Source organism: Stegodyphus dumicola, chromosome 5 (assembly GCF_044657685.1).
Source record: "Stegodyphus dumicola isolate Sdum_Otavi_A_Nest chromosome 5, ASM4465768v1".
NCBI classification, from domain to species: domain Eukaryota; kingdom Metazoa; phylum Arthropoda; class Arachnida; order Araneae; family Eresidae; genus Stegodyphus; species Stegodyphus dumicola.
Genome location: NC_140772.1, coordinates 168,909,198 through 169,053,376, shown reverse-complemented (window position 1 = coordinate 169,053,376; position 144,179 = coordinate 168,909,198). Strand labels below are relative to the sequence as shown.

General features: G+C 35.4%; 1 protein-coding gene across 1 annotated transcript; it reads left to right on the top strand.

Annotated features, from left to right (window-relative positions):
* Positions 1–61,074: 61,074 nt before the first annotated feature.
* Positions 61,075–123,884, top strand: Mob4 (MOB kinase activator 4). Its single transcript, XM_085817362.1, has 7 exons — positions 61,075–61,340; positions 83,456–83,518; positions 83,613–83,713; positions 87,162–87,204; positions 106,220–106,386; positions 114,720–114,831; positions 117,800–123,884. Exons 1-7 carry the CDS (start codon positions 61,281–61,283, stop codon positions 117,920–117,922), a joined length of 669 nt encoding a protein of 222 aa, XP_085673488.1. The 5' UTR covers positions 61,075–61,280; the 3' UTR covers positions 117,923–123,884.
* The last annotated feature ends 20,295 nt before the right edge of the window (positions 123,885–144,179 follow it).

The window sequence follows — 144,179 nt, the reverse complement described above, 5'->3', positions numbered from 1 at the left end:
GCGCTGGCATATTGTTTAGGGTAAGTAGAAGAGTCCGTCATGCCTGGATGAGGCGGTATGTAGCGCACTCCCAGATTAAAGAGGGTGATGAAGGGAAATTTCTCCCCCGGATAGAGCAGTCGGTAAACGGGTTGATTGGGTACAACTCGAACCAGCGGCTGAGTTAAAATGCTATACACCCAGGCCAGAAGCTGATTATTTTTAGGATTATTTTCTGCCAGATGTAACATTTCTTCGCTGGAGAGGACATATCCCTCTTGAGAACTGCCGAGACTCTCAAGATCTTTTATTTTCCTGAAGACGTGGTGTTCGTCGAAAAACACGGAGAGAATGTCCCAGGTTCTTTTACTGGAAGAATGAATCAGAGGCAAAATGTCCGTAGCGTTCCAAAACAATCTTCCGTCATCCACATAACAGCGAATGCTCACAAACTCATTATATAAGACGCGGATTATCATCTTGAGTAGAAATATGGATACGCACAGCAGTCTCTCTCTCTGGGAAATAGAGTCTGTCTTCCACTCGCCTCTCTATATATACGAGAAGACCACGTGATGGGCGACGTGACGGTTGACTTCTAGAAAAAAAAATCAACTTTGTCTACCTCTCTCTCTATGACCTTCTATTTTTTTTCCTAAAGGACACCCCGTCACCTTTTCAAAGGTCATGGGATTGAGAGGAACGAAAGAAAAAAAAAACAACCATCCTTTGTATACTACCTATGACCTTCTCCTAGAGACCCCTGTCATTTTCTTCTCGAGAGCTACGTGATGAAAGCTTTTTTTTTATTCTAGAGTTTATCAACTTTGTAGACACATGACCCCATCACCTTCTCAAAGGCCATGTCGTATGGAATGGGACCCTTTTGGTTTAATTTTGGTGTTTGGTGGAAAATAAAAAAATAAAACAACTTTATAATCATCTCTCTATGACCTTCCAAAACACTCATGTTTTATCATTTTTTTTATTTTAGAATTCATCAACCTTGTTCCTCCTCCCCTCTCCCTCTCTCTCTCTGTCTCTGAGGAGTCTATATAAACGGATCGCCAGCGAGCTCTTGTTCATATCAGACGAGTGTTTCGCCTTGAGAACGGAAAAAAAAATACAAAAGCCATGCTGCTCAAACTGGAATATAACGATGACTATTACGTGCACGCGTATGTGGATCTAGGATTCCTGTACTGGAATGCCAAAGATATCTTGACTCTCTTGCCTACGAACGTCTCGCATACGACGAGTGTTCTCCAAGTCTTTTTTCCTAATCGACACCATTTTCTTCGACTAGGCGATTTGGACAACTACTCCAAAGAATGGGGTCAACCGAACCAGATTGTCCTCACTTCGAATGAAGCGGCCTTCGTCGCTTCGAAATCCCTGCATAACAAGTCGCTCTTCCCTTGGATGTGTAAAATATTCATGAGACCTCTGACGAAAATTGAGGATGACGGGGAAACGTATATCACCCTCCGAGAGACTGTGCAAGACGAACAAGAAAGGAAAAAGTGTCCTCTCTTTTTCATCACTCAATTTCGGATCCATCATCTCCCCAAAATCATCCAGAGACATCAAGCCTTCGTTGAAAAGTATCAGAAAGAGAATGATGCTGATGATGATGATGATGATGATGATGCGATATGGTCTTCAGTTGCTTAAGGAAGGGGAAACGTTCTCCGCTTTCCCTATACCATAGACTGGAGAGTTGAATCAGGAGACCAAAAAAATGGGTCTTGGAAGGAATGAGTGCATTTCAAAATGCATTCGATTCCTTCCGAGACCCATTTTTTGGGCCACTCTCTCCTCCAATATTGGGAGAGAGAGAGAGAAAAGAAATTTATCATCTCCTGTCCACCCAAAAAGAAACTATGTATTTTTGTTTTTCTGGATGCGGCCGAATTCGTAGAGGAATCGTCCAGAAACCGGCCCTCAAGCCCATTTTCAGACTATTTCTGTACATATTCGGTCCACAACATAAAAAAAGACATCATTTTTTTCTTGGATAGAGCTCCATTTGAATTGGAATATACTGAAAACCGACTCGAACGCCCGTTTTCAGTATATTCCAATACAAAATAGGGCAGTCCAAAACATAAAAAAAAGACATCATTTTTTTCTTGGATGGAGCTCCATTTGTATTAGAATATACTGAAAACCAACGTGAACGCCCGTTTTCAGTATACTCCAATACAAAATTGGCTGTCCACAACATAAAAAAGACATCATTATTTTCTTGGATGGAGCTCCATTTGTATTAGAATATACTGAAAACCAACGTGAACGCCCGTTTTCAGTATACTCCAATACAAAATTGGCTGTCCACAACATAAAAAAAGACATCATTTTTTTCTTCGATCGAGCTCCATTTGTATTGTATCATACTGAAAACCGATGTGAACGCCCGTTTTCAGTATGTTCCAATACAAAATTGGTTGTCCACAACATAAAAAAAAGACATCATTTTTTTCTTCGATCGAGCTCCATTTGTATTGAAATATACTGAAAACCGACGTGAACGCCCGTTTTCAGTATATTCCAATACAAATAGGGCAGTCCACAAAATAAAAAAAAGACATCATTTCTTTCTTGGATCGAGCTCCATTTGTATTGAAATATACTGAAAACCGACGTGAACGCCCGTTTTCAGTATATTCCAACGAACGCCCGTTTTCAGTATACTCCAATACAAAATTGGCTGTCCACGACATAAAAAAAAAGACATCATTTTTTTCTTGGATGGAGCTCCATTTGTATTGAAATATACTGAAAACCAAAGTGAACGCCCGTTTTCAGTATATTCCAATACAAAATTGGCTGTCCACAAAATAAAAAAAGACATCATTTTTTTCTTGGATGGAGCTCCACTTGTATTGAAATATACTGAAAACCAACGTGAACACCCGTTTTCAGTATATTCCAATACAAAATTGGCAATCCACAAAATAAAAAAAAGACATCATTTTTTTCTTGGATCGAGCTCCACTTGTATTGGAATATACTGAAAACCGACTCAAACACCCGTTTTCAGTATATTGCAATACAAAATTGGCAATCCACAAAATAAAAAAAAGACATCATTTTTTTCTTGGATCGAGCTCCACTTGTATTGGAATGTACTGGAAACTGACTCAAACACCCGTTTTCAGTATATTCCAATACAAATTGGCAGTCCACAAAATAAAAAAAAGACATGATTTCTTTCTTGGATCGAGCTCCATTTGTATAGAAATAGCCTAGAAATCAGTTCGAACGCCATTTTTCAGTATATTGTAATACAAATGAAATGACATGAAAAATGCAAAAAGAGGAAAAGTAGCCTGCCTACCTTGACGAGTGACGTCATGGTACGTACTGAGCCACGCTCGGATAGCGCTCCGTCGTTTTGATCTACAGCAGCGGCAATAATCGTTCTACGAACGCAAAAGTAGTTGTCACGTAATAGCGTATACCCTCAGGAGTACCTGGATATCAGTTTTATGCGTATACGACTATTAGTTCGTTAACTGTGGATTTTACAAATTTTGAACATTAATCAGCGGTCCTTGACGCCATTTTCGACGTGAATTCCATCTTCACAACTGCATTAGGAAGCCATCTGAAGTCGCAGCAGTCCAATACTGGTATCATTGGAAAGAGGATTACTTCAGCTTTCTATTAATACTGGTTTTATCTCAATCGGCAAACTGGATGATGAATTATAATTAATTTACTAATATAAGTTAGCGAATTTTCGCTCAGCAAGCACTTTTCGACCGTTGGAGCGCCCGTTGAAGGAAATCGTTTCGCCCTCCCCCCCCCGCGAGCTGCAGGAAGTTCGCGAAGGTCATTCACAACGGCGAATTTTTATCAAGTGGGTTATTTTATTCAACGTAGTAATTAAAGAACAACTCGACGCACCAATCTGGGACCAACGCCTTTACTCATACTTCACCTTCGCGGACAGAAGTTTCCAAATTTGGTGTCATTCCGATAATTAGATCCGGAGATACATTTTTTTCCTCTATTTATTGGACTTAGCAGAATTCAGTGCAGTGTAGTGCTTACACAGTGCAAGTGTGTGTGTCAAAGTTAGAAATAAGTAGAAGAATTCAGTGCAGTGCAGTGTTTACATAGTGCAAGTGTGTGTGTCAAAGTTAGAATTAAATAGCAGAATTCAGTGCAGTGCAGTATTTACATAGTGCAAGTGTGTGTGTCAAAGTTAGAATAAATAACAGAATTCAGTGCAGTGTTTACATAGTGCAAGTATGTGTGTCAAAGTTAGAAATAAGTAGCAGAATTCAGTGCAGTGCAGTGTTTACATAGTGCAAGTGTGTGTGTCAAAGTTAGAATTAAATAACAGAATTCAGTGCAGTGCAGTTTTTACATAGTGCAAGTGTGTGTGTCAAAGTTAGAAATAAATAGCAGAATTCAGTGCAGTGCAGTGTTTACATAGTGCAAGTGTGTGTGTCAAAGTTAGAATTAAATAGCAGAATTCAGTGCAGTGCAGTGTTTATATAGTGCAAGTGTGTGTGTCAAAGATAGAAATAAATAGCAGAATTCAGTGCAGTGTTTACATAGTGCAGTGTGTCAAAGTTAGAAATAAATAGCAGAATTCAGTGCAGTGCAGTGTTTACATAGTGCAAGTGTGTGTGTCAAAGTTAGAAATAAATAGCAGAATTCAGTGCAGTGCAGTGTTTATATAGTGCAAGTGTGTGTGTCAAAGTTAGAAATACATTTACCGTGGATAACAATTATTAGATTTCAACTAATTAATATCAGATGAAGAACAGAGAAGTCTGTCTGCCAAGATACCCAGAGAGGCACAATCGTGCAATAGTGCTAAAAGTGTGTTAAAGTGTGTCAAGTGTTATAAGTTCACCAAGTGTGACGCAAGTGTCATCTCGAAGTGCTAAGTGCTAGTCTTTTAGTGTTCAGCGCATAATTGCTCAGTGCTGTGTTCCACTCTGACATGACACGTCCGACAACTTTATCAGATAAAGCAGGAACTACCTCACAAGATAACTTGGATACGGAGGCCTTATTGACGTCTGAGCTTACACGCGAAGAGCGAATTGCAGCTCTAGCAAGGGACATCAGTCTAATTGCCGACACTTATCGAGGAGGCAAACACGTTCTTTCCCAAGTCTTAAGGAACAGGCTCAAGGATTCACTGGAAGTGCTAAAAGGGTTGGCACTCGAAGGGCCAGATTTCAGTCCAAAACCGCCAACACACGAGGCAGGCACAAACACATCTACCCTCGTCTGTTGCGGCTTAGCGCACTTCCAACCTAACGCAGGACCAAGTGATTCAGCAGCACCAAGCCCTTTCACTGACGTAGAAACAGCTGTAATTCCCCAGGTTCCCATCCCAAGATCTTTTGCGGAGGCAGCAAAGCTGATTCAGAAGCCCAGCCAGTCTAGAAAACCCAGAACCCATACTCTGCTGATCTATCCGGCCCAAGACGCCAAAGGAACAGGCAAAGATCTAAAAGCCACCTTGAATGAAAAATTCCTCCTTGCTACCTTAGGAGTTAGAGTTAATGCAATAAGGAAAATCCAAAAAGGAGGACTGGCAGTAGATTGCCCCACAAAAGAAGACCTCTCTAAACTAGCCAATACATTGGGCAGTGAAGAAGGTCAAAAACTTGTACAGACGAAACTCCCGGAAAAAAGGCATCCTAGGGTTGCAATTCACGCTGTACCGCCAGAAGTACAGAGGGAGGAGGTCGAAAGGACTCTAGCTTCAGAATTTGCTCTTACAAAGTCCACAGCAAAGGTTCTGTACAGACTAAAAGAAGGACGAAATGGAACAAAGTGGATTATCCAATGCGAACCTGCGGCATACGACAAGCTTACGCAACTCAAAAAGATCAGCTTCGGATGGAGAGTCTACAGAATCTCAGAATATTTTAATACGCGACGGTGCTATAGATGTCAGGCATTCGGACACCTACAAAGTGAATGTAAATTCCAGCAACATTGCTCCTTCTGCTCAGGAAGTCACAGCGTTAAGGAATGCAGAGCCAGCAGACCAACCTGCATCAACTGTGCCGATTTTAATTTCAGAACACGTGGTAAAATCAATACCGCGCATGCAGCATACACAGCCTCATGCCCGACATACGCACGATATATTGAACGGCAACAACGCAGCACAGCGTACTAACAGCCAACTAATAGCAACAAGTAATAATCAACCGATACCCACAGTATCAAATAACCCTACGACAGCACAGATAATCCGCTGCACACAAATAAACCTGCAAAGAGCAGAAGTTGCTACAGCACAGGCGATACAACATGCAACGGAGCATTCTGTAGACTTCCTGATGATCCAGGAGCCGTACTGCCAGGAAGGACGCATTGCAGGTTTCCCTATAGCATGGCAGGTCTTCCAGTCAAAAGCAAGGAACCAAGATCAAGCACCAAGAGCGGGTCTAATATGTTGTAACCCAGCCTGGAATCCGCTGCTAATTAAACAGGACAGAGACTTTGTTGCCGTTTTAATTGTGCTCAAAAATGCACAACTGATTCTTATATCTGCGTACTCCTCCCCAACAGATTCCATCGACAATTTCGTAGCAAACGCAACGTACGTCCGATCTAAATGCCATTCAACGCCACAAGTCTATGGGGGTGATCTTAATGCGCATCATGTAAACTGGGGATACCAAGATATCACTCCCAAGGGACAAGCGCTAGAGGACTACTTAACAGCAAACGACCTACATTTGGTCAATACCAGCGGCGCACCCCCTACCTTTGATAATACGTACTGCAAAGGTTGGTCAGATGTCACCCTGGCAACAGGAACGGCTCTATCGCAAGTACAGGACTGGAAAGTTAGCGACGAACTAAGCTGCTCGGATCACCGTTACATAACCTTCACAATCAACTGTGACACCAACATCTGTATTTTAAAGCGCTTTAAGTTACCAAAAGCCAAAATCCGTCCTCTGACAGCAGCCTTCTCTACTTTATTAACAGCAGAACAGGAGACACTAGAAGCCTACAACGGCAAAGACGAGATGGAAGAATTTACAGAACATCTTCTGGATAATATTAAGACCATATGCTCAAATTTGCTTCCAACGCGAGCTGCCAAGAAACGGCACAGCATTTCATGGTGGAGTAAAGAACTCAGGCAACAGCGTCAGAAATGTCGTGCTCTAAGGCGTAGAATAAGAACAGCAACCGACGAGGACACAAAAATGCACTACCTTTCAATTTTCCGTAAGGAAAGGGCATCATACAAAAAGAACATCCTCGCAGCAAAGATAACAAGTTGGAGAACTTTTTGCACGCAGAATAACAATCCATACAGCGTCCTCCATAAATTGTCGACTAATAAAATCTACCAGCCATCACAGATCTTCGCCCACCCCTCTCTTACAACAGACATCGCAGGAGCCACAGCTGCCACCTACTTAGACGCACTGTTCCCGAATGACGATCCAACACAGGACACAACAGAGCAAAGGGAGATACGTGCAGACTCAACACCTCCAGCAACTCCAGCCGACGAGCCCTTCAGTGACTCAGAAATCAGACAGATCTACCGCCATCTCCCTCTCAAAAAGGCACCGGGACCCGATGGCATCGATTATAACATCCTTAGAATAGCCTACAAGGCAAGACCATCCTTCTTTACTAAATTCTTCAATCAGCTCTTGCACCATCGAGTTTTCCCTCGCGTCTTTAAAGAGGGACAAGTCGTCCTCTTCTTAAAAAAGAATAAAGATGCAGAAAATCCGCGCTCCTTCAGGCCAATATGCCTTCTATCCTCCCTAGAGAAGATATATGAGAAGTTAATAGTCAATAGACTCAGATTTCACCTTCATCGCAGCCGCTATCTCAGTAATAGACAATTCGGCTTTAGAGTTGGACAATCCACCACTCATGCTCTGCACGCTATCTTGGAGGAAATACAAAGGAATAGATCAGGCAACCTGCACACCGCCTTCATCTCGCTGGACCTCCAGAGTGCCTTTGATACACTCTGGTGGCCAGCAATCAAGCAGGCACTCAGGAAAGCGCATTGCCCCATCAATCTCTACAGCGTCCTCTGCCACTACCTGCAGGACAGAAGTCTACTAATAACTCATAACAACGGAGTTACTACTAAACACCAAGAAAGGGGCTGTCCGCAAGGCTCGTGTGCGGGACCGATTCTTTGGACGATTACTTTCAACGCCATCCTGGAGGCCACATGACCAAGACATACGTCCATCGTCGCCTACGCTGACGATGCCGCACTGTTAGTACAAGGAAGAACCCGCGACGAGCTTGAGAAGAATGGCACCGAGTCTTGTGCACTCTTTGCAGAACTCTGCGGCAAACTTAAACTTCAACTATCTGCTGAAAAGTCCTGTGCCCTGATCATACCGAAGCAAAGAGCCAACCTGAGACGCAAACCATGCATCAAATTAATGCAGAGGAACATTAAAATCAATAACACCTTAAAGTACCTTGGCCTACTGTGGGACAACAAATTAACATGGATTCCCCACCTCCAAAGTATTAAACAGCGAACTTCCGAAATAGCAAGAAAAGCCCGCCTATTTCAGGGGCGAAACTGGGGTCAAAATCCCCACATACAGAAAATTCTTTATCTTACAGTCTCAGAGAAAATAGCCCTTTACGCTTCAGCAATATGGGCCAATCCGATGAGTGGTAGAAAAGTCAAACAGCTGGGAATTATACAACGACCTTACGCCTTACTCTTGTGTAAGGCCTACAGAACAACGGCCACTAGTGCAGCAGTGGTATTATCTGGTCTAATGCCACTGCACATACGCGCAGAAACTGAAGCTGCTTACGCTACTGTTATCCATTTAAAGAAGGAAGCTACCTTCTACGGAAACACTTATAGTCCAGTTCAGTATGAGCATCCAAAGAATACCCTGGAGACGCACCCTGCGCACAAGGGAAGAAATATAAGGATTCACGTCAGCAGAAGTGACGAGCAAATTACAATACAGGATCCACGGTACCCAATGCAGTACTATACAGATGGATCCAAGCTCGACGAGGGTACAGGTAGTGCCTTCGTCCTGTACCACGGAGGATGCAAGGAAATCGAGTGGAAGGGGCATCTTCAACCAATAAACAGTACATTCCAGGCTGAAGTCATAGCCATTACCACTGCGGTTCAGCATGCAATTGACAGCGGGATCACCGATGCAATGCTGTTTACAGATAGCATGTCAACGCTATTCGCCCTAGTCAACCATAACCACACCTCCCCATTGGTAGCGGACCTCCAGAATATTCTACAATCACATCCTCAACTAACTGTAAATTTAATATGGACTAAGGCACACGTTAACAACGAGGGTAATGAGACAGCTGACCAACTGGCAAAGGAGGCAGCAAGCAACATAGCTGCACACATGGTAACTATTCCAGCGCCACCCTCGTATCTCAAGAGAACTCTTAAGGAAAAAGGTCTGCAGAAATGACAAGCTGAATGGGAGACCTGTGATACGGGTCGCAGAACCAATTTATTTCTGCCTAGAGTGAAAACGGAGCGCCAATACTCCATACCTCCCATCACTAATTACATTTCGGGGCACGGGCCTTTTCCCACCTATTTTGAGCGATTTGGTATCTCTCATACAGGCTTGTGCGTCTGTGGGTCGCTCGGAACTCCAGACCATTACATCTTTGAATGCCCGCTCACGGAGGATAATCACCTCCACTTGCCAGCAGACAACCAAATAGCCTTCAAACGATTCATCGTTAATAACAAAGGCACAGTGAATACCATCTGCAGAATAATCAGCCAGATAACCGCCCTGGGGCAAGACCTATGCCAACCCCACTAATTCAGGGTCTTAAGTGAATGTAAGTACTCCTCTGCATCTAAGGAAATACAGTATCTTCCTTCTGCTAAGCGCATGTACCTTCTTTATTAATAGTATTTATGTGTCATGTCATGTATGTGTTATGTTAATATTTTTTTTCTTTTTCTTTTCTTTTTTTTTTTCTTAAATGTGTAACCAGTATGTTTTGTAACGTATACCTTGCAAACCTAAATCTGTAATACAATATAAATAGCCAATGTATCTCTCATCTGCCCCTGTATGGCAATGTAATAAATCTTTTAAGATCTCAATAAACCTCCGGTAGATAGGGGAAGGCGCGGGACATATGCCTGTTTACCTCTGTTAAACACCAGGCGTCCCCGTCCTCCGTCACCTGTCACCTGCCTACCTTGACGGAAATTCTATTCCAAAAGGGCAAAACTTGTATCCAGGTGGGCCCACAGCACGGCCGGAACTCAAGCGAAACTCGATAGGTTGAAATCGATCCATTAAATAACATTCTTAACAAACAGTAAAGTTTTATTCACATCGAGTCGGCTGGGAAAAGTTTCTGAAAAATAAATTACCCCCCTTTTTATTCTGAAAATTTTCAGACTAAAAGGGAGGGTATTTTTTTTTCAGCCAGAGAAATTTTTCTCCGGCTCTCAGAAATTTTTCCGCACTCGACTGGATGAATAAAACATCCCCGTTTCTTTAAGAATGGGCTCACTCTTAACTATTTCAGCATTCGACGTTTCGCGTCCAATAATAACTGCCGGGTGTTCAAGAATGCAGATGCACCTACTAGATTTTCTACAGAGAAGCTTGACTGGATGGAGAGTGGATGACTTTTTCCAAGATTCTCGACTTTGGACCGTCAAGAGGTAATGGATCTTTTTGTTTTTTTCTTTTAAGAAAATTTATGGATAGATTCATTTCTTTTTGAATGGACCTAGAAAAATAGGACAAAGTTCTTTTCCAAGATTGGATGAGAGAGGGACCCAAAAAAATGGGTCTCGGAAGGAATCGAATGTATTTGCACTCATTCCTTCCAAGACCCATTTTTTTGGTCTCCTGATTCGTCTCTCTCTCTCTCTTCTCAGTCCATTTCCATAAATATAGGGAAAGCGGAGAACCTTTCCCTACTTATTTCTAAAAATCTTTTCTTTTTTTTTTCTCCTGAGTTTATGTATATATCAATTCAAATACTTTTGAGAACGGTCATCCCAATTCTCTGTCGTCTTTTCGGTTTCATCGTCCCAACACTCAGTGGACATAGTCTCAGTAGATTTTGGAGAATGGGTCGTCAGTTCATTGTCCCAACATTCAGTGGACATAGTCTCAGTAGATTTTGGAGCATGAGTCGTCCGTTCATTGTCCCAACACTCAGTGGACATAGTCTTAGTGGATTTTAGAGCATGAGTCGTCCGTTCATTGTCCCGACACTCAGTGGATTTTGTCTTTGGATCCTCTGAAGATATTTTGGGGATCTCAGGAGATTTTTTGGAACGTTCGTCCCAACAGGCTGCTGGATCGTAATGGGGAATATTTTCAGGTATGTCTCCCCAACCCTCCGTCTTCCTCGAGTTCTTGGAGGAAGTTGACGACAAAGAAGAAGTAGAAGAGCCCATCAAGTTTCAAGGCGTATGCTCATCCGGATGTTCCATCACTTGGAAACAGGACAGATTATCCCATTTCTGGATGAGGTTATTGTACGCTTTTGGGGACGGATCCTTCTCTAACTGATCGTAGGCCTTATCAAAAGCTTGCAGAGGATTGTCTCCTTCCTCCTGAATCCTCTCCTCTTTCTCCGTTCCGTCTGGATAGACGTGATTGATATGAAAATCTCTTTCCGTAATATGCCATCGATAGTTGCGCACTTTGTTTTCGGCACAATGGAAATATTTCCTCCTTTGATGATGTCGGGCACATTTTTCCCGATACTACCAAATGTTTCCATCTGGCACATAAATTTCCGTCACGGGTTTTTGATAATCCAAGGCTTTAGCAAAGAATTTAGCTTTCTGGCATCCCACCACATAAATCGTGGAGAAGCTGTTAGTGAGCGATTGGAGAATGCGTCCTAAATGGTTGTAGGGAATATGACCCTCGTTCCAACGAATTCCGTGCCGGTTTCTCGTCAGCCAGGCATTCGTCTTTTGGTTTTTTTCACTCAGTTGGTGGAAGGGGTGAGGAGGAGCAAACGTCAACGATCCCACGGTCAAAAAATCTTTTGTCGCATAGCCCAATTCTTTTAAAACGTAGGTAAATTCACCCTTCTTGTGGTTGTAGGACTGGAAACCCTCTAGATCGAGCACGATAAAGTTTTCTGAACACGCCATGGCGATGAATACGGTGATGTCTTCCACAAACAGGAACAAAAAAAGAATCGAAAAGGTATATATGTATAACAGGGAAGATCTAGAAAGGGAAAGAAAAAAAACAATAAAACGTTTTAGAGTCGTCGTCTTGAAAGAGACATTTTTCTTTTCAAAGGGTTAAGAAGAGAGTTCTTTTTAAATGAAGTTATGATTATTATGATTATTAAAAAAAACTAAGAATTAAATTGATTTTATAGATAACCATATTCATAGGACCAAAGGGACTTACCAGCTCAGTTCACGTCTTCTTCTGTTCTCTGAAGAAATCTCGCGGAGGACACACACTTTTATACTCGCGCGACATCTGTCGGGATCACGACCCCATCTAAATGTCAGGGTCATTCCAACCTCTTAAAAGGATCGGGATGAAAGAAACACTTTGATAAAAATATATTTATGAAAAGATATCTGAGGGTCGTGAGAACATTTTCTCTCCCCCCCTACCTATTTCAAAAAAAAATAAAAAGTCTTTCTTGGATCGCGTCAAGATTACAAAACAACTCACAGGACTTGTTTATCTCGATCTCGTCAGGGTCACCGTTTCACATAAGAAGATGGATGGACCCTGAACTTTAGACATGATAAAAATTAACTCTACCCGCCTTTTGTCTGGGAATAGGGTCTCACCGTTTCTAAAAATAGACCAGATCCCATTCTTGGAATTCTATTCTTTAGGAAAGGAGGAGTGATAGTCTATTTTTAAAAAGTGTGAGACAACATTCCCAGACAAAAGGGGGGTAGAGTTAATTTTTATCATGTTTAAGACATGATAAAAATTAACAAAAAGTTTTTTTTTTTAAGGCTGAAATTTTTCTGAGAGAGCTGAGAAAGATTTTTCCTCCCAATCTTTTTCGGCGATGAAAAGGGAAAAACTACTGATCCGATCTCCCTACGCTTTAGGGAAAAAAAACAAAAAAATACTTATGAAATATTCATGTGTCGAAATTGGCTATTCAAATAAATGACATTTTGTTTCTCATTGGAACTGTTCAACGGCGAGTCCATTCGTCTCATTCTTTGGGGTAGGGGATGAAAGTACAGCGGTTTGTTGAAATCGATGATAGTTTCCTCTTTAGTCGGCGGAACTGTAAATCTATCCCGTCTTAACTCTTCTAATCTCTTTGAAAGTCTTTCCACTTGCTCTGCTAAGGTCTCCTCGGTACTCATGGTCTCTCTTAGTTTAGGGAAGTCTTGACGTATTGGCTAGAGAACAGAGGGTCTTTTTCTCTCTATACATATATCATGTGGGAGAGTGTGATTTATAAATCCTTGTGAAATCTTTCTACGTCTTGTGTAACTTGGAAGATTCGTCTTGTGTAACTTGGAAGATTCGTCTTGTGTAACTTGGAAAATTCTTCTTCTTCTCGTCGATTGGGGGTGGAGTTATGGAAAAGAAATGGGATTGGAAAGAAATCAACATATTACAAAAAAAAGGAACTTTTTTTTTATTTTTTTTCTCTAGGGATTTACATACCATTTCATTCATGAATATTCAAGGGTTCTCTCCAAGACCAAATTTTAGAAGAGGACCACAAAGAGTACACTTGAGGATCCTCTTTCAGGTCTAGGTGAGATAAGGGTTGAGACCAATATTCTTGGGTCTCTAAAGCATCCCAACTTAGACATTTATTATTATTATTATTATTATTATTAGAAAGTTCATCCTCCTCCTCCTCCTCCTCATCGTCGCACGAGTTCTCCTGGGGAGATTCTTCCGCCTCCTCTTCGTCTTCGACAGCTTTGCTTTCGGAGGGGTAACAGTGTAATTTCCGGAAAACGCAACTACCCTCCATCAAATGGTATCGAAAATTTCTCACCTTGTTTTCGGCACAATGAATCATCTTTTGGAAATATTGGTGTCGCGTGCATTTCGACTTGTTCCGCCACTCGGTTTTCCCTGGGATGTAAAACTCGTAAACGGATCGCTGGCAGAGCTTGCTGAAAAATTCGGCTTTATCGTATCCATTGACGTAGATCACCTCCACATTTTCGGTCAGCATTTTCAGGATTGTAGGAAGATGCTCGTAGGAAAGACGAACCTCGGTCCATTGCAGGCCGTGTCGGTTATTTGTTGTCTGGTTGACCACAGCTTGATTGTGGGACGATAAGTCATCGTAATGGACAACAGGGAGAAAAATCATGGATCCGCATAAGGTTAAATCACAAGTGATGTAGCCCAGTTCTTTCAAGATGAAACATATATCTCCCGTCTTTGGATCATAAGAATGAAAGTACTCCATGTCCAGAACAATGTAGGAATCTTTGAGAGGTTTGGCACTCAAAATGTCCATCTTCTTCAATTGAGGAAAAAAAGAAAACAAAATTCTCTCTCTCTCTCTCGCTGTGTGTCCTGAAGGAAAAACTGGATAGTGTTCTCTCGCCGTCTCCTATTTTATATATAGAGAGAGAAGGTTGCACGTGACAGGTCGTATGAATTCTGGGAAAGGTCACATTCGTATATATATTTGTTTTTTGAATAATATCGTGCGTATCTCAATACACATCCATCTTAATAATAATAAAGGTCACCTTGGAAAGAAAAAGAAATAAAAAACATGGAACTCGTGCTCGACTTTGAAGGTTTCTACGATTCTCAAGGAGCCTTTATTGTGAAAGAATTGGCTTACGTCACATCGGACGGTACTTCTCGAGGGGTATTTGTTTTTAAACCCCCGTTTCCATGGCAAATGCTCACCGAGAAAGAAAAACGAACCGCTGTGTGGGCGAGTGATTATTATCACGGCTTGTCGTGGTACGAAGGAGAAATTCCGTACAGTTATTTTCCATGGGTGTTAACGATGTTGACGGAACCCTTTTCCATGATTTGGGTGCGAGGAGAAATGAAACGGCGGTTTTTAGAGAAATGGTTGCAAAGATCCATTTATTGCATTTCGGGATCGACGCAAGAGATTCTCAAATACAATGGGATCGAACACATGAATTGTCCTAACCATACAAAAGGTTTTTTCCATTGCGCTCTACAAAAAGCGGTCGGTATCATTATTATTTAAAGACACAGAGAAGAAATTCGCAAGGTGAAGCAAAACTTGGAATTTTGAAATAATAGATCAGGGAGAAATCATTCTTAAAAACAAATGGGTAAAGTCTCGAATCGGCTGGGAGAAAAAAAATTTCTCAGAGCTGAAATAAAATTCTCTAATGAAAAAAAAAATAAAAACTTTTGGTTAATTTTTATCATGTCTTAGACATGATAAAAATTAATGACCCTCCCTTTTTGTCTGGGAAGGATGTCTCACCCTTTCTAAAAATAGACCATGACTCATCCTTTCGCTAATGGCAATCATTCCATGAATGAATCAAGATTTGTTTTTCAAAAGAGTGAGACAACATTCCCAGACGAAATGGGAAGGGGGTCGTTAATTTTTATCATGTCTAAGACATGATAAAAATTAACAAAAAGTTTTTTTTTTTTTTTTTTTTTTTTTGAGTTGGAAAAATTTTCTCAGCTCTGAAAATTTTTTTTCAGCCGACTCGAGACTTTACCATTTATATTTACGAATAGTCTTTGGATTATTTATTTATTTTCTTTTAAAAAGAAAAATTCTGAGCTAGACCTATCTATTGGCTTAACATTCTGGTCATAGAAACAGTCTAGAATCTCATTTTTTTTCGAGGCTAATGCACGGATTATTCTCCAATCAAAAGGGTTACTATAAAGGGATTGGTTTGAATGCATTTATCTGCAAATGTTGTAGGATTCTGTTGTTGAGAAGGGGGTATATTATTATTATTATTATTATTATTATTATGATTGTGGCAGATTCGTTTTCTACATGGAAGTCTAATCTCCTCCGAAGACCTTTTCTGGGGATCGTCGATAGATGGTTTTTCAATAGGAATCGTTTCCCTCGGATCCTCAAGAGATAGAGGGGGTCCTTTCTTGAGACATGGAGCGGTCTCTCCTCCTCCTCCTCGAGAAGTCTTGAGAAAGGGAGAGGATTTTCGGTTCCCTTATTCTCGAGGGGACTTGACAAATTGAGAGGTTCCTCCTATTCGAAAGAGAGACTGACTGAGAGGAATCTGAACAGGCTTCTCCTCATCCTCATCATTATCGAGGAGGATGAGGATAGGATCGAGAGGTCTCTCATTTTCGAGGGGTCTTGATAAATGGAGAGGTTTTTCATCTTCGAGGGGGTTTGATAAAGGAAGAGGTCCCTCCTTCTCGAGGGGTCTTGAGAAAGGGAGAGGTTTTTCATCTTTGAGGAGGTTTGACAATGGGAGAGATCTCTCCTTCTCGAGGAGTCCCTCTTCCTCAAGGGGTCTTGAGAAAGGGAGAAGTTTTTCATCCTCGATGGGTTTTGACAAACTGAGAGGAATCTGAACAGGCTTCTCCTCATCCCCATCATTATCGAGGAGGATGAGGATAGGCTTTTGGAAAGGTTTTTTTCTTTTTCTTCTGAACAGGCTCCTCTTGATGCTCGGGCAGAGGGATGGGGTAGTTGTTCCACCACTCTATTTTTCTTGCTCGAGGATTTTTTCAAAAGTCGTGGCCTCCTTAAGATGAGACGAAGGAGGAGAATCCTCGAGAAGAATATAATAGGTATTCTTCCCAGTCTTCTCGATCGAGAGATGTTCGTGCAGACATTTGTGCAACCATTCAATAAAATGAACGAGAATCCCTTTGTCTTCTCAAGACGATCCATAATCCTATTCATTTGCGAGACGGTTAGAAAGTGGGACGTGTAAAAATATTTGGCTCGTTTCATTAACAAAATTTGTGCATCCAAAGGTGGAATGTCACGAGCCATCAACACGTTTTCGTCGGATAAAAATTCGTCCCGCATCTTTTGATAACTCCCCACGGTATGATAACCCGCACATTTTGAAAAATCGGAGGCTTTCAAGTAAACGACTCCTTGGATGATATAAAAGGAAGGATCAACATATTTATATTTGAAAGGAATACACGTAGTGAGCTGGGGATGCCTCCTCATGATCCACTTGGACAAAAATACGACTTTGGGGCTCTCCCCTTTTATTTATAGAGAGAAAGAGAGTGTGACCTTCCCTTCCCTCCTCCTCCTCTCTCCCTGCTTCCTCTATCTCTGGACGTCCTTGGATTGGAAAGGGTGACTCTGAAAAAAAAAGAAGGTCATGGTAGGATAATTTTTTGTTTATTAAATTATTACTTTCACTTCCTCATTCCCACACACATTCATCTTTTTAAGAAAAGAAAAAGAGGTCATGGAGATAAGATTTCTTGGAAAGAAGAGAGAGAGAAACAAAAAAAAACAAATAAAACGGACGTCATAGAGCCTCTATGTGTGTCTGTGTGTGTCTATATAGATATATAAAAAGGCGAGAGTACTGGGCGAGATCATTTCTTTTCTATTGGGAGCCATGTCGCTATTAGACGTTTTTCCAACTCAACGGATTTCGAACGGGGAGAATTTGAAGACGCTAAAGCAAATCTCCAACCTGAAAATCTTTTTGGCGTGTCATTGTGCGACATTTATTCCGCATTTACCACCTCATCAAGCGATCGTTTCTTTCAACCAAGATGTCGAATCCTCCAACCTGCTCGTTCAGAATATATACAGAAAGTTATTCGAATCGCAACAAACGAAAGAGGAATCTCCCTTCTCTTGGAATCGGATGGATCGAGCTTTGAGACGGCCCATTCAAACAGACCGGCGATATACAGATCCGCGCACGAGTTTTCGGTGGAAGAATATTTTTCTCACGAAACGATATTTTACGTTTGGAGTGAGAACGACGGCTGAGGACGAAGTTCATATTGTTCAAACCACAGCCGCTCCTCTCGCCTATTACGAATCATCGTCCCCCAATCTGAAGGAAAGAAGTTTTAAAGTCAGCGACAGGATGAAATATAAGAAATATATTCTAAGACCTTTTCTAAACTATGTCGTTCCCCCGAAAACGCAATATCTCATCGTCACAACCCAGAAGAGTCTCTTTCTCGTCGATCGGTGCTCGTACTCGCTTTGGAAACAATTGAAAGAGGAGATTTCTATCCAATCGCCGATGATGTTTCAAGAAAAAGAAGAAAACCCTCCGCCACCTTTACCCATCCCTTCCTTAGATGATAAGAGGAGCTGGACCAAACCGTCATGGCCCGAAACAAAATCGACCCGGCAACGGAATGAAATTGAAGTCATCACAATTGAAGATGAGGAGGAAGAAAAAAAATTACCTCTTAAAAAACGGTCGACTTACCGGAACCTACCTGGCGTGCAAGATCCGCTTCAGAACCCAGAAGCTTCTTCTTCTTCTTCTTCCCCGACTTGTTCAAACAGGCAACCTCTTTCGGACTCCTCACAGACAGAACCTCTTCCAGTATCCTCTTCTTCTTCTTCTTCTCCTCCAACCTGTCCCGACATCGTAGAGGTAGAATGTCAGACGGGTCCACAAGTTTCAACGGGTCCAGAAATCATGGAGGCAGAATCACAGCCGGGTTCACAAGTTCCAACGGGTCCAGAAATCATGGAGGTAGAATCGCAGCCGGGTCCAGACATCCTAGATCCTTCCACTCATCCCAAAGAGACTCCAAGTGTTTCAAGACAGCCTTGTGAGGATCCAGCCCTTCCCGTATGGAATGATTATATGGACTTACAAAATTTGGTGCAACAGGAAGGAGAAGAAAATAATCATACGGATGGGTGGGTCAAAGACTGTTTAGATCATTTAACCTCGAATGAAATTGAACTGTTATGGAATTGCATTTCTGAAATCACATCGGAAATGGGATAAAAACCAAAACAAAAAAAAATTTTTTTAAATAAAAAATTGGAGGAGGGTCATGAAGTCAATTAAAAAAAAATATTATATAGAGTCCAATCTTGGTGGTTCACTTCAGTTTTCCAGCATGAAGTGATCCACGTTTCCCGAAATATGGATCCCATTCCAAGAGAGATTGTGTAGAGCCTTCACTTCAGTTCCTTTTTTTTCCTACCAAGAGGAGAGTGTCCCCAAAGGGCTACCCATGTCCAAAGAGAGAAAGTATAGAGCGTTCATTTCAGTTTTTTTTCCAAGTTTAGGGGAGGGAGGTCTCAAAATGACACCCCCCCCCATTTTCAAAGAGAGATGGTGTAGAGCGTTCATTTCTGTTTTTATCCAAAGTTTGGGAGTTTTCAAATGACTACCCATTTCAGAGAAAGAGAGAGAGAGAGAGAAGGTGTAGAGCGTTCATTTCAGTTTTCCAAGGTTAGGATGGTGGTGGAGAATCCTCCAAAATGGCTACTCATCTCAAAGAGAGAGAGAGAGAAAGCGTAGAGCGTTCATTTCAGTTTTCCAACATTAGAAGGTCCCAAAATAACCTTCTGAATTCAAAGAGAGATCGTGTAGAGCGTTCATTTCCAGTTCTCCAAGATCAGAAGAAGAGGGTCCGCTTTTCCCAAAAGGGCTTTCAGTATTCAGAGACAGCGAAGTGCAGACTTCAGTTTTCTCCCTCCCCAAGAATAGAGGGTCCCAAAATGGCTTCCCATTTCAAAGAGAGAGGGAGAGGCGTTCATTTCCATTCTCCAAGATAGGGTCGTCTGCTTTTTCCCAAAATGGCTTCCCAATTCAAAGAGAGAGAGAGAAAGGGTGTGTAGAGCGGTCATGTTCATTCTCCAAGATAGGGTCGTCAGCTTTTTCTCAAAATGGCATCTCCCCATTCAAAAAGAGATCGTGACCAATTTTTTCCAGTGTTTTCCAAGATGGGGGGAGAAGAAAACCTAGGATGGAATAACACGACACACAGAGAGAAAGAGGGAAAGAAACGCCATCTTGTCATTTTCTGATAGGGTACCGGTGTTCGAATACTTTTGTGACCGACTGTCTGATTATACTGGGAGAACCATAAAATCGGAAAAGCGATGGGTTTCACAGTTAACGAGGCAATCGAAGACAGACTGGGAAAGAGAGATCCTTTTTTTTAGCTGAGAAGCAGATTGCCCTGGAAATCCGTGACTCTGACCATATAATTTACCCATAGACTCTTTGAACGGTATTCAGGAGACATCCTCCATGAGGAAAAAAAATCTCCCCTTCCCCTTCTAAATCGACTGGAAAGAGAATGAGGTGGAAGAGATCCATCCACGAGAGATCATATTCTTGAACGTCAGACAAATATGAAGTCGAATAGCTTAAACAAAAAATGCTTGAAAAGTCATCGAGTCTCGAAAATCTAGGTCTCTCTCTCTCTGAAGGAAATGAGAAAATGGGAATTTGCGTTTTTCTTCCTAAACGGCTAACATTCATCTGAAGTGACAATCGAAATGTTTAAATAGATAAACGAGAATCCATTCTTAAAAAAATGACGCTGTGTCGTCAATTGGAGAATCGAGTCGGCTGGGAAAATATTTTGAGAGCCAGGAAAAAAATTTTTCTAACTTAAAAAAAAAACTTTTTGTTAATTTTTATCATGTTAAAGACATGATAAAAATTAACTACCTTCCCCTTTTGTCCAGACAATCAATGTCTGAATGAATGTTGTCTCACCGTTTCTAAAAATAGACCATCACTCATCCTTTCTAAAAAGAATAAAATTCCAAGAATGGGTTCTGGTCTAATTTTAGAAACGGAGAGACAACATTCCCAGACAAAAGGAGGGTAGAGTTAATTTTTATCATGTCTTCTAGACATGATAAAAATTAACCAAAAGTTTTTTTTTTTTTTGAGTTAGAGAATTTTTTTTACCAGGCTCTCAAAATTTTTTCCCAGCCGACTCGATTCTCCATTGACAAGACAGCGCCATTTTTTTTAAGAATAAACTCTCGTTTATCTATTTAAGCATTCCCAGTTTGGCTTTAGATGAGTGTCAGCCGTTGAAGAAGAAGCATCCTGTCACTAGGGAGAGACATATTTTTGAGGAGTCAACATGTTGTGTGGACGGTTGAGATCGATTTTTCTCTTCCCATTGTGTGGACATTGTTGAGCGTTTTGTGAAGCTTTGAAAGAATGGAGGGGATGGAGAATATTTCTTTTTATTGAATTTTTTAAAAAAAAAAGATTTAAGATTGACATTTTATAACAGGTTTTACATGGAAAGAAGGTTTTTCTTCTAGTTTGACGATTTCTTTTTCTTGGGAGATGTTTCTATTGGAAAGATGGAAGGAAAGACGATTCCCACATTGAAGAAGGTCCATGAGAAACTCGTACGGATCTTGGTTCTCTTTTCGAGCCGATATATCATACGGAATCCGGGACATGTTTTGCAATCGCTCCAGTTCCTCCACGTATTTTTGCTTGCTCGCCAATTTCATGCGGGGACGAAACTGGTCCAGAATATACAATCCCTGGGGTTGAGTCACTCGAGAAAAAGCGACATATTGCTGAAATCGATTAAAAGGTCCGTGCATGTAAATTGCGATCGACGGAAAGGTGGCTCCTTGGGCTTTATGAGCCGTAATCGCTTCGGCTAACATCAAAGGAAACTGTTCGCGATAAAATGCGAGTCTTTTCGTCGAACAGGTGTCAATACGAATGGAGACGCGATCGATAGGAGCTAGACTATTCGAAAATTGCAGCCAGACACGCGTCACAACTCCGTCTTCATCCTGGTCTATTTGGTGTAGTGTTCCAATCGCTCCATTCATCCATCCTTTGGATCTGTCGAGCGTTTTAGTCAATTGATATCGCGCTCCTCTTTGTAAATGGAGGACGGATTCGAGATTCGCCATCTGAGATCGATGTAAATGTCGACTCCGTTTCACCATCCTCTTCCGCAAATTTTCGCTCTCGGAATAAATCACGTCTCGAGCCAGACACGAACAGTACGTCCCTCGGGATTGGAGACGTTTCATATTATATTTCTCTGCATCCTTGCTCGAAAAACAGAGAATAATAGCTTCGCGAGGAATTTCGTCGAAACTGCGAACGCGGGACTGAAAAAATGCCACATCGTCCCGTTCTAAAAAGTGATTTCTCGTTAAACGATCGAGTCTCTCCTCGTAATCCAGAGAGAATCGCATACATTCGACTAGTTCATAGTAGAGCGTGGATTGAGGCGTCCACCACCGTTCAGAATAAAAAATGGGCGTGTCGCGAATCGGTTGGAGCTGCTGCAAATCTCCGAATTTAATCATATGCACATTCCCAAACGGCTTATCCGGCACATGACACAATTGTCGAAGTTGCTGGTCGAGGCGCGAAAATAAATTGGATCCGATCGTGGAAACGTCATCCAAAATAACCATCCGTAAAGGAGCATACAGGGGTCTGTAATAGCCTAAAGTCTCTTGGGTCAGAGGTCGAACAAAAGTCCCGTTCATTTGAAGACGCAGGGCATGATGCAAAGTATCTCCCGTAATGTAAACCGCTCCTTGAGCACTGAGTGCGAGTTTGAGAACCGAGCACGCTTCGCTAAAAAGAGGCGTTCGAATCAGAGTTTGGTATAAAGCTTGGATCAGGAAAGATTTACCCGTTCCGGCAGATCCTTGCACAATAATATCCAGAGGAGGGGGACGTTTCGATTCAGGTAACGCGTAATAGGTGTACAAACGGACGAGAACGTAGATCAGGAAATTGTATTGCTCTTTATTACATTGTCGAATACATTTTTGATAGGCTTCTTCGGACCACATATCCTTATACTGCAAATTCGTATAGCTTTCCCACTGCTTGGGAGGAAGATGTTTGTTTTGCGGTCGGGAGTTTTTTTTAAGAACAGCATAACGTTCCCTTTGAAGTATTCGTTCTCGCTCTCGATTAGCTGAATTGCTTCGCCAGCGTCGTTTCTGTTCACGCATTCTTTCCCTAAGACGTTCTCTACTGGATAGGCTCATCGTGACACCACTCAAAAAAGGTGAAGTGTGTGTATGAAAATCACTTCCTTTAATTTATATACATATACTTTTTGAGGAGGAGGAGGGGGGTGTGTGTGAAGTGACCTCGTCTCGAAACGAACCAATAGCACTTTGAGAAGACTTGGAACGAGATAGGTTTCTTAGAGAGAGAAAGGGACACAAAAAATATATAAATATTCAGAATGATTTATCCGTCGACCTCTGGGCTAAAAGTAAACAAACAAAATTTGAAAAGGTCAAGGTGAACTCACTGAATTCATCTTAGAAATCAGATAGGAAAAAAAATGAGGGTACCCATGTTTCCTCTTCAACAACATAGACTCATCTAAAACGAAACTCGGAATGCTTACACAAATAAACAAGAATCCATTCTTAAATAAAAAATGGGGACGTCTTGTCAATCGAGTCGGCTGGAAAAAATTTCTGTTACTCTGAAAAAAAAAAAAAAACTTTTGGTTAATTTTTATCATGTCTTCTAGACATGATAAAAATTAATGAACCCCCTTTTTGTCTGGGAAGGATGTCTCACTCTTTCTAAAAATAGACCAACACTCACCCTTTCTAATGGGAACCATTCCAAGAATGAGTCATGGTTTGTTTTTTTCGAATGGGTGAGACATCCTTCCCAGACAAAAAGAGGGGACAGTTAATTTTTATCATGTCTATAAGACATGATAAAAATTAACCAAAAGTTTTTTTTTTTTTAACTCAGAAATTATTTCAGAGCTCTGAGAATTTTTTTTTCTAGTCGACTTGGCTGGACAAGACATCTCCGGATTCTTTCTGGAATGGACTCTATGATCTATTTAAACATTTCGAGTTCCGAGTTTCGCTTCAGTTGAGTGTGAGCCGTTCAAGAAGAAGAAACCATCCTGTGACTGGAGAGAGAGAACTATTCCTTTTTCCATTCACCCGTTGTGTTGAACCGTTCAGATATTTGCTTTTATTAATATTTTTTTTTCCTAACCCACCCGTCTTTAAACAATGGAATAGTTTGAAGGGGTCAACCTATTTTATAGATATCAACCTCATACCCTCATCTCAACGGGTCTCGAGTGGGAGGAAGGAAGGAGCAGGCGACGAGAACTAAGCATATCTGTTTATCGAGTAGACGCATCGGGGAAAGAACGATACCCGACCGACCCCCAACATCCTCACTACGAATTATACGTTACGGATCCTGAAGGAAATCCTATCTTGGCTCGAGACGAAAACGGTCATGAGTATTACGCGGTAGATTTAAACGGAAACCAATACATTTTAGCTCCTCGACGGTATGCCCGAACGGCTTTTGGACGAGAATACTACCCGAAATTTCAAAATGGGGACGAGTATTCGCTTTATACGTCTTTTTTATTCCCTTATGCCAAAGACGAATCGGGGCATGAAATGTATCCTAAAAAGGCGGATGGAGTCGAATATTGTTTAACGGCCGGCGATTGGTTAATTCGTTATGCTCGGGATGCTTGGGGAAACGAGTTTTATCCTCGAAGAGCGGATCAGCAAACGGAATACCTCTGTGAATAAGTGGGGTATGCGAAAAGAGCCGACGGATCCGAAACGTATCCTAAATTTTATATCTACACTTCTGGTTAAGATCTCTCTCTCTATCGAAAGAGAAGAAAATAATAAAGAGTGTGTTACTGCAATGGAGCATTCTGACGCGGAACCTGTTTCGTATTCCATTTGGTGTGTGAAATACCGAACCAAGACCGATACGGTCGACGTCCACTATCGCATGTCGAAAAATCGACGGCCGATGGTCACGGGAAAATGTCAGGCGTGTGGAACCAAGAAACAACAGTTTATTACAAATGCTTCCGTTCCACCTGGAATTCAGTTCCTGGATGAGGAGGAAGAAAAAGGAAAATGTTCCGAGTAGGAAGAAACAAGTATATTCAAATCAAAAATTGGAAAAAGATGGATCTTACTATTATCTGCTCTCCTAAAGCGGGTGGTTCTCCTTTACAGTTTGGCATACAGACGGATTCGCATAATCCGGTTCCAAGACTCGTGAATTTTCCTCAACCGGCAACTCCACCCTTAGATACTTCTTCTTTGAATGAGTTTTCTAGCATTCTGAAAGAATATCTAAACGTCGTGAGAGAATTGATTCTTCCCCTGCATCGAAATGTTAAAGAAAAGAGCTCTGAATGTGGAAGCAAGGACACGGATCCAAAGCCAAATTCGGAGGGTTGAAAGGGATAGGTGAAAGTCCATTATTAAAAAAAAGATACAATGGTCATGTCATGTCTTGTCGATCGAGTCGGCTAGAAAAAATTCTCTAGATGAGATAAAAAAAAAAAAAAAAAAAACTTTTGGTTAATTTTTATCATGTCTTACAGACATGATAAAAATTAACTCTCTCTTCTTTTTTGTCTGGGAAGGATGTCTCACCCTTTCTAAAAATAGACCATCACTCACCCTTTCTCAAGGCAATTATTCCAAGAATGAGTCATGATCTATTTTTAGAAACGGTGAGACAACCTTCCTTGACAAAAAGGAGGGACAGTTAATTTTTATCATGTCTAGAAGACATGATAAAAATTAACCAAAAGTTTTTTTTTTTTTCATCACTTAGAAAATATTTTCCATAGTTCTGAGAATTTTTTTTTCCCAGTCGACTCGATGATCCAAACAACAAGACATCCAAAATTGTTTCTAGAAGAAACTCTCGCTTCTCTATTTAAACCCCTCGCGTTTCCAACTTCAGATCCGTGTGTGCTGTGCACTCAACCTAGAATTGCGCTTCTCCTCCCTCCTGGAAAGAGCTTTTTTTTCTGAGCTCTTAGCATTATTTCTCAGCTTCATTTCCATTCTCTAGGTTTCTGTCTCCTCCTTTCCGTTAACACTGCAAAATTTCTAAATTTCTCATCACTCGGAGCTTGGAAATCTGTCATCCAAAAAACATGACATAGCTCTGCTTTCAAGGAGTCGGTTTAGATTCGTCAGGATCATGGCTGATTTTCCATGATGGCACTCCAACCGCAATATTAGAGTTTGAAAGGAATAAGGTAAAAAAGTTCGTCCTAGATATCCAACGAAACGTAAAAAGAGCGACGAGGATCTAAAAAAGCTACGACCCTTTCCAGAAGGGGAGGGAGCAATGGATATTCAGGTGAGTCCACAGCATGGACTGCACGAAAATGAAACGACTTCCGCAGATAACAGAATGTTCGAGATGTCTGTCGTCGATCAAGTCAGCTGGTAAAATTTTTCTAAGAGCTGAGAAAAATGTTCGCAAACCTTCACAGAAATTCTTTCCAGGAGGGAGAAGTGTGTATCTAGGTCGAATTTACAGCACAGACTGAATTGAAGTTGGAAACACGAGTGGTTTAAATAGAGAAGGGAGAGTTCCTTCTAGAAACAATTTGGATCTGTCTTGTTTAGATCATCGAGTCGGCTGGGAAAAAATTCTCAGGGCTTTGGAAAAAATTTCTGAGTGATGAAAAAAAAAAAACCTTTTGGTTAATTTTTATCATGTCTTCTAGACATGATAAAAATTAACTCTCTTCTTTTTGTCTGGGAATGATGTCTCACCGTTTCGAAAAATAGAACACATCCCATTCTTGAAATTCTATTATTTTAGAAAGGATGATGAGTGATGGTCTATTTTTCGAAACGGTGAAACATCATTCCCAGACAAAAAGAAGAGAGAGTTAATTTTTATCATGTCTATAAGACATGATAAAAATTACCAAAAAGTTTTTTTTTTTTTTTTTTTCAATTCAGGAAATTTTTCTCTGAGCTTTGCCAATTTTTTTTCCCAGCCAGCTCCATCCATAAAACAACACCTCTCAAAATCTTTTCTCACTTATTTATTTAAACCACTCGAATTTTTGCTTCCAATGAGTCCACGCATCTTGGCCTTTCTTCCACTCTGCTCTGAGAAAAATAAGGTAGATTGTTTTCGGTGGACCGTCCTGTTGACGCTTCCGATTTATATAGAGAGTTATATATAGATAGGGTCCCTCCTAACTCCCTCTATTATGACTATTAGTCTTTTTCTTTTTTTTCCAAGAAATATACAAAGAATGATCCACAGTTTTTTTTCCGTTAATGAAAAACAAATATGCTTCTACCTTCCGACTTCTTTTTAGTACCTCTTTAGGTGTCTCCTCCTTCTGGATCTTTTCCTTCTCCTCTCTTCCTCGCGAGCAGGGAATTGAAAATGCTGTTCAGGATGCAACGCTCGTAAAGACTCCACTTTCTTCCTGGAGAGGGCGTCTACGGCAAACACCGTCTTGTCATGAAATTGGAGTTGGTAGTAAAGAGGTCCGTGAATAATGTACACGGAGCGAGCTCGCAGTCGATAGGGAATCATACGACACCCGTCGGCTTCTGATTCCATTTCCCATCCATAAAGACGGATAGAAGCTTCTCCGGTTTGAAGAATATGAACCCACTCGGGTGAAACGTAAAACAGTTTTAAAAAGGTTCCAGCATCGACGGCGATCACATTTTCCCATCGCAGATAAGCGTGTAAGCGAAAGGTTCCTGCCTCCATCATCGATTGGAAAGCAAAATGCTTGAAAACTTCGATGGACGAAAAATAATGCAGGATTTTTCCATCGTAACAGGATAAATAGCACATGGTTTCTTGGACGATTTGTTCCATACGCTCCGGGTCCCGAAACCATTCTTCGAAACGGGAGAGAGGTTCCCATTGATGAGCTACTTCGAGATGACAGACGGGCGTGATTTCCACCAGGGTAGGTAGAACTGCAACAGCATCGGTCGACATTTTAGTTTTGCTCGGTTGAGAAGGAAGAACGAGAATGAACCCTGTAGGCAGAAAAACTCGGATCTATATAAATACTAATGGAAAAAAGGCGGGGGGAAGGGAAGTTCTTCCTTCCTCCCAAAGAATAAGAAAAGTGGGTGGAAAGAAAAAAATCATTTCGCTCTCAGGGAAAAAAAAAGAATTTTTTTCTTGTCAACATGTTGTCTAGACATGTTTCTAAAAATAGATTTCCAACAAAGGTTCATTCTTTTCTTAGAAATCTATTTTTAGAAAAAAACTAACATATCCTTCACAACAAATTTTTTTTTCCTCCCTCCAGCAGCCAACTGGATGGGTAAGCGTTTCGGGTCAGACCAGTCCGTGCTGACATTATTTTTTTAAATACAATGGAATTAGTATAGGAATGTACTAGAAACTGACCCAAGGTTGAAAAGAAAATATCAAAATCAATACTCACTTCTTGACGATTTCTTTTTCCAAAAACCTGTCAAAGAATTCTTGATGGGTTATCCACTCTCTAGACCTGTCTGAAAGGAATCCAATCTAAGGTGAGCGCGCATTTACCTGACGCGAAACTCGGAATATCTGCATAAATAACAACACGTCCATTCTTAAAAACTTATAGTCTAGTCCATTGAGTTGGTTGGGGGAAAAAAATTCTCAGAGCTGTGGAAAAAAAAAAAACTTTTTGTTAATTTTTATCATGTCTTATAGACATGATAAAAATTAACTGTCCCCTCTTTTTGTCAAGGAAGGATGTCTCACCGTTTCGAAAACGAAACCAAAACTCATCCTTCTCATGGCAATTATTCCAAGAATGAGTCACGGTTTGTTTTTCGAAACGGTGAGACATCCTTCCCAGACAAAAAGAAGAGAGAGTTAATTTTTGTCATGTCTAGAAGACATGATAAAAATTAACCAAAAGGTTTTTTTTTTTTTTTCATCACTCAGAAATTTTTTCCAAAGCTCTGAGAATTTTTTCCCAGCCGACTCGATGATCCAAACAAGACAGATCCAAATTGTTTCTAGAAGGAACTCTCCCTTCTCTATTTAAACCACTCGTGTTTCCAACTTCAGTTCGGTCTGTGCTGTAAATTCGACCTGGATACACACTTCTCCTTCCTGGAAAGAATTTCTGTGAAGGTATGCGAACATTTTTCTCAGCTCTTAGAAAAATTTTACCAGCTGACTTGATCGACGACAGACATCTCGAACACTCTGTTATCTGCGGAAGTCGTTTCATTTTCGTGCAGTCCATGCTGTGGACTCACCTGAATATCCATTGCTCCCTCCCCTTCTGGAAAGGGTCGTAGCTTTTTTAGATCCTCGTCGCTCTTTTTACGTTTCGTTGGATACCTAGGACGAACTTTTTTACCTTATTCCTTTCAAACTCTAATATTGCGGTTGGAGAGCCATCATGCAAAATCTGCCATGATCCTGACGAATCTAAACCGACTCCTTGAAAGCACAGCTATGTCATGTTTTTTGGATGACAGATTTCCAAGCTCCGAGTGATGAGAAATTTAGAAATTTTGCAGTTTTAACGGAAAGGAGGAGACAGAAACCTAGAGAATGGAAATGAAGCTGAGAAAAAATGCTAAGAGCTCAGAAAAAAAAGCTCTTTCCAGGAGGGAGGAGAAGCGCAATTCTAGGTTGAGTGCACTGCACACACGGATCTGAAGTTGGAAACGCGAGGGGTTTAAATAGAGAAGCGAGAGTTTTTTCTATAAACAATTTTGGATGTCTTGTTTTTTGGATCATCGAGTCGACTGGGAAAAAAAATTCTCAGAGCTCTGGAAAATATTTTCTAAGTGATGAAAAAAAAAAAAAAATTTTGGTTAATTTTTATCATGTCTTCTAGACATGATAAAAATTAACTGTCCCTCCTTTTTGTCAAGGAAGGTTGTCTCACCGTTTCTAAAAATAGATCATGACTCATTCTTGGAATAATTGCCTTGAGAAAGGGTGAGTGATGGTCTAATTTTAGAAAGGGTGAGACATCCTTCCCAGACAAAAAAAAGAGAGAGTTAATTTTTATCATGTCTGTAAGACATGATAAAAATTAACCAAAAGTTTTTTTTTTATCTCATCTAGAGAATTTTTTCTAGCCGACTCGATCGACAAGACATGACATGACCATTGTTTCTTTTTTTTAATAATGGACTTTCACCTATCCCTTTCAACCCTCCGAATTTGGCTTTGGATCCGTGTCCTTGCTTCCACATTCAGAGCTCTTTTCTTCAACATTTCGATGCAGGGGAAGAATCAATTCTCTCACGACGTTTAGATATTCTTTCAGAATGCTAGAAAACTCATTCAAAGAAGAAGTATCTAAGGGTGGAGTTGCCGGTTGAGGAAAATTCACGAGTCTTGGAACCGGATTATGCGAATCCGTCTGTATGCCAAACTGTAAAGGAGAACCACCCGCTTTAGGAGAGCAGATAATAGTAAGATCCATCTTTTTCCAATTTTTGATTTGAATATACTTCTTTCTTCCTACTCGGAACATTTTCCTTTTTCTTCCTCCTCATCCAGGAACTGAATTCCAGGTGGAACGGAAGCATTTGTAATAAACTGTTGTTTCTTGGTTCCACACACCTGACATTTTCCCGTGACCATCGGCCGTCGATTTTTCGACATGTGATAGTGGACGTCGACCGTATCGGTCTTGGTTCGGCATTTCACACACCAAATGGAATACGAAACAGGTTCCGCGTCAGAATGCTCCATTGCAGTAACACACTCTTTATTATTTTCTTCTCTTTCGATAGAGAGAGAGATCTTAACCAGAAGTGTAGATATAAAATTTAGGATACGTTTCGGATCCGTCGGCTCTTTTCGCATACCCCACTTCTTCACAGAAGTATTCCGTTTGGTGATCCGCTCTTCGAGGATAAAACTCGTTTCCCCAAGCATCGCGAGCATAACGAATTCGATCGCCGGCCGTTAAACAATATTCGACTCCATCCGCCTTTTTAGGATACATTTCATGCCCCGATTCGTCTTTGGCATAAGTGAATAAAACAGACGTATAAAGCGAATACTCGTCCCCATTTTGAAATTTCGGGTAGTATTCTCGTCCAAAAGCCGTTCGGGCATACCGTCGAGCAGCTAAAATGTATTGGTTTCCGTTTAAATCTACCGCGTAATACTCATGACCGTTTTCGTCTCGAGCCAAGATAGGATTTCCTTCAGGATCCGTAACGTATAATTCGTAGTGAGGATGTTGGGGGTCGGTCGGGTATCGTTCTTTCCCCGATGCGTCTACTCGATAAACAGACATGCTTAGTTCTCGTCGCCTGCTCCTTCCTTCCTCCCACTCGAGACCCGTTGAGATGAGGGTATGAGGTTGATATCTATAAAATGGGTTGACCCTTTCAAACTATTCCATTGTTTAAAGACGGGTGGGTTAGGAAAAAAAAATATTAATAAAAGCAAATATCTGAACGGTTCAACACAACGGGTGAATGGAAAAAGGAATAGTTCTCTCTCTCCAGTCACAGGATGGTTTCTTCTTCTTGAACGGCTCGCACTCAACTGAAGCGAAACTCGGAACTCGAAATGTTTAAATAGATCATAGAGTCCATTCCAGAAAGAATCCGGAGATGTCTTGTCCAGCCAAGTCGACTAGAAAAAAAAAATTCTCAGAGCTCTGAAAAAAATTTCTGAGTTAAAAAAAAAAAAAAAAACTTTTGGTTAATTTTTATCATGTCTTATAGACATGATAAAAATTAACTGTCCCCTCTTTTTGTCTGGGAAGGATGTCTCACCCATTCGAAAAAAACAAACCATGACTCATTCTTGGAATGGTTCCCATTAGAAAGGGTGAGTGATGGTCTATTTTTAGAAAGAGTGAGACATCCTTCCCAGACAAAAAGGGGGTTCATTAATTTTTATCATGTCTAGAAGACATGATAAAAATTAACCAAAAGTTTTTTTTTTTTTTTCAGAGTAACAGAAATTTTTTCCAGCCGACTCGATCGACAAGACGTCCCCATTTTTTATTTAATAATGGATTCTTGTTTATTTGTGTAAGCATTCCGAGTTTCGTTTTAGATGAGTCTATTTTGTTGAAGAGGAAACATGGGTACCCTCATTTTTTTTTCCTATCTGATTTCTAAGATGAATTCAGTGAGTTCACCTTGACCTTTTCAAATTTTGTTTGTTTACTTTTAGCCCAGAGGTCGACGGATAAATCATTCTGATTTTTTATATATTTTTTGTGTCCCTTTCTCTCTCTAAGAAACCTATCTCGTTCCAAGTCTTCTCAAAGTGCTATTGGTTCGTTTCGAGACGAGGTCATTTCACACACACCCCCCTCCTCCTCCTCAAAAAGTATATGTATATAAATTAAAGGAAGTGATTTTCATACACACACTTCACCTTTTTTGAGTGGTGTCACGATGAGCCTATCCAGTAGAGAACGTCTTAGGGAAAGAATGCGTGAACAGAAACGACGCTGGCGAAGCAATTCAGCTAATCGAGAGCGAGAACGAATACTTCAAAGGGAACGTTATGCTGTTCTTAAAAAAAACTCCCGACCGCAAAACAAACATCTTCCTCCCAAGCAGTGGGAAAGCTATACGAATTTGCAGTATAAGGATATGTGGTCCGAAGAAGCCTATCAAAAATGTATTCGACAATGTAATAAAGAGCAATACAATTTCCTGATCTACGTTCTCGTCCGTTTGTACACCTATTACGCGTTACCTGAATCGAAACGTCCCCCTCCTCTGGATATTATTGTGCAAGGATCTGCCGGAACGGGTAAATCTTTCCTGATCCAAGCTTTATACCAAACTCTGATTCGAACGCCTCTTTTTAGCGAAGCGTGCTCGGTTCTCAAACTCGCACTCAGTGCTCAAGGAGCGGTTTACATTACGGGAGATACTTTGCATCATGCCCTGCGTCTTCAAATGAACGGGACTTTTGTTCGACCTCTGACCCAAGAGACTTTAGACTATTACAGACCCCTGTATGCTCCTTTACGGATGGTTATTTTGGATGACGTTTCCACGATCGGATCCAATTTATTTTCGCGCCTCGACCAGAACTTCGACAATTGTGTCATGTGCCGCATAAGCCGTTTGGGAATGTGCATATGATTAAATTCGGAGATTTGCAGCAGCTCCAACCGATTCGCGACACGCCCATTTTTTATTCTGAAGGGTGGTGAACGCCTCAATCCACGCTCTACTATGAACTAGTCGAATGTATGCGATTCTCTCTGGATTACGAGGAGAGACTCGATCGTTTAACGAGAAATCACTTTTTAGAACCGGACGATGTGGCATTTTTTCAGTCCCGCGTTCGCAGTTTCGACGAAATTCCTCGCGAAGCTATTATTCTCTGTTTTTCGAGAAAGAGAAAAGGTCTTAGAAAAGGTCTTAGAATATATTTCTTATATTTCCTCCTGTCGCTGACTTTAAAACTTCTTTCCTTCAGATTGGGGGACGATGATTCGTAATAGGCGAGAGAAGCGGCTGTGGTTTGAACAATATGAACTTCGTCCTCAGCCGTCGTTCTCACTCCAAACGTAAAATATCGTTTCGTGAGAAAAATATTCTTCCACCGAAAACTCGTGCGCGGATCCGTATATCGCCGGTCTGTTTGAATGGGCCGTCTCAAAGCTCGATCCATCCGATTCCAAGAGAAGGGAGATTCCTCTTTCGTTTGTTGCGATTCGAATAACTTTCTGTATATATTCTGAACGAGCAGGTTGGAGGATTCGACATCTTGGTTGAAAGAAGCGATCGCTTGATGAGGTGGTAAATGCGGAATAAATGTCGCACAATGACACGCAAAAAGATTTTCAAGTTGGAGATTTGCTTTAGCGTCTTCAAATCCTCCCCGTTCGAAATCCGTTGAGTTGGGAAAACGTCTAATAGCGACATGGCTCCCAACGGAAAAGAAATGATCTCGCCCAGTACTCTCGCCTTTTTGTATATATATAGACACACACAGACACACATAGAGGCTCTATGACGTCCGTTTTATTTGTTTTTTTTGTTTCTCTCTCTCTTCTTTCCAAGAAATCTTATCTCCATGACCTCTTTTTCTTTTCTTAAAAAGATGAATGTGTGTGGGAATGAGGAAGTGAAAGTAATAATTTAATAAACAAAAAATTATCCAACCATGACCTTCTTTTTTTTTTTTTTTTTCAAAGTCACCCTTTCCAATCCAAGGACGTCCAGAGATAGAGGAAGCAGGGAGAGAGGAGGAGGGAAGGGAAGGTCACACTCTCTTTCTCTCTATAAATAAAAGGGGAGAGCCCCAAAGTCGTATTTTTGTCCAAGTGGATCATGAGGAGGCATCCCCAGCTCACTACGTGTATTCCTTTCAAATATAAATATGTTGATCTTTCCTTTTATATCATCCAAGGAGTCGCTTACTTGAAAGCCTTCGATTTTTCAAAATGTGCGGGTTATCATACCGTGGGGAGTTATCAAAAGATGCGGGACGAATTTTTATCCGACGAAAACGTGTTGATGGCTCGTGACATTCCACCTTTGGATGCACAAATTTTGTTAATGAAACGAGCCAAATATTTTTACACGTCCCACTTTCTAACCGTCTCGCAAATGAATAGGATAATGGATCGTCTTGAGAAGACAAAAGGGATTCTCGTTCATTTTAGTGAATGGTTGCACAAATGTCTGCACGAACCTCTCTCGATCGAGAAGACTGGGAAGAATACCTATTATATTCTTCTCGAGGATTCTCCTCCTTCGTCTCATCTTAAGGAGGCCACGACTTTTGAAAAAATCCTCGAGCAAGAAAAAATAGAATGGTGGAACAACTACCCCATCCCTCTCCCCGAGCATCAAGAGGAGCCTGTTCAGAAGAAAAAGAAAAAACCTTTCCAAATGCCTATCCTCATCCTCCTCGATAATGATGGGGATGAGGAGAAGCCTGTTCAGATTCCTCTCAGTTTGTCAAAACCCGTCGAGGATGAAAAACCTCTCCCTTTCTCAACACCCCTTGAGGAAGAGGGACTCCTCGAGAAGGAGAGATCTCTCCCATTGTCAAACCTCCTCGAAGATGAAAAACCTCTCCCTTTCTCAAGACCCCTCGAGAAGGAGGGACCTCTTCCTTTATCAAACCCCCTCGAAGATGAAAAACCTCTCCATTTATCAAGACCCCTCGAAAATGAGAGACCTCTCGATTTGTCAAAACCCCTCGAGGATAAGGGAACCAAAACTTCTCTCTCTTTCGAAGAGGAGGGACCTCTCAATTTGTCAAGACCCCTCGAGGATAAGGGAACCAAAACTTCTCTCTCTTTCGAAGAGGAGGGGCCTCTCAATTTGTCAAGAGCCCTCGAGAATAAGGGAACCGAAAATCCTCTCCCTTTCTCAAGACTTCTCGAGGAGGAGGAGGAGGAGGAGAGACCGCTCCATGTCTCAAGAAAGGACCCCCCTCTATCTCTTGAGGATCCGAGGGAAACGATTCCTATTGAAAAACCATCTATCGACGATTCCCAGAAAAGGTCTTCGGAGGAGATTAGACTTCCATGTAGAAAACGAATCTGCCACAATCATCATAATAATAATAATAATAATAATAATAATAATAATAATAATATACCCACTTCTCAACAACAGAATCCTACAACATTTGCAGATAAATGCATTCAAACCAATCCCTTTATAGTAACCCTTTTGATTGGAGAACCCGTGCATTAGCCTCGAAAAAAAATGAGATTCTAGACTGTTTCTATGACCAGAATGTTAAGCCAATAGATAGGTCTAGCTCAGAATTTTTCTTTTTAAAAGAAAATAAATAAATAATCCAAAGACTATTCGTAAATATAAATGGTAGAGTCTCGAGTCGGCTGGAAAAAAATTTTCAGAGCTGAAAAAATTTTTCCAACTCAAAAAGAAAAAAAAAAAAAAAAAAAATTTTTTTTTGTTAATTTTTATCATGTCTTAGACATGATAAAAATTAACGACCCCCTTCCCTTCTCGTCTGGGAATGTTGTCTCACTCTTTTGAAAAACAAATCGTGATTCATTCATGGAATGATTGCCATTAGCGAAAGGATGAGTCATGGTCTATTTTTAGAAAGGGTGAGACATCCTTCCCAGACAAAAAGGGAGGGTCATTAATTTTTATCATGTCTAAGACATGATAAAAATTAACCAAAAGTTTTTTTTTTTTTCATTAGAGAATTTTATTTCAGCTCTGAGAAATTTTTTTTTCTCCCAGCCGATTCGAGACTTTACCCATTTGTTTTTAAGAATGATTTCTCCCTGATCTATTATTTCAAAATTCCAAGTTTCGCTTCAGAACCATCTGTGCTGTTGAAGAAGTAACATGATATATGTATTTTTTTAATGAGTTCTGTCAAGATTGAATTGTGCAGGATCGACCTTGCGAATTTCTTCTCTGTCTCTTTAAATAATAATGATACCGAACCGCTTTTTGTAGAGCGCAATGGAAAAAACCTTTTGTATGGTTAGGACAATTCATGTGTTCGATCCCATTGTATTTGAGAATCTCTTGCGTCGATGCCGAAATGCAATAAATGGATCTTTCCAACCATTTCTCTAAAAACCGCCGTTTCATTTCTCCTCGCACCCAAATCATGGAAAAGGGTTCCGTCAACATCGTTAACACCCATGGAAAATAACTGTACGGAATTTCTCCTTCGTACCACGACAAGCCGTGATAATAATCATTCGCCCACATAGCGGTTCGTTTTTCTTTCTCGGTAAGCATTTGCCATGGAAACGGGGGTTTAAAAACAAATACCCCTCGAGAAGTACCGTCCAATGTGACGTAAGCCGATTCTTTCACAATAAAGACTCCTTGAGAATCGTAGAAACCTTCAAAGTCGAGCACGAGTTCCATGTTTTTTATTTCTTTTTCTTTCCAACGTGACCTTTATTATTATTATGATGGATGTGTATTGAGATACGCACGATATTATTCAAAAAACAAATATATATACGAATGTGACCTTTCCCAGAATTCATACGACCTGTCACGTGCAACCTTCTCTCTCTATATATAAAAGAGGAGACGGCGAGAGAACACTATCCATTTTTTCCTTCAGGACACACAGCGAGAGAGAGAGAGAGAATTTTGTTTTCTTTTTTTTCTGAATTGAAGAAGATGGACATTTTGAGTGCCAAACCTCTCAAAGATTCCTACATTGTTCTGGACATGGAATACTTTCATTGTTATGATCCAAAGACGGGAGATATATGTTTCATCTTGAAAGAACTGGGCTACATCACTTGTGATTTAACCTTATGCGGATCCATGATTTTTCTCCCTCCTGTCAATTACGATGACTTATCGTCCCACAATCAAGCTGTGGTCAACCAGACTACAAATAACCGACACGGCCTGCAATGGACCGAGGGTCGTCTTTCCTACGAGCATCTTCCTACAATCCTGAAAATGCTGACCGAAAATGTGGAGGTGATCTACGTCAATGGATACGATAAAGCCGAATTTTTCAGCAAGCTCTGCCAGCGATCCGTTTACGAGTTTTACATCCCAGGGAAAACCGAGTGGCGGAACAAGTCGAAATGCACGCGACACCAATATTTCCAAAAGATGATTCATTGTGCCGAGAACAAGGTGAGAAATTTTCGATACCATTTGATGGAGGGTAGTTACGTTTTCCGGAAATTACACTGTTACCCCTCCGAAAGCAAAGCTGTCGAAGACGAAGAGGAGGCGGAAGAATCTCCCCAGGAGAACTCGTGCGACGATGAGGAGGAGGAGGAGGAGGATGAACTTTCTAATAATAATAATAATGATAATAATAATAAATGTCTAAGTTGGTATGCTTTACAGACCCAAGAATATTGGTCTCAACCCTTATCTCACCTAAACCTGAAAGAGGATCCTCAAGTGTACTCTTTGTGGTCCTCTTCTAAAATTTGGTCTTGGAGAGAACCCTTGAATATTCATGAATGAAATGGTATGTAAATCCCTAGAGAAAAAAAATAAAAAAAAGTTCCTTTTTTTTTTAATATGTTGATTTCTTTCCAATCCCATTTCTTTTCCATAACTCCACCCCCAATCGACGAGGAGAAGAAGAATTTTCCAAGTTACACAAGACGAATCTTCCAAGTTACACAAGACGTAGAAAGATTTCACAAGGATTTATAAATCACACTCTCCCACATGATATATGTATAGAGAGAAAAAGACCCTCTGTTCTCTAGCCAATACGTCAAGACTTCCCTAAACTCAGAGAGACCATGGGTACCGAGGAAACCTTAGCAGAGCAAGTGGAAAGACTTTCAAAGAGATTAGAAGAGTTAAGACGGGATAGATTTACAGTTCCGCCGACTAAAGAGGAAACTATCATCGATTTCAACAAACCACTGTACTTTCATCCCCTACCCCAAAGAATGAGACGAATGGACTCGCCGTTGAACAGTTCCAATGAGAAACAAAATGTCACTTATTTGAATAGCCAATTTCAACACATGAATATTTCATAAGTATTTTTTGTTTTTTTTTCCCTAAAGCGTAGGGAGATCGGATCAGTAGTTTTTCCCTTTTCATCGTCGAAAAAGATTGGGAGGAAAAATCTTTCTCAGCTCTCTCAGAAAAATTTCAGCCTTAAAAAAAAAAAAAAACTTTTTGTTAATTTTTATCATGTCTTAGACATGATAAAAATTAACTCTACCCCCTTTTGTCTGGGAATGTTGTCTCACAATTTTTAAAAATAGACCATCACTCCTCCTTTCCTAAAGAATAGAATTCCAAGAATGGGATCTGGTCTATTTTTAGAAACGGTGAGACCCTGTTCCCAGACAAAAGGCGGGTAGAGTTAATTTTTATCATGTCTAAAGTTCAGGGTCCATCCATCTTCTTATGTGAAACGGTGACCCTGACGAGATCGAGATAAACAAGTCCTGTGAGTTGTTTTGTAATCTTGACGCGATCCAAGAAAGACTTTTTATTTTTTTTTGAAATAGGCAGGGGGGGAGAGAAAATGTTCTCACGACCCTCAGATATCTTTTCATAAATATATTTTTATCAAAGTGTTTCTTTCATCCCGATCCTTTTAAGAGGTTGGAATGACCCTGACATTTAGATGGGTCGTGATCCCGACAGATGTCGCGCGAGTATAAAAGTGTGTGTCCTCCGCGAGATTTCTTCAGAGAACAGAAGACGTGAACTGAGCTGGTAAGTCCCTTTGGTCCTATGAATATGGTTATCTATAAAATCAATTTAATTCTTAGTTTTTTTTAATAATCATAATAATCATAACTTCATTTAAAAAGAACTCTCTTCTTAACCCTTTGAAAAGAAAAATGTCTCTTTCAAGACGACGACTCTAAAACGTTTTATTGTTTTTTTTTCTTCCCTTTCTAGATCTTCCCTGTTATACATATATACCTTTTCGATTCTTTTTTTGTTCCTGTTTGTGGAAGACATCACCGTATTCATCGCCATGGCGTGTTCAGAAAACTTTATCGTGCTCGATCTAGAGGGTTTCCAGTCCTACAACCACAAGAAGGGTGAATTTACCTACGTTTTAAAAGAATTGGGCTATGCGACAAAAGATTTTTTGACCGTGGGATCGTTGACGTTTGCTCCTCCTCACCCCTTCCACCAACTGAGTGAAAAAAACCAAAAGACGAATGCCTGGCTGACGAGAAACCGGCACGGACTTCGTTGGAACGAGGGTCATATTCCCTACAACCATTTAGGACGCATTCTCCAATCGCTCACTCACAGCTTCTCCACGATTTATGTGGTGGGATGCCAGAAAGCTAAATTCTTTGCTAAAGCCTTGGATTATCGAAATGACGGAAATTTATGTGCCAGATGGAAACATTTGGAAGTATCGGGAAAAATGTGCCCGACATCATCAAAGGAGGAAATATTTCCATTGTGCCGAAAACAAAGTGCGCAACTATCGATGGCATATTACGGAAGGAGATTTTCATATCAATCACGTCTATCCAGACGGAACGGAGAAAGAGGAGAGGATTCAGGAGGAAGCAGACAATCCTCTGCAAGCTTTTGATAAGGCCTACGATCAGTTAGAGAAGGATCCGTCCCCAAATGCGTACAATAACCTCATCCAGAAATGGGATAATCTGTCCTGTTTCCATATGATGGAACATCCGGATGAGCATACGGCTTTAAACTTGATGGGCTCTTCTACTTCTTCTTTGTCGTCAACTTCCTCCAAGAACTCGAGGAAGACGGAGGGTTGGGGAGACATACCTGAAAATATTCCCCATTACGATCCAGCAGCCTGTTGGGACGAACCTTCCAAAAAATCTCCTGAGATCCCCAAAATATCTTCAGAGGATCCAAAGACAAAATCCACTGAGTGTTGGGACAATGAACGGACGACTCATGCTCTAAAATCCACTAAGACTATGTCCACTGAGTGTTGGGACAATGAACGGACGACTCATGCTCCAAAATCTACTGAGACTATGTCCACTGAATGTTGGGACAATGAACTGACGACCCATTCTCCAAAATCTACTGAGACTATGTCCACTGTGTGTTGGGACGATGAAACCGAAAAGACGACAGAGAATTGGGATGACCGTTCTCAAAAGTATTTAAATTGATATATACATAAACTCAGGAGAAAAAAAAAGAAAAGATTTTTAGAAATAAGTAGGGAAAGGTTCTCCGCTTTCCCTATATTTATGGAAATGGACTGAGAAGAGAGAGAGAGAGACGAATCAGGAGACCAAAAAAATGGGTCTTGGAAGGAATGAGTGCAAATGCATTCGGTTCCTTCCGAGACCCATTTTTTTGGGTCCGTCTCTCATCCAATCTTGGAAAAGAACTTTGTCCTATTTTTCTAGGTCCATTCAAAAAGAAATGAATCTATCCATAAATTTTCTTAAAAGAAAAAAACAAAAAGATCCATTACCTCTTGACGGTCCAAAGTCGAGAATCTTGGAAAAAGTCATCCACTCTCCATCCAGTCAAGCTTCTCTGTAGAAAATCTAGTAGGTGCATCTGCATTCTTGAACACCCGGCAGTTATTATTGGACGCGAAACGTCGAATGCTGAAATAGTTAACAGTGAGCCCATTCTTAAAGAAACGGGGATGTTTTATTCATCCAGTCGAGTGCGGAAAAATTTCTGAGAGCCGGAGAAAAATTTCTCTGGATGGAAAAAAAAAAAAAAAATACCCCCCCCTTTTAGTCTGAAAATTGATGTCTTCAATTTTTCAAAAATTGAAGACATCAATTTTCAAATTTTCAGACTAAAAAGGGGGGTAATTTATTTTTCAGAAACTTTTCCCAGCCGACTCGATGTGAATAAAACTTTACTGTTTTTTAAGAATGTTATTTAATGGATCGATTTCAACCTATCGAGTTTCGCTTGAGTTCCGGCCGTGCTGTGGGCCCACCTGGATACAAGTTTTCCCCTTTTGGAATAGAATTTCCGTCAAGGTAGGCAGGCTACTTTTCCTCTTTTTGCATTTTTCATGTCATTTCATTTGTATTACAATATACTGAAAACGGGCGTTCGAACTGATATCTAGGCTATTTCTATACAAATGGAGCACGATCCAAGAAAGAAATGATGTCTTTTTTTTATTTTGTGGACTGCCAATTTGTATTGGAATATACTGAAAACGGGTGTTTGAGTCGGTTTTCAGTATATTTCAATACAAATAGAGCTCGATCCAAGAAAGAAATGATGTCTTTTTTTTTATTTTGTGGACTGCCAATTTGTATTGGAATATACTGAAAACGGGTGTTTGAGTCGGTTTTCACTATATTTCAATACAAATGGAGCTCGATCCAAGAAAGAAATGATGTCTTTTTTTTTATTTTGTGGACTGCCAATTTGTATTGGAATATACTGAAAACGGGTGTTTGAGTCGGTTTTCAGTATATTTCAATACAAATAGAGCTCGATCCAAGAAAGAAATGATGTCTTTTTTTTATTTTGTGGACTGCCAATTTGTATTGGAATATACTGAAAACGGGTGTTTGAGTCAGTTTTCAGTATATTCCAATACAAATAGAGCTCGATCCAAGAAAGAAATGTTTTTTTTTTATTTTGTGGACTGCCAATTTGTATTAGAATATATTGAAAACGGGCGTTTGAGTCAGTTTTCAGTATATTCCAATACAAGTGGAGCTCGATCCAAGAAAAAAATGATGTCTTTTTTTTATTTTGTGGATTGCCAATTTTGTATTGGAATATACTGAAAACGGGTGTTTGAGTCGGTTTTCAGTATATTCCAATACAAGTGGAGCTCGATCCAAGAAAAAAATGATGTCTTTTTTTATTTTGTGGATTGCAATTTTTTATTGGAAAATACTGAAAACGGGTGTTCACGTTGGTTTTCAGTATATTTCAATACAAGTGGAGCTCCATCCAAGAAAAAAATGATGTCTTTTTTTATTTTGTGGACAGCCAATTTTGTATTGGAATATACAGAAAACGGGCGTTCACGTTGGTTTTCAGTATATTTCAATACAAATGGTGCTCCATCCAAGAAAAAAATGATGTCTTTTTTTTATGTTGTGGACAGCCAATTTTGTATTGGAGTATACTGAAAACGGGCGTTCGTTGGAATATACTGAAAACGGGCGTTCGTTGGAATATACTGAAAACGGGCGTTCACGTCGGTTTTCAGTATATTTCAATACAAATGGAGCTCGATCCAAGAAAGAAATGATGTCTTTTTTTTATTTTGTGGACTGCCCTATTTGTATTGGAATATACTGAAAACGGGTGTTCACGTCGGTTTTCAGTATATTCCAATACAAGTGGAGCTCGATCCAAGAAAAAAATGATGTCTTTTTTTTCTTTTGTGGACTGCCAATTTTGTATTGGAATATACTGAAGACGGGCGTTCACGTCGGTTTTCAGTATATTTCAATACAAATGGAGCTCGATCCAAGAAAAAAATGATGTCCTTTTTTTATGTTGTGGACAGCCAATTTTGTATTGGAATATACTGAAAACGGGCGTTCACGTTGGTTTTCAGTATATTCTAATACAAATGGAGCTCCATCCAAGAAAAAAATGATGTCTTTTTTTTATGTTGTGGACAGACAATTTTGTATTGGAGTATACTGAAAACGGGCGTTCACGTTGTTTTCAGTATATTCTAATACAAATGGAGCTCCATCCAAGAAAAAAATGATGTCTTTTTTTTATGTTGTGGACAGCCAATTTTGTATTGGAGTATACTGAAAACGGGCGTTCACGTTGGTTTTCAGTATATTCTAATACAAATGGAGCTCCATCCAAGAAAAAAATGATGTCTTTTTTTATGTTGTGGACTGCCCTATTTTGTATTGGAATATACTGAAAACGGGCGTTCGAGTCGGTTTTCAGTATATTCCAATACAAATGGAGCTCTATCCAAGAAAAAAATGATGTCCTTTTTTATGTTGTGGACAATCAATTTTGTATTGGAATATACTGAAAACGGGCGTTCGAGTCCTTTTTCCGACTATTTCTATACACATTCCACTATATTAAAATGACGTTATGGTTGAGTCCAAACAGAGTCGTCCCCGGACAGAGTCGTCTCCGGACAAAGTCGTCCCCTCTTTTCTTTGAATTCTATTCTTTAAAAGGATGAGTCATGGTCTATTTTTAGAAAGTGGGAGACAACATTCCCAGACAAAAGGGGGGGTGAGTTAATTTTTATCATGTCTAGAAGACATGATAAAAATTAACAAAAAGTTTTTTTTTTTTTATTTTTTTTTTTATTTTTTTTTACGTCTCAGAATTTTTTTCTGAGCTCTGACAAATTTTTCCTAGCCGATCCCATTTCGTTTTTCGACTTTCACTTTCAACTCTTCACTTTTCCTATCCACTGTCGTTGGAATTGTGTTCACTGGAGGCTATTTCTTTTTTTGCAATCTCGCTTTTAGTTTTCTCTGAGATTCTTTAGAAATGGCTATACAAATTTCACCATCTATATAGAGATGATGTCCAAACAAAGTCGTCCCCGGACCATCTTGATGACCGAATATGTATAGAAATAGTCTGAAAATGGGCTTGAGGGCCGGTTTCTGGACGATTCCTCTACAAATTCGGCCGCATCCAGAAAAACAAAAATGCATAGTTTCTTTTTGGGTGGACAGGAGATGATAAATTTCTTTTCTCTCTCTCTCTCCCAATATTGGAGGAGAGAGTGGCCCAAAAAAATGGGTCTCGGAAGGAGTCGAATGCATTTGGAAATGCACTCATTCCTTCCAAGACCCATTTTCTTGGTCTCCTGATTCAACTCTCCAGTCTATGGTATAGGGAAAGCGGAGAACGTTTCCCCTTCCTTAAGCAACTGGAGACCATATCGCATCATCATCATCATCAACATCATCACCATCATCCTCTTTCTGATACTTTTCAACGAAGGCTTGATGTCTCTGGATGATTTTGGGGAGATGATGGATCCCGAATTGAGTGATGAAAAAGAGAGGACACTTTTTCCTTTCTTGTTCGTCTTGCACAGTCTCTCGGAGGGTGATATACGTTTTCCCGTCCTCCTCAATTTTCGTCAGAGGTCTCATGAATATTTTACACATCCAAGGGAAGAGCGACTTGTTATGCAGGGATTTCGCAGCGACGAAGGCCGCTTCATTCGAAGTGAGGACAATCTGGTTCGGTTGACCCCATTCTTTGGAGTAGTTGTCCAAATCGCCTAGTCGAAGAAAATGGTGTCGATTAGGAAAAAAGACTTGGAGAACACTCGTCGTATGCGAGACGTTCGTAGGCAAGAGAGTCAAGATATCTTTGGCATTCCAGTTCAGGAATCCTAGATCCACATACGCGTGCACGTAATAGTCATCGTTATATTCCAGTTTGAGCAGCATGGCTTTTGTATTTTTTTTTCCGTTCTCAAGGCGAAACACTCGGCTGATATGAACAAGAGCTCGCTGGCGATCCGTTTATATAGACTCCTCAGAGAGAGAGAGAGGGAGAGGAGGAGGAACAAGGTTGATGAATTCTAAAATAAAAAAAAAATGATAACGAAATGAGATCGGCTGGCAAAATATTTTCAGAGCTCAGAAAAAAATTCTGAGATGTAAAAAAAAAAAAAAAAAAAAAAAAACCTTTTTGTTAATTTTTATCATGTCTTCTAGACATGATAAAAATTATCTCATCCCCCTTTTGTCTGGGTATGTTGTCTCACCGTTTCTAAAAATAGACCAGAACCCAGTCTTTTCTTGGAATTCTATTCTTTAAAAGGATGAGTCATGGTCTATTTTTAGAAAGTGGGAGACAACATTCCGAGACAAAAGGGGAGGTGAGTTAATTTTTATCATGTCAAGAAGACATGATAAAAATTAACAAAAAGTTTTTTTTTTTTTTTTACATCTCAGAATTTTTTTCTGAGCTCTGAGAAATTTTTCCTAGCCGATCCCATTTCGTTTTTCGACTTTCACTTTCAACTCTTCACTTCTCTATAAAAGCTAAAAGCATTCCACGTTTCTGTTCAGAACAGTGTCTCTCTCTACCCAAATCTGAAACCCTAGTCACGAGAGAATATGAGACTAGAAAAATAGTTTAGCTTATTGATCTAAAAAATGTCCCATGCTAGAACTCAGAATTATAATCAGAGCGGGGCTTTCCAGTATCCACTTCCAAGATTTTAGATTTGCCATGGGTGACATGTTCCCAAATTCATAAATTCTTCAATTACAGTTCCCTTCTTTGACAAATGGCTAAGAACTTCTTAAAGAATATCATGATAAAGATTTAGCTATCTATATATAACATTATGTTTTCTTTTCAAAAACAAAATCCAGTCTTGATCGAAATGGACTTTACGCACAATTTATTGTATCCGCCCCTTTCCAAGATTGGTTTGAAGAAGTGATAAAAAAAATGGGTCTGGAAGGAAAAGAGTGCATTTCGAGAAAAAAAAAGAGGACCCTCTTTTTCTCGCAATGCACCCGTTTCCTCCCAGACCCATTTCTTTTGCCTCCTCAGAACTCTCTTTCTTTTCTGCTCCCTCTCTCTCTTAAGAGGGATTGAAAGAAAGAGGCTAGATGGAAAAGTTTCTTTTTTTTTCTTTCGAGAAGATAAAAAAAATTTGGAGGAGGAGCAAATTTTTTTTTGGGTGGTGGTGGTTGTTTTTTTTAGAAAGTGATGACTTTAGTGACATTTAAAGAGACCACCAGAGGATCCGTTTGAGTCTCGACGACCTTTTCTTGGCGGGGGTCTGTCTGGCAATAAGCGCTGGCATATTGTTTAGGGTAAGTAGAAGAGTCCGTCATGCCTGGATGAGGCGGTATGTAGCGCACTCCCAGATTAAAGAGGGTGATGAAGGGAAATTTCTCCCCCGGATAAAGCAGTCGGTAAACGGGTTGATTGGGTACAACTCGAACCAGCGGCTGAGTTAAAATGCTATACACCCAGGCCAGAAGCTGATTATTTTTAGGATTATTTTCGGCCAGATGTAACATTTCTTCGCTGGAGAGGACATATCCCTCTTGAGAACTGCCGAGACTCTCAAGATCTTTTATTTTCCTGAAGACGTGGTGTTCGTCGAAAAACACGGAGAGAATGTCCCAGGTTCTTTTACTGGAAGTATGAATCAGAGGCAAAATGTCCGTAGCGTTCCAAAACAATCTTCCGTCATCCACATAACAGCGAATGCTCACAAACTCATTATATAAGACGCGGATTATCATCTTGAGTAGAAATATGGATACGCACAGCAGTCTCTCTCTCTGGGAAATAGAGTCTGTCTTCCAGTCGCCTCTCTATATATACGAGAAGACCACGTGATGGGCGACGTGACGGTTGACTTCTAGAAAAAAAAATCAACTTTGTCTACCTCTCTCTCTATGACCTTCTATTTTTTTTCCTAAAGGACACCCCGTCACCTTTTCAAAGGTCATGGGATTGAGAGGAACGAAAGAAAAAAAAACAACCATCCTTTGTATACTACCTATGACCTTCTCCTAGAGACCCCTGTCATTTTCTTCTCGAGAGCTACGTGATGAAAGCTTTTTTTTTATTCTAGAGTTTATCAACTTTGTAGACACATGACCCCATCACCTTCTCAAAGGCCATGTCGTATGGAATGGGACCCTTTTGGTTTAATTTTGGTGTTTGGTGGAAAATAAAAAAATAAAACAACTTTATAATCATCTCTCTATGACCTTCACAAACACTCATGTTTTATCATTTTTTTTTATTTTAGAATTCATCAACCTTGTTCCTCCTCCCCTCTCCCTCTCTCTCCCTCTCTCTAACTCTCTCTGAGGAGTCTATATAAACGGATCGCCAGCGAGCTCTTGTTCATATCAGACGAGTGTTTCGCCTTGAGAACGGAAAAAAAATACAAAAGCCATGCTGCTCAAACTGGAATATAACGATGACTATTACGTGCACGCGTATGTGGATCTAGGATTCCTGTACTGGAATGCCAAAGATATCTTGACTCTCTTGCCTACGAACGTCTCGCATACGACGAGTGTTCTCCAAGTCTTTTTTCCTAATCGACACCATTTTCTTCGACTAGGCGATTTGGACAACTACTCCAAAGAATGGGGTCAACCGAACCAGATTGTCCTCACTTCGAATGAAGCGGCCTTCGTCGCTTCGAAATCCCTGCATAACAAGTCACTCTTCCCTTGGATGTGTAAAATATTCATGAGACCTCTGACGAAAATTGAGGAGGACGGGGAAACGTATATCACTCTCCGAGAGACTGTGCAAGACGAACAAGAAAGGAAAAAGAGTCCTCTCTTTTTCAACACTCAATTCGGGATCCATCATCTCCCCAAAATCATCCAGAGACATCAAGCCTTCGTTGAAAAGTATCAGAAAGAGGATGATGGTGTTGATGATGATGATGATGATGATGCGATATGGTCTTCAGTTGCTTAAGGAAGGGGAAACGTTCTCCGCTTTCCCTATACCATAGACTGGAGAGTTGAATCAGGAGAGCAAAAAAATGGGTCTTGGAAGGAATGAGTGCATTTCAAAATGCATTCGATTCCTTCCGAGACCCATTTTTTGGGCCACTCTCTCCTCCAATATTGGGAGAGAGAGAGAGAAAAGAAATTTATCATCTCCTGTCCACCCAAAAAGAAACTATGTATTTTTGTTTTTCTGGATGCGGCCGAATTTGTAGAGGAATCGTCCAGAAACCGGTCCTCAAGCCCATTTTCAGACTATTTCTGTACATATTCGGTCATCAAGATGGTCCGGGGACGACTTTGTTTGGACATCATCTCTATATAGATGGTGAAATTTGTATAGCCATTTCTAAAGAATCTCAGAGAAAACTAAAAGCGAGATTGCAAAAAAATAGATAGCCTCCAATGAACACAATTCCAACGACAGTGGATAGGAAAAGTGAAGAGTTGAAAGTGAAAGTCGAGAAACGAAATGGGATCGGCTAGGAAAAATTTCTCAGAGCTCAGAAAAAATTCTGAGATGTAAAAAAAAAAAAAAAAAAAAAAAAAAAAAAAAAAAACTTTTTGTTAATTTTTATCATGTCTTCTAGACATGATAAAAATTAACTCACCCCCTTTTGTCTGGGAATGTTGTCTCCCACTTTCTAAAAATAGACCATGACTCATCCTTTTAAAGAATAGAATTCAAAGAAAAGAGGGGACGACTTTGTCCGGAGACGACTCTGTCCGGGGACGACTCTGTTTGGACTCAACCATAACGTCATTTTAATATAGTGGAATGTGTATAGAAATAGTCGGAAAAAGGACTCGAACGCCCGTTTTCAGTATATTCCAATACAAAATTGATTGTCCACAACATAAAAAAAGACATCATTCTTTTCTTGGATAGAGCTCCATTTGTATTGGAATATACTAAAAACCGACTCGAACGCCCGTTTTCAGTATATTCCAATACAAAATAGGGCAGTCCACAACATAAAAAAGACATCATTTTTTTCTTGGATGGAGCTCCATTTGTATTAGAATACACTAAAAACCAACGTGAACGCCCGTTTTCAGTATACTCCAATACAAAATTGGCTGTCCACAACATAAAAAAAAGACATCATTTTTTTCTTGGATGGAGCTCCATTTGTATTAGAATATACTGAAAACCAACGTGAACGCCCGTTTTCAGTATACTCCAATACAAAATTGGCTGTCCACAACATAAAAAAAAGACATCATTTTTTTCTTGGATCGAGCTCCATTTGTATTGTAATATACTGAATACCGATGTGAACGCCCGTTTTCAGTATATTCCAATACAAAATTGGTTGTCCACAACATAAAAAAAAGACATCATTTTTTTCTTGGATCGAGCTCCATTTGTATTGAAATATACTGAAAACCGACGTGAACGCCCGTTTTCAGTATATTCCAATACAAAATTGGCAGTCCACAAAATAAAAAAAAGACATCATTTTTTTCTTGGATCGAGCTCCACTTGTATTGGAATATACTGAAAACCGACGTGAACACCCGTTTTCAGTATATTCCAATACAAATAGGGCAGTCCACAAAATAAAAAAAAGACATCATTTCTTTCTTGGATCGAGCTCCGTTTGTATTGAAATATACTGAAAACCGACGTGAACGCCCGTTTTCAGTATATTCCAACGAACGCCCGTTTTCAGTATACTCCAATACAAAATTGGCTGTCCACAACATAAAAAAAGACATCATTTTTTTTCTTGGATGGAGCTCCATTTATATTGAAATATACTGAAAACCAACGTGAACGCCCGTTTTCAGTATATTCCAATACAAAATTGGCTGTCCACAAAATAAAAAAAGACATCATTTTTTTCTTGAATGGAGCTCCACTTGTATTGAAATATACTGAAAACCAACGTGAACACCCGTTTTCAGTATATTCCAATACAAAATTGGCAATCCACAAAATAAAAAAAAGACATTATTTTTTTCTTGGATCGAGCTCCACTTGTATTGGAATATACTGAAAACCGACTCAAACACCCGTTTTCAGTATATTCCAATACAAAATTGGCAATCCACAAAATAAAAAAAAGACATCATTTTTTTTCTTGGATCGAGCTCCACTTGTATTGGAATATACTGAAAACTGACTCAAACACCCGTTTTCAGTATATTCCAATACAAATTGGCAGTCCACAAAATAAAAAAAGACATAATTTCTTTCTTGGATCGAGCTCTATTTGTATTGGAATATACTGAAAACCGACTCAAACACTCGTTTTCAGTATATTCCAATACAAATTGGCAGTCTACAAAATAAAAAAAGGACATCATTTCTTTCTTGGATCGAGCTCTATTTGTATTGAAATATACTGAAAACCGACTCAAACACCCGTTTTCAGTATATTCCAATACAAATTGGCAGTCCACAAAATAAAAAAAAGACATCATTTCTTTCTTGGATCGAGCTCCATTTGTATAGAAATAGCCTAGAAATCAGTTCGAACGCCCGTTTTCAGTATATTGTAAAACAAATGAAATGACATGAAAAATGCAAAAAGAGGAAAAGTAGCGTGCCTACCTTGACGGAAATTCTATTCGAAAAGGGGAAAACTTGTATCCAGGTGGGCCTACAGCACGGCCGGAACTCAAGCGAAACTCGATAGGTTGAAATCGATCCATTAAATAACATTCTTAACAAACAGTAAAGTTTTATTCACATCGAGTCGGCTGGGAAAAGTTTCTGAAAAATCAATTACCCCCCTTTTTAATCTGAAAATTTGAAAATTGATGTCTTCAATTTTTGAAAAATTGAAGACATCAATTTTCAGACTAAAAGGGGGGGGTATTTTTTTTTTTTTTTTTTTCATCCAGAGAAATTTTTCTCCGTCTCTCAGAAATTTTTCCGCACTCGACTGGATGAATAAAACATCCCCGTTTCTTTAAGAATGGGCTCACTGTTAACTATTTCAGCATTCGACGTTTCGCGTCCAATAATAACTGCCGGGTGTTCAAGAATGCAGATGCACCTACTAGATTTTCTACAGAGAAGCTTGACTGGATGGAGAGTGGATGACTTTTTCCAAGATTCTCGACTTTGGACCGTCAAGAGGTAATGGATCTTTTTGTTTTTTTCTTTTAAGAAAATTTATGGATAGATTCATTTCTTTTTGAATGGACCTAGAAAAATAGGACAAAGTTCTTTTCCAAGATTGGATGAGAGACGGACCCAAAAAAATGGGTCTCGGAAGGAACCGAATGCATTTGCACTCATTCCTTCCAAGACCCATTTTTTTGGTCTCCTGATTCGTCTCTCTCTCTCTCTTCTCAGTCCATTTCCATAAATATAGGGAAAGCGGAGAACCTTTCCCTACTTATTTCTAAAAATCTTTTCTTTTTTTTTCTCCTGAGTTTATGTATATATCAATTTAAATACTTTTGAGAACGGTCATCCCAATTCTCTGTCGTCTTTTCGGTTTCATCGTCCCAACACACAGTGGACATAGTCTCAGTAGATTTTGGAGAATGGGTCGTCAGTTCATTGTCCCAACATTCAGTGGACATAGTCTCAGTAGATTTTGGAGCATGAGTCGTCCGTTCATTGTCCCAACACTCAGTGGACATAGTCTTAGTGGATTTTAGAGCATGAGTCGTCCGTTTATTGTCCCAACACTCAGTGGATTTTGTCTTTGGATCCTCTGAAGATATTTTGGGGATCTCAGGAGATTTTTTGGAACGTTCGTCCCAACAGGCTGCTGGATCGTAATGGGGAATATTTTCAGGTATGTCTCCCCAACCCTCCGTCTTCCTCGAGTTCTTGGAGGAAGTTGACGACAAAGAAGAAGTAGAAGAGCCCATCAAGTTTAAAGCCGTATGCTCATCCGGATGTTCCATCATATGGAAACAGGACAGATTATCCCATTTCTGGATGAGGTTATTGTACGCATTTGGGGACGGATCCTTCTCTAACTGATCGTAGGCCTTATCAAAAGCTTGCAGAGGATTGTCTGCTTCCTCCTGAATCCTCTCCTCTTTCTCCGTTCCGTCTGGATAGACGTGATTGATATGAAAATCTCCTTCCGTAATATGCCATCGATAGTTGCGCACTTTGTTTTCGGCACAATGGAAATATTTCCTCCTTTGATGATGTCGGGCACATTTTTCCCGATACTTCCAAATGTTTCCATCTGGCACATAAATTTCCGTCATTTCGATAATCCAAGGCTTTAGCAAAGAATTTAGCTTTCTGCATCCCACCACATAAATCGTGGAGAAGCTGTGAGTGAGCGATTGGAGAATGCGTCCTAAATGGTTGTAGGGAATATGACCCTCGTTCCAACGAAGTCCGTGCCGGTTTCTCGTCAGCCAGGCATTCGTCTTTTGGTTTTTTTCATTCAGTTGGTGGAAGGGGTGAGGAGGAGCAAACGTCAACGATCCCACGGTCAAAAAATCTTTTGTCGCATAGCCCAATTCTTTTAAAACGTAGGTAAATTCACCCTTCTTGTGGTTGTAGGACTGGAAACCCTCTAGATCGAGCACGATAAAGTTTTCTGAACACGCCATGGCGATGAATACGGTGATGTCTTCCACAAACAGGAACAAAAAAAGAATCGAAAAGGTATATATGTATAACAGGGAAGGTCTAGAAAGGGAAGAAAAAAAAACAATAAAACGTTTTAGAGTCGTCGTCTTGAAAGAGACATTTTTCTTTTCAAAGGGTTAAGAAGAGAGTTCTTTTTAAATGAAGTTATGATTATTATGATTATTAAAAAAAAACTAAGAATTAAATTGATTTTATAGATAACCATATTCATAGGACCAAAGTGACTTACCAGCTCAGTTCACGTCTTCTTCTGTCTCTGAAGAAATCTCGCGGAGGACACACACTTTTATACTCGCGCGACATCTGCCGGGATCACGACCCCATCTAAATGTCAGGGTCATTCCAACCTCTTAAAAGGATCGGGATGAAAGAAACACTTTGATAAAAATATATTTATGAAAAGATATCTGAGGGTCGTGAGAACATTTTCTCTCCCCCCCCCCTGCCTATTTCAAAAAAAAGTAAAAAGTCTTTCTTGGATCGCGTCAAGATTACAAAACAACTCACAGGACTTGTTTATCTCGATCTCGTCAGGGTCACCGTTTCACATAAGAAGATGGATGGACCCTGAACTTTAGACATGATAAAAATTAACTCTACCCGCCTTTTGTCTGGGAATAGAGTCTCACCGTTTCTAAAAATAGACCAGATCCCATTCTTGGAATTCTATTCTTTAGGAAAGGAGGAGTGATGGTCTATTTTTAAAAAGTGTGAGACAACATTCCCAGACAAAAGGGGGGTAGAGTTAATTTTTATCATGTCTAAGACATGATAAAAATTAACAAAAAGGTTTTTTTTTTTAAGGCTGAAATTTTTCTGAGAGAGCTGAGAAAGATTTTTCCTCCCAATCTTTTTCGACGATGAAAAGGGAAAAACTACTGATCCGATCTCCCTACGCTTTAAGGAAAAAAAACAAAAAAATACTTATGAAATATTCATGTGTTGAAATTGGCTATTCAAATAAGTGACATTTTGTTTCTCATTGGAACTGTTCAACTCTTTCAGGTCTAGGTGAGATAAGGGTTGAGACCAATATTCTTGGGTCTCTAAAGCATCCCAACTTAGACATTTATTATTATTATTATTATTATTATTATTAGAAAGTTCATCCTCCTCCTCCTCCTCCTCATCGTCGCACGAGTTCTCCTGGGGAGATTCTTCCGCCTCCTCTTCGTCTTCGACAGCTTTGCTTTCGGAGGGGTAACAGTGTAATTTCCGGAAAACGTAACTACCCTCCATCAAATGGTATCGAAAATTTCTCACCTTGTTCTCGGCACAATGAATCATCTTTTGGAAATATTGGTGTCGCGTGCATTTCGACTTGTTCCGCCACTCGGTTTTCCCTGGGATGTAAAACTCGTAAACGGATCGCTGGCAGAGCTTGCTGAAAAATTCGGCTTTATCGTATCCATTGACGTAGATCACCTCCACATTTTCGGTCAGCATTTTCAGGATTGTAGGAAGATGCTCGTAGGAAAGACGACCCTCGGTCCATTGCAGGCCGTGTCGGTTATTTGTAGTCTGGTTGACCACAGCTTGATTGTGGGACGATAAGTCATCGTAATTGACAGGAGGGAGAAAAATCATGGATCCGCATAAGGTTAAATCACAAGTGATGTAGCCCAGTTCTTTCAAGATGAAACATATATCTCCCGTCTTTGGATCATAACAATGAAAGTATTCCATGTCCAGAACAATGTAGGAATCTTTGAGAGGTTTGGCACTCAAAATGTCCATCTTCTTCAATTCAGAAAAAAAAGAAAACAAAATTCTCTCTCTCTCTCTCGCTGTGTGTCCTGAAGGAAAAAATGGATAGTGTTCTCTCGCCGTCTCCTCTTTTATATATAGAGAGAGAAGGTTGCACGTGACAGGTCGTATGAATTCTGGGAAAGGTCACATTCGTATATATATTTGTTTTTTGAATAATATCGTGCGTATCTCAATACACATCCATCATAATAATAATAAAGGTCACCTTGGAAAGAAAAAGAAATAAAAAACATGGAACTCGTGCTCGACTTTGAAGGTTTCTACGATTCTCAAGGAGTCTTTATTGTGAAAGAATCGGCTTACGTCACATTGGACGGTACTTCTCGAGGGGTATTTGTTTTTAAACCCCCGTTTCCATGGCAAATGCTTACCGAGAAAGAAAAACGAACCGCTATGTGGGCGAGTGATTATTATCACGGCTTGTCGTGGTACGAAGGAGAAATTCCGTACAGTTATTTTCCATGGGTGTTAACGATGTTGACGGAACCCTTTTCCATGATTTGGGTGCGAGGAGAAATGAAACGGCGGTTTTTAGAGAAATGGTTGGAAAGATCCATTTATTGCATTTCGGGATCGACGCAAGAGATTCTCAAATACAATGGGATCGAACACATGAATTGTCCTAACTATACAAAAGGTTTTTTCCATTGCGCTCTACAAAAAGCGGTTCGGTATCATTATTATTTAAAGACACAGAGAAGAAATTCGCAAGGTCGATCCTGCACAATTCAATCTTGACAGAACTCATTAAAAAAATACATTTATCATGTTACTTCTTCAACAGCACAGATGGTTCTGAAGCGAAACTTGGAATTTTGAAATAATAGATCAGGGAGAAATCATTCTTAAAAACAAATGGGTAAAGTCTCGAATCGGCTGGGAGAAAAAAAAATTTCTCAGAGCTGAAATAAAATTCTCTAATGAAAAAAAAAAACTTTTGGTTAATTTTTATCATGTCTTAGACATGATAAAAATTAATGACCCTCCCTTTTTGTCTGGGAAGGATGTCTCACCCTTTCTAAAAATAGACCATGACTCATCCTTTCGCTAATGGCAATCATTCCATGAATGAATCACGATTTGTTTTTCAAAAGAGTGAGACAACATTCCCAGACGAGTAGGGAAGGGGGTCGTTAATTTTTATCATGTCTAAGACATGATAAAAATTAACAAAAAAAAATTTTTTTTTTTTTTCTTTTTGAGTTGGAAAAATTTTTTCAGCTCTGAAAATTTTTTTCCAGCCGACTCGAGACTTTACCATTTATATTTACGAATAGTCTTTGGATTATTTATTTATTTTCTTTTAAAAAGAAAAATTCTGAGCTAGACCTATCTATTGGCTTAACATTCTGGTCATAGAAACAGTCTAGAATCTCATTTTTTTTCGAGGCTAATGCACGGTTTCTCCAATCAAAAGGGTTACTATAAAGGGATTGGTTTGAATGCATTTATCTGCAAATGTTGTAGGATTCTGTTGTTGAGAAGGGGGTATATTATTATTATTATTATTATGATGATGATGATTGTGGCAGATTCGTTTTCTACATGGAAGTCTAATCTCCTCCGAAGACCTTTTCTGGGGATCGTCGATAGATGGTTTTTCAATAGGAATCGTTTCCCTCGGATCCTCAAGAGATAGAGGGGGGTCCTTTCTTGAGACATGGAGCGGTCTCTCCTCCTCCTCCTCGAGAAGTCTTGAGAAAGGGAGAGGATTTTCGGTTCCCTTATTCTCGAGGGGTCTTGACAAATTGAGAGGTCCCTCCTCTTCGAAAGAGAGAGAAGTTTTGGTTCCCTTATCCTCGAGGGGTCTTGACAAATTGAGAGGTCCCTCCTCTTCGAAAGAGAGAGAAGTTTTGGTTCCCTTATCCTCGAGGGGTTTTGACAAATCGAGAGGTCTCTCATTTTCGAGGGGTCTTGATAAATGGAGAGGTTTTTCATCTTCGAGGGGGTTTGATAAAGGAAGAGGTCCCTCCTTCTCGAGGGGTCTTGAGAAAGGGAGAGGTTTTTCATCTTCGAGGAGGTTTGACAATGGGAGAGATCTCTCCTTCTCGAGGAGTCCCTCTTCCTCAAGGGGTGTTGAGAAAGGGAGAGGTTTTTCATCCTCGACGGGTTTTGACAAACTGAGAGGAATCTGAACAGGCTTCTCCTCATCCCCATCATTATCGAGGAGGATGAGGATAGGCATTTGGAAAGGTTTTTTCTTTTTCTTCTGAACAGGCTCCTCTTGATGCTCGGGGAGAGGGATGGGGTAGTTGTTCCACCATTCTATTTTTTCTTGCTCGAGGATTTTTTCAAAAGTCGTGGCCTCCTTAAGATGAGACGAAGGAGGAGAATCCTCGAGAAGAATATAATAGGTATTCTTCCCAGTCTTCTCGATCGAGAGAGGTTCGTGCAGACATTTGTGCAACCATTCACTAAAATGAACGAGAATCCCTTTTGTCTTCTCAAGACGATCCATTATCCTATTCATTTGCGAGACGGTTAGAAAGTGGGACGTGTAAAAATATTTGGCTCGTTTCATTAACAAAATTTGTGCATCCAAAGGTGGAATGTCACGAGCCATCAACACGTTTTCGTCGGATAAAAATTCGTCCCGCATCTTTTGATAACTCCCCACGGTATGATAACCCGCACATTTTGAAAAATCGAAGGCTTTCAAGTAAGCGACTCCTTGGATGATATAAAAGGAAAGATCAACATATTTATATTTGAAAGGAATACACGTAGTGAGCTGGGGATGCCTCCTCATGATCCACTTGGACAAAAATACGACTTTGGGGCTCTCCCCTTTTATTTATAGAGAGAAAGAGAGTGTGACCTTCCCTTCCCTCCTCCTCCTCTCTCCCTGCTTCCTCTATCTCTGGACGTCCTTGGATTGGAAAGGGTGACTCTGAAAAAAAAAGAAGGTCATGGTAGGATAATTTTTTGTTTATTAAATTATTACTTTCACTTCCTCATTCCCACACACATTCATCTTTTTAAGAAAAGAAAAAGAGGTCATGGAGATAAGATTTCTTGGAAAGAAGAGAGAGAGAAACAAAAAAAACAAATAAAACGGACGTCATAGAGCCTCTATGTGTGTCTGTGTGTGTCTATATAGATATATAAAAAGGCGAGAGTACTGGGCGAGATCATTTCTTTTCCATTGGGAGCCATGTCGCTATTAGACGTTTTTCCAACTCAACGGATTTCGAACGGCGAGAATTTGAAGACGCTAAAGCAAATCTCCAACCTGAAAATCTTTTTGGCGTGTCATTGTGCGACATTTATTCCGCATTTACCACCTCATCAAGCGATCGTTTCTTTCAACCAAGATGTCGAATCCTCCAACCTGCTCGTTCAGAATATATACAGAAATTTATTCGAATCGCAACAAACGAAAGAGGAATCTCCCTTCTCTTGGAATCGGATGGATCGAGCTTTGAGACGGCCCATTCAAACAGACCGGCGATATACGGATCCGCGCACGAGTTTTCGGTGGAAGAATATTTTTCTCACGAAACGATATTTTACGTTTGGAGTGAGAACGACGGCTGAGGACGAAGTTCATATTGTTCAAACCACAGCCGCTCCTCTCGCCTATTACGAATCATCGTCCCCCAATCTGAAGGAAAGAAGTTTTAAAGTCAGCGACAGGATGAAATATAAGAAATATATTCTAAGACCTTTTCTAAACTATGTCGTTCCCCCGAAAACGCAATATCTCATCGTCACAACCCAGAAGAGTCTCTTTCTCGTCGATCGGTGCTCGTACTCGCTTTGGAAACAATTGAAAGAGGAGATTTCTATCCAATCGCCGATGATGTTTCAAGAAAAAGAAGAAAACCCTCCGCCACCTTTACCCATCCCTTCCTTAGATGATAAGAGGAGCTGGACCAAACCGTCATGGCCCGAAACAAAATCGACCCGGCAACGGAATGAAATTGAAGTCATCACAATTGAAGATGAGGAGGAAGAAAAAAAATTACCTCTTAAAAAACGGTCGACTTACCGGAACCTACCTGGCGTGCAAGATCCGCTTCAGAACCCAGAAGCTTCTTCTTCTTCTTCTTCCCCGACTTGTTCAAACAGGCAACCTCTTTCGGACTCCTCACAGACAGAACCTCTTCCAGTATCCTTTTCTTCTTCTTCTTCTCCTCCAACCTGTCCCGACATCGTAGAGGTAGAATGTCAGACGGGTCCACAAGTTTCAACGGGTCCAGAAATCATGGAGGCAGAATCACAGCCGGGTTCACAAGTTCCAACGGGTCCAGAAATCGTAGAGGTAGAATTTCAGCCGGGTAAACAAGTTCCAACGGGTCCAGAAATCATGGAGGTAGAATCGCAGCCGGGTCCAGACATCCTAGATCCTTCCACTCATCCCAAAGAGACTCCAAGTGTTTCAAGACAGCCTTGTGAGGATCCAGCCCTTCCCGTATGGAATGATTATATGGACTTACAAAATTTGGTGCAACAGGAAGGAGAAGAAAATAATCATACGGATGGGTGGGTCAAAGACTGTTTAGATCATTTAACCTCGAATGAAATTGAACTGTTATGGAATTGCATTTCTGAAATCACATCGGAAATGGGATAAAAACCAAAACAAAAAAAAATTTTTTTAATAACAAATTGGAGGAGGGTCATGATGTCAATTAAAAAAAATATTATATAGAGTCCAATCTTGGTGGTTCACTTCAGTTTTCCAGCATGAGGTGATCCACGTTTCCCGAAATATGGATCCCATTCCAAGAGAGATTGTGTAGAGCCTTCACTTCAGTTCCTTTTTTTTCCTACCAAGAGGAGAGGGTCCCCAAAGGGCTACCCATGTCCAAAGAGAGAAAGTGTAGAGCGTTCATTTCAGTTTTTTTTCCAAGTTTAGGGGAGGGAGGTCTCAAAATGACACCCCCCCCATTTTCAAAGAGAGATGGTGTAGAGCGTTCATTTCTGTTTTTTTCCAAAGTTTGGGAGTTTTCAAATGACTACCCATTTCAGAGAAAGAGAGAGAGAGAGAGAGAGAGAAGGTGTAGAGCGTTCATTTCAGTTTTCCAAGGTTAGGATGGTGGTGGAGAATCCTCCAAAATGGCTACTCATCTCAAAGAGAGAGAGAGAGAGAGAGAAAGCGTAGAGCGTTCATTTCAGTTTTCCAACATTAGAAGGTCCCAAAATAACCTTCTGAATTCAAAGAGAGATCGTGTAGAGCGTTCATTTCCAGTTCTCCAAGATCAGAAGAAGAGGGTCCGCTTTTCCCAAAAGGGCTTTCCGTATTCAGAGACAGCGAAGTGCAGACTTCAGTTTTCTCCCTCCCCAAGAATAGAGGGTCCCAAAATGGCTTCCCATTTCAAAGAGAGAGGGAGAGGCGTTCATTTCCATTCTCCAAGATAGGGTCGTCTGCTTTTTCCCAAAATGGCTTCCCAATTCAAAGAGAGAGAGAGAAAGGGTGTGTAGAGCGGTCATGTTCATTCTCCAAGATAGGTCGTCAGCTTTTTCTCAAAATGGCATCTCCCCATTCAAAAAGAGATCGTGACCAATTTTTTCCAGTTTTTTCCAAGATGGGGGGAGAAGAAAACCTAGGATGGAATAACACGACACACAGAGCGAAAGAGGGAAAAAAACGCCATCTTGTCATTTTCTGATAGGGTACCTGTGTTCGAATACTTTTGTGACCGACTGTACTGTGGCCGACAGATACTTCAACTTCTATTCATGAGATGGCGCCACGTGTAAAATCCAGTTCTTAATCGGAGCAGCAAAGTGACGTCATTACTCACTGAGACTTCTGGTGAGACAACTGCACGGACGGTAGCATGAACTGTGTTCCGAGCTCTGTGTTGATCTCTGCAATGTAATTTAAATTGTAATTTAGTACTTAATATATTCTTTTGTTATAGGAGATTGTCTACTCTTATTTTCTTTAATTATATCATGCATTAAGCACACGACCACCAAAGGTTTCATTAATCCAGTCTATTTCTTCATCAAATATTTCAGGGGGTGGAGGATAGTATTTCATGTTTCCTTTACGTAAAATTATTGCCTTAGTTTTATCAGTGTTAATTTTAATCCTCCAAAGCGTAAGCCATTTTTCCAGTTTTATGAGATAGCTTTGGAGTTGGTTTCTTACGGCGATAACTGTGCAGGCTTTAGTAAGTATGGCGGTGTCATCGGCAAAGAGTGCAAGATGAACAGAAGGGTCTTTAGGGACGTCTTGTGTATAAATATTAAAAAGGTACGGCGAAAGTGCCGGCCCCTGTTGTACACCAGCATTGATTGGTAGAGTAAGCAGTACCCATTTTGATTCTGAATGTTCTGTTGCTGAGAAAAGAGGCTATTAAGCGAATAAAATGATCTGGAAAATTAAGAGTGATTAGTTTGTAAATAAGGCCTAGATGTCATATCCTGTCAAAAGCTTTCGCGATATCGAGAAATATAGTACCGGTCGGAAGCATGCAGTTGTAGCCTTCAGTGATAATATTGATAACTCTAAGAAGTTGGTGGCAAATGCTATGATGATTACGAAAACCGAATAATCTTGCTCTATAAATCAATAAAAAGGCCTATTCGAACTTACGCAAGTCCCTTGTGGGGCGCAGCAGCAATTATTAACAGGAAACATATCCAAAATTTACCAAAATATTACAGTTCGGCAAATCCTCAAAGCACCGTACAAGGACATTCATAATGCAGCGACTTTCGGTTAACTTTTTTAAACAGATTCCTTCGATCGATAAACCCGTTCTTCATTCATTTCCTATTTATCATCCAGGAAATGCGTCATCTAGAAAAAGATTCACAGCCAATCTGGAAAGTGCATATAATGCGTTACCATTTCCTAAGAGGCGCTGCTATGGAGACGAGGCGCCTCGAAGTTATCACTCAGTGATTCCTGCTTTGACCAGCTATTGGAGAATAGGACATTAAACTATCCTATTGAAGAATGAGAGGATATCTAGACCTGATCCCTGATGATTTAATATCATAAATTATGCGATTTTAATAATATCAAACACGTTTTCTGCTTTAAAATTTATTCTTAACTGAACTATGCATTTTATTATTTGAGAATAATATGTTGCATAGAATACATTAATCGTAAACACAAGTTTTATAAAATTTCAATACAAAAATTTCGTTTTTTGTAAAATTTAATATTTTTTAGGTTCAGTGAGGGCATGTTGATAGCGTACTTGCTGAAGTTAAGAAGAGCAAGCTATGATCTAAATGAAGATTTTGAGGCACTTTATGGGCAAATGCTTTTATAGGCTAGTCAAGTGCAGAGTCGTGGAGTGTGGTATGTCTCTGCATTGTTAACATAAATATTCACAATTGGAGGTACACTTGTCTCTGAATGTGGTTCCAAAAGATCACTTGAAAGTTTACCCACATTCTTGTTGTTTTTGAAAAGCGTTAAACTGGCAATCATGAAGATGGCAGATACATCTAGCATCTTAAGGCGAAATCGTCCAGGTACAAAAGCTCAGGTATGTTTATATACATATATATATATATATATGTGCATTATTTTTATTATTCTATACTATAATCTTTCGTTTCAAAATATATTTATTTCCAATAATATTGGCCTCTAAAATTGCCGTGGTGTGAACTTGTGTGAGTGTACTAAGATGTTTATGACATTTTTTTCGAGGGGGGGGGGAATTGAAATGTGTATTAAACGTTAATTCGGATTGAAAGATGTTTTGGTTTAGGTAGCTTTCAATATTTTCATATAAAACAGTACGTGTACATTTAATTCTATATTAATCTACTAAGGCTCCCAAGGACACCTTAAGAATTTGTAGGAAGCGCGGTGTAGCCCGGAGTTAAATTTGAATATAAAGTCCAATATTTTTCCATATCATCTCCATGCGATTTTGGGTACAGCTTGAGTAAAGGACCCCATTGGCAATTTTTGGCTTGGCGCACTTTTTGGATGGTTGTTTTTCTGGTAACCCGGCAAATTATAGAATACTCCACTTTGGCAACCCTGTCGCATTCCCACGTGAAAGTGTCATTTTCTTCGAAGGAGCAAAATATTGATGTATTCAACAAATTTCTCGAAATTGTAAGGGACATAAATTGGGCAGAGTGTAGGATTTCTTTGTAAATTTACCATGATTTTGTAAACTTTACTAAATTTCCAGCATTCTTTTATTTTTAATTTAAACATGTATTCTGAACTCCTGTTTCCAGTTTTATAACTTAAAACTTCACTTTCAATATTGCTGCTTAAAATATGCCTCCATGTACTTGTATATTTTCAAACTTTTCTTTACTTTTAATGTAAACATGCATTCTTAACTCCTATTTTCATATTTTTAATTTAAACATGTATTCTGAGCTCCTATTTTCAGTTTTATAGCTTGTAGTTTGTATTTTCAGTATGACTGCTAAAAATATGCCGTTATTTATTTATTTTCAGTTTCACTGTTTAAATACATATTCTAAATTTGTATTTAAATTTTTCTTGTTAAAATGTGCATTCTAACATCTGTTTTCAATTTTAACTGCTTTTACAAAGCTAAACTTGTATTTTCAATACTATTACTTAAAATGTGCCCCTCCTTACTTATGTACCTTCAAATTTACTGTTTAAACACATATTCTAAAATTTTTTCTGGTTAAAACATGCTTTCAAACTTGTGTTTTCAATTTTAACGGCTTTTCCATGGCTTGGCGACACTTCTGGTCGCCAAGCCAAAAAATTGCCAATGGGGTCCTATACTCAAGTTGTTCTTTTTGATTTTGAATAAAACAAAACTTCTAAAATTGAAAGGCTTTAGTGTAGAATTGGGTGCCCCTTCGAGTGGCAAAATTTTTTTTTTTAATTTTGGCGATGAAACCTCACTTCTGGTTACCACAATAGTTTTAAATTTGTTTTAGCTTCCCGATTTTATTTAAATGAAAATAGATTGATGTGTACATGGACATATTTAAGGCAGTGTGCAATGCCTAGTTTGTGCAATTCTAGGATGTGTTTTTAAGTAAAAACAGATCGATGTGTACATGGACACAGACCTTATGCAATTCTTCGACTTCTTGTTTTGGTTTTGTGTAGCGGCCTTCTTGAAATTGTGACTTCCTGGCGCCGATCTTGGCGTGAAGAAAGAATCGCCAATAAACAAGGGGCACGAAATTGTAAACTTTTACCAATTGAAAATGTACGACACAAGTGTAAATTCATTACACTTGTGTCGTACATTTTCGTACACTTGTTTCGTTCGTTTATCTATGACACAAGTATAAATTCATTATTTTACACTTGTGTCGTAGATAAAACACACCACAAGTGTAAAATAATGAATCATTTCCGTGGTTGATCTTTGGATTATGGTTACTTGGCGTTTTTTTGGCGACCAACTCTGCTACAGCAACCCTCTATTTTTTTTTTTTTTTTGCCGCCATTTTGTCTTCACGAAGTAAAGACGTGTTTCTTTTCTTTTAATTTACTGAACACTTTTTCTAACAATCTACTATCCGAATTGCACTTATGCTAGAAATTTTATGTAACAAAACTGCTTAATCATGACAAATATTAACTGCAAAATTGGGAAAAAGTGCACAATCGCAAACTCGTTTTTTTTTTTTCAGAATAGCACATACACATAAACCATGTACACGTCGACTTATTTTTGCTTAAAAAAACATCCCAGAATTGCACAAAAATGGCATTGCGCACACTCTTCACTATATCCATGTACACTGCTTTTTTTCTCATAAATTAGAAAAATTTCACGAAAATGCATGACAATTTTCTGAATCTTTAAATCCGGTAAAAAGAACATATATGAAATTACCTGATCGCGAAAAAGTATATACCCTTTCCAAAGATGAACATTTCCACGTATAAAATAAATAAAATATCCAAAAACTTTTACCTCTAAATTGTCTATTATATTATAAACGTCGCCAACGAATTCATACCGCAAACATTACAAATGGTTACAAATACTTAGTGTCAAATATTTAAATTATTTCCATGCACGTTTACTTCCACTCAAACGTATGCCAAATTCCTACAAACATATAATTCACAAAATAACTATCATTTAATTAAAATATAATTAAATTCAAAAACACTGCTTAAAATACAAATAAGCACATACATTAAATTAATAAAAATTAGCTTACAATCCTAATTACTTTAAATCACTGCTAATAACAATTTTCCAATAATACCATATTACTTTATTTATTCCTTACATTTAGAACAATGCATAAAAATAATATCCTCAAATAATTAAAAATACTAACTTACCTAATCTTCTTCAGAATCTTGATTACATGGCGGATACACTTTTCTTGTTTCCTCCGCTAAATAAAAGCAATCGTATGTGCACCTGTTTCAGGATCTTTAAACTCATACTTATAGTTCACAGCAAGATGTTGAAAACCTTCATCCTCCAAACAGACTTAATAAAACTTAATAAGCAATCTTTACTTCTATCTCGCACAACCTTAAAAAAACACTTATTACTACCCCTTTCAATCCCACTAAATACCCATTTCGAATTCACTTTAGATACGGCCATGGGATCCAAAAATTAACTAACACTGTGTCACACAACACAGAATAAAGCTAAATACAAAATTTCTAGATTTCCCCCCTTTTTCCGATTAAAGAACTGTAATTCGTCCATTAATGTCACATGACATATCTCATGATCTCTCATTTCCCTCACACAAAATAACGCGTAATCGGACCTGAGTACTTTTCACATTATTACCAAAGTCCTAGGTAGTAACCTTTATCGCCTCCAAAATGTTGCCAAACTACCAGTTACCATATTCTAAAGATCAGCCATTTCCGTAAAATTTCATGAACAAAATTATATAGTCTGATACTTTTTTTCTTTGTTCATTTTGATGATGTTTTTTAATTCGTTCTCTTTATTCTTTGCTTGCTCGTTATAATTTAATTAATATTTAAAATGTTGTTGTAGCCATAAGAAAAGAACAAATATCACTCGAAAATTGATCATGTTTCATTTGAAGGGTGGAAAATGGACCCGGAATATTGCTAAATTAGTAAATTTATCCCATTCTACAGTGCAGTATGTGATAAAACACTTTAAAGAAGAAAATCAGATTGAAAATAAGGTAAGAAGACATCGTCTGGCAAAGTTAATTCAATGTGATCAGAGATTTAAAGTTAAAAAATTTGTGAAAAGTCCACATTTGAATGCTGCAAAGATTTCTACAGAATTTAGTGAAAATTTTTCCACTTCAATTTCGCCTGAAACTGTTTGGATCGGCTGGATTACATGGGAGCTCTGCTTGAAAATTTTGCAAAAAATAGAAAGCATATTCTTTCCTTTGCAAAATCAATGGTAAATGAGCCTGAAGCATATTCGAACCATGCCTTATTTGCAGATGAAAGCAAATTTAAAATTTTGGGTTCCGATGGGCATATAATTTTTTGGAGAAAGAAAAATGAGTACCTTAATCCCAAAACCTTGGTTGGCACAGTAAAGCATGAAAGTGAAGGTGTCCTTTTGTGGTAGAGTTAAGTAATTTAGTATTTATTGATGGCATAATGAACCATGCTGCTTATTTAAGTATTTTAAAAGATAATTTAAAATTACCCTTCCAAAATTTGGGTACTGGAAACTAACTCTTTTTTTTAATTCAGAATAATGATCTTAAGCGCATGAATTTAAAATTATCCTTCCAAAATTTGGGTACAGGAAACAACTCTTTTTTTTTAAATCAGAATAATGATCTTAAATGCATGACTACTCAACGTTCGCTGTGGTGTGTCTATAATTATCTACAAGTTCTAAAACCACCTCAGTCACTAGATTAAAACCCAATAGAACATATTTAGATAGAATTACAAGTTAAAGTATGAAGATGCAACATAAAAATGTAAACTGAGCTAAAAACAGGGATGATGGAAGAATGGGAGAACATTGATGCAGATATTACCACGAAAAAAAAAACAAAACTCATGAACTCTCTTCCCAGACGTTTGAAAGCTGTCATAACTGTGGCAGGATATCCTACAATATACTTACAGAAATCCTTTAATCTTCGGATTATGGTAACTTGGCGAAACGTTGGCGACCAACCCTGCTACAGCAACCTGCTAGTTTTATTTTTTTCGACGCCATTTTGTTTTCACGAAGTAAAGGCTTTTTTTTTACTCAACATTTTTTCCAACAATCTGCTAGCCGAATTACACTTTGCTAGAACTTTTATGGAACAAAAGTACTTAATCATGATGAAGATTAGGTGCGAAATTGAGAGAAAGCCTAGAATCGCCCACTGCTTGCCGCATTCTTAAGAATTGCATATACACGGTATCCATATACACATCAAACTATTTTCACTTAAAAAAACATCCCAGAATTGCATAAAAATGGCATTGCGCACTTTCTTGACTTTAACCATGTACACATCGACATATTTTCACTTAAAAAGTCAAAGAAAATTGACAAAAATCCAATTCTTCTTACTCACTGTAAAAAGCGCCAAACAAATAGTGGGCGATTCTGCACTTTAGCAGCAAAATTGTTTCTAAGTGTTTATTAGCTAAAATCCCAAATGGAATTTTCTGGAAAATGTCACATGACATGTCTCATGATCTCTCATTTCTCTGAGACAAAATAATCTGTGATTTGAACTGTGTGCTTCTCAGATTATTGCTAGTCTTAGCTAGTAACCTTTATCGCCTTACCAAAATGTCGCCAAACTACCTGTTACCATATTCCAAAGATTAGAGAAAAGTTTTAGTATGTTCATAAAATAACTAATGTAGTTTTGATAAGAGAAATTTATAGATATTATTAAAAATTCTCATTCTCAAATATTATTTTTCATTAGTGAATAAATCAATATTTCACTGAAACTCGTAAGTGTACGAACACTTTTGTGAGCCACTGTATATGTATGTAAGATTAAATTGTGTAATAAAAGTATTATCTTTAGAATTGCTGCTTGTAAAATTTTATTGAGAATAAATGGAGAGCATATATATTTTTTGAAAATTACCAGTGCTTGAATAGCAATGATAGTATACAGTCAGTGGTGGCCAAAATTGTAGACACTTTTGGAAATTTTTATGTTTTTGATCTTTGTATGCTTATAGAAAACGTTACGTTTCACAAAATGAAAACTTGTATATATCATTTTAAAGAGAATTTATTACTGAATTCAATACAAAACAAAATTCAATTATTTTCAATACAAAAAAAGTTAAACGATAATAGTTATCGATATACATTAGATAGTGATGACTGCAGTGAGTTATCAGTACTTAGAAGGGTATCCTTTATTTTTTATTACAGCTTCACATCGATGTTTTATTGAGCTGACAAGAGTTTTAAGCTCTTCTTTCGTTATTTTATGATGCCAGAAAACAATTATAGCCTCAATTAGTTCCCTTTTATTTGATGGGCGCCTCATTCGGACAAGAGTTTTCAAACGGTGCCACAAATTTTCGATAGGATTGAGGTCAGGACTGTTTCCTGGCAATGACAACAATTTAATGCTCTTTGTACAAAACCATTCTTTCGATATTTTGGCCGTGTGGCAAGGACCAGAATCCTGCTGAAAAATAAACGAAGCATTGTTGGGAAAGAGATCTCTGATGGAAGGTAGAAGTTTTGGTTCTAGAATAGTGTCAATGTGTTTTCTGGCATTCAGTGTCCCATCGATGACATGAAAGCGACCAATACCATCTGCTGACATGCATTAACACTAATTAAGTTCTTCACAGTTGCTTGAATGCAGTCAGGATGTAACTCTTCTATTCTACGTCTTATATATTTTCGCCCATCACTATAGAATAACGATATCTTAGTTTCATCACTCCAAACTTGTGACCACTGATCATCTGTCCAATTAATGTGTTTCTTTGCCCCCTGTAGTTTTTTTCGTTGCTGAAAATTAAGATAAGGCTTTTTTAGTGAATTTTACCTCTCAGTCCAACATCTGTTAATCTTCTCCTGATTGTTCTTGAACTGACAGAAACACCAGCATCATTCAGATCACTTCTGATGGCCGCTGATGACATTTTTCTATCTTGGAGACCTAGTCTTTTTATTCTTCTGTCATCAATAGATGTAGTGCACCTTTTTCAGCCCTTTCCTTCTGTGTTTTTTATTGAATTTGTTTCCTGATATCGTAAACAAAACTTTCGGACTCCAGATGTAGTCACTGAACCAACCCACCTGTCTTGCAATTTCAGCATAGAAAGACCACTTTCTCGTAACACAATAATATTACATCTCTTTCTAGGTGTCCAATCTACTCTTTTATTTGATGTCATTGCTTCTTGACTAAATATTAAAAATGTTTACAAAAATTCTTACTTGTAATTGCAGTGTATAAGAAGGAGGTCCTCCTTCTACAGAACAAAGCAAAATAATGAATTGTTTCAAGTGTAAACATAATGTCAGCTTCTACTGGCAGTTACTGACATTTGATTGGTTCTCAAAACAAGAACAGTGATTGGCCAGGAAAGCTAGACATTACAAACCACTTCATAACTGTGTTTTGTATTTATATTAAAGTACATATAACTTTTTTTATTGCAAATAATTGAATTTTGTGTTTTGTATTGAATTCAGTAATAAATTCTCTTTAAAATGATGTATACAAGTTTGCATTTTGCGAAACGTAACATTTTCTATAAGCATACAAAGTTCAAAAACATAAAAATTTCCAAAAGTGTCCACGATTTTGGCCACCACTGTATTTTATATCATTTTAATCTAGTCTTTTTCTTCCTTTTGTGTTAAAAATAAATATTTTTTTGACTTGAATATTATACAAAGTTTGGCCTCCATATAAAAGTATTCCAAATAAGATTCTATTTTTTTAATCTTTTCAGCTGTTTATTTAAAAACTTTACTTTTTAATGTAAAATGTGGTCATTTTGTTCAAGTTTCATTTTAATTAAAAACCCATTTTGCCCATTCAGTGGCTGTGTTTAAGACTGCTGAATATTAAGAGTCCGACCTGGGTTTGATTTCAGGCATAGGGGCTGGCTGCGTGGTGTATTTTTGTGCTTTTCCCAATGTATAACATGAACATGAGCCAGTATTCCTCATAAAGTCCTCTGCATTAGGCAGATAAGGTAAAAATTTATTTCAGGGTGCCACTTGGCAATTGGCCAAGATGGCCACTATACAAATTGCACAGACTTGGTGTCAGTGTATACATCTATTTTTCACTTTAAAAACATCAGAAAATTGCACCAACTCGGCATTGCACACTGCCTTGACATCGTCCATGTACACATTGATCTATTTTCACTTTATAAGTATCGGGAGAATGATGTTGTCATATAAGGTTAAAACAAAGTTGATCATCGACAAAATCAAACAAAATTTATAGTCAATCGAAGCTCAATAAACTGCATTTTTAATCACACAATGAAAAACATAAAAAAGGAAATACATGTTATTTCATATACACACAACAAAAAGGAAATCTGGACTATTTAGAAATTTCTGTGTCTTAAGTCTGTGGCACACAAAATTCCTTGACAGCATCCAAAAACTTTCTAAAATTATCTAAACTAGAAATATACATACTTTTGGTATATATGTACTAGAAATATGTATACTTTTGGTATAAATATGCATACTACCACATAAATCCACAAAAATAAGAGTAAAAAATATCCTTTGTAGTGCCAGACTTTCGGTGGCATTTCTTCAAAAATTCCCTGTTTATTACATTCCACATACCTTTGATAATGTTGATATGAGCTCTGATTTCCGGATCCTTAAATGTCTGCGTGATTTACTGAGAAGTGAACGAAGCCATTATCAAAAAAGGCAGTTGTACAACTTCCAGTAGTTTGATATGATTGTTGTTCCGGGTAAAATATTCCGTTGAATTGCATCCAACATAGTTCAAACACTTAAAAAAAAAAAAAAAAAACACCTTCCGCTCTCTCATTATATACCACCAAACACCCAGTTTACCACCAGCCATTTTACGATGCAAAGCACAAAATACGCAATGTACTTCCTAACCGACATCCAACGCAGAAATAAGCCCTTACAAATATTTTCCTATCAGTCAAATTCATTGCAATCACGTCGTAGTAGGGTTTCCGTAACATTCAACTGCTCAGGTTTACCATAAATGAAACAACAACTCTGCAATAATCCAAGAGGCACCCTTAAATATAGATTAACTGGCAAATAATCCTCATGTGTTTTGTCCTGTTCAAATAACACAATTAAAAACTTGCTTACTGCTTTGATAATGTGCAAGTTAAATATAAAGGTTTTTTTTTTTTTTTTTAGCATATGAGGCATTAATAAATCAGAAAGAAATTTGAAATATAGCTAATAATATACTCTCTAATAAAGATCAATTACCACATTTCAGAATCTCTGATTAGTGCACACTATTCAGAGTGATGTTCCTTTAGTACAATACTTCTGAACTAAAAATATCATAAAGCTCTTCTAAATTTAGTTGAAAATTGCTTGATTTGAATTTTATATGTTCACTACAGTCAAAAGTCATTAATTCGGACACCATAATCCGGAATGATCTATAATCCGGACCTCAAAGCTACAAACTATCTGCGCATGCGTATAGGCATTTACACATGCGCGTAAGACCTTTACGGCTGCACATATGCGTGTGCGCATGCGCATAATACGTTTACGCATGCGCGTTTAATGTATAACGAATGGTATAAGCTAAAATTATCTAATTATCTATTTCAGTTAATGTTGCAGATTGCGTTGTTCCTTAATCTTCGCATTGGATCCGGCTTATTATTTTTTGCAGACTGTTAGAGCAATTTTATAAAAGTAAGCTTGAATTTTCGATTATGTCAAATAGAATTTCCGATGCTGGAGCTCCCAAAGGATCTACAAAGCGAAAGTATGTTTCGATGTCCATCAAACAAAAAGTGGAATTGTGTCAAAAAATGGATAAAGGCATATCCTTTGTTTCTCTAACCATTCCGAAATCTGTTTATCAATTTCACGCTGCTCTGCGGCTGGGGGGGGGAGGTAAGCCGCGGCACGCAATGAGTTGGAAGTTGATCTGTCAGCACTATCCTTATCTTCTTTTTATTTTATTTGGCTTACAATTCCTTACTAAATGTAGTATTTCATCTCGATGTACTCCGTCTTTGATATGATTTAAATCAATTTTCTCATCATTATAATTCGCTTCCGATAGGGAAGAAAGTGACACAGAGGTTATTGAAAACGAAAAAATTTCGATTGACAAATTAGTCGGTATTCTCGACACAGCAATTATAGGACTTTAACAGTGGAACTTTGTAACTGAACAAGAAATTATGTCTGTTTATAGAATTAAATAGAAAGTATTATCACATAAAACAAAGCAACTTAAACAACTTACATTGAAAGAAATGTATAATAAAGTAAACAAATAAATATTAAGTTTTTTTTTTTTTTTTTTTTTGTAAATTTTGATACCTTTTAGATCATAATTGTTCTTTATTTCATAAATTACGGTTTCATATTTTTAATTTTATAATTTCTGCATGCCATCTTACCAGAGTTAAACTGATGATCTATAATCCGGAAAAATCGATAATCCAGAATTGCTGAAGTCCCGATGAATCAGGATTAACGACTTTTGACTGTAGTAGAAATTTAATGCTTTTAAGCTGGAGTAAAATTTAAATTTGTTTTAAACGTGTATGTTGTATTGCAAATTTATATGTTATGTATTGAGTACCAGATTTTTAGAAAATGAGTAAATTAGTTGGTTGTGTTTTTAACTAAAAGACATAACTATCTAGAAGACTGCTAATAATAAATTTTAGCATTCTGATATATGTAAAATCTGTGGTTGATCTTTGGATTATGGTAACCTGGCGATTTTTTGGCGAAAATTTGGCGACCAACTCTGCTACAGCAACCTTCTACTTTTTTTTTTTCGGCGCCATTTTGTCTTCACGAAGTAAAGACATGTTTCTTTTCTTTTTATTTACTCAACACTTTTTCCAACAATCTGCTAGCCGAATTACACTTATGCTAGAAATTTTATGGAACAAAACTGCTTAATCATGACAAATATTAACTGCAAAATTGGGAATAAGTGCAGAATCGCAAACTCCTTGCCGCGTTTTTCAGAATCGCACATACACAATAACCATGTACACGTTGACTTATTTTTACTTAAAAAAACATCCCAGAATTGCACAAAAATAGCATTGTGCACACTCTTGACTTTATCCATGTACACTGCTTTTTTCTCATAAATTAGAAAAATTTGCACGCAAATGCAGAAAAATTTTGTGAATCTTTAAACTCGGTAAAAAGCACATATATGAAATTACCTGATCGTAAAACAGTATATACCCTTTCCAAGGATGAACATTTCCACGTATAAAATAAATAAAATATCCAAAAACTTTTCCCTCTAAATAATAAACATCACCAACGAATTTATAATGCAAACATTAAAAATGGTTGCAAATACTTAGTGTCAAATATTTAAATTATTTCCATGCACGTTTACTTCTACTGAAACATATTTCAAATTGTTACAAACATATAATTCACAAAATAACTATCATCTAATTAAAATATAATGAAACCATGTACACGTCGATTTATTTTTACTTAAAAAAATATCCCAGAATTGCACAAAAATGGCATTGTGCACACTCTTCACTATATCCATATACACTGCTTTTTTCTCATAAATTAGAAAAGTTTCACGAAAATGCAGGAAAATTTTGTGAATCTTTAAATTTGGTAAAAAGGACATATATGAAATTACTTGATCGTGAAAAAGTATATACCCTTTCCAAGGATGAACATTTCCACGTATAAAATAAATAAAATATCCAAAAACGTTTCCCTCTAAATTATCTATTATAAATGTCACCTGCAAATTTATAATGCAAACATTAAAAATGGTTCCAAATACTTAGTGTCAAATATTTAAATTCTTTCCATAAACATTTACTTCTACGTATTCCAAAATACTACAAACATATAACTCACAAAATCACGATCATTAAATTAAAATATAATTAAATTAAAAAACACTACTTAAAATATAAATAAGCACATACATTAAATTAATAAAAATTAGCTTACAATCCTAATTACTTTAAACTAATTCATTGCTAATAACAATTTTCCAATAATACCATATTAATTTATTTATTCCTTACATGCATAAAAATAATATCCTCAAATGATTAAAAATACTGACTTACCTAATCTTCTTCACAATCTTGATTGCATGGCGGATAAACTTTTCTTATAGATTCAATAATCCAGTAGTCAACTGGCAGTCTATTCACATACTAATAAGAAATTAATAAAATTTCACCTATACTCAAATGACATTCAGCAAACCATGTACCCTTCCCTACATTCCGTTTCACAAAATGGCCATTTTCACCAGATTTCTTGCACCGCCATTCAAACTTATCTGTAATATCCTTCCTTTCACACAATCTCATTTCATTTCCACATGTTGGACATTCATACTTATCCGCAATTAATACTACACTCATACACCATTCAAGCAATTCTTTTGGATTATCAGATAAACGCAATAAAAATTTAGAATTCACTTTACATAGCGCCATGGGATCCAAAAATTAATCAACACTCTTTCACACAACACGCAATGAAGCTAAATACAAAATGCTATAAACTACTTCAGATATTTTTCCAATTAAAGAACTGTAATTCGTTCATAAATGTCACATGACATATCTCATGATCTCTTATTTCCCTCACACAAAATAATGCATAATCGGAACTGAGTACTTCTCACATTATTCCCAAAGTCCTAGGTAGTAACCTTTATCACCTACCAAAATGTCGCCAAACTACCTGTTACCATATTCCAAAGATTAGTCAAATCTGTAATGCTTTTAGATTATGACACTACTGATACCAAAAAAGAACAGTAATAATGTGTATATAAATAACAATAATAATAATAAAGGCATTTTGAAATTTTCATTCTGAATATTCATAATAAAATGATTTTATAACTTTTTATAAAATGTTATTAATATGTATAGTTCCATGTTTTCCTTATATAGTACAAAGCCTGTAATCTGGACTCGTCGGGACTTCGGCGATTCCGGATTAGGGGCTTTTTCCGGATTATAGATCATAAATTTAAATTTGGTAAGATGGCATGCAGAAACTATACAATTAAAAATATGAAACCGTAATTTATGAAAAAAAGAGCAATTGTGATCTAAAGAATATCAAAATTTACAAAAAAAAAGCTTAATATTTATTTGTTTACTTTATTAAACATTTCTTTCAATGTAAGTTATTTAAGTTGCTTCGTTTTTTGTGCTAATACTTTCTCTTTAATTCTTTCTTCTATAAAGAGACATAATTTTTTGTTCACTTACAATGTTCCACTGTTCAAATCCTGTAATTGCTGTGTCGAGAATACCGGCTAACTTGTCAATTGAAATTTTTTCATTTTCAATAACCTCTCTGTCACTTTCTTCACTATCGAAAGCGCGCATGTGTAAACGCTTTACTGGCTTTACGTGCATGCGTAAGTTTGTGCCTTTGAGGTCCGGATTATAGATTATTCTGGATAATGGACATCCGGATTATGGACTTTTGTACTTTAAAATATTTTTCTTAATAAAAATAAGGATAAAATGGACAAACTATGAGAAAATATCTAAACCGAGTTAGTAATGTTATAATGAGTTTAATGAGGAGATGGTTGAATGCTTTTTGAGGAAAGGGGAATAATAATTTTTTAAAAAAAATTATTTAATTAAATGAATTTTTGGAACTACTGTTACATGCGCCCTCAAGTCGCCAAATTTCTCGCCAAGCATTTTTGGCAAGAAACTCCACGGTGCCATATTGCTATGTAGCAATATATGTGCAATGCTTTTCCATATCGTGGAAAAAATACATAGAGAAGGGAAACTGAAAGTCTTCCTGAAAATGTAGTAATGTGTCTTCTAAGCCATTATATGAATTCAGGTCGTAATTTGACAACGGAGAATTATTTTTCCTCACTATCATTAGCTAGAAGACTTAAAATGAAAAACACAAGTTTTTTCGGCACAGTAAGAAGACATCGACAAGAAATTCTGTATGAAGTAAGGAAATCAAAAACCCGGCTATTTGAAACAGTTTTGCTAAAGAATGGTGAAACTGCGCTCACTGTCTATCAGGGAAAAAGGAATAAAAATGTCCTACTACTAAGTACCTTACATCCAAGTGTAAGTATAGACTCACAAAATAAGAAAAAGTTTCCAGAAACAGTAGAGTTCTGTTTCTGGAACCATATGTGGAGTTGATATCGTTGACAAGATGCACATAAATATTCTGTTCGCGCTGCTTCACGTAGATGGCTTATGCATGTTTTCTATAATATGCTGGATTTAGCAGGGACGAATGCCTACATTATCTACCATAAATTGAGTGATAAAAATATTACAAGGCACGACTTCCTATTTCAATTAGTAGAGGAATTAAGAAAACTTTATTTAAACAGAAGAAAAACAGTGAAATTGCCCCAGGAAATTTCCAAATTTAGCTATAGACTCTCGAAGAAAAGACATCAATGCCAGATTGGACTTTGTAACAACAACAAAACAAGTGATGTGTGTAAAAAATGTTCATATTATGGGTGTGGAAAATGCACTTCCAATATTGAAAACGTTGTGTTTTGTAAAAATTGCGAAAAGCTGAAAAATGTGTTTTATTAAGAGTAGGCTGAAATTTATAATAAAATATCCTCTATTTTTTTATTAAAATAATCTGTTATTCTTTAAAGTTCTTCAACAACTGTAATTAATATTCTTAAAAGCATTATAAAGCATTTACATTTGAATATATACATTAATTTGTTAAGCAGTCAATTTGACTGTCGTTGGCGCTTCTAGTGTTAAACTCTGCTGATAGCCACATACTTTAGCAGCAAACATTTGACTGCAAACCCACACAAGTCTATCAGAAACGTCGTTCTTCGCCCAACTTCTCATATCAGCTCTGCATTTCGGACACGCCAAACTCCGTTTTAAAAGTTCTGACTCCCACAGACATTCCAAAAATGAACTTCTATCTGCATAAACACACCCGTGAACAAACGACTCATTAACAACTCCAACATTGTACCTTTTAATACTAAATTTACTTTCCACACAATCTAAAATACACGATTGAAATCTTGCCTACATGTCTCTAAGTTTCAACGTCAAAAGGGTTGCCATACAAACAGCATCGTCTATCAAACCATTCCACAGCATGGAATTGTGCGAAAAACCAGCGCAGAACACATATTGCCACATTTGGTGATCTTAGGGCGCATATAAGAGTAGAGCAGAGTTTTTTCCTACTCTGTTGAATAAGTTAAAATTTATACAAAATAAGAAAATTTTATTTTAACTCTTCTTAAGAAATGTTAGAAAAAATACATCTGAAACAATTTTCTGTTAAAAAAAAGGAAAGGCAAAAAAAATCATATAAAATAGGAAAATGTATGAAATTTTAACTCTTTGCTGAAGATAATGTACTATTAGAACTACTGAAACTTCTGAAATGTTTAAAAAAAAAGTGGGAAAAATTATATTTCCTCATCTTTTTAAAGTAAGTTGATTTGTATTAAAATATTTACTAAGATTTATTTTATATTTCATGCATTATTTTAAATTTGTGCTTAGTTAAAAAAAATCATTTGAAAATATCATTTCAGATCATCCAAAGAGAAGGGTGATCTTTTCTTTTGTCATTTGCATTTCTGCACGATTCTGTAATTAAACCTTCAAAATTAGTCCGGCAAATTTTATAATATTATGCTGATTCTTGTTATTTCAATTTCTCCAATAATCATTATTTGATGTGTTATTTTAACTCAGAATATGGTTAGGTTATTCACAGTTTAGGATATTTTAGTGTATATTACTTTAATAAAAGTTCTGACACAATGCTGGTCAAAGAAAATAACAGCATAACCTAAAATAATTGTTACAAGTTCTTTTTAAAAAAAAAAAAAAAAAAAAAAAACATGTACACGAAACTGAAGAAATTATTACTAGCTATCTGGGGGGGGGGTCTATTGATGCTAAACTACCTCTCACCTTCATTTTAGTGCCATACAGCTTCATCATATAGCCTGTAGAAAGATAAAGTATTTATAACAGATGAATCTTGCTTCTGCAAATAATGAAGCATTCTTTCAGTGGTCTTTAGTCCTTCATTGGGAATCATCTGCCCCCCCCCCCAACTTTTCCCTTGTTTTCCGTTTCTTTGTCATCTGATGCAGAAAACTTTTGTTTATTCTGGTGAATAGTGCAACACTATTTTACCATCTTCTTAAATTTTCACTCTGCCCCATCCATTCACCATCTGTAATGTCTTCTCAGCCAGAAATTTTCTTCACTTAGCCCATTATATCACAATTTTCTGTCTTTTCTGTTCTTTTTTAAAACTCGTTTCGTTGAATGGTCCTGCAACTTTCTCCCGTGACAAATGAGGCTAGTAACCTCCCCACTACATCCAGCATGCCTATTTTCTTTAGCTTATCGATTATGCCACACCCTACCTCCATGGCTGAAAAAAAAAAGAGTTGAAAGGAGTTTATGTGCGCGTCTCTTCATTATTTCCAGAATGCCTTAAGGCCCATTTCCACTACTGCATACGAACGCGTTGCGTCAATTGAGCACACACTTATGGCATCTGCACAAGCGTTTCCACTGCAGCGTATCCGTAAAATATTTTCATTTTCCACCACTAGCTGTCACTGTAATATTTTTTCGCCAAACAACCAGTTTGCGAGTTATGACACTGAAAAATCTGAATTTTTCCCGCTTAAGTGAGACTTGTTTGTTTTGGATTTGATATGGATCCTGACATAAAACACAGAAAAGTTTTGTTTACTAAATTCCATGTTATTGGAAATTTTTATTTCTGCCTTTAAACTACGAAATTAAAGTACGCTAGCAATTTTTAGGTAAGTAAGGTTATAATGCATATTATGAAGATCACTAATCGCATAGAAGTAAATTTTAAACATTTCTTTGTGTTTCTAGAAGCCTTAAATATTAAAAAAAAAAAAATAATATACAGTGAAACCTCATTACAACAATATTTTAGGGACCAAATAAATATATTGTTGTAGAGAGGCATATTGTTATATCAAGGGCCCACATATTTTGAGCATTTAATAAGAGTTTTTTTTTTTTATTATTATTATTAGTTTAAGGTGCATAACATACTACTTTTAAGTCTATATTTAGAAGAAATTAATTTGTAAAATACTAATAATAGTGGTTTAAATACTAAAAAAATAAATAAATAAGATAAATTCAGAAAATAAGCACATAAATATTCACATACGTGAAAACACTTTTTATTGAAAATAATCCAATATTTTTGTTTGTTTATTGATTTTTTTAACTGTTAAGTCCACCAATACTGTATGCATTGAGTCTAGTGCACGAAAATGTTCTTCATTTGTCGACGGAAGGCTTGAAAAAAATGTCCGTAGAGAATTCACAGATTGAAGAGCTTCCTAGGATGACAATAAGGACTGCGATGGACCTGTATTATCATCATCATCTTCATCATTGTTTCCTATCTCATCAGTAATTTCAGAGAGAATATCTTCATCAGTAACTCCTGCGAAACCATAAGATCATCATCTGCTGTTAAATAGTCTTCTATACTAATTCCAAACTTTTTACCGCTTGTTTCCTCAAGTTAGGATACGGATTTTTTTATGTGCAAAACACATTCTTGATCATCTGAGAGATCATTGTCTATGGAATTCTCATCATTATCAGATTTCTTATCTTCCATAACACAAAGACCGGCCTTTTTCCAGCTATTCCGAATGGTTTTTTCTGTTACTTCCCACCAACTTCCAGCAATATTGTCACACGCTTCCTTGACATTTACAGCTTTGAAAGGGTCTTCTACTTTATTTTCAAAGTTTACAAGTATGGAGTCCACCAACCGTTTTCTGTAATATCCTTTGAAGCACTTAATTATGCCCATATCAAGAGGCTATAAAATTGAAGTGCAATTGGCAGGGAAAAAAGCGATTTCGATATTTTGTAGCTTTGGAAATGACGTGTGAGCACCGCAGTTATCTATCAACAAAACGATTTTTTTCTTTCTCTTCTTCATTTCATTGTCTAACTTCTGTAACCATTCGTAAAAAAATTTAGACGTCATCCAAGCCTTCTTATTTGCTTTATACTCCACGGGAAGACTTTTCACGTTCTTAAAGCACCTTGGCTTCAATGATTTACCAATGACGAGAGGTTGTATTCTATGCGTTCCTGGGCTATTTGTACACAGAAGAACAGTCAGTCTCTGCTTTGATTTCTTCCCTCCATAACACTTTTCACCCGTGAATGCCAGTGTTCGATCGGGTAGGAGTTGGAAAAACAGTCCAGCTTCATCTGCATTATAAATATCTTCTGGAGCATACTTTTCTAAGATTTCTTTCATCTTGTTTGGCCGCCATTAATTTGTGTCGTTAATCGGGGCTGACTTTTTCTCTCCGTGAACTTCTTGGAAAGTTATTCCATGACGATCTCGAAAACGCATTAACCAACCATTGCTAGCTTTGAAAGTTTCGTTCCCTAGCATTGCTTCAAATTTCCATGCTTTTGCACATAATAAAGGTCCATTTATTGGGACATTTGTTGCTCTCATCTCTTGAAACCATTTTAAAACAGCAGCATCAATGTTTTCATTTGTCGTAACTTTCAGTCGTTTTCGCTCTGGGTTAATTTCATTTGAAGTTACAGCATCTTCGATTTGCTTTCTCTTCTTTAGGAACGTTGCAACTGTAGATTGCGATAATCCATGTTTCTTAGCCGCATCAATCTGCTTCATTCCCTCATCAATATCATTGATAAAGTTCAGTTTATCTCGAAAAGATAGTTGCTTTCGCCCTGCCATCTTAGGGAACAATATCGTATGAAAGAAAGACAAATGTTTCGCGTAGAACTCAAAATCGTTAAACACTATAAAACAACCTTTGAACTCACTTTTCAGTACGTCACTTAACAACACCCCGCCTCCATCTGCCCCTGTTCCTCTAACAAAGGGCACTTGTTCTGTGACAAGGTGACCAGTCAGGTCTAGATGTCCTTAAACCTTATCAGAATTCCAAAGCTTACTGGAAAATGAGACTAGGCATACATTTACACTTCACCCCCCTCACCCACTCCAATTCCCAAAAGGGTGGTCTTCATCTGTTTTGAAATCTGAACAATAGCTATTTATTCAGGGATAAGTTGAATATCCACAATGAGTCTTAATATACGGAAAAAATAACAAAAGAAAATGAAAAAAAAAAAGCATTTAAAAATCAAAATATTATTATAAAGGGAGAAAATAGTACTGAAATTTATATTGAAAAAAATCGTTTTACAGAGGTTTATTATTCTAGAGAATATAGCAATATTGAGGGGAGATTAACATTAGTTTATATGCAAAACATTATTGTAGTAGAGGGAGTTATTGTTGTATCGGGTATCGTTGTACCGAGAGTTTACTGTATATATATTATTAAATCTAAAATGTACGGTTACTAAAAAAATAAACAAATAAATAAATAAAATGAAAAAAGTTAAACGAATTAAAAAGTAGTTGTTACTTTAAAAATACTGAGCAACTGTAAAGAAAGGTACACAACACTTACACAAAATTTGTTATGCTTGTATACCGCGGACTGCTAACTTCAGGGTCATAGCTGGATAATTTATTAGAAATCTTGTTTGTTTTAAAATGCACTATGGGCAGTTATATTTTATGCATAATCCATAAAATATTTTTAATTAAAAATTTTTTAATTATATCTCTTTTTATAGAAGATTATAAAAATAAGCTTTTTCTCTTTATATATACACACATTAGTTAAAAAAATGGAAATATTTAATTAATTAATTCCTGCGCTTCTGCTGGAGAGGACTGAATTTAAAAGCAATTATTATAGTAACTTTTTGTTAAAAAAATGTTTAGGGCATTAATTCTGTCTCAGGTTAATTGGTAATGAAAGTTTAGAGCCGTAAACATCCCAAAGCCTGAGCACGTGTATGTACATTCACATAAAAGTGAAACGAAAATATATATATATGTACAGGGTTTCAAAAGAATAAATAGTAAAGTTAAATTAAATTTAAATAATTCTCTTGCGCCATTGCTGCAAGGAATGAAATTTGAATTTAACAAACATTCTCTACTTGTAAAAAGCAAATTTAAAGTTGATGAAATTTAATGTAAACAAATAAATGATTAATTATTGCTGCAAACTAATCTACAATATCATTTAAATTCTTAGAGCATATGTAAATCAAGTGCAAGTATCAAAATCCATGAATAAATAGACAATTCCAAAAATTTATTTACCCTATTATTCACTTATGCACTTTTATAATTTTTTAAGGATTTTTACGAATAGAGAATGTTTGTTAAATTCAAATATAGTATAGGGTACGCTTTAAATTCGTATTATATAGTTTTCAAAAAATTTTTCGGGGAAAATTTGCATAAATAAAACATTATATTCAATGCATATAATAATAGAAATAAATTATAAAACATGAATATAGATCAAATTTGAACAGAAAGCTAAGAAAGTTGCAGACAGGGGCGGAAAAGCTTATGGGATTCGAACTCACGACCCTACGTGTTAAACCTTGTCACCGTCAGCTTTACCACTAAGCTAGCATCATACTGGAATGGTAAGCATATTTTGACTTATATACATCATCAAGTAAATCAATTCTTAAAAACTAAATTTTTTGGTCCTATTTCAGTGTGCTGTCATCTAAAAAATTCACCAGAGTTTTTTCTTCAGCTTCTAGGACATTTCTTACAAAAAATCTCTTTTAAAGTGCCGTTCCATTTGAAGTTAAACGGGGTGCTAAAAATATATTCCATGTGCTTACAAATATATGTTAGACCAAAAAGGTATATTTATAAATAGTGAAATACAAATTTAACATACTCTTTAATGCAGTGGAATATTTAAAAGGCTGTCAAATTTAATTTATAATTAACATTTTTAGTTTTTACCTATTTCAAAAGAGAAAATAACAACTCTTTTAATGTCGTATCTGATTTGCTACAGCAGTTTGATATAGTCAGACGTTCAGTTTCATGAAAGGTAAATGTGTGTTCAGAGAACTTAAAAAATAATTGTCAGGACAAATTTTGGTATTTCATGGACTTGAAATTATAATTTTTGCGGCTGAATTTCTTGACTGCGTGATTTCCTACGCGAACTAGTACTGTAGTTGTAGTCTTTTGTTGGACCCCCTTTTTTTTACATGGATAAAAGCATTTTCAAATGCAGTCCTCCAAAATTCAGATTAAACTCACAGTTATAAATTGAATGCCCAGATGGACTCTATTTTATTTCATCTGTAGAAATTGTCCTTTTGAATTACTTAACATCTTTCAAGTCAGCAGATGTTTTTTTCACCGCAAACTTATAATTGTCTCTAGCCTTTCTTCTGTTAAGCCAGCCAACACTATCAATAAATCCAGGTTCTTGAAATTTTTCATGTAATTTAAAGGCTTGTGCTTTCAAAGAGTGTATTTCTTTTCCTTTTTGCTACCTAAACAAGAAATAAAGCATCTCACTCACTTTCTTGTATTCAGCATCTTTCATGCTTTTCCTCTTCTTTAAAGTATCAATATATGCTCTTTTCATACACCAAGATTTGATTTTGAACTATTTCTCTTTTCTTCCTGTTGTACTAATTCAACAGTACATGGCAATTTTATTACTACTTTCCTCTTTCTCACTCTCTCTAAAGTATCTAATTTAATTTTCATTGTTGTTTTGTATTCATTTCTTCTTGTTTAATATCTGTACTTACACAAACAACAAAGCAGTTGTAAGCCTGGATGTAAACTGAGAAGCTGTACCAAAAATGAGCTAAACTTTTAGCTTACATTATAGTACAAATCTAAACCTTCAAACAAGCCTGCTAAGTAAGTGGTAATACAAAAAAAAAAAAAAAAAAAAAAAAAAAAATATGCGAGTGGTGATTCGGCAACAGCCCCTGACTTTAGTTATCTACTTGGTTAGCGAGATTCAGAGTAGGATAGGTTTGAGTTTCTGGGAAAAGAATGAAATATATCACCAAATTCTTTAATTCCAAGAATTGTGTCACAGAGAGAAAGGAACAAAATTAAAAAAATAGAATACCTTGACAATCCCTTGAACAAAACAAGAAAACACGCATACATTCATATGCTTAAATATGTACTGTAATTATTACAGCACTAGATTACTTAAAACATACCTATGCTGTTTGCACTTATAGGCGATGTTAGAAATGATCACAGTTTATTAATAAACCACCACATTATTTCAAAGGTAATTTTTTGTTTAACCCTTGGAAATCGCTTAGCAATTAAAAATGTGATATTCGAGTTTGTGAAACTGTACTCTGTGCTGTTAGTGTTTGCAAGAAAATGCAGTTTTCTAAAGGAATATTTAAACCTAAAACTATTTGAAAGATGTGTATTGTTTTATTATCAAGTGTCTTTAATACATTTTTAAAAATGTCTACTTTTTAAGATGATTTATAGTTATCTATTTTCTGAACTCTGTCATAATTGTTTTTAACCACTATTTGTGTACTTTTTTAATATAGAATTTCTGTAACTGGCCAGAAGAACCATTTGAAGAAATGGACAGTACATTAGCTGTTCAACAGGTATGTAATAATTTTCAGAAAGTTTTGCATACTTTTTAGCTATTTTAAAATTTTTCTCTTGTCACTATTTTAATTATGAAATTAATTTTTCTAGTTCATACAGCAAACCATACGTAAGGATCCTGCTAATGTTGATGAAATATTGACTCCACCTGATGGTCAAGATGAAGGGGTTTGGAAGTATGAACACCTTAGGTAACTGCAGAAACTTTTAAAACTGCCTATAATTTCATATGATGGTCTTTTTATGTCTTATACATGTTTTTTAAGTCCAGTATTTGTCATGATAAATATAAGTGATTTTTTATAGTAAAGTAATGGTCATTCTGTTGTATTTTAAGCATTCATGTTTTTCTGATTTGGTTAATCAACTTTGTCCAATTTACAGTACTAATTAAATAATCTTTTTGATACATTATGTCTAAAAAATTTTTTTCTTCTGTGGCATGTAATTTCATTTTCAGTTTTTACTTAATTGTTAAAACATGAAATTCTACATATTTTAATTTGCAGGATGTTCAAAATATAAAAGAGACACATTCCACTTGTTACACTTACCTAGTTGACATTGTATGAAAGAGAATGTACTTTGTCCATTCAGGAAACACGCCTCAGTCATTGAAGCGCTCTCTTGTGATGTGTAGGATGCACTGTATTGTTAGGATGAGCAGTTTAAGTTGCTAAACCGAAATTTGGAAAAAAAATTACATAAATGAAATTTGTGTTGCAGTTGTTCCAGTTTTTTGGTGTTTTCTGAGAGGACCAGCCAGCTAATTATCAGAAGTAATTTTATCATTATAATTTTCTTGCCATTTTAAAACAGAAAAATGTTTTGCTAAATGATGTGCAAAATATTCGCCTCAATGGCTAGCCAAATTCCAAGAGCTACGAATAAAAACCTATCACCAAAAATAAAAAAAAATAAAATAAAGTGTTCAGAAGCTTCGAGAACATCCCTATGTGTTTATATCTGCTGATCCAATTAATAGACAGCTTTGTTTATTTACATTACTCAGCCTCCGATTCTGGTTTTAATTCTTAACTAAAGACCAAAAATGAAAAATATTGCTTGTAATGAAGGTCAATATTCTCTGCTCTTGATAAATTCCACTATAGCAGACATGGGGCTACATCTAGTGACAAAAAAAAAGATACTAATTAAACATTCTATCTAAAAATTCATATATAGTTTACCCATCCTGACAGTGCATTTAAATGGCACTCCATACAACACAACCTGTGATACAGGTTATCGACTGATGCATGTATGACACACACCCACCCTGGAAAAAGGTAAGTTTGCAGCAGCTTACCTTTTCGAATTGTTTGCCTTTTATCATCCTTTTTCGCAAGTTTAGTTTCATTTTCCTTAAACCTAGGGTTTGCAAAGGAACAATATATTCTCAGAGTTGCCAACTCTCCCGATTTAGGCGGGAGACTCCCGATTTTCAACCACTCTCCCGGCAATCCGATTTACAATATATTTCTACCGACTTTTTCTTATTCTTAAAATTTATCACGATTTTTATGGAACTTGGCTTGGTACTTCGTTATATGAACAAACAAAAAAAAAAAAAAAAAAGTGATTTTGGACGTCTGAAAGCAATTGAATTTTATCTAGATTATATCTAAAACAAAACCTTGCGAATTAGAGGAGAATTTCTGCTTTGTGAGTGAGAGCATACATATCCAGAAACGTCGTTCTCCAGTTCTCCAATGGGCATCCATCTCCACTGCTTGTCATCTGGCATATATCGGCTAATGAGCACAAAGCAAGCTCAAAGCTGTTAGTTGTATGTTCTTTAGTTATTTCGTTCATCTTGTCCTGAGTTGTGTGAGTACACGTGCCTTTGGGAAATAGTTTTAGAAATTATCATCTTTTGTTATGTCTGCGAGAAAGGTGAAATATTCGTGTACGTGTCAAAAATCGTACGCAGTTGACTTTCCTTCCATTATTTCCTCAAGGAAATGTAATAAATTTGCGATGTGTACCGTCTGTCGTTGTGATTTTTCGATTTCGCATGGTAGAAGGGCGGATGTTTTCAAACATGTGCGTACACAAAAACACAAAGACAACATTAGTTTTTTTAAATTACATTGAGTTGTTTTGAAAAAAACGAAAAATTAAATTTTTCTTCGGAAACAAAGGACCGAAAAGTTATTATTGTGGAATGTCTGTTCTCTGCCTTTTTACTGAAGCACAACCTGCCACTGAATGCATCGGATCACGCTGCAGCTTTATTTAGAAAAATGTTTCCCGATAGTGAAATCGCTAAGAAATACTCAAGTGCAAGGACCAAAACAGGTGCAATTGTTAAAGAAATGGGTTTGAGAAATAAATCTTTAGTTATTGATTGCATTAAAACAGCTCCATCCTGCCTCTTTACGAATGGAAGCAATAATACCAATTCAAAACTGTATCCAATTGTTGTTTCTTTTTTTAAATCCAGTGTCTTCAGAAATTAAGTGAAGTTTACTTTTTGTCCCCACTTTAGAAGGACATTCGACAGGCTTTAAAATAGTACCGCTAATTATTAAAACTTTAAAAGAAAATGTAGTCCCTCTGGATAATTTGCTTAGCACTTGGTGCCGATAATGCACCAGTAATAATAGGCTTGAAGACTGTTGTTGCAGGCATCTTAAGAAAGGAAAATTCAGATTTGCAGATTATAAGGTGCACCTGTCACCTCTCAAATTTAGCAGCTGAAAATGGGTCAGCTTCTTTACCAATAAATGTGGATAAACACATTGTTGATATTTATTATTATCTTGAAAGAAGTTCTAAAAGGAAGGAAAAAATGAAACAGTTCCAACAGCTGCATAACTAATATTAGTGATGACGCATTAGAAAAACTTTTATTAGCGAAAGCAGTCCTACGTGGCAATTGCTATGAATAAAATTATGAAGTTTCTTTCTTAACAAAAGCAAAATCTGCCACTAACATTTGTACGAAAACTGATTAAAGTGTCTTTTCTTTTTTTTCTTTCTCCTTAAACGATGCAAGCAATAAAACGGTTTTTTATGAGTAAGGTATTTTTGTGTTCCTTGCATTTAAGAATTAGTAACTATTTAAAGTTAATTCGTTATTAAAAACTATATTTTTATCATTTAAAAAGTCTTTTTAACATTGTGAAAAATCTCCTGATTTCTTAAAAAAGTCTCCTGATTTTTGAGTGTCATAGGTTGGCAAATATGTATTCTTTTCAAAACTAAGCTTTCAAGAATTTATGTATTTCACTAATAAGATGATTTTCCATTATTTTGTAGCATGTTTTTAAACAATTATTGCTCTAAAACTATCATTTACTAGTGTGAAATTCACATGAATTTACTAGAGTAAAATAATATAATAAAATATTAAATACAAATATTTTTACAGTTATAAGCTTATATACTTTTGCAATATGATTCCGTATTATAGCTGATGCTGTTAAGTTGTGATTTATTTATCTCGTATATGTACGAATTTCTTAGATATAGATATTTTAGAACACTTAAATGCTATCAAAATATTTAAAGAAATATATAACTTATGTTTTTATTAAAATACCTAAAAGAATTTCTTTTTTTACTTTTGTTTAAATAAATTCTTTCATGAAACTAATAATTTATATTAATAACCTTAGATTTCTTTCATTTCAGGCAGTTCTGTATGGAACTTAATGGTTTAGCTGTTAAACTACAGGTATTTTTTTTCATTTGAAATATTTTGTTGATTATATTATACATATGTAATAATTATATACATATGGTTACCTGCTTATTATGACATATTTAGTTTCAGTATGTGATACTAAATGGGAAATAGTTTTTGAAAAGCTGTCTAAAAGGTAATTACGAAGCTGTGACACATGCAAGTCTAGTTGGGCTGAAGTTAAGAGTAATTCAGTTTTAACATATGTTTTTAGCAAAAATAAATAAATAAATAAACTCGGTGACGTAACAGCCCTAATGGCCTAATGGACCTGACTTTCTTGACAGTAATCATTGCTCTCTGCAAACTAGTACATAGTTGCAGTTATCTTTTTTTTTTTTTTTAATTAATTTATTTATTTTTAACCAAATTCAGTTTACTGCTGTCTTTTTCATTACACAGATTTCTAGCTATAATTTTAATTCAGAAATAAGTATTTTTTAGCAAAACATTCTTTCCCTGATCCAAAGTTCATCATTACTTCGGCAGCTGCCGCCATTAGTTTTTGGTGACGACACCTGATTACTTACTCCTTTTTTACCAATGACCCCCAACGCTTCCGCAGACATACAAATAGAAGTTGAACATTATTAAACTTCGTCCATCGACGGACAGCAGATGTCAATCAAAATCAATTCACTCACTGATTGGAGAAACGAATACGGAACGCGTTAATAACGCAGTAGTGGAAACGGCCCTTTAAAGTTAGATTCCCTTGTTTTTCCATAATCATTTTCTTTTTAAATTTTAAATTCCTAAAATACGAATATTTTCTTCATTTAGAAAGCTTCGGTAACTGGAAGTATGTGTGTACAACCAACGACTGCTAAAATAATGACCAGTTTAAGTACTTAAGGCAAGTATACATACATATACTTCTGGTACTGACAATTGCAATAAAAGTGGGAGGCGTAACTAGGTGTCATAGCAGTCCCATAATGGCTAATCGTTTTTGAGTTATGAGAGATATGTACACTGCTCAAAAAAAAAAAAAAAATGGGACAGTCCTATATCTCCCGATCTACTGGGCCGATTGACAAAATTCAAATTGCGTTCTTCATGTCTCGAAAGCGCGACTTAGGATATATATTAGTTTTATATATAGCACTATTCTAACATAGGTATTTTGACACAAAATCGGACTTTTTCTGAAATAACATACCAATTTTTTTACATATTTCGATTCTACGACTCAAATTACGCCTAAATATGAAATTTTGTAAAATTTGGAGTGAAATTTACGGAGAAATTCACAAATTTATGTTGGCACTTTTTTGTCAGTTTGCGCCAAGAATAGTACATTTGGCGAACTTCTTAATATATGGCAACCTAGTTTCCTTTCCTGTGAGCGGAAAAAAAGTCACCATCGTTCCTTTTTTCCAAATAATATTCTTTATATTATATTTTTAATTATAACTTATTATTTTAAGTAATTTTTTCTTTTTCGAATTTCATTTTAATTGTTTAAGTTGCATGGTTTTTTTTTTCGAATAACTATTTTAAAAATTTCTACTTACCTATTCGAACTGCGTAAATAAAGGTGCAGCATTTATTTTTTTTCAAATAGTTTTCTTTATATATATTTTTTGTCATAGTTATTATTTTAGGTAATTTTTAAATTCTTAACTTTTATTTTAATTGTTTGTGTTGCATTGTCTCTTCGGATAATTGTTTTAAAATTTTCTATTTATTCCTTCGAATTGAGCATTTTAAATATATTTATTAATATAAATTTTCCAGAATTTGATTTTATTTATTTGAATTGCGTTTCTTTCGGAGGAATACTTTGTAACCCAGACTACGATGCGTTTGAAAACTGCATATATTAAAAGAGAAAATACAGTAAAGCACAGTTAACACGCCTTTCAATGTTCCGTTCAGAAAAGATATATATAAATAAGAGAGATATTTAACTTAAGATTGCGACATTTTAACTTAGGATGACTTGCATACACTGCTTTAAACAGTTTTATCATTGTGCCCATTGCTTTACACAATTTTATCCTACATTTGGCTTCTTAAATGTTATTCATATTTTAGTCAAATATTTTATTTTTGAAATCGTAAAAATCAAATATCATAAGATTAAAAAGTTTTAAATTAAAAAAAAAAAAATACAAATACTAAATTTTACCGTAAAATGTATTTTTTCTTCTCTTTTTCTTCAGGCATTCTACTTTATTCTTGCTCTTTTTCTTCATTCTACTTTATTCTTGCCCTTTTTCTTTAGGCATTCCGCAAGTATATTAAAAAATATCCAATTTTCGAAATATCTTGATATTTCTGACAATCATTTTAAATAAAGTTATCGCCTTCCATTTCATAAAGGCCCACAAACGGCCGAGCGGTAAAGTCGCTGAACACTGATAGTTCACTCCGGGGTTCGAATCCCGGTAAACAGGCTGGTTGCATGGGTGTTTTCGTGGATTTTCTCATGTGTACCGTGTATGCCAGCTGATTTCCCTTGGAAAGTTCTTCACAAAGGCATCCTTCCTTTTAGGCAGATAGCCCTGCTTTGACGTAACTTAATAATTCAATTCAATCCATTTCATCAATATTTGGTCAGAGCTTTTATCAGTCTTTAGAGGCTAAACATTTTGAAGGTATGAGATGAAAGGAAAGACTGGTTTCATCAAGAAGTTTTGGTTTATTTAATTATGACAAAGCACACTAGGGCTATCTGCCTAAGGGGAGGGATGCCTTCGTGGAGGACTTTCTAAGGGGAACTGGCTGGCATACACGTTGCACATGGGAAAAAACACGAAAATGCCCAAGCAGCCAACACGTTCGCGGGATTCGGACCTCGGACAGAACTACCAGCGTTCGGTGACTTTATCGCTCGGCCGCTGTTTCATCAGGAGAGAAAAAAAAAAAAAAAAACATCTTTAGGTGACATCCACATACATCACTGGATAAACTCCTGAATCTTCAAATAATTCGAATGAGAAAATCATGGGATTCTCCATTTATGATACGATATGATGTTCTATAACGTAATTTAAATTTATACAACCATATAGTCTAAACCATATTGTCTTTTCTGTTAACCACAAGCTCAATTAATGGTATTTGCTGGTGTACACGTCCAAGTGTTTTTTCTTTGAACACCTAAATTCATTGAAGTATCCTGAAAGTATCTTCAAAAGCGTCCAACTTTTTTAAACATCTTGGTATGTCTGAGAGCCAAATTTCCCTGCAAATTTTTGCTTACTTTTCTCTCTAATTTTCTTCTTTCCTTCTACAGTTATTTTCAGTGCACACACAAGAAAATTAAGATTTTTCGATTGCTAGACTTCCATACATTTTGCTTTCTTGTCAATTTTTTAAAATATCAATTACATGAATTGCGTTTCAGCTGAAGACAGCTTTTCATTTTCTAGTCATTTTAACTATAGATACAAAAAAGCGAAGTCCAAAGGATAAATATTTTAATTAAAAGATTTTTGCTAAATGACAAAGAAATAAAACAGTCCAGCAGGGTTAATTCTGTACCACCGAGTAACCCGATTCTTATATCGGCTGAATCAATCTAAATCATATTAAAGATCATGTTTTTTTATACAATCTATAACGCGAGAGAAAAATTAGCTTCTTAAAACATTCTTTCTAAGAGGATTAATATAAAAGATTATATTTATATATATATTTTTAAAGCTGGGACTTGAACCAAACTGTAAAATTTTTAAAGTTTAATTTACATGGGGGTTATAATTAAAGTTCCAATTTGAAATGGTCATAAAAGGAAAACTACCGTACCAAATGTTATCAAACTTGGGAATCATGTAAAGGAGGTTATGAGAATTTATTTTCAGCGAGGAAAAAAAAGTTAAAAAAACTTATCACCAGGGGGAAAGTGACGCTGTATACAAGATTCTTAAATGAAATAAGACACGAAAACATCTGTTTAAAATGTGTTTAATATTTTCCGAAGCGTGTTACAAAGCATGTTCAATGTAGCGTCTAGCATTTTCCGAAAGCAAGTTAAATCCTGTTACTGCATTCTCAACAGCAGCTCTTAGCAAATCGGGGGGGAATGTTACGGACATGTCAGTGTTTAACATTTTTCATTTCTGCCAAATTGTTTACATTATCACCATAAACAGTGCTTTTGAGAAAACCCCATAGTTAAAAGTCACAGAGGTTGAGGTCTGGTGGGAAGAGGGGAAGTGTTGGCCTATAAGACGTTCATTCGTTAAATGTTGCCTAAGTAACTTTTCTTACTTCAAAATTTCTTAAGGGTATGCAACATATTAAACCCGCGTAACAAAAGGTTAAGTTAGATTCTGACCCATATTTCGTTTAAAAATATTGCATACAGCGGCATTTTCCCCCTGGTGGTGAGGTTTGGAACTTCCCTTTTTTCGCGGAAAATAAATTCCTATGATCTCTTTTACACGATTACCAGGTTTGATAACATTTGATCCAGTAGTTTTTGTTTTATGACCGTTTCAATGTGGAACTTTAATTATAAACACCCTGTATATTATTAAATTTTAATTGAAGCTATGCGTTATATGTATACCATGCGTAAGATTTCCGCTTTTATAGAAAAAATAAAGAATTGAAGCAAATATACTTAGGATAATGGAACAAAACTGAAAAAAATTCCCCTCCCTCCGAAAATGAAATATTGAAACTTCGACCTTCAATTTATTGGATTATCGAAATATTCAATATGACCTATCTTCTAAGTCCTAGTTCCGACAACAATTCCGTCAAAAATTCCGAATTACTTAAGCTGATGTAAAAGATTTAGTATATATTCACTGTATGTTAGTAAAGTAATCAGAGTGTAATAAAAATAGATTATAGAATTTACGCTGATGCAACTTTTTGTCTGACTGCACAACATGTAATGGAAGAGAAGGCTTGTAGAGATCTGTTTTTGATATGTCTCTAAAAGTAGATGTCATACTCCTTTTGTCTCTTCAAAAAACTTTCCTTTGAGAGGCAACTTTAGTTTTTGGGAAAGAAAAAAAATCACAAGAAGACAAATTTGAAAAACATGCAGGACGATTGAATACACATACTTATTTTCGGAACACAAGCGGTTCTCCGACTGGTTATTGCATAATGAAAAGAGGCATTATCATGCAATACAAAACATTTGGAATACGTTGTCTGACTGAAAACGTAAGATTAAAAGTCATCTGCTTAATTCACAACCATTTACAAGTCAACTAATGGGGCAATTGCAGAATCGTTTTGATCCTGAGCTTGTAAGACAAACGTAATATCACTGGATTTAAACACTTCTTTAATCTTCCGAGAACGTTCCATCATTAGCTCATATTCCAAGAATATTAAGTGAATACAATTATTGCAAAAGAAAATGAATATTCATTTGCACTACGGCTTGGTAGTTCTGCTTTTTATGTCTAAGTATACAACAATATTTTAAATATTTACAAATAAAATATTAAATTGGAGATTTAATTGGACCAGTTGCCTAGCATTTGAAGATTGTTAAATACTAACTGTTTGTTGCGAAGTCTAACCCAGGGTTTTGCATGGTTGGTTTTCGTAGTTTTCTATGTTCTCTTTACAAAGGTTCTCTATGAAAGCATCTTAACCAAATAGCTCCCACATTCTTTCTATGTTCAAATAACCAACTAACCTAGTTTAAGCGCCATTTCCAAATGAAGTTACTAGCAAAACCCGAATACTCATTAAAAATCATGTAGCTTGCCAATCAGGAGTAACATGAAAGATACGGCGCCAATAATTGAATTGCTGTTACGGTACGCTGTTTCTAAATTTAGATGGTCATTCCTTAATTATATAGCCTACTAGCGGCCGAGCAGTAAAGACGCTGAGCACTGGTAGTTCGGTCGGAAGTTCGAATCCCGCAAACGGGCTGGCTGCATGGGCGTTTTAGTGGTTTTCCCCATGTGTAACGTGTATACGAGCCAATTTACCTTAGAAAGTCCTCCACGAAGGCATCCCTCCCTTTAGGCAGATAGCCCTCGTGTGCTTTGCCATAATTAAATAATCCAATCCAATCCTTAATTAAATATAATTGATTTGTAACTTCTACTAGAGCTGACGGTAAAAATTGAAGTGCAAATAAATAATATCGTGTGCAATCTTGATTAATATAAATTAAAAATTTTGCATAGAAAAATATTTGCATTCAGACAGAAAGTTTTTTGAAATATTCGCAATTACTTTATAAGAAGGATTTATTAATAACCGTAATAATTACTTATTATATTACTGATGATTAGGATTCAGTTCTTAATAATTACATTCTAAATTAGAATTTTAAGGATATAATGAAAATAAGCTAAGCACAAAAATACATTTTTACAGATTAAATTGACATTAATTACAAAAATACAGAATGTTGGGTGTCGTTTATATAATTATTCTTGCTTGTCCACAGAATCTGCTGACTTATCCAGCCATTAAGTAGCTGCAGATCATTTCTACATAACCATTGAACTTCCATTAATTCAGTCTCTACAGGGTTGTATGTTTATATCATAATTTGACTCTTATAAAAATGATTATTCAAAATCTTATATTTCTATAAAAATATACTATGCTTTAAAAATATGGATGATAGTATCTGCCGCTCTTTCAGTCACTTCAAAAGCAACAGTTTGTTTAGAAATAAATTATGCAGTTAATATGTCATAAAATATTTTCATTAAATTCAAATAAACATTAAACGAAAATTCTCAGTTTTAGACAATTCGATTTAAACGAAATAAAGTAGCAGACGATAAAACGCCGAAGGTAAAAATTTACTCTTAGAAAAACGTACTCTTATTTTTTTAAAAAAAGGACGAAAGAGAGAAATTTAAAAAATTGTTAAAAATTTGAATAATATCATCTATAATTTAAAAAATAGATTTTCATATAGTATTAATAAATATTTATTACGTCTTATTGTGGGAAAAAATTTCATATAATTAATTCTCCGTAAAATTTTACTTGAAATTTAAGGTTAAAAATAGCTGTGGCAATTCAGTGTAACAAAAATCCATAGACCACATTTGGCGTTACTATCGCTCAAAAAAAAGATGCCAAATTTCAAAACGCGAAAATATGTAAATTCGTGTATATCTTAGAAAATTTTGAATAAAAAAGTCTAATTTTTTGCAGATATGCTTAAAAATACACCTACTTTATGATGATGGTAAAAATTTTATAGGTTATAATTCAAAATTTTTTTCGAAAAATTTATAAAAATTATTTAAAAATAGAAATTTAAAAAATAAAACACAAAAAATGGGTAAATTTTATTTGGAATGAACCTAAATTTCGAAATGTGAGAGAAAAAATAAAAAAAGTTTAGTAAAAAAAGAGATATTAATAAATATTTGCCGAATTCAATTAACATTGAGGAGCTAAAATTTTGAGAGCTAATATTTTAAAAACTACTCGTACGATTTTTACAAAACTTGGTATTCTGGCATAATTTGAGCCGTAGAATCGAAATATGTAAAAAAATTGGTATGTTATTTCAGAAAAAGTCCGATTTTGTGTCAAAATACCTATGTTAGAATAGTGCTATATATAAATCTAATATATATCCTAAGTCGCGCTTTCGAGACATGAAAAACGCAGTTTGAATTTTGTCAATCGGCCCAGTAGAACGGGAGATATAGCACTGTCCCTTTTTTTTTTTTTTTTTTTGAGCAGTGTACATACATACACATACATGTCAAGGAAAAATCCATAAATTTATTTTACATTCTGTTCTGAAATAAAGTCTTTTAGTCTGTCCGTACGTCAAAATGGATATTTCCGTTTTAATCTGAAACTCAAAATTTTTCATGATCACAGTACTTCCCTTATTGAATACAAAAAAGTTATAAATATCTTTGATAAATTACAAAAAAGGAAATCTATAAAAAATTATTAATTAGATATCTTATGAAATAAATGTGTTTTTATCTAAATCATTCATATTGAAAAGCAAAAAGAAACTATTAATAGCTGGATTTATTATTTTTAAACCGCTGAGTTTGTATATAAATAACAGGTAGATTAAATTTAGAAGTCAAATATGTTATACTGAATGGTGTTTCTTTGTTTTTATTTTCTGCTAATTAAGGATTCTTTTACTTGTTTTCGATACGATATAAAATTTGTTTAAACTTCTTTATAATTACCGTATTTTTCTGCATATAAAACACACTTCTTTCTTTGAAAATAGGTCTGAAAAACGGGGTGCATCTTATACGTCGATACTCAGTTTTTGATTACATTAATTTCTAGAAATTTCCTCTATTCAGAGTTATGCAATTTTTTTCTTGTTTCCTTGCAGAAGTGTGGGAATGTGGGGAAAGACAACGACCATAGTTGATAACACACATTTATTACTATTCATAAACATAGCTTACATTAAGATTACAATTAATGAAATAATATACGAGCGATCGAGTGACGTCTGCTTCGCTCGCCAGTTAGTCCTCGTCTTCCCCGAAAGCAGGAAACACCTGCTGACGCAATGCATATGTCACACAGTAGGGGATTAGGGAATATCATGACATAACATTTCCCACAGGAATATTACAGTTACATAGAGCTTAGTGAATTTGTATGTGCTGTCATCGACAATCACAGCTGGGTTTGTTAAAAAAAAATACAAAAATTTAAAAAAAAAAAAACTCAGTGGCATAACAGCCCTAATTGGCCAAAGCCTGCAGTGCCGAAAATCTGCTTTCTTGACCGTGGGCCCCGGTGTGCATAAGCATATGCCCTGAACAAGTGGTCGGCTTGGAGTCACAGGACTCCCAGTGTTTAGTCCCCAAGCGAACTTGGTACTCATTTTATCGACACAAGTGATGGAAATCAAGAGATGAAAGGCTGTTCGACCTTGCCTAGCCCAAGAATCTAACCCTGGACCTGTGATGCTGCTGCATGATGCACTAGCCACTGTGCCACCGGGCCTTTTTAGCAAGACTAGCTATGGTTAATTTAAAAATTAAGGAAAGGAAATAAAGCAAGTTGAATAAGCTATTGTTTGACTAACTTGTTCGTATAGGGTCATAACTACAGATTTGGAGGTTACATGGCAACAGATATAATGGGACCCCTTCTTTGTTGTTTCACCCAACCACTTTTTTCCTCCCCCCTTTATTTATGTCCTATCATTTCTTTAATGAAGATGGCTTCATGTATTTAAATGAATGAAATACTTTTCAATAGATGTCTTGTTGATGTGTGTTGTTATATGTTATTTTTTATTCTTGTTTAATCCTATTAAATCAAAAAGAACATAATATCTGAAGCTATTTGATCTCATACAGAGTGAATATGAAATATATGCAATTTAATTAAGGTAACATGTTTGCTACCAAATTAGTCAGTGTACTTTGTTTTTACACATAGATTACAAAAATATGTTTTCTAATTAAGGTAACATGTTTGCTACCTTAGGTTGCATGTATTATTTCATTAATTGTAATCCTAATGTAAGCTATGTTTGTGAATAGTAATAAATGTGTGTTATCAACTATGGTCGTTGTCTTTCCCCACATTCCCACACTTCTGCAAAGAAACAAGAAAAAAATTGCATAACTCTGAATAGAGGAAATTTCTAGAAATTAATGTAATCAAAACTGAATATCGACGTATAAGACGCACCCCGTTTTTCAGACCTATTTTCAAAGAAAAAAGTGTGTTTTATACGCAAAAAATATGGTTAATTAAGGTAACATGTTTGCTACCAAATTAGTCAGTGTACTTTGTTTTTACACATAGATTACAAAAATATCTTTTCTAACTGCTAGGAAACAGATTTATATAATTATTTTATTAAAGTTGATTCTTGATGGCTAGATTATTCACAATTGATAGCAAAGCTAAACTGGTGAGCCTTTACTACTTTCTACTGCTTTACAGATAGTTTTTTTTATTAATTTTAGTTCTAAGAATGATCTCTCAGCTTTCGCTATAGTTACAGGAATCCTTACATACGAGTACGTAAAGTATGCTGTGCGTACATCCAATGAAAACTTAGTGAACATGAACTGTGATTTATTATCAACAAATCTACCAATTTTTTGATGCTGTTAATTTTTCAAGCTCTACTAAATGTTTTAATGGCCCACCAGCGGCCAAGTGGTAAAACTGCTGGACACTGGTAGTTCGGTCTGAGGTTCGAATCCTGCAAACGGGTTGGCTGCATGGTCATTTTGGTGGTTTTCCTCATGTATAACATGCATATGAGCAGCCCTTAGAAAGACCTCCATGAAGGCATCCTTCTCCTGGGTAGATAGCCATCAAGTGCTTTGTCATAATTAAATAAACTAAAACAAATCAACTAAATCCCTTATCTAAAAATGATTGGATAGAAATGTTGATGATACATCCTCCTGAAATTCTTGCACAAAATCAAGTGCTTTGTTGTGGGTCTCTTTCATTTAAATTCATAAGAAATTCAGGTAGAATATCTTGGTAAGTGTCAAGAACATTCTTCGTTCCTTAAAAATGATGATGGAGCTGAATGCATAAAACATCTGTCATTGGATAAAACAGGTACCCTAAAACAAGATTCTGGATCTTTCAATAGCTCATGTATCTATAGCTGAATTATATTTTTTTTCTCTTTCCTGACCTTACTCTAACAGAAACTCCTTTAACTATTCCTCAAAGTTCAAAGATCTCTGAAGGAATAGACACCAGATCTCCAAATTTTCTTTGCATTTTGGTAATTTTCAGCAAGGCATTTTCCAGTAATCCATATGTGATGACAGATGCATGGTTTCAGATTGCAGAGTCTTTGAAACAGAGTTAAAAAATCCTAAAACTTTGTATAACAACAAGTAGGACAAGTTCAATTGTTTAATGTTTTTCATGTTTTAATGTTGCTTTGCTTCAGTCTTTTCCTTGGCTTTCTTTGGTTAGTGAAAAATTCATGAAGTTGAGACATTTCATCACATTGGCAAACCTGTGGTTGGCATACACTGCATTTAATTTGCCAGCTTAATGAGGCAGGTTTAGAATGTTTATTGTCATTTTCATGTTACACTATCAGCTCTAGTAAGTCTTTCCAGTGAAATATGTTGTGACCAAAATATCAATATACATTTTGGACTGTTTTGAGAAACTGGAAAATTCTTGCTTCCTTTAGTAGCTTTTTTGAATTTAGATTATGAACCACACAATGTACATAATAGGCATGCATGCTTTTTCTAATATACATTGTTGCAGAGCATTGTATGTCCCTTTTATTATTTGCTGCACCATAATTACCTTTACTATGAGATTTTGTTAAATCCAAACCATTCTCATACAGTGATTTTTTCTTAATGATCCTGTACTCTTATAAGTTGTAAGCTATGCAAATATTTGATTGTGCTTCTTTACTATTATTTACAAGGGCTGCTTGAAAATTTCTAAGATTGCCTCTGAATCTCTTTCCTGATATTAGAGTTGAACTCGGTTTTGGGGTTTTGGGAAGTGTATACATTGCCATGTCTGAACTTAATGCAAAGCCTTCAATATTTGAACATAGCAAGTGGAAATGTCTGGTGTATTTTATCATAATGGGTGAGGAAGACATTTCTGTGAAAATATAGCAAAGATATGATTCAATTTTATGCTACATTTTTGGAAAATGGTAATGAAGCACATAAAATGTTATGGAATAGTATGTATATACATTGTTGTGCCTCAGTATTTCAGTTGTGGATATGCTTTAAAGACAGTGACTGAATAAGCATATTAAGCAATTTATCATTTAGTAACTAATTTTAAAATTTAAGATACAAACCAGTGCGTAATATTTTAAAAAAAAATTCTACTGTCAATATTATTAAACCATGGGCACGCAATGAACTATGTCTGTTATGGAAACTTTCTGAAAGCCCGTATGCATACAGTCATGAAAAGAAGTACGCATCTGCTAAAAAATTACTTTTGGTTGCAGAATAATTCCAGCTGACATGTAGCTGCTGTGGCATTGACAGTGCTGTCTGAATTTAATGGAACAACATTAAAATAATTCCTGTGTAACCAGATCTAGCTCCAGATGATTTCGGGCATTCTTTGTACTGAAAAAATAGTTGTGAGGTAGAAGATTATGTTCATATTAAGACGTTAAAAAAAAAAAGGCTGTTGCACTAAAAGTGGTATCGCATAACTGTATTTATTTTTTAATCATTCATGTAATGCTAAAAAAGTATTATTCCATGTGAAGGACTCTACTTGGGGGTGGAAGATGGAGGAATATGGAGCTTTTTATAGGGTCATGCAACTTCAAATAAAGAAAAATGACTACTTTTCAGTCAGCCTTTGTATTTTTATCTATTATGTACATATCTTGTGTAATCTAAATTTGCATATTTTTTTCTAAATATTTATTACATTTTCATGCTATAATTATTTTGTTATATCTTAGTATTTGAAATTCTGTATAGATGATTCCAAGAGTTTTGTAAGTAGATTAAGTAGATGAGATATTGCTTGTTGAAATCGGCATAACTTGGTGGCAAGATTTGTTAAATTCGAATATTTAATTTATTAAGAATAATGAGTATTAAAAAAGGAATAACCATAATGTAAGAAAGAGATGTGGAAAAGATATAACCATAATGTAAGGATTCTGTCCTAACATTATGGTTATATCTTTTCCTTTTACCATATCCCTGGGAAGAAAACACAGGGCAAAAAAAATAGACCATGAATAATTCCATTTGAACAGTCTGAAATGACATATGGAGTAACTCAGTGAAAGTGTTTTTGAGCCTAGAGAACAAATTTGAAGTTTTATTCTGGCATTGTGAATCTTGGTATGTAACAAGTGCTCCTGTATATATGAAAATTAATCTGTAATATCTACTATTGTTTTAGGGAGAATATAGGCTGTGTCTTTGCTACAGATGGAGTTATATTTCAATTTCTTTATATTAATTATCTCTTCTAAAGTGTAATAAAATGTATTTCCTTCTACTAATTCAAGAAAGTAATAAAAATTACTTAGCAAGCAAAATTTTTTGCAAACTCTGTTAATCCTTAGAAGTTTCTTAATTGTATGTAATTGTGTAGTTCTATTTATTGTTGAAACATTTTAATGCATAATTTTAAATTGATTATAACATAAAAATATATTTAAATATTGACATAAAAATATATTCAAAGAGAAATAAAATGCTTGGAGCAAGAATTATTTTAGGCATGAAAACAAAGGGGGAATGAAGTGAGTTGAGAAATAAATTCATTTCTCAGTGATATTTCTTAACTTATGTAACTGTCTGATACTGAAAGAAAATGTGATATTATATAACTTCTAATGGTTACTTTAAATCTTATGTTGTTACATATGGTTTTATTGGAAAGATCAATCCAAACATATAACAGAGCTCAAGTATCACACAAGAACAATTGAAAAAAAAAAAAAAAAAAGAACAAACATTTAAGGTAAGAACCAGAACAAAAGTAAAAAGTTAAAAATTTAAACAACCAGGAAAGGAAGATAAGAAATGTAGTCTATACAAGGAATTCTTGAAAGTTCTGACATTCAATATAGTTTGCTTATCTCACCACATTTCTGAGACTCTTTATCTAGTTCTGGGCATATAATCTTCCAGCATGCGCACTTGACAATTTTACATGAGCATGCAAGTGTCATATTTTTTACGACATCCGTTATTTTACCGTTTTTGGCATGAAAAATGACAGAAATGAGTGAATATTGATAATAAATTTGTTAAGAAATAAAATATTAATCTTTTTATTGCAAAATACAAATATCACATTCAAACATAAGTAAATTATTTTTAAGTTCTTATGTTAGTGAGATGGAAATGCAATGATGTATTTCATTATAGAAAATTTTAAATTTATTATTTAATAATTATATTTTAAAATCGAAGCTAAATTTAATATTTACCAAAGACAAGTATAGATAATAAAAAAAGAAAACACCTTTAGGAAAAAAAGTAAGTTTAGCATTACTTACTTCTGCAAAAAAAATTTACTTCTTACTGGTTACAAAAACACACTTTAAACTAACTTTAATGTTTTTATTCATTTCTAAAAAATAGAAATAAAAGAAAATAAGAAATGGAAATCGCTATTATTCTCCCATCCAAAGGTTTCCTTGTCTTTCTTTTCTTCATCAGATAATTCTTGAAGAATCCGTGCAAACTCAGCTTGTTGCACATATTTTTTTGCCATGAAAACCGATATAAAATTTACAGAGCCAAATGTATTCAAATTAAAATAATACAAGGCAATTAATAACACAAAATTACAAAATATTTGAGAAAAAAATATTTTCCGAATTTTAAAACACGACCATGTGTCGTAAATTTTATGAAAAAGCTGCCACGTAGCACAAAAGCCCAGTTAAAAAAAAAAAAAAGTCAAATGACTTTCTGTTGGCACATTGCATGATGTGGGGAAGGGTAGAAAGGAGGAATAGAAATGACCTTCAGACCTCTCAGCTTCGATATGCGAAAAATGTGCATTAAAAACTGAATTTGTCGTAAATTTTGCGCATACGCACGTGTTCGTGACGCCTGAATTACAAGTTTGGCTTATACTAGATAGAAGGATGCCAATTCTATTTACATGATGTGCCTTACAATTTTGGCCTGTTTGCAGAGTGAAGTTTGTCACAGCCTCTTTACGGGGTTTTCGACAAAACGTTTTCCAAGTGTCTTTAGTGTTAGCCCAGGATTTGCCTTGATCAGATTTAAGAGTATCCATTAATTTCTCAAAAATATGCTTTTAAGTGACTCTACAGGAAGTGGTTTGCTGTCTTGTGACTAAGTGTTCCTTAGCTAGTGAGTCTGCCTTTTTATTACCGTCGATACCTACATGTGGAAGGGATCCATTGAAAAATGATTTTTTTGTTTTATTTATCAAGAACGTTCAAGGTTTGTCTTATTTCTGAGATAATCTGAGTATCTGTATCATGATTTATAACTTCAGCCTGGATGGCTGCTTTGGATATACTTGCATCTGTGATATCCTTAATTCACACATACCGTCTGGGTAGTGCTAAATGAATAATAGCTATGGCTAAGGCTGCTCAAAGTAAATCTGTTATTAAAATAATGAATTTGTATGTTTATCACATTGTGAAGAAAACAGCAGTTAAAATCAACAAATTTCGAGTGCACATAATCCTCCACCCAAATATGTACACCTTAAAGTTCAAGTTTTGAATTTTTTTCTATTTATTTCATGTTTTGTGCAAATTTCATTGATTCTTGCTTAACAAATTCAGCCATTTAAGAATAAACTGTTTTCCCTTGGCAAAACATAAGATATTTATATTTGGAATTTTATCAGACAACGCTGTGATTTGAAAGAAATGCTGTGCCACTCAGCAAAGTATTTGATTAACTGAACAATTTAAAAGCAGCATGTTGAACTCAAGCTATAACACTTTTATCTTTCCCATGCTAGTGTGTGTTCATTCAGCAAATTATAAGATATTTAACTTTTAAATTGGATGTGTCTAATGCTGATTAACAAATTAAAGGATTTAAAAGCCATGAACACATTTCCCAACTTTTTAAAGCTGACAGTACAACTGTTGTACCAAGAAAATTATTTCCTTTAATGTTGACTACGATGCAGCTGAAAATCCTCCCCATCAGAGAGTACTTCAAAATTTTTGGGTGATCTGTTACAATCAAATACTTTAGAATGGTTCATTAGCTAATTTTGGATAACAGAAACATTGGTTTTTAAGAGCAAGGGGGACTGCTGTTGAGTCTGGTGTATTGTCTCCTCTTGATAATGCTATATTTGATTTAATTCCTCTTTTGTATTTTCTCTGGTTTTTGTAATTTTTAGGTTTCAGTATTGTATTTCATATTTTTTAATTCTTATTTTACATATTTATAATGTATTTTGAAATTTAGTGGTATCAAATTTTACTTTGTGGGTCTTTGTGAAATTGGTTTTAAATTTTATTTTTTATCTGCCTATATATATATATATATATATATATATATATATATATATATACATATAATAAAAGGAAGAGTCTGTGTGTTTTTTGTCCATGCTGCATGTAAGCTAACAGACCCAGGGCTATGAAATTTGTTACATAAGTGCATCTAGAAAAGAGCCAGTGTACCTCAAAGCGATTTTTTTCCCCCAAAATTCAAATGATTTTTTTTTTTTTAATTTTGTATTTTTTGATGAAATTGCATCAAAATGATAATTCTCTCACATTATATCAGCACTGTTGCCACTTAGAAAAATGAGGGCGAAAATTCTGTGCCATTTTTAAATTTAATGTTTCTTTTTAGAGACTAGATCTTTGTTGAGAAAAGGCAGCGTGAAGTTGGTTAATTTATTTACTAGGATAATTAGTATTTTTATTGCTTATTTCATTGTAATTTTTTATATGTTATAAATTTTATTTATTTATTTTTTAAAGCTGTTCTGCAGAGTATATTTATGTGGGGGGTAATAAAAACAAACGTAGTAGTAAATCACCAGCAGGAATTTTGATGGCGTATCCATAATGAATAGGAAAATCGGAGGCAAAGGTAGCATCTTCATTTTTTATTTCAGCAAACATGTATACAATCAAGTTGGCACATTAATTGTGCCTATTCCAAAAAGCATCCATTTTTGATAAATTTGCAGTAAGAAAAAAGGAGCAGACAGACTGTAGTCCAGCTAGGCCAAAGCATAGAAAGCAAGTGTGTTATGTTCAGGGTGAAATCTTAATTCAGACTGAGTTAGTTTTTAGTCCTCAATGTGTTTTGATTGGATAGTTAATATTGCTGTAAAATTATTATTGGCTGTTTTAGTTCCATTTACATCATCAGAATTACGTAAGAATCATATGGCATAGATTAGTCTCGAAATGATGCAGTGCAAATAGAGGTTACTATTTTTCGAATAGAGAAAAAAAAAAATTATTTTTATTACATATACAGTGGTGGCCAAAATTGTGGACACTTTTGGAAATTTTTATGTTTTTGAACTTTGTATGCTTATAGAAACCGTTACGTTTCACAAAATGCAAACTTGTATATATCATTTTAAGGAGAATTTATTACTGAATTTAATACAAAACACAAAATTCAATTATTTGCAATACAAAAAGAGTTAAACGATAATAGTTATCTAATGATCGCAGTGAGTTATCAGTACTTAGTAGGGTACCCTTTATTTTTGATTACCACTTCACATCGATGTTTCATTGAGCTGACAAGAGTTTTAAGCTCTTCTTCCATTATTTTATTATGCCAGAAAACAATTATAGCCTCAATTAGTTCATTTTTATTTGATGGGCGCCTCATTCGGACAAGAGTTTTCAAACGGTGCCACAAATTTTCGATAGGATAGAGGTCAGGACTGTTTCCTGGCCATGACAACAATTTAATGCTCTTTGTACGAAACCATTCTTTCGATATTTTGGCCGTGTGGCAAGGAGGAGAATCCTGCTAAAAAAATAAACGAAGCGTTGTTGGGAAAGAGATCTCTAATGGAAGGTAGAAGTTTTAATTCTAGAATAGTGTCAATGTATTTTCTGGCATTCAGTGTCCCATCGATGACATGAAGGCGACCAATACCATCTGCTGACATGCATGACCAAATCATAACACTAACTGGGTTCTTCACAGTTGCTTGAATGCAGTCAAGATGTAGCTCTTCTCCTATTCTATGTCTTACATATTTTCGCCCATCACTACCGAATAACAATATCTTAGTTTCATCACTCCATATAACTTGTGACCACTGATCATCTTTCCAGTTAATGTGTTCTTTTCCCACTGTAGTCTTTTTTTTTTTTTTTTTTTTTTTTTTTTTCCGTTGCTGAAAATTAAGATAAGGCTTTTTTCGTGGAATTCTACCTCTCAGTCCAACATCTGTTAATCTTCTCCTGATTGTTCTTGAACTGACAGAAACACCAGCATCATTCAGATCACTTCTGATGACCGCTGATGACATTTTTCTATCTTGGAGACATAGTCTTTTTATTCTTCTGTCATCAATAGATGTGGTGCACCTTTTTCGGCCTTTTCGTTCTGTGTTTTTTATTGAATTTGTCTCCTGATATCGTAAACAAAACTTTCGGACTCCAGATGTAGTCACTGAACCAACCCACCTGTCTTGCAATTTCAGCACAGGAAAGACCACTTTCTCGTAACATAATAATATTACATCTCTTTCTTGGTGTCCAATCTACTTTTATTTGATGTCATTGCTTGACTAAATATTAAAAATTTTTACAAAAATTCTTACTTGTAATTGCAGTGTATAAGAAGGAGGCCCTCCTTCTACAGAACAAAGCAAAATAATGAATCGTTTCAAGCGTAAACATGATGTCAGCTTCTACTGGCAGTTACTGACATTTGATTGGTTCTCAAAACAAGAACAGTGATTGGCCAGGAAAGCTAGACATTACAAACCACTTCATAACTGTGTTTTTTATTTATATTAAAGTATATAACTTTCTTTGTATTGCAAATAATTGAATTTTGTGTTTTGTATTGAATTCAGTAATAAATTCTCTTTAAAATTATATATACAAGTTTGCATTTTGCGAAACGTAACATTTTCTATAAGCATACAAAGTTCAAAAACATAAAAATTTCCAAAAGTGTCCACAATTTTGGCCACCACTGTATATATATTTCTTCAGCACTGTTTTTTAAATAACTATATAAAAAGTTGGAGATTATTTCCTTTTCCTGTTATCTAATCAAGTGAGTCTGGTTATAAAGCTAAACTCGGTATATTATCATAATTTATTTCATAATTTATATCTTCTTTATGCTTTTACTTAAAGGTAAGATTTGTGTTATATACAACTGATGTCATTTGTATCATCATTTTATCATATGTTTATTATTGTACTAAATCAGTGGATAGTGTAATTTAGCCTTTGTGTTTACTATACTAAAATTCATCTTTCGGAAATTCTTTATAATTTGAAACCCTGTGTACTGAATAGGAAAGAAGTATATTGTTATTTATAGATTATGTTACTTGGCATTCATTATTTATAATGAAAAAGTTTTTGAAGAATGTGCATCATTATTTCATGCTGCTGTTTTCTGGTTTGCAGAATGAATGTAATTCCGAGACTTGCACACAGATGACAGCTACAGAGCAGTGGATATTCCTTTGTGCTGCTCATAAAACTCCAAAAGAATGCCCTGCCATTGATTACACACGGCATACATTAGATGGCGCTGCATGCTTACTCAATAGCAACAAATATTTTCCTAGCAGGTAAAAATATTTTAAGAACACTTAGTCTAAAATTTGCTAGATGTTTCAGCATTTAAACTGAAGAAGATAGAGCCATATTAAAGATTTTTTCCCTCCCAAATAACCTGTGGTTTAATGCTGCATGCATGAAACTTGTATCTGGGAAATAAATTTCTGAATTCATTATTTTTACGTACAATGTGCTGAGATCATTTCTTTTTGTTGTTTATTTTTTATTTTTTATTGTTATTATCAATGAAAATGCTGATATTGGAGAAAATTATTATGATCAATTTTAGGATGCAGTAAATTTTTATTTTGTTCAAAGCCAAAAACAGTTTTGCTTAAACAAAGTTTAGTTACTATATAAATTATATCCTCATATTTTTATACTGGTGATTTATCATGTTTATCTTTATAATATAAAAGTATTATTTATATAATCTTTATAAGAATCTTATCTGTTTCATATTCTGCTCTAAACTCAAAAAGTGCTTTATGGTTGTTACAGCTTATCCATGTTATTAGTAATTAAATACAGTGTATATCAAGTTTTATTTATTTTTCAAAAAAAAAATTATGGATTTGTTAAAAAACTAGTTGTATGATAATTAAGGCAAAATATTTTTTAAAATAACACTAACTGGGTTCTTCACAGTTGCTTGAATGCAGTCAAGATGTAGCTCTTCTCTTATTCTACGTCTTACATATTTTCGCCCATCACTACCGAATAACGATATCTTAGTTTCATCACTCCATATAACTTGTGACCACTGAATATCTGTCCAATTAATGTGTTCCTTTAAACATTTTTAAGAAAAAGTTTTTTCAAATTTTTTCTTAAAAATGTTTGCAATTCGATATTAATAATATCAAGCAAATGATTAGAAGTTATATAATATGCACAAAATTTGTGATGTGCATTTTCTCCATTCCAAGACCTACATATTTATAAAAGTGTGTTACTATATATAAAAGAAAATTGTCCTTCAGGCAGACCTAAAAGAACCAGTTTTAGATCAAGTCATCATGTACATGATACTTAATCTGAATTTGTACAGGATTTTATTAATCATGCTAAATTGTTGTGTGCCTTGAAAATATTGGCAAATAAGGTAATGTAATTTTATGTTTTTATAAAAGTTTGATAAAAGAGCATATATTATCTACTCTTCACACCAAAGAATACGTTGTCATGAAAGTTCATGATCGCAAAACAAAAAAGAAATTAATGAAACCTAAATATGTTGTAGGCTCATTGACTTGATTGATAGAATGAGTTGATGAAATGAGCATGGTCATAAATGACATTCACAAAGAAAAGATTTCAAACTAAAGGGAAAATATTTCTCTGTGTACTGAACATATATTCAGAATTATACTTTTTGTGTATTAAAATTGGGAATATGTATATATATGTCCTTGCACAATATATCAGGGTTCGTACGGTCCTTAAAAGTCCTTAATTTTTTCAAAAATGATTTTTGGTCCTTAAAAGTCCTTAATTTTGGCCAAAATGAATAAACGGTCCTTAATTTTTCTCATTTGACATTTCTTATCATTTCTAATGATTGCCATTCTAAGTGTGAATTACGATTTCTCATGAATATGGAATTAAAATAGCACGGCTCTTATCCAATCTGTTGGCGGATTTGCGTTGCAAACGATAAAAAAAAAAAAAAAAAAATTAGCTACCCGAACGAACGTATCGGTGTCTGATTGGCTATTCACCCAATCTTTCGAAACAGGTGTTATCCACAAATTTAGGGAGATTGTGACGAAAGCGTGAAGCCGGAAGTTCTTTAAGAGGCGAAAGTGATGATGAAGGTGCTCGAGAAAAAAAAGAGGGGGATTCTGAAAATATTTGCCAAAATTAGAGCAGTCCCAACCTGGAAGGCCACAACCCTTCCAACGCCAATAGGAACAAGATGCCTGGAAAGTGCATTTTCAATAAACTGTGGCTTCATCAAGCTGACTACAAAGACTGGATATTGATGGATGACAATCCTTAAATGTGGTCTTTGTCTGAAACAAATTAAAATTTCTAGAATGGGAGAGTCAGCGCTGAAAATTCACATGAAAATTAAGTTTCGTTTCATCATTTCAATTTGTTTTTACATGGTTTTACTTAGCTTAATTTCTGTGTTTGTTTCAATTAAGCCATAAATTAATTTTTTATCACCTTCTACGGAGTTTATTCTCTTTTGCACATGCTATATGTATGGGATATCGGGATTATGAGTTTATTTCTACAGAGGGTCTGTTATCGATTTCGCGGGAAATCTGTTGGCTCCATTTCGATTTTAGGTCGCCAAGGGCAAATTCGGTAACACTAGCCGAGAAAAAGTGAAGTTCGGAAATACGTTTTGAAGCTTCAATAGACAATTAAATATTTGGTTTAATCCTATGCTGTTGATAGTAATGCATTATTTTTACTAATGGCAATACAATTATTAGTTGAAAATAACTAACTAATTAAAAAAAATTTTAATATTTTTAAAGCTGAAAACAACTAATTGAAACTAATTTTCCTGAATCAACTAGATGCAAAATTAACTTTCATGAATTACTAAAGTTATTGGGTAGAAGTTTAACTGAAAATACACATTCCATATTATATATATATATATATATATATATATATATATATATATACATACAGTACAAAGTCCGAGGTCTGGACTCGTCGGGACTTCAGCAATCCCAGATTTGAGATTTTTCCGGATATTAGATCATTTTAAATCTACTAAGATGGCATGTAGAAATTATAAAATTGAAAATATTAAATTGTGATTTATGAAATAATGAAGCATTTATGATTTAAAGTGTATCAAAATTTACAAAAGAAAAGAGCTTAATATTTATATGTTTACTTTATTAAACATTTCTTTAAATGTGAGTTGTTTGATTTGTTTTCTCTGCTAATACTTTAGACTAATACTATAGACATATAATTTCTTGTTCAGTTATTAAGTTCCATTGTTCAAGTCCTGTAATTGCTGTGTCGAGAATTCCGAATAACTTGTCAATCAAAATTTTTTCTCGTTCAGTAACTATCTGTTACTTTCTTCACTATCGGTAGCTGTATTTTCTGGATTTAGAACCATAGTACAGATTTCGCCCTCCATTAATTGATTGATGATTGGGCATTGTCATCGCAATGAAAAACTTCTGTTTAACTTCCCTAAATTCTGCCGCCTGGTGCAGCTATGCGAGCTCTGGCGCTGGTTCTGGCTTTATGTGAATAACAAATCAGTTATTCTTAATTCAAATAGCACTAAATATAATCCTATGAGTATCATTAACAAAATCTATTTTTAGCATAAGGAAAGAAATTTCTGCTAAATATACCCTTGTCAACATTTTAGCGCATTAAACTTAAATCTGTAATCGGATAATACTCTGTTATTTGGCGTCGCTGCATGGGTCATCAGTCAAGTTGTCATCCGTTGATAAACATGCAGTGATGAAAGCAAAATACAATAAATAATTATTCGCGATTTCGGCATCAAGGATATAAAATATTAGTTGGTGTAAAATTAACAAATGTTTCGGTTTGAGATTATGCCAAGCAGATACGCAGCTATGGAATCAAGTTACTAACCACACAAATTTATGCTAAAATAATTATTTCTTCAATAATGAGATATTTTATTTAGCGCCAAATTGAGATTAAGAATCGGGATTTCCGGCATGTTTTTTTTTTTATGATGAGGGAAAAAAATCTGATGCACGTGCGTAAAGCATACCCCTTCCCTTCAAAAAAGCCCTAAAAAATTGGTTGGTGGTGGCTTTGAGGTCCGGATTTTAGATCATTCCAGATACTGGATGTCCGGATCTCGGACTTTGTACTGTATGTATGTATGTATATATATATATATAATGTATACTTTCTCTATTCAAGTATTCACTGTGACAAGTATTCTTATCTTGTCACATGAACCGGCCTCTGTGGAAAGGGGCTTCTAAAAATAGCAATTGAAATTGAAAATTTAAGTGACTCATCATACATTTTTCAACGCACAGTATTTGATTACATAAAATTTTCTGGAGGTGTTCTTAATATCAAAATTAATAAAGAAATGAGATCAGCAGCAGCTTCTGCAAGGTCTAAATATATGCAGTATTTAGAAGAACAAAAATCTTTAACTAAATCTGAAAATTCAAAGAGGAAAAGAAATATTATTGAGGAAGAAATTGATTATATGAAGCAGAAGAAAAAATTTCTTCAAAGGGACATTAAAGATATTAATGAAGAAGTAGATGCTTTAGCAGATGAAGTTGAGACCAGCAGGAACATTGATTTTTGTTTATCAAAGCAAATGAACTTAGAAGAATAGTTAAAGAAAAGGAAATAGACATAAATAAATCAGATGTTAAAATAGCTGAACAGATTTCAGATTTAAAAAAAGCACAAATGTTTTGTATCTTTTATTGCACAGTTTATTATTCTAGTATCTTTCAAAAAACCAAGGAAATAAATTGTATGTTTACAAATCAGTTATTTTAATCTGCAAAATATTCTTACATTGTGATTATAATAGTAGTTGACTGTGTTTAAATAAATATCAAATGAGTTAAATAATAATCATGTAAATCTCTAAAATAGTGACTGTTATTAGTGTAAAATACACTTATACGTGTTTTTCAAGAAATTATGTTCCTAATTTAATGTTATCTGCTTCATAACTTGTAGGGAGTTAGTTTAATTTTCAAAATTGTTTTATGGTAAGTATTAAATTGAATTTAATAATAGTGCATAATACACACTTCTGTTAGTTTCTTAAAGTGAAATTACAAGCATGAAGTCAGTTGTATGGATAATTGCTTTATTCTATTCGTTTTTTTGTTTGCTGATAGGTCCTTAATTTTTTCTTTGATGGTCCTTAAAAGTCCTTAATTTCCATGTAAGGAAATGTGTACGAACCCTGTATATACAGTCAAAAGTCGTTAATTCGGACACCCATAATCCAGACCTCAAAGCTAAAAACTTTCTGTGCATGCGCCGCGTTGACACATGCACATAGGCGTTTACGCGTGCGCGTAAGACCTTTACGACTGCGCATTTGCGTGTGCGCAGGCGCAGAATACGTTTTTGTGTGCACGTTTAATGTATAACGGACAGTATAAGCTAAAATTATCTAATTATCTATTTCAGTTAATGTTGATGATTGCGTTGTTCCTTAATCTTCGAATTGGATGCGGCTTATTACGTTTTGTAGACTGTAAGAGCAATTTTATAAAAGTAAACTTGAACTTTCGATTATGTCAAATAGAATTTCTGATGCTGGAGCTCCCAAAAGATCTACAAAACGAAAGTACGTTTCGATTTCCATCAAACAAAAAGTGGAATTGCTGCAAAAAATGGATAAAGACATGAGGAAGGTGACAGAGAGGTTAGTGAAAACGAAAAAATTTCGATTGACAAGTTAGTCAGTATTCTCGGCACAGCAATTACGGGACTTGAACAGCGGAACTTTGTAACTGAACAAGAAATTTTGTCTGTTTATAGAATTAAAGAGAAAGTATTAGTACATAAAATGAAGCAACTTAAACAACTTACATTGAAAGAAATGTTTAATAAAGTAAACAAATAAATATTAAGCTTTTTCTTTTTGTAAATTTTGATACCCTTTAGATCATAATTGTTCTTTATTTCATAAATTATGGTTTCATATTTTTAATTTTGTAATTTCTGCATGCCATTTTACCAGATTTAAACTGATGATCTATAATCCGGAATCGAAGTCCCGACGAGTCCGGATTAACGACTTTTGACTGTACATGTTTAGCAGCATATTTTTTTTTTTATTTAGGGGCAGTGTCTTAACAGACAGGACACTCATAGCCAAAGATTAACAACTATTTCTCCTAGAAAATTTATTTATTTATTTATTTTTGTGTGTGTCATTCTAACTAAAGTTTTTTAAAACCCTTTCGTGGGCCGTGGGAAGATTACTTCCCACCTACATGATCTTGGGAAATACACCTGTGGGAAGCGCAAACCCCACTATAATATATTGGCTTTGGTATTATAATGTTGGGAACTCTAATTCCCACTTCAGTGTTGTGCTGCCATCTGTGTAAATCGATTGAAAACAGAATTACCACATTTGTTTTGAAAGTTCGAATGCGTTGTGCGAGATCTGTTCCACTGAGACACCTGTTTTGATTTGACATTTGCATTGCTATACAATTCTGCTACAAATGTAAGTAAAACACTGTTTTTATTATAATAACGTTCTCTTATTTTGTATATTTCTGCAAGAACTATCTAATATTGAATAATAAATAATGGGTGGAAAGTGAAAATGCTATTGCATTGTGTATAAAAGCCACGTGCAATAGGTATGTTGGAAAAATTAGAATATTTTTGAAAATACATTTAAAAATATCATTCAATTCTACTGAGAAAGAAAAGGATTATTTTGGCATGATTTTTACCGAGGAAATTTTACAGAATATTGTTGACGAAACTCACATGCAAAGCAGCCTAAGAAGAGGAAGAGATTGGGTCATACCACAAAAGACATTATCCTGAACTGGAAAGAAATCACATCAGAAAAATTGAAAGCATGGGTAGGTATGCTTATACTCATGGGGTAAACATCTATTGCCTGAACTGAAAAACTGCTGCAGCACAGACCCTATTCTCAATGTTCAATCAGTAGCAAGAATAATAACCGCAAAGAGGTTCAAAAAGTAACTGGGATTTTACATGTAAACGATAACAGCACAAATCCATGTGGGCAACTTGGGCATGATAAACTCGATAAAGTCAGACCAATCCTCTGACAGCTCAATGATTCCATACCTAAAGTCTACGAACCTTCGTCAATATTATGAATAGATGTTTATGATAGCTTTCAAAGGGAGAACTTCATTGAAGCAGTGTATGCCAATGAAGCCTATAAAAAGAGGTTACAAGGTGTGGTGTTTAGCAGACTCTAAGACTGGATATATTCAAAAATTTGAAATTTATTGTGGAAAAGAAACTTTTGATAATAAGGGTAAAATATTGAGCTTAGGGGAACAAACTAACCTAATGGAAGATGTGAAACAGACAGGTCATCTTATAGCCTGTGATAACTATTTGACATCTTTTAGGCTCACAAAAAGTCTACTTATAAGTGGTCTGTTTTCTGTGGGGATTGTGAGGCTGCAAAGGAAGGATCTTCCACCAATGCTGAAGGCTAATAACAAACTACAAAGGGAGGAATCAATGTTCCTAACTAAGGAAGGTGTTGCTGCAATAAAGTGGATGGACAAAAAGGCTGTTACATTGTTGACTACTGCACACAATTCAGCGATTATTGCATCTGTAAATAGTACACAAAAGGATGGTACTAAAACAGAAATACCTTGCCCTAAAGCTGTTGCAGTATATAACGATATCATGGGAGGGGTTGATTGCTTCGATCAAAGAAAAGAAAGATACCAAATAGGAAGAAGATCTGTAGAATGGTGACATCATATTTTTGATTTTCTTATTAATCTTGGCAACGTAAATAGTTTTATACTGTGGCAAGTAAACAAGAGAAACAGAAGTTTAGACCAGCTAACATTCCGTATAGCATTAGCTCGTCAACTAATAGACAGATATTCCTCGAAAAAGGAAAGGCCGTCCTGCTAGCTTCCAAGCAAAAAGGTGTGCAGTTCCGGACGATATACGCTTATCCAATGTGGGAAATCATATGCCAAAGATGGTTTCCAACTATAGACAATGTAAGAAATGTAGCACAAAGGCCCAAGAAAAGAGGACCCACTATATGTGTGCAGTATGTGATGTACCCTTGTGCATTGCAACATGTTTCTCATCTTTTCACAGCAAATAATCGCCTTTAAATTGAATTCTCTCTATGACCATAAAAGATCCCGTGGGAAGTATACTTCCCACCTCTAGAATTTAAATGTAAACAAAAAATTTGGCAAAATAAAATATATTTCCTTAAATGCTATTGTTTAGTTGATAATAAAACATAAAAAAAGGGAGAAATTCAAAAGAGAAATAAATGGCCCACGAAAGAGTTAATGAATATTTTGTAAATGTGAAGATTTCTAAGATTTCTGTACTAGCCTAGTATTTAAATCAGACGTATGTTAATTTCATATAAGGCCACTACTGTGGTTTAAATCAATGAAGTTACATAAGAGTGACTTTGTGTTTTTAATATTTTTCCATGCATGTTACATAGATGTGATTCCCTGAGAAAATCTTTTATAAAATAGTCCTGTTGTGTATTGTTAATTCAGAATAAAATATTTGTTTGTAATTTGAATAATTTATGTTACAGATTTAGGGGAGAAATTTTTACATTGTAATATTTATGTATTTTTTTATTCTGTACTTACAGAGTGAGCATAAAGGAATCATCTGTAGCAAAATTAGGTTCAGTGTGTAGAAGAGTATACAGAATATTTTCTCATGCATATTTTCATCATAGAGCTGTATTTGATGAATTTGAAGTAAGTTTTTAAAGTTATAAATTATATTTTAAATTCTTTCTGTGTTAAATCATTTTTTTTTCTCTTCTAGTCTTTTTTATCTGAATGTGTTTTATTATTATTTGTTTTACTTTAAAGATTAATTATTTTGTATATTCTTGCAAAATTATTCCTCTGCTGTTACATTTGTTCTGTACTATAGTGCATGCTGAAATCATTTTCTGCCTATTGCTTTAAAAATGTTAAGGACTAAATAAATGGAATTGTTATTAATAAGTTCAGGTACAGAAATCATAAATTAATTTAGGATGTTGGGTTGTCTCACTACTTTATCTGTGATATTAAATAATGAAGTATCCACAAGTATGTGTTTCTTATACAGTCAAAAGTCGTTAATTTGGACCTCAAAGCTTTAAACTTTCTGTGTGCGCATGCCTAAAATACGTTTACGCATGCGCGTTTAATGTATAACGGACGGTATAAGCTAAGCTAAAATTATCTAATTCAGTTAATGTTGCAGATTGCGTTGTTCCTTAATCTTCGAATTGGATCCGGCTTATTATTTTTTGCAGACTCTTAGAGCAGTTTTATAAAAGTAAGCTTGAATTTTCGATTATGTCAAATAGAATTTCTGATATATATTTACTAATATGTAAAGGATCTACAAAGCGAAAGTATGTTTTGAAGTCCATTAAACAATTTTATAATTTCTGCATGCCATCTTACCAGATTTAAACTGATAATCTATAATCAGGAAAAATCAATAATCCGGAATCGCCGAAGTCCCAACGAGTCCGGATTAACGACTTTCGACTGTATTGTGGAAAAAATGGCAGACCTTAGAACCACCATATTTTGAACACACATAGTCCTTCTTCTACCTGAATATATGTACTTCAAAGCCCAAATTTTGAATTTCTAATTTGTTTTTTTATTTATTTCATATTTTGTGCAAAATTAATGCAATTTTGTTTTACAAATTCGTTTATGTTTCAAACTTAGTCAGAAATCTGAGCAGTTTAAAGGAAATGTTACTTGGTAAAGTGTAACATATTTATTTGGTTCTTTTCCTTTTCGGCGGCACAAATCTTGCCAAGCAGACTTTATTGGTGACAACATACATTATACACATAAAAAGTATTAAAAAATGTTAGTTCTAAGAATTTTTTATTTTGAAGGCATAAACATTTTAATATTTTTTTAAATTTTGTAAAAAGCCAATAAATTTGTAAAAAGACATTAATTTAAGAATTTACTATGCTTTCATGGTTCAACATCCTGATTCGGCGGTTCATAACACATCACCTCAAGTGATCTCATCTCATGTAAACTACAATACAAAAATCTAATTATTTACATTAATTTCAAGTTAAATGCAAGAATTATTTTAATTCGTACAAATAGCTTACTCAGAACTTATGTAAAACTGCAGTGCTTTACTTCTCTAGTGCATTCTCATTAGAATTGATGAATTTAACCCTTTACCTTTTCTATATTTTTGGGTAAGTGGTGTGATTGCATCCTCATTGACTTAATTACCGCGAATTGACTTAATTACCTTAGAGCATGAAATTGAGCTATCTGGTAAAAATTCTATGTAATTGTATGCCATTATTAAAATAAACAATCAATCTGATAAGAAATAGCTGCGATTTGTTTTGAAAATGAGGCGTAAAAGATTGCCATCGAGTATATTCTATTTGCATCAGTTGTACCATTATTGGCGACTTTAATCGCCTGCGCCGGAAAAACAGAAAAGTACCATTTATTTTTATATTTGATCAATAAACTCAGCAGAGTAAATGAAATGTTGCCACTGGCCTAAATAAATATTATAAACATTGATGTGCCAAATATAGCCCTTCAGCAAGGCTTAATTTTTCTTTCAGATTTAATCTGTCTGTTATTTATTAACAAACTTAAGAAATTTAAAAACAATAAACCCAGTTCTGGACTTAGAAATTACTCTAGCTAAGCTCATTAAAATCATTATATGTTTTTCTTTATAGTAACTATTTTAGGCACCGGGGTAGTATCTTGAAAAAAAAAATAATAATAATAATAATTGGAAGGAAGATGACCGTGAGCTGCTTGAAATGGAAGCTGTTATTGAAATGGTTTTATGTTGTTTGCAGTAGAGTTTTTATTTTGGTTTCATTCTTGTGCTTACTTTACACAAAATTAATTATACTTATTAATTTTCATTTAAAACCATGTATTTTTACTAACCTTATATGCCTAATTCTCCTTTGTCTGTGCTTTTGTATATAAATTTAATAATTTTTAATTGCTTACTGTGCTTTTGTATATAAATTAAAACATTTTTTATTGCTTGATAAATATTCATTGTCATAGTTGCCTTTCATATACTGTTAGACAAATTTGCATAAATAACAGAAAAATATAAGCACTAAGCCAAATATCTGTTATCTTTTTTAAAATGTTATTTTCAAGAAATAATGCATTCATTCCACTGAATATAAAATTTGTGGCCTTGTTAAAAAATATTTACCTTTTCTTCTTGTGTAGCAAAAGTACTGTTATGTATTTAGAATTAATGCCAGTATGACTGACATAACATAGAAAATTGTATTTGTATTCTTCCAATGTAAATTAGCTTCTCTAATGCTAAATCCCACATATTTTTAAAAAAGTTTAGTCATTCATTGTCCTTCTTTATAGTTTTAATATATTTCTGAACTCTTTTAAACTATTATCTCAGTTGTAATATGTCTCCAAATCATTACTAGTGACTTAAGTTATACAAATGAGATGCATTTTTGGGAAGGAGAGGGTTTATATTTTTTTAATTGTTGACAGATTTAATATGGATAATGAAAAAATACTATTTAATGTTTCCTTTTTTTCTTTAATCAAAGTAAAACCTCTATATTGTATGTTAGTAATTATTTAATTTTCATAATTATTGTCAGTTAATTATTTACTTATTATATCTTTAATAATAATACTGATTAATAATTTTTTCTAGAATGAAACATTTCTGTGCCGTCGGTTCACAGTTTTTGTTACTAAGTACAACTTGATGTCAAAGGATAATCTCATTGTACCAATGTTAGGAGAAGAATCAAATACAACTGAAAGTGAAGCATAAAGGACAGCTAGAAATATTTTAGTCTCATATCAGATACATGTATCATATGCCTAAGATGAAAGTGAGTCAATAGTAATGTGAAAGATCTTGGAACTGAACATATGATTTAAACTGTATGACTAATAATTTTTTCTCCAGTAACTGATTAGGAGTGGCACATTTAATGAAAATTCTAAATAAGAAAAGGCCAGAATGAGAAATCTAACTATGCATTAAATAAAGCTGCAATAATTGAAAACATTTTTACGATAAGTGTAACAAAATAAAGTAATTTAATAATTTTTATGTCCTGTCCTGTTTGAAAATATGTCATATGAACTTGTGAAGTAAAAATAGGTATATTTCTTACATTTCTGTTTCATGTAACTGCCTCATATTGAAAAATGCATCAGCTCAAATATTTTCTTTTATTATCATTATTTGTAAATGAAATCAATTTTAAAATGTTGCTTTTTAAACTTATCTTTTTTACATTGGCAGTTTGTAGTAAAATGTCTTATGCCATAGTCAGTTGTGGAACACCTCTTTTATTAAAAAACATTCACAATGACATTAGATATTAATAATTCTGTGAATAAATTGATGTAATATATATATATATATATATATATCAATTTATATATATATATATATTATATATCAATTTATTCACAAATAATATATTTATTATGAATAAATTTCAGTGAAAAAAGAAAGATTTTCAGAAAATGAATATGAATAAATTTCAGTGGATACAAATGCCACAATACTGCTGCAATTTATGCTGTATTTACTCCTGTGATTTCACCTTCTTTTTTTTAATTTATTTTATCTCTTGGAAATCTAAGGGGAAAATTGATTGGTGTACCATTTCTGAGAGAACTTGTAAATTAAAAAAACATGTGTAGAGATTATTAATGATGCTACTATTGTTCACACACACACACACACACACACACATATATATATATATATCATAGCTGCCAATTCTCTCATTTTTCATGTTATCTACCAGTCTCCCAATAGCTTGCCAAATCTCCTGGCTTTTAAAGTTTAACCTTTGTTAAGGAAAATGTTTCATGACAGCTCCCATGAATTTTTGCTTGCATTTTAAAAGGCAAGAATACTAACATTTTCAAATGTAATGGGCTAAAGTGAGGTACAGTGCAAAAAGGTGAAAAAAGTTAGATGGCTTTGAAAGCAAAATTGCTTCTATACTGCTCACACGATTGGTAGCTGTAGTTTGAACTACATCTTGTTAGTGGTGTGGCGTGATCTGAAGCGAGAAGTTGCTATTTATTAATTTGCATTTAATGTAGACATTACTAAACCAGATTTTTAATAATTTTATTCATTTTATAAAAATGATGCACCTGAAAGCAATTCCACATTGCCTGTAAATAATTGTTATAAAAGTCATTTTCTTAGTTACTTTTATCATCATGGCCCACAGTCTAACATGTGAGATAAAACTAAACTACCATTTGCTACACAGTATGCATGCATATGTGCTATGCTATATATATCTTTTATTTGGGAATTTTTATATGAATTATTAAAACTGTTACTTTCTACAGGTTCAAAACAATGTTATTATCAACATTTGTAATAAAGGCAACATTTCCTATGGCTGATGCAGGAAAATATATTTAATAGTAAATCATAAAAAATCAGCTTGCATCATAGAGGACCAAGTTATATCCCCAACCCATAAGACACAGGCTCATTTCAGAGTTAAAAAAAAATACGACTTAAGGGCCAGGAAATATGGTGGTGTGTGTATTTAATTGTGTTTACTTCAGCGTGGAATATATAGCTAGTTTAATATATGCCCAAATATTTATGTACATTATTATTTTCATCATATGTAAGAGTACTTTGATAAACAAAACTCTCCTTCACTACTGAGGATTTTCTCAGTGTAAAAGCATAAGAAAATTTTTAAAAAATAAATTAGCCAAAGAACAAAAAATTGAGAATAGCCAATTAAATGTTAATGTATTTTAAATCGGAAATGAATTATAAATACAGTGTACTCACTGCCAACTGCGGGCATCCCCCCCCCCATGCGCACTCATTGCTATGTATAGGAGTGTCCAAAAATTAACATATAAGTCTGAACATGTAGAAGATTTCTTCCTAATACAGAAGTCATAGGTGTATCTAATTTTGAAGTCAAGGCCATAACTGAAGTGTATGCCAAAAAAAATCAAAAATGTAAAATTTCTCCAATATGTTGATCAGGAAAACACTTAAGTAATGATTGAAGAAGATAATGACCAAGACCAGCAATAACTTCTGTCAAAACTCTATTGGACTTGATCAACTAAAGGGGATTTGAATGCAGTGATAAAATAGCACTTTCAAAAATATGCAGTGAAATTCACCAAATATTTAAACATTGTCAAAAACAATTTTTTTTTTTTTGAACACAATAGGCATGAAAATTGATAATTTAAATTATCCATGTTTTTCAGCTATCCTTTGATCTCCTTTTCCAGCTTTAGCCTCTCAATAATTGAGCAAACTGTTTTATTCCATAGCCTGAACTGTGCATTATAAAATGAATTTTGGAGTCATTTTGAAGTTCTTTTGAAATAGTATTGTCACATAGCTTGAAAACCTCTTGGTTTTGAAGATTTCAAGGCATCTATGATATATATATGTATATTTAAATTCTCTGTGTTGCTTCTCATCCTTTAGACTACAGATAAAAGCAAAATTTCTTGTTTAGCTATATAATCTTGTTAATCTAGAATTGTATTACTGGTAAAAAGCATGTAACAGTAAATTTTAAAAGGCTGTAAGGAAAAGAATAGTCTGTATTTTCAGTGCATATAATATCCGAATGTAAAACTATTTTATTATCTTGAGGTTGACCTAAGAAGAAAGAATGAAATGACATTTGACAATCAGAATTATTTAATGCTTTGAGATGAGAAAAACCTACTTTCATTGAATATGAAAATGTATTCTGCAGTCTTCAAAGTTCTCGGAGACTAAATATCTATGCATGTCCCGATGCAGAACATAAATTCATGCCCTCTTTTCTTTCCATTTCCCTTTAGTTGCGAAGAGGAAAATTTTAATGTCTTTGGGATAGGATTTTTAAGATTTGAATGATCTTGTAATTCATGCCCAAAGAATATCGGTCCAAGAAAAATCCAAGAATGATCAGTCTTGTAGAATAGTTCCAGTTTGATCCAAAAGATGCTGAATCATACTTTAAAAATACTAAGGGGGTGGAATACACAAGTAAATACTGTAATTTTAGTATTATTACTTTCATAAGTAATTTAGTGTATCTTTAAAGTGGAATATTGAACATATTTTAATTTAAAACTTATTTTAATATATTTTGCTTTGAGAAAAATAGAATAAGAGTTTTATCATGGGATTTGAAAAAATTTGTCAGTGCCTGTGCCACTTTTTGTGTAATTTGATATTGTCTTACAGTAATAATAAAACAAAACTGAGCCTTTCATGAAGTCTGTAACTTAAGAAAAAAAAAATCATGCCTGATTTTACATTTAATATGGTTTTGCCATGACATTTAAATGAGGATCAAAATATTGCATTATCGTAATGTTTGCATTTTGTGTACTTTTCTACTTATTGTACAACTGAAAAATGAAGGCAAAGGTTTTAATGCACATTTCTGAAAATATATTGTGAAAATTCCATTTGCTAAAATGTAATTTACAGAAGTATGCTGTGTATGCTTTCTTTTGTGCTTTTATTTGCATGTCTGTTTGTGTTGTTATAGAATTTCTTGTACATTCAATGATTGGCTAGTCAGCTGTATTTATTTTCTATGGTTTGTGTATTTTCAAGCTGCTTTGATTAGCATCAGTTTATGATAATTATTTTGTGTATTAATTTATGTATTTATGATCAGAAACTCTTCTAATTAACTTGAAAAATCACTTCATAATTTAAATATGATGTTATGCATTGATTATCTGTATATTTGTGTGTAGGTTCTTAGCAGTATCAGATCTAAGTAATATTGTTACTATAATAAAGTGTAAATATTATTTAACATATATGCAGAAAAACATCTTTTGTAGCATATATTGTTGTATTTCTTTTATAATAAATAGAAAAATCAGCTTATAAAGCATCCTCATTTCATAAATCTAGCATAACTTTACCTGAGCTATGACCTGTGATAGACCTTTTTTTTTTTCTTTTCTTTTCTTTTCTTTTTTTTTTTTCCGAAAGAATTGTTCTGGATTTGTCTTTCTTTGGAGATGATATTTTATCAAACTATAATTTATTGAGCATATTATGTACTATATTCTTTTAGTTGTATTGAGTAGTTTGCTATCCATAAAGTTATTTAAGGTTGTATTCTCTACTTATTATTTTAATGTCATATGAATAAATTGTCATTTTAATAATGTCTCAAAGCATGAAAAGATTGAGCATTATTAATTATAAAATATATGAAATTTTCAATATTAAAAAAGGAATGAAATGTGTCTAATAAATATTCTATATTTTTTGTATTATATTTTGATGCTACTTTTCAAGATATTAATTTTTCTTTCCGCATATCAAGATCATTTGCAGAATTATAGATAATTTATTTCTTCATTACTTTTCACCATATGTGGATAATTTAAAACTGTTATTCTTGATTAAATATAAGTTTTACTATAACCCTGTATAGTGAACCCCTGGATGTATTTTCTATTAAACTAAAAGCCCATGAAATATGCCTGTAGACTAATTTATTGGGCATAGAAATGCTTATTGAGAGCATTCTTGGGCATATAAATCTAAAATTAAAATTTTGGTAGCATAAAATTTTTCAAAATTAGACATTTTTAGGTTTAAGATTAAAGATTGGTTGTACTGCTACTATATAAAACTGAGAATTTACATCTCTTTAAAATCTATACTCAGACTTTTCTTTAGCTGTTTTTAAACTGAGAATATATATCTAGAATTTTGGTTGTATGCTATTGCTTGAAACTTAGTTCCATTAAAAAATTTAATATGTAAGACAGATATATTTAAAGCAAAATAATTTTTAAAAGTATGTATGCAGAATTTTAGTTGTATATTATTGCTTGAAACTTAGTTCCATTAAAAAATTTAATATGTAAGACAAATATATTTAAAGCAAAATAATTTTTAAAAGTAACTGGTTTTATAACTACTAAATGAAGTATAATAAATTAATGTATATTTTTAAAGTCAGATAAGTTTGTTGAAAACTACTGATGTTTTACATTTCTTATAAGCACATTATTTGATTTTAAACCATTTGAAACTTACTTTTATTTATTTATTTATTTTAGCTGCAAAATCTTTAAAATAGTTTTTATTAAATGCTGGTATTTATTTCTTTCATTAACTGCTAAATGACGGTTTGTCAGTTAGGGCTTATATTTTTATTTTAAGAAGGATATACTGTGAAGAGGATATTTTATATTACTGAATGCAGATAGTAATTTTTTTATCTGAAAACTCGTATCATAAATGCATAACATAAGCCATCTTTTAATTACTCTTGGCACAGAATTTTAACATTCACTTTATCTGTTTTTCTGTGCAGTAAGAGAATATTGTAAAAAGAATCTTAACAGCATTTTATGAAACATTTGTCTTACAATGGTATAAAAATGCATAGAACAGTATTTTAATTTTTCTATAATTTTATAGGTTGTGTTGCTGAATTTTATATAAAAATGACTTTCAATAATTTAATATAAAATTGTAATGCTTCCATAATTTGCTATATTGGACTTCCCTATTTTTATTTACATTATTTAAAATATAAAGATAGGAATATGTAATTGTATTATAAATTTATATGGTAATAAAAGGCTGTACATATTTATTAAAGATTATTGTGACATGTTTGACTTAAGTGTGTTCATGCAAAGTTATTTATATATAAACTATCAATCTTTGTTAGTGATCTAAAATACTTCTTTGACATAAAATTTTCTGTGGTCAGCCATTGTTTTAATTGTTGCTGTTTTCATTTTTAATAATAGCATCATATAGTGTGAAAAAAATTGAAATTGATTGTAAAAGTTCTAAGAATACATTAAATTCATGTTTGTGCAATGTGCAATATGTACAGGTTCTTTTGGAGTGGGGGAAAGAAGGCATTTACTCCTAAATACTATTATATATATTCATTGCTCCAGTATGAGAATCAAGTACATTCGGAAATAAAGTCTTTAAAATAATTATAATATAATCAAAATTACAAGTATTTTTCAAGTACAGTAAGTTTTCTTAGCCAGATATTTTGTAGAACACCAGTGTAAAACTTTGTTTACTGTTAAAGGTATCAGAATTCTATTTACAGTCTAGAGGAGTGATCTCGAACTCACAGCCTGCAAAGCAATTTTATACAGCCCACAGATACATTTTAATTATGTGTTTGTTATAAAGATTTTTATTGGACGTCCAAGATTACATAGTTTCATTACTATTTAAATTGAACATGAATAGCACACCAGCTTATCTCTAACTGGAATAATTTACAGTATGACGTAAGTTTTGTTCAGATATTTGAAGATGCAGATTTCTTTAACTCTTATTCATACTTTTCAAAAAATAAATAACATAAGTTATGAATTTTTGCATTAAGAATAATCGCTTTGTCCAAAAAATGTATTTATATGTGAACAGCTTTTTTTTTTTTTTTTTTTTCCATGGTTGAAAATTAATGAGAATCTGAAATCCATGATGAAGATAATTTCTTTCCAAGGCTGCTTTGCTAGTTTGACTTTTATACAGTAGCTACAGACTAAAATAAGCAATTATAGAGATTTAATTAATAAATGCTGTTTAACCCGCGAGAACGCGCGTCGGGCCTGGGAGGCCCGATCGTTACAAAAACATAATACAAACATTTTTCCCTTTGGCGAAATTTTTCGACCTTCTCAGTAGCTGCGTTTAAGGTTATGTACTTGTCATTCACAAGCATTTCCGTAATTTAACCCTTCATCTTTTCTTAGAAACTGAGTAACCGGGCTTCCCAGGCCCGAGGCCCACGCTCACATTGTCATTTAAAATTGTGGAATAGATCAGGCAGTTGCAAAAAGGTCTTGCTATTTGAATTATGACGATGAAATGAAAAGACTACAGAAACTATTAGCCGAAGTTTCGACTGATGAAGATACGACTAATGAAGAGGACGAAGAAATAGTTGGTGAAAAACAGTTTAGTGATCGCCAATCGAATTCTGAAGAGGCATTAGACTCAGTCGATGAATCTAGTAATGAATTAAGTAAAATTGTGTCCATCAGCAAATTGTTATCTTTGCAAATATAATGTGACAAAATGGAATAAAAAAAAAACCAAGACTTGCTGTGATAACTCTTTCTTGCTCACAACATCATGAGAAAAATTGCTCGGAAATGTTTGTGAAGCAAAATTTGTGTCCTACCCTATGAATTCTTGGCAACTGCTTATGGATAAAATAATAGTAAAAAATCTAGTAGATTGTGCAAACATTTATATTGAATACATTGCCGTCAAATTTGGAAGATAGAGAGATGCTCGATCCACAAATATTACAGAAATCAGAGCATTTAACGGTCTTCTTTATTTTGGAAGACTCCACAAGGCTTCTCACGTAAATGTTGTCGACCTTCGGGTGACTGACGGAACAGTGCTTGACATTTTTCATTGAACAATGTCTAATAAACGTTTTTTTATTTCTAATGAGATGTTTGAGATTTGATGACATAAGAGATCGCTTTTCTAGAAGGGAAATAAATAAACTGGCTCTGATAAGATATGCCATTGAAACATTCATTGAAAATTACAAAAACGTTTAAAGTCTTTGTGTAACGGACCGAAAATCACAAATTTGCTGCGCTATGTGCAAGAAAAATGTTTGTGATAAACACAGCACGATTATTTGCAAAAAAAATGTGAAATGTAAGTTTTATTTGAAATTATTGCTGTAAAAATTTAATATTGCATAAATTAGTACTAAATTTCATTTGCGCTAAAAAAAAATCAGTTTAACTTTTGTTGTGAATGATAAATAATTTCAGTCTTAAAATTGTTTTAAAATACAATTTTATTAGACTTATTAAATTAAAAGTATATTTTTATATTTTATACACTCTTTTTTTTATTATTTAAATGTTTTTCTTCTATTACACAAGCAATTTTATTTTTGTTTTGTTAAGAAAAACGCTTCGAGCCTACGGAGCCCAACGCGGATCCTCGTGTAGCTAACAGTAGCGCGTGTCTTCGCGGGTTAAATACCGGTCTTCGTGACGAATCTAAAATCCTGTGCCGCTCAGAGGGTTAATGATTAATTAAACATGTTAGAACTATTTTAAATAAATGTCTATCTGAAAATTTAATAATATTTAGTTATCACTATATTTGAATAACAATATGTATTCAACAAAAATGTCCTGCAAGTACCAAACTAGATTTCACCCCAAAATTAATATTAATTTGGAATTTTTCCCTTTACAACATTGTTATTACTGTTTATGTATGTTTTGATAAATATTTAGTAAGTAAAATTTGTTTAAATTATTTTTTATTTTGTTAAATTTTAAAAAAAATTCTGGCCCATATGTTATATTTAGATTGGGAATTCAGTGCAATTTGATATAGAGAATTTCTGTTTATATCAAATGTAATTATCAACAGTTAAAAAGTAAAGAATGCCTTTCATATAAAGTGCCTTTTGCTGGACCTGTAATTATTACCTTACACAGTATTTTATTATATTTTTCATAATTAAATAATGAATCAGGATTTAAAAGTCATTTGCAGAACCCTTGATGAATTTATGGACCTTTCAGGTTCCATGAGCCTTAATTTAAAAATTGCTTATCCAGAAGATTTAGGAAAACATTTAAGTTAATGAGTCTGATTTCTCGGAATTTCAAGAATAAACCTTTTGCATTGATTGATTAGTATGCTAAACCTTATGGGTTTAATATGTCTGTTGTCTTTTTATATATTTTTTTTACACAAAAAATTTACTGATGTGGGTGATTAGTTAACAAACAGTCTATTCATAGACAATATTCTTTGGCCAAATTTTTTGTTAGGCGATTTTCAATTTACCAAAGATTTTTATTGAGTTTTATTACTTTATTTTGGATACCTGAAAAAATAAATTATGTAATTTCTTATTACATATATTTGTAACTAAAATACAATAACACATATATACATAGTTGTGCATTTTCATCAGCCATCTCATGTGAGTTATTAAGGAATCTATCCAATGTTGATTGCTTTTTTCTTTTAAGAATTTTGGAAATGATTAATAGCATTGTTGTAAAGAATCCCAAGTCTATTGACCTCTGCCTAGTTTGGGTGCTATCCGAAGACCATTGTTCTGACTACAAAGATCTAATAGTAGGTATCGAAATAAGTCTGTTTTTCAGAAAAATAGGAAAAAAGCTCTTAATTTTTTTTTGGGGGGGGAGTCTTGTTCTCAGATCAGTTTCCTGTTCTATTTTGAGCTCTTCAGTGTCATCTTAATTCAGTTCCATATCCCTAGCCCCCTCCCCAAATGTCACAGTTTCATCCTTAATTTGCTGCACTTCTCCATCTTCCAGAATGCAGAATGAACTCACTAAGCAGAATTCAACTTGCTATGCCATTTTTAATGTGCTAGATGGCTTTAGGACTCCAAAATATTTTTAGCGTTAGCGTTTTTGATAATTGGCATGCTTCAAAACACATGATACAGCGCACAAGACTACAGCTTATTGAAACTTGCAGTAATCTGGTACATTGGCTGAACCAGTTAAATTGTATTTAATGACAGAAACTGAAAAGTTAGCAATGGAAAGTCTTCCAACAAATTACTTCAAAATCTTAGTGCATTGACTAGTAGCAACAACACTTTCAATGCCATTTCATTGGTCTGAAAATTATCTTTTATGCTTAAGGCAGAAACTTAAAACAGCCATTTTTTGAAAAGAATCTGCCTTACCATGATCTTTTATTTGATTTCCACTTCACTAGCAGTCTCTTTTTAACTACGGAATTTTTTTAATGTTCTGTAATTCTCAGAATGATAGATAAGAAGCAATTTAAGCTTGATATCACCACTAGCATTAACTCCCTAAAGTAATGTGAAATAGTATTTGTGCCCAGGAATAATGTAAGCATGATTTTGTATGCATTTCCAAAAAATCAGTTTCATTACAATAGAAAATTCAAGAGGTGTGTATTTAATATCCCCTTTTATTTAACTAATTCATGAAATTTAAAATGAAACTTCCCCATCTCCTATACCTGCACTAGCAGATTCACCTATCAATACTATACATACACTGGTTATCATAAATTAAGGAAAAATCACAATTACTGAAAGTTACATGTATAATTTTATGAAACTTACAATATACAACACATATTAAGGCATCAAATAACATAAAAAGAAATTACCAGACAATTATGGTAGTATAGAAATTAGCACATGTATAAAATGAACAAATCGAAGATTTCAGTTTGCTATAGTAAAAGTACCTTCTATCTGGAATATAATCGCCTCAAAAGCAATACAGCACATTCAGCGATGTGTGATGCTTTCAATTATGCGGTCTATCAGTTCCATAGGAAGCGAGAGCCATTGCTCTTGCAAAGCAGTTGCAAGGGTCTAAGGAGGCGGATTGAGAGCAGCTAGACGTCTCCCTAAAGCATCCCAAACGTGCTCGATAGGATTCAAGTCCGGGGATTGAGAACTTTTTAGTTGAACTTTAAGAACTTGTGATGGACGTTTGAGTGAAACATGTTAATCCTATTCTTCTGTGTTACATATATATTTTAGTTTAGTGCTGTGATGTAAATTAAATATCTTAGAAGCCTCCCTTTTTCTGTGAGTAGTGTGTAGATGCACTTAGGAAAAATACTTCCGGATATGCTTTCGAGAAGAAAGATCGACTGAAAGGTAAGCCTTTTTACCTTTTATTCTCTAAGAATTAAACATTTTTTGGCATCTCATGCCGCGACTAAAGGCGAATTGTTGATACTTGTTGAATTATTGAATATATATTAAATAATGACGGAATTCATCGATACATTGAAAAGGAAACGTGGCCACATAAGAGCTGCCGTTACAAAATTAATTGGCTGAATCGAAACTGAATTATCAAAAACAGAAGTGAATGCAGAGGAACTAGAAATTTCCTTAGAACTCTTAAATGAAAAATCGAACGTGTTAAAACAAATAGATGCTGATATAGAAAAATTAATAGACATAAAGGATCTAGACCAGGAATTAAACTGTGTTGACGAATATCGTGAAAGAATAACTACATTTAAATACAAAGCTAACAAAAAATGGAAAGAAATTAATATAGAACAACAAAAATTTAGTGCATTAAGAAGCACTGAACAGTTAAGTGAAAGTATAGAAAACATTAAAATCGAAAATCATAATGTGCAGCTTCCTAAACTTACGATTCCGAAGTTTTATGGCGAAAGCTGCGAATGGCTGACATTTTGGAACACTTTTTCATCAGCCATACACCAAAATAAAACGCTTGACGCTATAAGCAAATTTAATTATTTGAAATCCTTTTTGGGAGGTGCTGCTTATAACACCATTGACGGTTTCGATTTAACCGAAGAAAATTACGAAACTTCAGTTAAACTACTCACAGAAAGGTGCCGAGCAGTAACTGAGCTGAACACTGGTAGTTCAGTCCGAGGTTCGAATCCCGCGAACGGGCTGGCTGCATGGGTGTTTTCGTGGTTTTCCCCATGTGTAACGTGTATACGAGCCAGTTTCCCGTAGAAAGTCCTCCACGAAGGCATCCCTTCCCTTAGGCAGATAGCCCTAGTGTGCTTTGCCATAATTAAATACACCAACACCTACTCACAGAAAGATTTGGAAATAAAGATGTACTGATAAACGCCCGTATAGATAAATTACTGAAAATAAGACCTCTAAAGGATTCTAATGACATTCAAAATTTCCGTAAGTTATTCAATTACATACAAAAACATATTCGATGTCTTGAATCATTAAATATGACCTCAAAAACATATGGAGCTTTATTAACACCTATTTTGCTTAAAACATTGCCCGCAGATTTGGTTTTGGATTATAATAAAACATTTCGAAAATCAAATTACGATTTGAATCACCTAGTGGAATTTCTTTCTCAGCAATTAATTGCTCGGGAAAAAACAGCTTTGCAGTCGAAAGAAGCGGCGGCAATTTCTCCTCCCCCCCCCCCGACAAACAAAACGCGAAAGCAAGCTGTTCAACTTGGCATGATAAACGGGTACCAGATGTATCGTCTGCCTCGCAGTTGCTGTCTACAAATGAGAATCAAAATTATAAACATTGGAACTGCATATTTTGCGATTCAGATCATGAAAGTTCTGAATGTCGGAATGCGAGTCGTTTAACCTTAGATGAAAAAAAGCAAAAATTGCAGAATCACGGATTATGTTTTAAATGCGTGAACCAGTACCATATCTCCCGCTTCTGCAAGACCAAAGTTAAATGTTCCGTATGCGGTTAAGCTCATTTGTCAATAATGTGTAACTTTCACGGAAATAATTCTACAGACATTATTGGGGATGAAAATAATAAAAAAGACTGTGACAAATAAATCTTGCATGCAGTTAGTAAATTTGCAAACTTTAGTAGTAAAACTTCGTGGGGATGGGATCGAAAGGTATGTGAAAATTTTAATAGATAGTGCTTCCCAGCGATTCTACATTTCGAAGTATGCAGTTAGTATAATGAAGTATAAAACAAGTGGTAAAGAAGAATTAATCCATGGTTTGTTCGGAGGAATTGAAAAGAAAGAAACTCATAGTAAATATTTAATTAGATTGAGTAGTCTTAAAGGTGATTATCACTGTAATTTTCAGGTTTTGGATCAGGATAAAATATGTACTGACATTCCTAAAATTCGTAGAGATACATATCTTATTGAACTGCGAAAACATGGAATTTATTTAACTGACATGCAGAATAAATCTGTGGATTTGATGTATGAAAAATCACCTTTAGAAATTCATGTTCTTTTAGGTGCAGATGTGGCAGGAAAGCTTTTAACAGAGAAGGTTAGACAACTAAAATGTGGCTTATCATGCGTATACATTAGATTAAGATGGACAATGATGGGGAAAACTGAAAAGCGTGAGTTCTCTGACAATACGAAAACTGTACTGTCGCTTCATGTTAATGATGCTAAAATTTCGGATTTATGGTGTCTTGACTCCTTAGGAATAACGGATCCTGCTACAACCCACACAAGAAATGAAATTGCTAAAACATATTTTCGTCAGTCATTAAAGAGAGATAGTGAGGGTAGATATCAGGTCTCTCTTCCTTGGTTAGAAGGGCATGAGGTTTTACCTGACAACAGATTATTAGCAGAGAAAAGGTTAAAATCCTGCGTCAAAAATCTTCAGTCAAATACTGTCTGAAAGAGTATGAAAATATATTTAACGAATGGGCTGAAGAAGGTATTATAGAATCTGTTGAAGATAAGAAAACCGAAAATTGTCATTACCTACCACATAGGGCTGTAATTAAGGAAAGTTCAACCACAAAGATTAGACCTGTGTTCGATGCCTCAGCGAAGGAAAGGGATGGTGTGTCCTTAAATGACTGTTTAGAAAAGGGCCCAAATTATTTGGAATTAATACCGAGTATTTTAAACATATTTCGCCTAGGTAAATACGGGGTTATCTCAGATATACGTAAGGCCTTTTTGCAAATAGGTGTCTGTCCTCGAGATAGAGACTTTCTTAGATTTCTCTGGTGGGAAGGAGATTCCGAAAAATTGAAAATATATCGACATAAGCGCGTTGTGTTTGGCGTTAATGCCAGTCCTTTTTTTCTCGCCGCCACACTGAATTATCATCTCGAGAATGTTTCTGAACATCAACAAGAGGTAGCTAAGAAATTAAGTGAATCAATGTATGTCGACAATTGTGTGGCCAGCGTTGATACTATTGAAGAACTAAACACTTTCATTAATGTGTCGAAGGAAATTATGTCGACTGCTAAATTTGATTTAAGGGGATGGTGTTACAATGAACCTAGCGGTGAAAAGACAGAACTAGGAATTATATGTATGGTCGTAACATAATAGTTATTTAGGCCACTTATTATCTTAGCACATGATCCTTTCACTATTTTGCGTTCTCCCCATTTTAGTTTAGTTTCTAGTTATTATTTTATCCTTGCATATAATTCCTAGTTCTATCTTTAAAGCCAATTCCTCAATAAGATACAACTTTTAGCTAAGCCCCTCCCCCCATCCAATGCCTGACAAGCAAGACTGTGCACTTTCTTCACAGATCGACCATTGGCGCACGTGACCAGTAGCTCCTCCCGGCAACCTCTTCGACCATCTCTATGCCATTCCATCTTCATTTGAACGCCGGCCAACGTAGCAATAGCGTCACTTAGGTTTTTCTCGCCACGAACACGACTAGCTCTCCGTGCTGTTTATGCGAAAGGCTCATCCATTACTTATCACGTCCACTACTTATCACGAGGAACCTTCCTCTTCTAAGTAATATGCCATGATATGCCAGTAAAAAGATATGCCACCTTACACGTGATAGACACAGGATGCGGCTTTCCCAGCCGAGGCCCAGCACCTGAGCCTTCAATGAAGACTCCGATAAAAGCGTATCAGTTCTGGGGTTGAAATGGAATTTATCAAATGACACTTTGTCCTGTGACTTTAAAGATAGTTCTGTGAAACAGGCTGTCAGCAAAAGGAATATATTGTCAATAGTACACAGGAGTTTTGACCCGATTGGGTTTACAGCTCCTGTTACTATGATTCCTAAGCTAATGCTTCAAGAATGCTGGAAACAGAAGATTTCATGGTATAACAATTTACCTAAAAGCCTTTTTGATAAATTCGAAAGCTGGAAAAATAAATTGCACAATTTGAAAAAAATAGCTATACCGAGAAGAATTTTTGCTGACTTCGAAAGAATTTCCGATTTATCTTTACACGTATTTTGTGACGCGAGTATATCTGCTTATGCCACATGCATATTTATGCGAAGCTGTAATGAAAATACCGTTACATGTCAGCTCGATCCAGAGTGGCACCTATCAAGCCGATTTCCATACCACGACTAGAGCTCTTAGCTTGTACGATTGGTGCTAGACTGGCACATCGTGTTAAGGAAGATGTGAGACTAAATAGCTTGCCTATTTATTATTAGAGTGATTCTATGGATGCATTATTTTGGATAAAAAAAAGAATGAAAACTGGGCCGTTTTCGTTCACAATAGAGTGAAAGAAATCTGTACTCTAAGTAATCCCAACGACTAGAATTATATTCCTGCAACGCTAAATCCAGCGGACCTCCCTTCCCGAGGATGCAGTCCAGAAACCTTAGTCACATCGAAATGGTGGGAGAGTCCCGATTGGTTGAGAAATGATCCAGAAAAATGGCCTACCTCTGAAATTGTACCGAATTTTGACATTATAAATGCTGAAAGAAAGAAGACAATAATTTCTGCAGTTAATTCGAATGTTATGACTGAAGTTAATTTTGATAAGATTTCTTCGTACAATACCATTCTAAAGATAATATCTTGGATCTTCCGTTTTGTTAAAAATGTCAGACTAAGTCCTAATGAAAGAACTTTTGGAACAATTACAGCGGAAGAAATTAAAGGAGTCGAATTAACTCTTTTGAGATTAGTGCAGAGCGAATCATTTTCTGGATTAGATGACAAAAGATTACGTGTACTTCAACCAATGATTGATTCTAACGGAATCCTTAGGGTTAAAACTAGAATTCCGAGAAGAGATGATACAGAAAATTTTCGATTTCCTATTATTCTTCCTTCAGATCATCCTATTGTAGTAAAATTAATTAAAGCTAAACATGAAATGAACAATCATGCAGGAGTACAATTTTAAATATCCGCTTTACGAGAACAATATTGGATTTTGAAAACACGAAAGACTGTCAAGAAAGTCATAAGAAGCTGTGTTGTATGTCAGAGGTTCGATACTAGTTCTTCGAAAACACCCATTGCTCCTCTCCCTGAAGACCGAGTAAGAGAAGCAGCAATCTTTGAGATTGTAGGTGTTGGCTTGACTGGACCGTTGATATTGAAGGGAAATCAAAAATCATGGATAGTGATTTTTACCTGTGCTGCTTTTCGCGCAGTACTGGAATTGATTTTCTCGCTATCAACTGAAAGTTTTCTGCAAGCGCTGAGACGTTTCATTGCTCGACGTGGAAGACACCACACCATCTATTCCGACAATGGAACGAATTTCAAAGGAAGTGATAGATTATTCAAAAGCTTAAATTGGGATAAAATCTTAGAACAAGCTAGTATCCACAGGACCACATGGAAATTTCTTCCGCCATCAGCTCCCTGGTAGGGAGGATGGTGGGAGCGATTAATAGGAGTCCTGAAAAGAATCCTTCGCAAAATTTTAGGACGATCATCTCTGAATTATGAAGAAATGATAACAATTTTGTGTGACTGTGAAGCAATAATGAATAATCGTCCATTGACGTATGTCTCGGAAGATGTTGAAGATTTATCTCCGATCAAACCTTTCATGTTTCTCCATGAGATTCGACAAATTGGAGTTCCTGATCTGGATAATATAGATGCGAAATCTTTAAACAAAAGGCTTATTTATCGACAAAAACTTTTACAAGATCTACGTAAAAGATTTCGAATCGAATATCTCGGACAGTTACGGCAAAATTATGAACATGTAAAAGCTTCACAACCTTTGAAAATAGGAGATCTTGTTTTAGTGTCCGATGATAATAAGAAGCGAACAGACTGGTTATTGGCGAAGGTAACTGAGATTTTCAAATCTCGGGATGGACATGTACGTTTAGTTAAGGTCAAGACTAAGCTTGGAGAAGTTTTGCGACCGACCAAGCGTTTGTATCCTTTGGAGATAACATCATCAGATGAACAGTCTAGATTTAGAAATGTGGCAAGCAGCTCTTCAGATGAAACAGAGACTTACTGCGATCCTGATATTCGTAATGACTTGCCTCAAGATCTTAAGAGCGTAAAGATTCCATCGAAGACTACAAGAAGTGGTCGAATAATAAAGCCTGTTCAAAGGTTACAGTTTTAAATTTGATTTTTCAGCAAATTTAAAGGTGGGAGTATTTTGAAACTCTCACCGACAACCACGTGATTTGCGCATGCGCGCAGCAAAAACTAAATCAGAACTTTTTAGTTGAACTTTGAGAACTCGTGATGGACGTTTGAGTGAAACATGTTAATCCTATTCTTCTGTGTTACATATATATTTTAGTTTAGTTGCTGTGATGTAAATTAAATATCTTATTATCTTAGAAGCCTCCCTTTTTCTGTGAGTAGTGTGTAGATGTACTTAGGAAAAATACTCCCGGATATGCTTTGGAGAAGAAAGAAGATCGACTGAAAGGTAAGCCTTTTTACCTTTTATTCTCTAAGAATTATACAAGGTCTGTGCGTCCACCTAAAGAGATGCCACCCGAAACACAGACACTGCCTGTTCCGTCTGCATCTCTTTCACGGATGATAACAGGTTCCAGGTTCTCTCGATATCAAATAACGCCTACTATCACATTCTAGACTACACCTGGACTCATCTGTAAAGAGAATAGCCCTACATTGCTCAGGCATCCAGTGGACATGTTGTTGTGCCCACTGCAAACGGTCCCTCCTATGGAGTGACTTGAGCGGCACGCAAATGGTTGTTCGCCTCGCATACAGACCACCTTCGTGAAGCCTTCTACGCAGTTGACGTTGACACCAACCTTCCGGTGGCTGCAGCAACGGAGGATCTAAGAAGGATCGGAGTAGGCAACGGAGTAGCGGTTCTATTCCTGAGTGCACATAATGTCAAATATCGGTCATCGGCGCTCGTCGTAGCAGTTGGCCGTCCTTGGCTGAATCTCCTAGGTGCCGAATATGTGATTTGAAATTGCCCCCAAAGTCTATGAACCACAGAAGGACTCACATTTAGCCATCTGGCCACTTCTGTTTGACTTTGTCCTGCCTCTAGTCTCCCGATGGCTTTCTATCGCAGTTCTGTAGGCAAATGATGCCTGGAGATCATTGTTACGAATTGGCTATCTCAGATTTCTGATGTCACTATCGCAGTGAAATATGTGGGCTTGCTCTTAAACATGGACTTTTATGCTCCTCGCAGATGACGTATTCCGAGTGCAGCACCACTAATTTGCATATTGGAGTTTTACTCAGCTACTGTTACTTGGCAACATATTCAAATTTTACACGGTTTGACTTATTTTTTAGAGAGTTATCGCTATTTTTGTGATTTTTCCTTAATTTATGATAACCAGTGTATTTAATGCTAGATGTAATTTTTGCAAACCATTCAATATAAATTTCTTGTGTGCCTCTTGGCCACACTGTGGTTTATGCGTGGTAAATGACAATTTCATGAAAATATGTGATTTTAATGGATGATTTTATGCTTCCAAATAATAAGGAAAATTAATACGAACCTATAAAAAACTGAAGAGAATCAATTAGTAAAACGCAAATGTAATATAAGTTCAAACTAATTTTATTTCAAATTAGAAAGTAGAAAGAGCAGTTGCTGAAAAAGTAATTACTAAGACAAGAAAATATAATTGTTAAATTTTCGAATATCTCATTAAGTCATTAACTTGCTGTTAATGAGATATTTCATTATTAATAGTCTCTGACAACATATTACAATTTATCATACATACTGATACACAGGTTGCCAGCACCACATTGTTTGTCATATGCTGTGGAGTCAATATATTTCTGTAGTTGCTTGAAGCCTGCTCATAGAGGTGTGTGGGCCCCCCAAAAAATGCTTTCACTGTTGGTGCATACTTAATGTTTTTATATTTAATAAGGACCATTAGTTAAAACCTTCGTCACTTTTATCTTCCGTGTTTTTCAGTGTTACGAAGAGTAAAAAATGCATATAATTATAATATGTATTAATATAAGAAATATGTGTGGGAATCGTGCCTCAACGAAGCACCAGATGTCGCCATCTATCACTTTTCTGTAGGAACTGTCCAGGTTCCAGGATCTTCAATTGGTTCGAGAAGTCCGAGAGAGGCGGTCTGACAGAACGCTCGCGAAGGAGCTACAACTAGAAGGTTGCTGGTCGCACGTAGGCGATCAGACTTGGAACTTATCTAAAGTGACCGCACGTAGGTGGTCAGCTGTGACTTTTACATCTCCATAGTGGAACCAGTGTGATTACTCTCCTAAACATATTTAATCCATTTGTACATACTCATTCCGTTTATCTTTTCTTCTATAATTCAGGAATAAAACCTGATACTTTGAACCGTGAGTGTGATCTCTGTTGATGATAAGACGTCACCCTCACATATGCAAGCATTAATATAAGAAAGATGTTTCTAAACATATTATGTGCCTCAGTATGAATTTATTTGGTTTCTCTTTTTATGTTAAAAATCCTGTCTGTTATCTAGAGCTATCAAAGAAGGGAACTCCTTTCATCCGTCAAAAGATATCAGTTATGTATCCAAATTTTCTGCGAAATTTCTTTAAAAAAATCTGATGTATACACCACATGATTTCCTTGTACGGAATATTAAATTAGATGCATTTCATTTAAACATATTAAATTTAATTAAATCTACTACTTTGTCGATAATGCATAAACCACAATAGATTAAATATGCTTTTTAAAATTCACTATATATATTTACTATAGAGATACTCTGGCGATAGGTTCACTTAACAGCATTACATCTTGTTCATTTTATAACTCAGACGTTACATAAAGATGTTGCTTTGCTGTTGCGAAGTTTAGTTTCTCTAGATTGGCAACAAATCCACTATTCTGCTCAGTTTCAAATGTAAACAAATATGACTGCTATGGTAAAAATACTTCCTTTTTACTTCGTACAAGGAAGTCCTTAACCAGAAGATAAGAACAACATAATTTAAACATTTTTAAAGCAAAAAATGCACAATTTACAAACATATAAGAATAAAGAAACTGAGCCGAATAACAGAATGGATATATATATATATATATATATATATATATATACACACATATATTTATATATACTTTTGATGCGCCCGATTGCAGTCAAAAAGGGAGGTGCACATATGCATGTTATATCAGTCCCACATACAAAAATCTCAACGTTCCGAGACTATTCATTTTTAAAGATACATACGAGTATTCATACATAGATGCGAGTTACATACGTACGTACAGATGCCACGAAAAAATCTCTTTTTGAATCCATTTTAAATCAGTTTTATAATTCGTTTGAGGAAAAAGAGTCCTCTATTCTGTCCTTACGTAGAGATGTCACACAAAACTGTCGTTAAATTGCATTCGACAGCGGTCAAAATAGATATTTTTGTTGGAATATGATACCCGAAATTCTTCGAGATTACTTCGCCTTTTTACTTCGTACAAGGAAGTAAAAAGTGGGGAGAATAAATTTTTGATCTATAATTTGCTCACATTCCTTTTCCATTCATGTTTCATTGACGGACTACTGTATCTGTGAATTGCTAAAACAGAGCTTTGTACATACAAAATTATTTTGGAACAAATTTTGCAGCAAGATACTGTTGCGAAGTATAAAATATGCATCTTGCAAATAAAGTCGTAAATTGATAATTTAGCTGAAAGGCCAACATGTAGAACCTTTTAATTATTATTATGGAAAAAACGGGTTCTAAAAATGTATAAACAACCTCTGTATTAATATCCTTTTTAACTTAGAATTAGCTGTATTCTTGACGACAGAATTATTCTTTCAAAATATGTTTGATAAGACAAAATAACCACAACATGTTAAGAGATTTTCTGTTTCGCAACGACTCATTAAATTGCACGGTAGCTTATAATCCGCTATTACAATATATAATTTATATGCTTTTTAATTCTCCTTTGCTTACCTGAAGTGTAGATCATGTTCCTAAAAAGTACCCCCAGAGATCGAACCGTGAAATCGCTAATATCTGGTAGTTCGACCTGGGTGCGAACTCAGGTGAACGGGTGAGCTTCAATGGCATTTTTATAGTTTGACTCATTTGTAACGTGGGTACAGTCAGTCAAGTCCAAGACATAACATTCCGCGACTTTTTGGATTAGTTTCTTGCACAGCTGTGCAATACGAAATAGCATATGTATATATGACTTGAATTTCTTGTAACCTTTCCATTTTATTCATTAAATAATTATAGATTGAACATGTTAATTTGATAATAATTTAAATTACTATTAAGATATTTTTTTTTTGGACTCTGAAGAATTTTTTAATCTGATTATTGCGCAGGGTAATTCAAAAATCAAGCATATCAAACTTTCAAAAATTGTTGAAATTCTAAAATAATTAATGGCAGATTGTTTCAGTTGTTGTGTAGTCAAATTCATTCTATTAATTAAATCAGGAGTCGACAAAGAGCGGTCCTTCAGGAGTTTTTTGTGGCCCGCCAAGACCAAGACTGTCGGAAAAGTCCACGATGGCGCCACAAGCACTAGGATGTGCATTTGCACTTACCATCTTTTGATGGATATTTTTTCATGTAGTTATTCCCTTATCAGGTTATGATAAATATGTATTGGTAAAGGCCCTTTTTAGGGCCAAATACCAATCAAATAGGCTCAGGTTATGGTTACGTTGAATGGAGATTTCGTTGCCGTGTGCGACCGAACATTCGTCTCGTATTTTCCACCTGGACCGTCACGTCAATACGTATGCGCAACATAGATACGATGAGCAATGCTTTTCCGGTGGATCTGGTTCATGTCAATTTTGTTTCTGCAACAGTAAATATACACTGCTCGACATTGAAAATGCAACACGAAGAAGGAATGGTTAGAAATTTATGCAAATTTTAGAGTAGACCACGTCACTGAGTTATGCGAATGATGTGAAATTCGCAGCTCTCCGCCGCACGTGAAGTAAGATATAAGGAAAGGAACGTGCAGAATGGACAATATTCGTGTCGTTTTTTTCTGCCAGACGAATTATCCGCCGTCAACGAAGGCACTTCCAGCAGATAGACGATTTTACGAAGAATATGATGATCGGACTGAGAAGGGCGGGTTGGTCCTTACGTCAAATCGCAGCTGATACCCACATGGATGCGAGCACGGTGCATCGGCTATGGCGAACATGGTTGAACGGCTATGGCGAACATGGTTGAAACAAGGAAATGTGGGAAGAAGGAGGTGTGCAGGTCCAGCCGGACTGACGTCAGCCGTGACCTTCCAGAGGGAGAAGGCCATGACACTCATCGAACAAGTCAGAGATGAGTCATGCTTTCCGTCTATCGTTTCTCCACCATTAGTTTTGTAACTACCACGAGGCATGTGTACGTTCTTGTAAAGCTTTAAATTTGTCAATATAATTTGTTGTTTAGCGCTGACTTTGTTTATATTGTAGCAATGCCTGACCATTGTTGTGTACCTAAGTGCAATTCTAATTATGTTGGAACTGAAAATTACGTGAGTGTGTACAAATTTTCAACAGATGAAACAAAAAAGCAGCTTTGGTGCCGTAAGATTCCTCGCGCGAATTTCAGAATTTCATATTATCTAAACGAAGTGTTGTTTGTAAAAACATTTTCGGGAAGATATAATTGTGCGTGAAGATGCATTCACGGATAAAAATGGGACGATTTCAAGAATTCCAAGAAAACGTCCAACGTTAAAAGACGATGCATATTTAACGGCTGTCCAATGTATTTGACCGAAAACCCGCCGGCAGTCAGGAGAAGTAGAACGGAACAAATTACATAGTAAGTTATTGTCTATATTATTCAAAGCTCTTCCATGTAATATGCAAAGAAAGGTTAAGGATTTTAAAAAGCATATAAATGATAATCATAATTCCCATTATCCTAAAATTTAGAAGCTAAAAATATGTATATACACCTGCATATGATTGAAAGAAATGGTGTTAAGAAACATCAGCATTACTACTAAATATTGTAATCCATAATTATTGCATTTTTAATCATATGATATTTAAAAAACATTAAAATTTTACATTAAGTGCAAATTACAGTTCTCTTATTTTTCTCTTGGAATTTTTAATATATCTCTTGGTATGAATGCGAATGTTGCAAGTTATGTTTTTTAATTATTACATTTGAATACATCCCATTTTCATTGTTAATTTTTGTACATGCTTGTAATAGCAATAAAATTCCTGATAAATGGAAAAAAACCTTTGTGTGCTGTTTAATAAAGAGCAGATTTAAATGTGCAATTTTTATTATTGTGTATATTATTCAAATCATTTCTGCGCAGTATCCAAAGGAATGTTATTGATTTGAAAAAATGAATAAAATGGCCGTGAGAATCTGCCATTTTCTAAAACAAGTGTATATATATATTTACATATGATCGAAAGAAATGATGTTAAAAATTATCATCATTGCTACTAATTATTGTACTTTTAACAGCTTGCTATATAAAAAATACTAAATGATTTTTTATTAATTGTAAATAGGTAGTTCTGTTACTTTTTTCTGGTAACTTTCAAACACTGCATAGTTTATTTTATTTTATTTATTTTTTTTTTTTAAATATTTCCAGTTGTGTTTGTTGTTTGTTAGGTTATCTCATTTCAATTATTGAATGTTGGAAGGCTTTTCTGTTATAAGATTTAGGTATACTTCTTGTATGAAATATTTTTATCACATTTATTAGCTAATTTATATAGTATTTCATTTACATACGTTGGAGATATAGAAGTTGATGGTTATATATTTTGCTCTGAAACGCGAATAAATTAATACTTAAGCCTAGGTAAAATATTAATTAGTATCTTAAGAACCCCTTTCCAATTTATTATGACAGTGGCAATTTTCAATCAGCGTTTACATTTTTGTAAAATGTTTGTTTGTTCTTCGGTTCTTTCAATTATATTTTTGCACAAAGTTAATTAAAATATCTGTAAAAAGCCTAAAAAGTGAAAATAATGTATATAAAGCCCCCTTTCTTTCAGCTATTTTAATTAACTAAGCAACAAGTTATATTTCCAACGAAAATTTAAAAATCTCCAGATGACTTTCCGACGATAACATCGGACGGAAAGTTCCGCCATGTTTATAAAGTGTCATGGCCTTCTTCCTCTCGAAGGTCACGCGTGGATCGACGCATTCGCCGACAAGCTGTGGCGGTCCCGCAAGTCACTTGTATCGCGATTCTGCAGCATGTGCAAGATACCCTGGATATTCCCGTGTCGACCAGAACCATTTTTCGTCGATTGGTTGAACGTGGCCTGCACTCACGGCGTCCGTTAAGAAGACTGCCATTGACCCCACAGCATAGACGCCAATGTTTAGAATGGTGCCGGACTGGAGCGATGTGGATGACAGAATGGCGAAACGCCATGTTCTCAAATAAGTCACACTTCTGTTTATCCAGTGACAGTCGCCGCATACGTGTGTGGCGTCGACGTGGAGACCGATCTAATACGGCAGTAACTGTGGAACGCCCCACCGCGCGACTACGTGGCATAGGTTTGGGGCACTATTGCCTACGATTCCAGGTTAGCTCTAGTTCGTATACAGGGCACTATGACGGCCCAACGATACTTGGATAATATACTGCGGCCGGTGGCAATCCCCTACCTTCAGGGGCTGCCTAATGCAATTCTTCAGCAGAGTAACGCTCGACCACACAGTGCTCGAATCTGCCAACATGCTCTGCAAGGTATACAGATGCTTCCCTGGCCACTGTTGTGATATATGGGTGACGTCAACCAACAAAACGTATAACGAAATTAACATGTATTACTTTTTATATTCCAGGTATTAGTATTGTAGTTTAGTATTAGTTTTGTGTTTGTGAAATAAATGTTTAAAATACAAAAAGGTGGAGTTATTTCTCTATGAGGCGGTGGATGAAGAAAGGGATGATATCACACGCTCTCTCACTCGAACCAGAGGTTTAGATGACGATAGAGAAACTTCAAGAGAAGCAGATAGGAAGCTTTTGATTTTATTTACTCAAAGTAAACATGTATTGAAGATATATATAAATTAAAATGTATAAGAATACTAAGAAAGAAGATTTAGTAAACATTCTTGGTGAAATTGAAGATACACAAACTGTTGGTTCAACAGTGGTTCAATTAAAAGGTAAAATTGAGGACAGTAAAGTATTTAAAGATGATCCAGAATTTGTAATTGGATTTTTAAACGCAATAGTTGAGGAAAGAAAAAGTAGCGAAGAAATTGAAATAAAAGCTAGGGATAAACAGTTAGCCTTAGAAGCTCAAAAAATTGAAAATGAAATAAAAGCTATGGATACACAGTTAGCCTTAGAAGCTCTAAAGGTTGAACTTGAGAAATTAAAATTAGCGCAGCTAGAGAAAGAATTAGAATTGGAAAAAGTTAGAAATCAGAATACAGCTAAAGATGGATTTCGCGCAGAAAAAGACATAATTACAGGTTCGGGAAATTATTTAGAAAATTTGATAAAGAGTGTTAAAACTTTGACTATTCCCGTTCCGGGAAGATCGGAAAACTTCAATTTGTTTTTCCAAATATTAGAGAGAGCATTCATAACTAAAAATGTACCACAAGAGCTCAAGTCCGAAATATTGATTAACATTTTAGGGGATAAGGCAACTAATATATTATTTTACACTAATGATGAAGAACTAAAATGTTATGAAACCATTAAAAAACTAGTATTAAGAGAATATCAGCCAACTGCTTATGAATGTTTAATGAATTTTCGAAGAGCACGACGCGATCCTAAAGAGTCACATGTTCAGTTCGCTTCTAGACTGTCTGCAAATTTCCAGTATTACTGTCGCGAAGTTAATGACTTTGATACACTTTGTCAACAATGATTTCCGAAAAACTTTTCCAAACGTTAGATAAAGAAACAGCAACTTACATTAATATTAAAACAGGAGAAAATTGGTTAAAACCTAAAGAAGTTGACTTGTATTTTGTAAACAAAGGCAAATCGTTAAACGAAACCACTTTTAACACTAACTAACGAAAACATAGCTAAATCGTCCCACTCTTCAAGAGAATCGAAATATATTTCGCCTCATATGAGAAGCAACATAAATAATAATAAATATCCACCCAAAGACTGTTACATATGTGGAAAATTAACGCATATCGCTAAATCTTGTCCACAAAGAAACAAATCGCTAACACAAAACCCTCCTCTAAAAAAAGAAACACCAGAGAAAAATACTAGTGATAAAGTAATAGCAAAAATCGAATCTTCATGCTTGTCAAATGAAATTTTTACACAACCATTGCAAAAAAGGTAAATATTTGCGTTGCAGGTAA

Excerpts from the sequence above, each read along its gene's own strand:
- Mob4 (XM_085817362.1), top strand. The coding sequence starts at position 61,281 with ATGAAGATGGCAGATACATCTAGCATCTTAAGGCGAAATCGTCCAGGT. Across the intron at positions 83,714-87,161 it reads TGGAAGTATGAACACCTTAG|GCAGTTCTGTATGGAACTTA; the intron begins GTAACTGCAGAA and ends CTTTCATTTCAG. Across the intron at positions 106,387-114,719 it reads AACAAATATTTTCCTAGCAG|AGTGAGCATAAAGGAATCAT; the intron begins GTAAAAATATTT and ends CTGTACTTACAG.